Source organism: Oryctolagus cuniculus, chromosome 16, assembly GCF_964237555.1.
Source record: "Oryctolagus cuniculus chromosome 16, mOryCun1.1, whole genome shotgun sequence".
NCBI classification, from domain to species: Eukaryota; Metazoa; Chordata; class Mammalia; order Lagomorpha; family Leporidae; genus Oryctolagus; species Oryctolagus cuniculus.
In genome coordinates, this window is record NC_091447.1 from 39,485,995 (window position 1) to 39,591,773 (window position 105,779).

Sequence of the window (105,779 nt, forward strand, 5' to 3'; positions counted from 1 at the left end):
CCTCTTTAAATGAATAAATAAATAGCAGAAGCATACAGAATGGACCCACCAGCTACGACCACCAAGGCACCATTAAAGCGTTGTCTGAGCCAAGAACCTCCTCCCTGGCTGCTGCCGCCACTCTGGGTCCCTGAGCAGGTAACATGCAAGGACTAGAAGATCAGATCGAGTAGCCACTGCTGCTGCCATCACCACCACAAATTCTTCCCACCACCAAGGACACAGGAGAATGGACACTGAAACACTGCAGATAATCTCAGATATTCTGAACCATGATTATCAGCAGGGACAGACAAAGCAGGACAGGCAAATGGCATTTGCCTCACTTCAGACTTCAGAACCCCATACTAATGCACTGAACTGCTGGAACTTGTTTCATCCAGAACCCTGGTTGCATGAGAAGTCAGAGTAGCCTGAGCGTGGAATGAAGGCTACCTGAGCCCCTCCACATTATCCTCCATGTTGTTTCTTTGCAGGCAAAAAAGCTGACTCTGGTTAACATAGGCAAGTAAGCCATTTATTGGCAAGAAAGGTGGTTACATAGCCAAAGAAGTAACATTCAAGTCTTGGGAAAGGTGGAAATCAGTGCAGGTTTGAGGATAATGGAATCTAAGAACTAACTCTGTCCCTCAACTCTGTCTCTAACTCTGTCTCCATCTCCATCATCTCCATCATCTCCATCATCTCCATCATCCCCATCTCCATCATCCCCATCTCCATCATCTCCATCTCCATCATCTCCATCATCTCCATCTCCATCATCTCCATCTCATGCCCTGCCATTGGATACCCCAGCTGCACTTGCTTTATATCAGTTCATAGGATTCTATCCCTGGATGTCACAGCTCAGGATGTCCTAGGCAGGGTTAAATGATCTTTGCACTGATGGTGGCAGTGGTGGGAGGACAGGGTCTCCTAATTGGCAACCCCCTCAGAATCTCCTGGAGTTGAGAAGTAGTAAATATCCAAAGGAAAGAGGGCCTGGCAGACAAGATACCAGTGAGCTAGTGTGGTCTTGACATTGCCTAGAAGTCATTTATCTGTTGGGTTAGATGTTTATGCCGCAAAGCTTTTGTAAAACTCTGAAAGTAGAACGCCTTTAGTTTTTTCAAAATTATAGATTTGAATATTTTAGTATAGATCTTTCAGTTATAGGTTTTTTTTTTCCAAAATATGTGTTTGAAAGGCAGAGTTACAGAGAGAAGGGGGGAGAGAGAGAGAGATCTTCCATCTGCTGGTTGACAATCCAAATGGCAGGGCTGGCCCAGGCTGAGGCCAGGAGCTAGGAGCTTTATCCAGGTTTCCCACATGGGTGGCAGGGGTGCAAGCACTTGGGTCATCCTCGACTGCTTTCCCAAGTGCACTATCAGGGAGCTGGATCTGAAGCAGAGCAGCTGGAACACAAACCAGAGTCTGGCATCACAAGTGGTGGCTTATGCCACTATGCCACAATGCCGGGCTCTCGGTTACAGGTTTTGCTACATGTCTTAAATATCTCATTTTAGGTATAGAAAATGAGGTAACCTAAAAGACCATAAAGGGTTAACTTTGCATAAAGTTATACAAAAGGATATAGAACCAGATACAATGGCCAGTTTCTGGAAAAGTTCCTATATAAGCCTTAATCATTAACATGTTCTTTGTCTTTAACTTGCTCCATTACATAGAAGGTATATTTTGGATCCTCATCCATATATAGCACTGACGCACAGTGCATTTAAGAGAGCAACCTGACTTACACCTACCTGCCTTATCTGATGTTTGCATCTGTAAGGCCCCTGAGCTGTCAGGATGACAGCGTGATTCAAAATTAAAGACAAATGGAAATTCACAGAAACTTTCTCCCACACGGCTCAGAAAAAAATACTCCATGCCAATATACCAGAAAGAAAGTTGCTGCCACATGGCCTTAAAACCCACAACAGAATATGTGTCCCAAAGTCATATTTTTAGCAAGAATCCTGCAAAATAAATTTTAATGGAGGCCCCCAAAGCAGAAACAGTCACACTTGGAAGCACTGAAACCAACCATTACCACTATGAGATTCTCATTTGACTGTGAATAGGGGAAGAACTGAATGGAGTTCTTAGTCTCTGGCTCACTCTGTCTCTTGTCTCTCTGACTCCCAGATCCCCGCTCCTTCCTTTCCCTGTGACAATGGAATTACTCCTCATGGTTCTTCACTGCCCATAGAATCATGCACACAGTCGCCAGGACATAGTTCCCTGTCCTACTGGCACTGGGACCAGGTGACTTCCTTTGATCAATGGGATGTTAACAGATACCAAGGGTTCAGAGATGTGAAGAGCGTCTGAGCTGTCGAGCTTTCTCTCTTGTACCTCTGCCTTGTGAATAAGAAAATCTATTTGAAAGGTGCAGTGACAGAGAGAGAGACAGACGAAAAAGAGAGAAGAGATCCTCTTCCTTCCCAGATGCCCTCAATGGTCAGAGCAGGGCTAGACATAAGCAGGAGGCCAGAACTCCATCTGGGCTTCCCACATGAGAGGCAGTGACCCAAGCAATTGAGCCATCATCTGCTGCTTTCCAGGGTGCTCGCTAGCAGGAAACTGGATCAGAAGCAGATTAGTTAGGATTTGAACAAGGCACTCTGATATGGCATGTGAAGTCCCAGGTGATGTCTCGACGTCAAGGTATCCTTAAGAAAGTCCTCCCACTCGCTGGTGCTGGCCCCTTAGGGTTGTCAGTTGCATGCTACAGAGCAATGCAAATCCCAGCTAATGCACTTTTGAAGTTCATCCCAACAAAAGAAAAGAATCCATACAAAAGGACATGAGCAGACTGCTTGTTAGCATTGCCTCTTCTCTAAGAGGCATTTGGGAAATGTTTTTATTATTCATTGGTGAATGTCACTATCATTATGAGTAATTTTCATTGTAACACCATGTACTACAAATTGAGGCATAGTAAAAGTGCTATTGAGGGTAACTCTGACTTGCAAGTCATTCATCATCCCATAGTATGGGATTTCTCCAGGAGGTAATAAAGAGGAAAAGGAATCTCAATGCATCCCCCTGGGTCCCCACAAAATACATAACATCTTTTCTTCCTCCTATTTGCCCTTTCTTTCTTTTTCCTCCCCAGCCTGTCTATTGTGGAGTGGTATACTAAGCACACTCACCACTATTCCCTTTTCTCCTTTGCCATATAAATGTCAGTTGAAAATATGCCAAGATCCAGATACAATATGATCATAATACTACCACTGTGTTTCTGGATTAATTAATCATAATGAATGAAATTTTTCTTGATTTTGTGTGCCAAGCCTGGAAGCATAATTCAATTTCATTTTTGACTTCTGTAGCCTGAAGCAACCACTTAAACTCAGCTGTCATAAAGCTTTTGGAGAGAGATCAAAAAAACACTAAATAGAAACAAACAAAAAAAAATCCAAGTTGCAAATCAGTATCCAGGGAAGCAGAACAATATTCTTTAAATATATCAAAAGAAGTATATCTCTATATGCATAAAACACACAATAAAGTAATGTTTGTTTCTAAATATGAGAATAAAATATGATGGTACTGCCATAAAATATTTCTTTTCCCTTCTGAACCATCTGGAAATAGTGTTAGACATTAGCAAAGCACACATTGGAACAGTAGTTGGCCAATCTCAGGGAAAACCAAATTAATTTGAAATCTATCAGAATGCATTTTCACTCTCAGAACCAATAAATCATTATGAAAACCTCTAAGTCCCTCTTTTTCAAACTGTATAACTGTAACATGAAGCTTTTTGTTTTGTTTGTTTATTTCTAATGTCTGTCCCATCCCCGGGGAGCCCTTTATATATGAAGTCAAATTGATTATGGTTTAATTTATAATATATAGCATTCATTGCTTTCATTCACTGTGAAAATAAACATGAATGTAGAGAAACATGTGAGATGCCTGTTCAATCCCCGTACTCAGAAAATCCCCAGCTGGTATTTTGGTGTATTTAATGTCATTGTTTGTTCCCTGGGTTGTGTGTGTTTCTGGTGTATGTGTAACAAAGTGGGATTATATATTACACACTGCATTTGTGTTTAACAAGCCAGCAGGAACAACCTTTCTTGTCCTGATGAATGCTCTCCCTTTTTTAAAAATTATTGTTTAAATTTATTTATTTTCACTTTATTTGAAAAGCAGATGGAGAGTCAGGCCAAAGCCAGAAACCTGGAACTCAATCCAGATCTCCCACATAGGTGGCAGGGACTCAAGTACTTGAGCCATCATCTGCTGCCTTCCCAGGGTACACATTAAAAGAAAGCTGAATTGGTTGCAAAACTAGGATCCAAACCAGGCACTCTAATATGGGATGTGTGCACCCTAGGTGTTATCTAAACCACTGTGCCAAACACCTACTTTACATCTCTTGTCTTTTAAGGGCTACCTATTTCAATGATTTTCAGAGAACTCAAAATTGAGATATAACTTAGAAGGCTCTTCTATGATAGTGATGGATTTTTCAGAGGAAGTAGTTACTGAAATGGCCTCAGAGACACTCAGTTTTGCTTGCATTTTGATGGAGACTGTATCTCGGCTCTCCCATATTCTTTGAATGACAACCACAAAATCTGAGCCTTCAATCTCATTCACCAAGATGGCAAGACCCTGGGCAATAGCCTGGTATTTCTGGGAAAATGCTTCCACTCTGAGAATGCTTTCTCTGAATTTCTGTATTCTTTGCCACTTTGCTGCTGACACAAGTTCAACAGAACCTTCAGTTGACTCAGAGCACCTGCTCCATGCCAGGCATCCATCCCACCGTGACATGACAGAAGCCTAATGATTTACGTGAACATCTCCATGCTTCTTAGTAGCAAAGAACTGGGGAGAGGCAGTCATGAAGCAGCTGACAATACACAGAAAACATATTGAACAGTCAACACCTTCTATTCACATGTAAAATCATTGCTGGGCGGGATTACTAGGGAAGAGACAAGAGGGAGTGCATGCAAGTTTAAATCTGTAACAAAAGAGACGATGCAGAAGAACTAGGAGCAAGATGAGATGGGAATAATTATTCGATCAGAATGATGAAGATACAACACAAAAGCCACAGGAATCTGTTGGGGCTGAAGAGGGAAGTGTGAAAGAAGCAAGTGTGTAACATTAAAGGAACGAGCTCCACTTCAGAGATTTGAGGTGCTTTGGAGCAAACCTTTGACTACCAGCCTTAGCCAGAGCATGATAAATATGGATTTAACTTTCGATTGAATCTGCCCCCTCAGGAAAAGTTTTTGTTTTAAACTTATACTTTGTAAAGATAGTGTAACTATTTTTAAAAATAGTTTCAACCTCACTCAAATCTAAACTCTACTGATGCTAACACACAGATAACTGTACACCGTAGATATTTACTCATACTTTTTCCAAAATGAAAAATTAAACATCAGGCTAGTCAGAGCTCCATATGTGTCCAATTTCCCAGGGAAAAAAAATTCCTACTGGTTTATGAATTGGGAAACAATCCTTGTGATGACATTTCCCACCCATCCACCTCAAGTAACTGTGAACTAATTCATTGCCCATTGGTGAAGCAATTTTCAGAATACAGAATCTAATGGAAATCTGGAACTGATTCCCCATGCTACCTACCTTGTGACTCTGTGTGAAACTCTAAAACAAGTCCAAAGGGCACCATTAAAGACTAGGAAAGTCTTCCTCTGCCTCAGTATCATAGTATTTACTTACAGTTAGGTTTCAATCTGTTTCCAGCAACCATTTTGTGTATATTTGTGTTGAATATATATATATATATTCAACACAATATGAATGCTCTCCCTTTTTTAAAAATTATTGTTTAAATTTATTTATTTTCACTTTATTTGAAAAGCAGATGGAGAGTCAGGCCAAAGCCAGAAACCTGGAACTCAATCCAGATCTCCCACATAGGTGGCAGGGACTCAAGTACTTGAGCCATCATCTGCTGCCTTCCCAGGGTGCACATTAAAAGAAAGCTGAATTGGTTGCAAAACTAGGATCCATATATATATATATATATATGCGTGTGTGTGCCTGTGCATTATATAATATTATATACATCATATCACTGTCCCCCATAGTACATTCTTCTGGCTTTAGTAGGCACTTCTGAGACCACACCAATAATTGAATGGAAATCTCAGGAAAGTGTTTTGGCCAATGGTGAGTGCCTAGGAGAAGCTCTGCTTCTGTGGTTCCACACGACTCAGTGACAGTCTGCCAGTAGAAGTCTACTCTGGTCTTATACATAGTATCGGGGGTATTTCATCCCCATGAAAAATTCTATTCAGAGCTACTTCTTTGGTGTTCCCAGAGAACTGGACTTTTTATTCTATTTCACTTGAAATGGAATTTCACTCATCTGAGTTTTTCAAGGACAGGCTCCATAGTATAGGTTTCCAGCCACAATGGTTGGCATGAGCTGACATACAATGTACTCATTGTGATTACTCAGCGATGCTAAGGCTTACATGCGATGCTTCCTTTGGCATCCTTTCTTAGCCCATCCTGGGAAATGAAATGCTTGTTAGATGCTAGATAAGTCACTCTTTACAGTTTCTGTCAGATATCATTCACTGGGGGACAGTAATGTGCCTTATGGAGATACGGTGAATTGCCTGTTTCATGGCACTAATCTAAAAGCATCCTTGGGTTCAATTCAACAGCCTGCCAGACAGATCTTGAAACCATGTAAGAAAAAAAGAAAGAATGGGATTCTTATCTAGGAAGTGCCACACTGGAAAACTATGCGAGTGACCTGCTGACTGACCCATGTGTAGATGGATTACGCTAAAACACAAAAAGCAGAAACAGTCATTGTGAGGGGAAAAAAATAACCTTGCATAATATATTTGCCTAGTTTTACACTTCCTAGTTTTTAAATAGAATTTTCCCATTTACATTAATAAGAGAAATGGTGTTTATCTCAAACAGAACTGTAAAGCAGTTGAGTTTATTTCCAACACTCCTCCTCTTATATTCCTGCCTACCCACTCTCCTTGCTCAGAGCAGCCTCTTGTCCCCTGTGGTAATTTGTGGTTCTCCAATTTTATCCCCCTACAAGTCAGATACCACTTAGGGGCAAAATCTGATACTCTCATTCACATTGGATATAAAACTCCCCTACAATGTTAGCTTCACAGGGCAGAGAATTCTTCTTTTGTCTCTGTTGTTCATCAGCATATACCAAACACCTAGAACCATCCCAGTATACAGTAGACAACAGCTACTTGCTGCTGAATAGTAAGGGTCAATGCTTTTCCTAATCCAGAAATAAGTGCAGTTTTATTAGATATGTTATTAGATGTCTGTGCGTGTGTGTCTGTCTGTCTGAGAGAGAGAGTGAAGGAGGGATCCTTTATTCCATCATTTGACCACCTGCAACCAGCCATGCCTGAACCATCTCCATGAACTTTTCATTTATGTATGGAGTCACCATACAACAGAACAGCATTTGTTCTAAACAATCATGGGTAGCAGTCTTATTTATATTAGCCCCCTTTTCTTTGACAATATGTAAAGTTCTATGTGTGCCTAAAAAATGAGCTCCATTATAATGTCTGAGCATGCTGCATCTACTCTAAGAATTATATTACTCTAAGTAGACTTTGACATCTGTAAAACATGGTAGAAGCTATCGAGTTGAAGTCTTGTCTTTTTAGGAGTTTTGTCTTTAAGTTAGGTCAAATTCTTGAGCAATTTTCTTCTCTTCCCCACCTCTCATCCTTCTCATCTCTAAGAGGAGGAGGGTAGTAAGATAATTAAATAATTCTCTGTTCAGAGCAAATTTCCAGAGACCAAGGAAGGGTATGAAGTGCTATCCCAAATGTCCCTAAAAATCTATGTGCTGGATGCTCTGCATATTTACTGTACAGAAAAAGGGGCTGCTGAGAACCGGAGTGGAGAGGCAAGGAGTCTACACCTCTGATATTTAAGTCAACTCCAACTGTAGAGGGGATATTTGAAAATTTATAAGAAGTATCTGTTAAGCATGAGTACATACCATCTTGTAGGATATTGTGATTTTGTCAATGTATTAGAGTCCTCCAGAGAATCAATAGGATAGATACAGAAACAGAAGTACTCAGAGACTAGGAGAGGGGCTTTATTAATGGAACTGGTGCATGTGACCATGGGGCTGGCAACTCCGTGAAAGACTGCAAGCTGGAGCACCAGGGAAACTGATAACATGACTCGGTCCAGATGCAAAGTCCTCAGAACCAGGAAAATCGATGGTAGAAGTCTCTGGCCAAGAGCAAGGCCTGAGAACCCAGGGGTCACTGGTGCAAGTTCTGGAGTGCAAGGCCAGAGAACCTGGTGTTCTGATGTCCAAGGGCAGGAGAAGAAGGTATCCCAGGTTCAAGGAGTAAGAGAGTGAATTCTCTCTTCCTCTATCTTTTTGTTCTATCTGGGTCCTCAGCCAACTGGCAGGTGACTACTGATGCTGAGAAGGAAATACCTTTATTACTCAGTTCACTGATCCAATGTCTTCTAGAAACATCCTCACAGATGTACCAGAAATGATACTTCACCAGTTATCTGAGTATCCTTTAATCCAATCAAGCTGACACCTGAAACTAACCATCATGGTTTGCCATTTTAGTAACTTGTTTTCCCCAGAGAAGGACAGAGCTAGGAGAGAAAAAAAGCCTGTTAACTCTAATCCCTCTCATTCTTAACCTAATCCACATTACTCCCATCTTTGAAAATTCCAAAGCCCAAATCTCAGCTCTCTTTCCTCATAAAATAGCACCTAATTGGACTGTCTTGGTGTCTCCCCTATTTTGATGAATGAACAAGGCACACTTCCAATTTATTCTTCTTCAGTTGGGGGTAAGGGACCGTGGCTTGTTCATCTTAGCATCTTTCTCCCATTTGGTGTCATACAAATGGGAATACTTTTATTTAGTTACACAGCCTTTTGTCCCACCAATGACTTCTTGAAACACTTTAACAATCATCCCCATTTTTTGTATTTTTACAGCCTTAATACATTTATTTCATCATAAAGGCAGCTAACTTTTGGGAGTCTAGGCCCCAATACGTTACAGAACTGGAATGACCTATCTCTGCCAGATATAGAAGGGACTTCGAATCAGGGGTTGCAGTTACAAACTAATACAAGGCTCTTGGTGTTGAAATGCATTTACACTTGGCAAATCATTGCTTCTTGTTTTTAGAATAAAAGTCTCTTTAAGAGACTCAAAAAGCTTCTTTGACATCAACTGGCTTGTAAAAAACACCATTTTGATTATTTAAATTTAAATAAATCAAAAACACATGGATTAAATGTCCTTTAAAATACATATGGTTTTTAAAATGAGAGGGAAAGGTGCTTGGCAAAAAAGCAGCTTGGGCTTGATTGAACCCAAAACTTTTCAAAAATAGTTTAAGCTGCTTGATGAGCCCAAACCACCGTTATTTAAAATATAATTTTTTAAAATGTGGGGCAGAAAGATATTTAATAAAATGCTAACATTCTAACTTTCTATAAAATATTATTAATAAACAGTTTGACTTTGAAAGAGTCCATATAATTCACTTAATGGATTCTACAGACTTGCAGAAGTCTTTGAAATTGTAACTCAAGAAAAATCCATGTGGTCCAATACCTTCAGACCTGTTCTTCTGCGAGCTGTAGACCATCCCCAGCCTCCTGACAGCACAGCCCCTGTGTTCCTATTGGAAATGTTCCCAGGCAATCCTGGTACTTGTGAAACTGTGTGTGAGGAGCTGTTAGCTGGTGTGTTTTGCTGTCTTCTACCATATTATTATTTTTTCCGCAAAAAGACATTTAATTAATTCTCATTTCTTGGGTGATGCCATCCAGTTCTCCCTATTTTTCCTCACCCCTCTCTCTCCCATTCTTGTGTTGCCCACACCCCACCACTGAGCTAGGAACTCCTAGGATATAGGCTGTCTACAGAATATTTTCAGAATACTTTGTCTAGAAATATACGCATGGCGTTGATTTCATGGATTTATCATTACTCACGGAGAAAAGTGCTTCTGGTTTTCTATGGTCAGTAACATTATCAGTTATTCATGTGTGCAGATGTAACTAATTAACTACGGAGCACTTTGAGTCTGGGGCTAGGCCTACCAGTAGGTGCAGTCATGCAGTTCCTTATAGAAATTAGTGAAATTTGAATTGCTTCTCCAAAGTGGCAAAAAAAGTGAATCTGGAAAGAAACTCAAGTCTTTTCTGCCTACATCACCTTGCCTTGTTTCTGATCCTTCTTGTTGAGGTTACTCTGATGGAGAAAAGAATCCTTTTCTTTTTTTTTTTTTTAACTTTTATTTAATGAATATAAATTTCCAAAGTACAGCTTATGGATTACAATGGCTCCCCCCCCCTCATAACTTCCCTCCCACCCGCAACCCTCCCCTCTCCCGCCCCCTTTCCCCTTCCATTCACATCAAGATTCATTTTCAATTCTCTTTATACAGAAGATCAGTTTAGTATATATTAAGTAAAGATTCCAACAGTTTGCACCCACATAGAAACACAAAGTAAAACATACTGTTTGAGTACTAGTTATAGCATTAAATCACAATGTACAGAACAAACAAAAAAATACTAAAAGGGATAAAGTATTAAGTTGTTCATCAACAGTCAGGGCAAGGGCTGATCAAGTCACCATTTCTCATAGTGTCCATTTCACTTTAACAGGTTTCCTTTTTGGTGCTCGGTTAGTTGTCACCAATCAGGGAGAACATATGATATTTGTTCCTTTGGGACTGGCTTATTTCACTCAGCATGATGTTTTCTAGATTCCTCCATTTTGTTGCAAATGGCCAGATTTCATTGTTTTTTACTGCTGTACAGTATTTTATAGAGTACATATCCCATAATTTTGAAAAGAATCCTTTTCTGATGAGTGCTGTGTACTCCTAGGTGTGCACACCACAAGCCTCAATTCACAGAGATTATCACTATATCAATATCTACATCAGATCCTTCAAAAGGCTCATGGAACAATGGAATTAAAAATAATTTTATTTTGGTGCAAAAAAAGTTTGAAATCCACGCATGGTTTTTTCATCATATGCATTGTCAATGAACTTTTTGAAGTGCCCATGCATATATATGTATATTTGCTTAGCCTAAGCTATGCTTCAACAACCCTAGAATCTCAGTAATCAAAAAAAAAAAAAAAACCCAAAAAACAAACAAAAACAAACAAACAAAAAAAAACAGATAAGAAGAACCACATTTCTTTTCTAACTTATACTATTCACCTGTCTCTGGCCACCTGAGACTCAGAACCCTACTGTCTTCCTTCTGGGACCCCAACTGAAGGATCAGTCCCCATCTAGGGCATTACAGAGTGCAGAGGGAAAAGAGAGAGGGCAGTGATGGCTCTGAAAGGTTTTTGCTCACAAATGGAACACATCCTTTCCCTCCATGCCTCCATGGCCAAAGTCAGCCACGATGATGCCACATCATATGTAGATCCAGTTTGGATGTCAGAGTAAAATTGAACCAAAGGTGTATCTTAGGTGTATTCTTCAACCAAAAATTTATATCAAAATCTTTCTATATCTGAAAGGAATACTACTTATATATGTATCAGAATGTAATCTATCAGAATACATATCAGAATGCACTACTACTGCACTGGTTCCCAGACACTTTTATACAAGAAAGATTTCTTCTTGGGGAGTTGATTTCTCACTGTGTCTTCATTGTTCCATGACACTATGCTGCTCTATGGGATTTTTCTACTTGTCACCTACAATATCTTAGCACTAATTTTCCCTTCAGAAGTTTAAATTTAATAAATATAAGGACAATAAAATCCTACACTATAAAATCTCTACTTTTTCAATTCTATCAATTCAATTTTTTCTTCCCGAAAATCATTAGTATGCACAAGCTGAGCTTATTTTATATTTTTATATATTTCTATGAGATTCCTTTTCTAAAGCAATGAAAAATATTTTTTCCCTTTCCCACAACTCAACAAGGCTTAACTGATTTTGTTCATTGGTCTTGAAAAAAAAAATCATCCTTTGGCTTAAACCAAGCATGGAAAATTTTAGCCCCAAAGGAATATTTTGGAAGATAGTTATATAAACAAAAGAAAAAAAAAGAGTTGGATTAAAAAGAATTTTCTTACATTTAACTACAATAATGCCAGCTAATTTAGGGCCACAAAATAAATATAGAGAGTATTTGTTCTTATGATAATAATAAAATAGCTAGCAATCCCTGTAATAACACTAATAATAAACTAGCTAACTTTTATTTCATACTTCTGTGCTAATATTGAGTTCATAAGGGGTCTTCAAAAAGTCTGTGGAAAAACTACACTTGGATTTCGCTTTTTTCCATCTAAAAGAACTCATCTTTTAATTTCACATTTCTGTGAACTTTTAAAGTACCACATCATTTAATTCTCACATCAATCATATGACGTAGATATCCTTATCTGACAACATGACGTGACAAAAGTTGAGGTTTTAAGAGGTTAAGAAACACAGCCAAGATCCCCAAGTTGTTAAATGGCTGATTACTCTATACGCTAAAACTGAATAGTATTCCAATGACTCTCATGTGCGATCCTGCCAGTGGAAACAGCAACAGCTACCTAGGAACTTGCTAGAAATCCTCCTTGCCAGATCCCCCAACCAGCAGAGGAGTCAGGAACTCTAGGGGTTGGGCCCAGAAATCTATTTTAACAACACAAGTCTACAGGCAATTCTGAAAGTTGGATAACCATGGCAGTATCCCATGAACTTGCTCCAACAGTACTTTTTTTTTTATATAGAAAACTTTTATTTAATAAATATAAATTTCAAAAGTACAACTTTCGGATTACAGCCGTTCTTCCCCCCCCCAATAACCACCTTCCCACCTTCAAACCATCCCATCTCCTACTCCCTTTTTACTGAAATCTTTGTCTTTCACTTTTTTTGTTACCTTTTTATTGACATACATTATTCAAACATGAAATAAGTGGAAAGTACACTCTCGGCAGCTTTTGTAGCGTCTGTGAATTTTTGTTTTCTTGCTGGTTATGGTGGATGTTTTATTGCTTAGTGCTGTTTTGTTGTCTTCCTGTAAGAAGTATTAAATTAGCTCTGACAGACTGTTAAGTTACCTGCATTTTAGTTTGATGTTTACAAGACTTGCTTTTAGAATCTGTAGAGTAATCATCACTGTGAGGACAGATTAGCCTTGCTACAAAAACGACTTCAAAAACCCGTGTGATTTCCACTGAATACCCTGACCACCAGTTGTCTGGTGGGAAGTAAATACGAAGCCCTGGGTGAATTCTGAGCAGTTTTGCTCATGAGCTGGTGATGTTTTCTGGAGGTCAGAGAGTTTTACTCCAGGGGTGCAGGGCATCGCCTGCGGCAAAACCCCCAGGGAGTCCTGTCACTTTCTGAAGCTCTATTTCTGTTTAGCTGCCTCCCTACTTGGAACTCTGCCCTGCAACTCCCAGCCCCTCCGACGGGTGAACTCTCATCTCCGCCAGCGTGGCTCACCCAGACTGCTGCTGACCTGCTTCTTCCTGTTCCAAATTCAGGATGTGCCTCAAAGCCCAGGCTGGGGTGGTCCATTTATTTATTTTGCTTCTCTTGAGGCCCACAGTCCTGCATCGCCTGTTGTCCAGTGTTTGGAAAACACAAAGTTGTTTATGTGCTTGGTCCTTTTCCCATGTGCTTTAGGTGAAAAAGTAAGTCTAGTCCCTGCTGCTCCATCATGGCCAGTAGCAGAATTTGACTACACGTTTTCAGGAAGGAATTGACAGCTGATTCTAAAAGTTACTGTAGAAGCAAAGGCTGTAGAGTAGCCAACATAAGAACAATAAAGTTGGAGAACTTACACTGTATTTCAGAATGTACTGTAACTCTGCAATGTGATATTAGTGTAAGAATAGATTATGTACTCACAATCAGAATGATATAACCCCCAAGGAGGCAGAAATTCATTCTTGGAGGGAAAAAAAATCTTATTTTTTCATATATAAAGATTATGTGCACATATTAGACATGAACAGATATACAATGAATCTCTGATATTTAAATTCATGGAGGAATGTGGGGAAGTCTTCTCAACAAACATTGCTGGAAGAACTGGGTATCCACATGCAAAACAGTGAAGTTATGCTCTTACCTAACACCATAGGCAACATTGACTTAAAATGAATCTGTGATCTATGTAAGAACCAAAACTGTAAAACTCTTAGAAAAAGACATAAGGCAAAATTTCATGGTATTGAATTTGGCAATGGTTTCTTGGAAATAACACCAAAGGCATTTTTGACAATAAAACAAAAAATAGATAAATTGGAGTTCATTAAAATTTTAAAAATTCAAGCATCAAAAATCCCTACCAACAGAATAAAAAAAGATAATTGACATAATGGGAGAAAATATTTACAAATCATATATCTGATAAATGATAGCCAGAATATGTAGATAATTAAATTTTAATTACAAAATCAAATTTAACAATGGGCAAAGGATTTGAATAGACATTTCTGCAAAGAAGATATACAATGGAACAATAATATAAGAAAATGATGTTCAACATGGCTAATCATTAGGGAAATGCAAATCGAAAGTTCAATGAGATATGACCTCATGCCTATTAGGATGGCTACTATAAAAAAATGCAGAAAATAACCAGTGTGGGCAAGGATGTGGAGAAAGTAGAACACTTGTGCACTGTGGCTAGGAATAAAATGGTACAGCCCTTTTGGAAAATGTTGTGGTGGTTCCTCAATAAAATGAAAAATAGAATTATTATATGAGCTAGTAATTTTAGTTCTGGGTACATACTCAAAAGAAGAGATATTTGAACACCTATGTTCACAGCAGTGTGATTCGAAATAGCTAAAATGTGGGAACAAGCCATTTGTCTATCAACAGATGAATGAACCTGCAAAGTGTGGTCTACACATACGATGGGATACGGCACCATCTTAAAAAGGAAGGCACATACATACACTGACATACACCACAAACAACATGGTGAGCCAAGCGGACACGAAGCTGAGTGAAATAAGCCAGTTGCCTGAGGACAAATACTATGGAATTCCACTTAAATGAAGTGGTTAGTATCTGAAAGAGGGAACAGCGAATAGTTACTTTTAATGGGTATAGAATTTCAGTGTTACAAGCTGAAAAGAGTTCTGAAGATGGATAGTGGTGATGGTTACATAACAATATATATGATAGAAAATGGTTGATAGAAAATTTTATGCTACGTGTATTTTACCCAATAGGAAAAAAAAAGGTTAGAAAGAAAGTTCATGAAGGAGAAGGACAATTAAGAATAAAAATGTTAAGAAAAGCTCCTGGGGGGGAGGGGTCTGATAATAAAAGAGACTGAGAAACAACTAGATAAATAGAACGGAACAGAGAGAGTCCAGAAACAGACCCCGACACAGCACTGAATTGAATTTTGTCAAGTCACTAATGAGGAAAATCTTTTTAACAAATAGGGATGTAGCTGGATGTACAAATGGAAGCAAACAAAGCTGAGCTTCTATCTTCCTCCATCTGCAAAAATACATTCACAATGGACCGTGGTCAAAACATAAAACCTCCTAAGAACATCTTCACAAGATTGAGAAGACAGAACGAAGATCTTTTTGGAATAGGAAAGAAAATATCAGTAAATAAGACATCATTAGGAAGCAAATAAATAAGTCACAGACTTGGAAAATGGTTGAAACACATATGCCTAATAAAGGAATCCCATTCACAATATATGAAATGTTCCTTCAAAAGTAACAATAAAAGAATGATAATGATTTAGAAATGAGCAAAAGACTTGAACAGTCACTTTATAAAAAGGCAAATACAGTGCTAACAGGCACAAGAAATGATGCTCAAAATCGCACTTTATTAATTGTTAGATTGTTAAATTAAAACCACCTATTTGAAATAGAAGTGTTAAAATGAAAATGATTGTCAGTACCAAATGTTGGCATCTAAGCATCTGATATATTGCTGGTGATTATGTCAAATGAAACAGCCTCTCAATCAGTTTCTTACAGAGTTAAATATACATTTACATGAGGACTCAGTAATTCCATTCTTGGGTATTTATGCTACAGCAATGAAAAAAGGCCTCTTCCCACAGGGAATACATGGCAGTGTCTGGAGACATTTTTTATTGTTACAACTGGGGGTGCAACTGAAAGCTAAATACCTTATAACGCACTGATTACCCCATACCCAAGAAAGGGTTCCCACCTAAAAAGTTAGTAGTGCTGAGGTTGAGAAACCCTGATCTGCACAAAACCTTACAAATGAATATTCTCAAAGCTTTCTTCATAGTAGCCCCAACCCCATCCCCCCACCCACACACTAGGAAATCTCAGCCATCCATCAAGAGTTGACTGGATAAACAAATTGGGATGTATTCATACAATGGAATAGTAATCAGCAAACAGAAAAAGCAAGCAACTGAAATGTGCAACCACATGGATGAATTTCAAAAACGTTTTCCAGTGAAACAAAGCAAGACATAAAAATAACACCACTGACTGATGCCATTCATGTGAGCAGTCAGGGAAATGAGACAGGGAGCAGGTCAGTGGTATCCTGGAAGTAGTGGCAGAGGGAAGGGACTAGGTGTAGAGGGGGTTTTGTAGTGATGGAAGTGGTTTTTTTTTTAATTTTTATTTATTTATTTTTTGACAGGCAGAGTTAGAGAGAGAGAGAAACAGAGAGAAAGGTCTTCCTTCCGTTGGTTCACCCCCCAAATGGCTGCCACGGCTGGCCCACTGCATCAATCCGAAGCCAGGAGTCAGGCGCTTCCTCCTGGTCTCCCATGCAGGTGCAGGGCCCAAGCACTTGGACCATCCTCCACTGCACTCCTGGGCCACAGCAGAGAGCTGGACTGGAAGAGGAGCAACCAGGACAGAATCCGGTGCCCCAACCGGGACTAGAACCCTGGGGGTGCCGGCGCCATAGGCAGAGGATTAGCCTACTGAGCCGCGGCGCTGGCCCCGTTGGAAGTGTTTTAGATCTTGAGTATGGTGGTGAATACATTAGATAAATTTTGTATCACATTTTATTGAAATGTACCTTCAAAATATGAGTATCTTGTTAGAAATTTTGCATCTGTAAAGTTGTTAGCAAAAAAAAAAAATAATCTAGGCTTACATGTTATTTGTAGATGTTTGGGAGGAAATGGTTATCTCAAAAATCGGAGGTCTTTTAATCCAAGGGGATAGTTTCTCTCTCCAATTATTTAGCTCTTCTCTAACTTCTCTCAGCAAAGTTTTGCAATTTTCAGCATAGAAGCTTTGCATATCTTTGTCAGATGACTAGATAGTTGATATTTTATGTTGCAAATAGTATTTCTAAAATTTCATTTTCCAATTGTTTGTTGCTACTACACCTGTTTGAGTTTAGCTTACAAATCTATGCAGAACTACTGACAGGAGGTTTATATAGGTACAGCAGCACCATTTCAAAAACACGTCTGAAGAGATGTGAGTTTGTAAGACATGTTCCAGCAAGCATTATGCACTGTGTGTTTAGCAATGTCTTCTAGGTTTCCAGCACGCTCACCACCATCGTATGCTAGGCTCCTACAGTGAAGGAGCCTCCCTCTATAAGTCCAGGACATTCTGTGCGGCAGCTACGGAGGCTCCCTGCTTGTATTTCTCTTCAACAGTTTTCCAATCATCTGCAAGGTGTGTGGTTCTTTCCTGGTTTCTAGCTGCAGAGGTCACCACCATCTTGCAAGGAAGTCCCTGGCCAATGCCTGGTCATGGCTGGGCACTACGGTCTGGCCAGTTCTGCCCTGTTGTCTTCGCTCTGCAGTTCCCTGTTAAGTTGCCTAGACCTTGTTGCCTGTCTCTCATCCCGTGAGGCCCTTCCTGGTGAATTCTGCTTCCCGGTCCCCTTTCTTCCATGGATGCCAGAGCTGCATCTCAAGCTGAAGGCTTTTGCCTCCATTCTGCCCTCTCTCACACAGGTGCACTTCCTCCACTGCCCTGCCCCCAGTCAAGGCACGTGCCTCCACTCCGTTCCACCTCAGCATCAACTCCCTCCAAGACACAACCAGATTTTCATGATATGTTTGAGGAACTAGAACCTTTTCATCCGCTGCCTTGTCATGTTCACCAAACATTAGCATCCCCTTCCCACACTGGAGGGGCCTTTCTCAACCACTGAGTAAAGCTATGCCCCTAATTAAGCATTTATACCCAGCCATGGTATTTGCTGCCTCTGTTCTGAGGATTCCTGTATAAGATTCAGACGTTTTTTCCAGAAGGGTCCTTACGCATGGATTACAAATCTACCCAAGGTCTTTGTCTTGGATCTTTACGCTCTCTTCCCAAAGACTACATTGTATGTTACCCGTGAGTCATTCACAGCTGCACAGCCCTCAGATTAATATATCTGCCCATCAAGCTGCAAACCACTCTCTTGTTGGCTGGGAACACTGTTGAGTTTTCAATCTCTCATCGTAGGAAGGCTTTAAAAAATACTGCCAATTCTTTATGCTTGGTTTGAGTTGCAAGGCTGAGATTAGGAAAGGGAAAAAACATAGCATTTTTCTCTTCAAAAGTTCTTTCTTTAATGGAATATGTTGTTTGAAGGCTTTTGTCCAAGTCTCTAGGGTCTACAGCAGTAAAGGATTTCTGGATTTCTCATCTCTCACTGGTTTTCTGAAAATGCACAGATATAGAGTGGTTCCTATTTAGACCCTAACAGCATGGCCGTGCTCTCCTTCCACTCCTGTGTGGTCTTCTCAGGAAAGGGAAATCGCTCTGTGGCTTCCCCACTACCATTCATTCATTCAACAAATATTTATTCAACGCCTACCGTGTGCCAGGCATTTTAATGCGTATTGCGTTTTATTAGACAAAATAAAACCCAAGAGCAAATTTAAAGCAAAGCAGAATTGTCATGTGCATTTTAAAACTTGGAAGAGCAGAGGTATTTTGTTTTGTTTTGTAGCAGTAGGTCAATGAGGGACTGTGTGAAGTGGTGGCGGGGAAAACGGGTGCAGTGAGACAGACAATCCGCTGCTCTCCCAGAGCTGCCTGTGTAGTAGAGACGTTGACACCAGGCTGCCTCTCATGCCACTGAGACAAACTGGGGCTTTGGCTGCGCACACCCCAAGCCTCTTCTTTCACAGAGCCCTCGATTTCTGGGTGGCCCCATTCTTTCAGTTGCTTGTGTAAAAAAAGTTTGGAGTTTTCTTTGCCCCTTCTCTTTCATACTCTCATCTGGGCCATCAGAGAGTCCTACTGACTCTACCCTCAAAAAAAAAGAAAGAGAAAAAGAAAAAAAATGCCCAGAATCCAGCTGCTGCTCATCATATTTCCAGACCCCTGTCATCCCACCTGGGATACTGAAGTCCTCTAACTGGATTTCCTGCTTCTGCTACCAGCACCCATAGTTTATTCTCAGGGGGTACCCATAGTGCTCTAGGGTTACTTCTTTGCTTAAAATCCATTGCTTTGGGTATAAACAGAGACCCAAGCCCTTCTACAGATGTTCTAGCCCCTGTGTGATCTGCCCTCCTCATCTCTCAGATCTTCTCTCCTATTACTCTTCTACTAATTTGTTTCTTTCTCGCTCACTGAATCTCCAGCATATGCCTGACCCAGGGCCTTTGCACCTCTTAATCCTTCTGCCAGAGAATAGAGCTACATCGTGGCTTTCTCCCTTGACGTTCAGGCTTTGCTCAGATGCCACCCTTACACTGATGCCTTTCCTAGCCACTCTGTCTGAACTTGCACATCCCCTCGTACCTCTTCCCATTTGCACAAGACACCCACAGAACTGCATTTCTCATGGAGTTTTTCTCTTTAGCCCCAATATCTATCTAAAATCCCAGTATCCCAATCAGAGCTGATTGAGATTGTAAACTCTATATAGATGTGAATTTTTGCCTCCTTTGTTCAGTCTTTTATGGCCAGCACCTAGAACAGCTCAAAAGTGTTTGTTAAGTGAAATGAATCTAAGAAAATATCAGCCAATTTCTAGAGTGGGATGTATTTTGCTTTTTCTGGTTGCTGCACTGGAAATCCAAAACGATCCTTTTGGTGTTAAACAAAATCAAAATCAATGCTTTAGCATATATGCATAGCAGTCTTTTTTACACACAGGTACTTCAAAAAGTTTGTGGGAAATGGAATTAAAAATACACGTATTTTATTGAAAAACATTTAAAAATCTATGCTTAGTGTTCTCACACGATGCCTTTTCCACGCACTTTTTGGAATGCCCCCATATATCTTCCTTTTAAGGTATCTCACATCCAGTATATACCATAGTTAGAAGGCCTACTACTAGGGACTCTGTTGCAGGACATGCCACAGTTCTCCCAGTAATTCCAATATTCTATTCCTATCGCCAAAACTTTCTGTTTTTATTCCAGCCCATCTAATGCTTTTAGGCTTCTGTTAAAACCCATTTGCTTATGTAAGTCTTTAATGAAATTGGGTAGAATCAGCACCTTTGTGAATTATTTGCCTCTCATTCGAAGCCCCCTGACTCTTCCTTCCAGTCTGGCTTCGCGGACCCTTTAGTGGTGCCCTGTGACTCCTCTGTCAGTCATGCGTCACATCTGTGTCCTTCTCAGTGGGGAATTCTTTCCCGAGTGCAGGATTTGCTAACTCATAGAGCACTTCAGTGGACAAATGGAGAAAAACTCACACCAAGCATCAAAGGAGACGCCCTCCCCACCCAGTCTTATTTGCCACCGCAAACTTGACTCCTAATCAGCACAATGAATGCAGTTTGCCTTAGATCAATTAGGAACAACTGAGATGCGGGCACGAACGTCATAGAAACAGCTCCGTGCACGCCACTCCTACCCTTGCTGAGGCCCCATTCGCTCTTGACCGACTTCTGCAGCACCCACGCTCTCTCAACTCTTCCTCCGCAGCCACCAACAATTATCTCAGGAAAAAAAAAATCTAGATTCCTCAGCGGGATACAGGAGGCCTTTTGTGACCCAGTCCCTGCCTCTGTCATCGGCTACTCCGATGATTCCAAGACTGCTTACTGCACTGGAGCTTCCTGAACAGCCCATAACCACATCATTTCTCATTTCTGCTGATGACACTTCCTTGGCCTGCACTCCCCCCTCCCCACGAATCTACCTGATGCACTCCTCACCATCTCCTAGGAGGGCATCGGTGAAGGAACTCAGCGTAGAAGACTCCTTATCCCCAACTCTGCTCTGAGGAAGGTTTGGGAGATAAATAACACTTGGATTAGGACTGGGGCACAGGTGGTCCGTGCACCTAGTGGGGAGGCTAATAAAAAGCCCATCCTGGGGCAGCTGCCAGCCCACTGCAGCAGGGCTCACGGGAAGAACATTCCCTGACAGCCTGAGACCCTGGGGAGGCGCTGCTACACGTGCACCTTGTGGTCGCAGGTCCCAACGAAGGAAACAGCTCAGGAAGCCCATCCCTCTTTTTTCAGACTTACCATGCAAACGAGTCATTTTCTATTCACTGGGACAGAGTGAGGAAAGGGGACGGAGAGGCCAGGGAAGCACTTTTAAACATCCTCCACGTGGACACTGGATCGAGAGGAAGGCAGCCCAACCTTCCTCAGGTCGGATTCCATTGTTTCCTCCTGCACACCCTTCCCTGACTGGGCTGACTCAGCTCTTTCCCCGTTACCGGGTCTCAATCAGGGGCCATTTCCTTCCAGGGGCCAGCTGGCCACGTCTGAGATATCTGGGGGTCTCTCAAGTGGGAGAGGAGGTGCTACTGGAGCTAGTGTGCAGGGGACATGGGACATCTTCCACCATCAATTATTGTCTGGTTCAAAATGTCAATAATGTTGGGGCTGACCAACTCTGTCATAGGCACCCACTGCCCTAATTTGTACCCTCACCGTCCCAGAGTCCTGAAGGGCAACTGTGTTTCCAGTTTTTGGAGTTCTGGCACTCAGTAGATGATGAGTAAATATTTGTAGAAAGTTGGAATGAGTGAATGAATGAATGGGCTGAATCATAATCATTAAAACTATGGGAGAGGCCAGAGTTGTAGCCCTGTGAGTAGAGCCGCCCCTTGCAATGCTGGCATGAGCCCCTGCTGCTCCACTTCCCATCCAGCTCCCTGCTCAGGCACCTGGGAAAGCAGTGGAAGATGGCCCAGGTCCTTGGCTCCCTGCCACTCACATGGGAGACCCAGACGGAGTTCCAGGTCCCTGGTTTCAGCCTGGTCCAGCCCCGGCATTTGTGGCCAGGTGGGGAGTGAACCTACAAATGAAAAAAATCTCTCTGTCTCTCCTTTCTATCTGGCATTCTGCCTTTCAAATAAATAAAATAAATATTTTTTTTAAAAAGGGCATTCATCATCAAAATTTTTAAAACTACAGGAAAATGTCAGCTAGTCCTCTGGATAACATAGATACCATTTATACCTGGGGCTGCTCAATTGAGGCTGATTCATGGAGTTTATGAACTTCTAAGATTCCAGGTAAAAAACTTCCAGGTGTATACTCACACTTGCATTTGTTCTGAGAGGGCCTCAGCTTTATTAGATTCTCAGATGTGACTACTAGCTTAATAATGTTAAAAAACCTATTTAAGATATCAGGTAAAAGTGCAGGTGGGAGGGAGGATAGGGTGGGAAGAATCACTATGCTCCTAAATTTGTACTTATGAAATACATGAAGTTTATATACTTATATAAAACAAGTTGAAAGAGATAGCAGTTAAAATTCATATCATGAGTGTTGGAGTGTTAGCCCTCCCTCCCACTCCCTTCTAGGAAACATCTAGCCACACCTGTCCACCCTCAAGAGATTGCCTTGGGCATATCATTTTGACCATTTCGTGGCTAGCTAATCTATAGATCAATATTTCCCATCTCTCAGACTTGGTTTCCTCATTTGAACTAAAAGGTAATAATGGTGGTAATCACCTCAGGAGAGTCTCAGGTATTTCATGCAAACTCCCCACAAGTATTAACTATTAGCATCTGAATACTTTCAATGGTATTAGTTGGGAAGAGCAGGAATCCTCTGGTTGACCACACTATTGTTTGTTTCTTGGTGATGTCAATAAAGTGTGCTTGGGAGCTGCGCTTTCTCTTTCAGTATGGAGACAGAAACATCTTGACATTTTTTCCATTGAGCAAGAGGAAAAGCTTGGGGTTTAATTTTTTTTTTTTTTTTTTTTTGACAGGCAGAGTGGACAGTGAGAGAGAGAGAGACAGAGAGAAAGGTCTTCCTTTGCCGTTGGTTCACCCTCCAATGGCCGCCGCGGCCGGCACACCACGCAGATCTGATGGCAGGAGCCAGGTGCTTCTCCTGGTCTCCCATGGGGTGCAGGGCCCAAGCACTTGGGCCATCCTCCACTGCACTCCCTGGCCACAGCAGAGAGCTGGCCTGGAAGAGGGGCAACCGAGACAGAATCCGGCGCCCTGACTGGGACTAGAACCCGGTGTGCTGGCGCCGCTAGACGGAGGATCAGCCTGTTGAGCCGCAGGGGTTTTAATTTCATGTTGGCAACTACTAATCAAAATTACTGCTTAATTACCCAATTCTCCAATTCACTTGTGCAAAAAAAAAAAAAAAAAAAAAAAGATGGTTCAGTACCTGGAGTGGCTGCATTTTCACTAAATTATTTGGAATTATATCTTTTTAGTTTTGCGAGTTATTTTTCGTCATTTGATATTACTGATTCTCAGAAGCTGCTGGGTGGGTGCTGATCCTGCAGAGGCATCTGTGTAAGGGAAGGGAGAAAACCAAGGCACAAATCAGCTTCAGTGCCCTAACCGATCTGGCCGCTGGTTAGATGTGCAAATACATTCCGCCAGAAAGGAAACAAAGCCAGTGTGCCTGGCTTGGCTTTCTCAGGGTGTATCTGTGTGCATGCATGTACTCAGTACTTGGCGATCACAGGAGAACTAGCAGGAACAACTGGACAGTGAAACATTGGGATTTGTATTTTCTCCCTTTATTCTCCAGAACCGTTGTGTTCATCACACTCTTGCATCCTTGGCTCCTTGATTTAACTTTAATTTGTTTCAACACCAGTGGCTGCTTTACCAATAGGCAGTCATTTGGATACTCATCCTGGTCTGTTTATGTCATCAAGTATGCACAGGACTGAACTGTGTTCATGTTTGCATTGTTTGGTAACACAACAAAATTTCTATTTTTTTATATTTAATAATTTTTGACATTTTGCCATATTCACTTCCTATGTAAATATTACACAGACACATCATTGCTCTTCAAAGTGGGGATATTAATATCACATACTGTGGGATTCATGACAAGGATCATAAAGTGAGGAAGGAAGGGTATATTATTACATAATATGCTGTCTTCACTGAAGACAGCATTATAACTATCAAAACAGCAGAATGTTTTGAAAATCTACCCATGTTGCTCTGTGTGCACACATCTAGTGTGTTGCTTCTAAATAAGGCACATTTACTATATTTTTAAAATGTAACAGAAAATGGAATTAAAATTATGAGTGTATTTTGGAGCAAAAAATGAAATCCATTAATAAATTTTTCATAATATGCATTTTCCACTTATTATGCAAAAATATTTTGCACCAGAAAGGTTTTTTACACCTCATTGAACTCCTACTGTTAATTCCGTTTTCCCATGAACTCTTTGAAGTACTTTTGAATGCCTTTCTCTCAGACTGCATGCAGCTCCCCTCCCCCCACTCTCACCACATCATACCTTGTGTGCACAAGACAGACTAAAGGTCTAGGAGAACACCTTCTGGACTCAGATCTGCACTCTGACATGGGATGCCGGCATTGCAAGTGGCAACTTGACCCACTGCACCACAGTGCCAGTGCCAGGCAGTATGGGTTGTGCTTCTTTGCTTCAAGAAGCCATTCCTCAGCTGGTGCTGTGGCATAGTGGGTCAAGCCACCACCTGCAGTGCTGGCATCCCATATGGGCACTGGTTTGAGTCCTGGCTGCTCCACTTCCAATCCAGCCCTCTGCTATGACCTGGAAAAGCAGTAAAAGGTGGCCCAAGGACTTGGGCCCCTGCATCCGCGTGGGAGACCCAGAAGAAGATCATGGCTCCTGGCTACAGATCGGGCCAACTCCGGCCATTTGGACCATTTGAGGAGTGAACCATCAGATGGAAGACCTCTTTATCTCTCTTTCTCTACCTCTGCCTCTCTATAACTCTGCCTTTTAAATAAATAAATAAATCTTTAAAAGAAGGAAAGGAGAAAATATGTCTTTACATTTTATTTTGTTGGCTTTATGCTTTTACCTTGCATCTCTTGGTCTTTAATTCCTTGGGAGTACATGTTTATGTGTGGTATAAAGTACATCATTACTTCATTTTCCCTATCTGATTAGTCAGCTTAGCCAGCATCATGAATTTTTTGCCATTGATTTGCGATGCTTCCACAACGATATAGCAAGTCACATGTACAGGCATCCATGTAAGCTTTCTGTTGTCACTGCTCTATTTGTTGTTGTGCAAGTACCACAATGGGCTTTTTTTTTTTTTTTTTTTTTTGACAGGCAGAGTGGACAGTGAGAGAGAGAGACAGAGAGAAAGGTCTTCCTTTGCTGTTGGTTCAACCACCAATGGCCGCTGCGGCCAGCACAGTACGCCGGCGCAGTGTGCTAATCCGAAGGCAGGAGCCAGGTGCTTCTCCTGGTCTCCCATGCGGGTGCAGGGCCCAAGGACTTGGGCCATCCTCCACTGCACTCCCAGGCCACAGCAGAGAGCTGGACTGGAAGAGGAGTGACCGGGACAGAATCCGGCGCCCCAACTGGGACTAGAACCCAGTGTGCCAGCGCCGCAGGTGGAGGATTAGCCTATTGAGCCACGGCGCCGGCCCCATAATGGGTTTTTAAAAAAGATTTTATTTATTTATTCGTTTGAAAGGCAGTATGACAGAGAAAGGGAGAGGCAGAGAGAAAGAGATCTTCTATCTACTGGTCCACTTCCCAAATGCCTGCAACAGTCAGAGGGGGAGGCCAGGCCAATGCAGGGGCTAGGAACTCCATCATGGTCTCCCACATGGGTGACAGGGGCTCAGGTGCTTGGGCCATCATCTGTGCTGCTTTCCCATGCACATTAGCAGGGACTGAATCAGAAGCGGAGCAGCCAGGACACGAAGCAGCGCCCCCATATTGGATGCCAGGACACAAGCAGTGACTTAATCTGCTGCACCACAACACTGGCCCCAGTGTTGTTTGTATTACTAAGCATTGGTGGTGTGGCTTTTTTGTTTTAAGATTTATTTTATTTAATTTCAAAGGCAGAGTGAGAGAGAGAGAGAATATCTTCCATCTGCTGGTTCACTCTCCAAATGGCTGAAATGGCCAGAGCTGGGCTGATCCGAAGCCAGGAGCCAGGAGCTTCTTCCAGGTCTCCCACACGTGTGCAGAGGCCCAAGGACTTGGGCCATCTTTTATTGCTTTCCAGGCCATAGCAGAGAGCTGGATTGGAAGAGGAGCAGCAGGGACTCGAACTGGTGCCCATATGGGATGCCAGCACTTCAGGTGACGGCTTTCCCCACTATGCCGCAGTGCCGGCCTCCATAATAGTTTTTTAAAAACATAGTTTCTAGCAGGTTATTTTTCCACAGCTATTTGAGTAATATGGACTTTTTGTCTTTCAGTCCATTAATATGTAAACTTTGTTATGTTAAACCACTTTTGCATTCCCAAGATAAAACTTGCTTGATCATCATATTGTTTTTTAAAAACACAGTGGTCCCAATTTAATGATGATTAGACTTGGAATATTTTGGACTTTATGATGGTACAAAAGTGACTTGTATTCCACAGAAACCTTCCTTCAAAATTTGAATTTGGCTCTTTCCTGGGCTAGTGATGCAGGGTGTTCTGTCAGGGTGGGCTGGGGCAGCCCTCACTGGCCCAGTCAGCCAGGGAAACAGCTGGCTGTCTACAGTGTGTTCTGTCGCTAAGCTGGGTTGTTCAGTAGGTTGGGTGTGTGAAAAGCACAGTGTTTTCAACTTACGATAGATCAATTGGGACTACCCATTGTAAGTCTAGGAGCATCTGTGTCCATTAGCTGACGTCTTTATTTAGAATATCTCATCTGTGTTCATCAGTGAAGTGCACTTATTTTTTTTTTCTTGCTCTGTTTTCCTTTGGGTTGAAAATCAAGATTTTACTGGCTTTACAGAATTACTTGGGCAGCTTTGCCTCTTTTTCTATTTTCTGGAATAACTCATATAAAGTTTAACAGTTCTTTAAGAATTTGTTGAAATTCAACGATAAAACTGTAAAAATACTTTGATGACCATAAAAAATTTAATTGTATGAGTCTATTAAACTTTTCTATTTCTTCTTGTGCCAGTTATACCTTTTGTGCTTTTTTCTCAAAATTTATATATTTTACCTAGGTTTCCTTCTTTCTTTCTTTTACTTCATATCTGCTAGTCCCCTCCTTTTCCTGTGCATTCATTCTCATAGCCCTTTTCTAGCTTCCTCAGTTAGAGTCTAAGCTCATCTGTGTACAGATGCGTGCATTGAAATCGGTTAAATTTCTGTGAGCTTCCACATGTGCTCGCCCTCCAGTCTCTCAGCTGATGGCTTCGTGGGCTGGCAGGGCAGTGGAGTCTGTCTGGTTGAAGAGCAGGTGGGGTGCAGGATCAGCTGGCATAGCTCACCGGGGAACCAGCCACCGGCAGTAGCTCATACCTGGCAATGGCAGGGAAATTCACAGTTAGGCCTTTTGAGGTCCTTCTGTTCCAATGTCAAGGCAACACGTAGTACTGAATCTTAGGTTCAAGCGTCACACTGCAAGCTATACCCTAGAAATGTTGGTATGTATTGCTTTCTTGTCTATTTTCTTTTTAGAGTCTAACTGGAGAATTATTCAGCAATATACAAGGAGGTCTTCCAAAGGTTCAGGGAAATGAATATTATGCAAAAAAAAAAAAAAAAGAAAAACAAAAAACCGAGGCATGGATCTCAATTTTCTTTGCACCAAAATAAATTGATCCTTTAACTCTATTTTTCACAATGTTTTTCATATCCCTTCGTGTGTGTGTATGTGTGTGTGTTAGAGAGAGGGCTTGGTTTCCACTCACAGGATTTATTTATTTGTTTGTTTGTTTTTGTTTGAGAGGCAGAGAAGTAAAGAGACAGAGAACCCCCATCTACTGCTCTACTCCCCAAATGCCTGCAACAGCTGGGGCCTGGCCAAGGCTGACGCCAGGAGACAAGAAATCAATTTAGGTCTCCTACACGGCTGACAAGAAGCCAACCCCCGGAAAAGTCAGCCCTGCCTCTCACGGGCCGCACGAGCAGGAAGCTAGAGTCAGAGGCAGGAGGCAGGCATCCAGCCCAGCCCCTCTCCAGTGTGCAATGCCAGAGTCCTAACCAGCATCTCCACTGCTCAGCCAGGCGCCTGGTCCTCTGCACCAGTTTGTAAGTTATTCTTTTTTGTTTTTTAACACCTAAATTTATAGTCTGTGAAATATTAAATTTTTGAACATTGTGGAGAAATTCTGTGTGTTTCATTTGTGCTTTAAAACAATACACATTTTTTGAAGAGTATAAACTTCTATACATATTAGTCTAAGTTTATTGTGTTATTTAAGTCTTTTTAAATCATTCCTTATTTCTGGCTCTTGGTTTGTCAATTACTGAGTCATCTTAGAAACTTGAGCTCACTCATCTTATTTGCAATGGTTTCATATTTGCCTGAGGAATCTTATTCTAATATTTTATTTTCATTTTTTAAAAAGATTTTGAAGGGGCTGGTGCTGTGGCATAGAAGTTAAGCCTGTGCCTGCAGTGCCAGCATCCCATATGGGCACCGGTTCAAGTCCTGGGTGCTCCACTTTTGATCCAGTTCCCTACTAATGCACCTGGGAAGGTAGTGGAGGATGGCCCAAGTACCTGGCCCCTGCACTCATGTGGGAGACTTGGAAGGAGCTCCTGTCTTCAACCTGGCCTACCCCCAGCCATTGCGTCCATTTGAGAAGTGAACCAACAGATAGAAGCATGCTCTCTCTCTTTCTCTCTCTCTTTCTATCTCTGCCTTTCAACTAAATAAATAAATGTTTTTAAACACTATATCTTCTTAAAACATATTGCTCAATTTTATTCTGTTATCCAATCTGGACACAGGTCTTTTGATTGGTGACTATCTACTACCATTATTATTTCTACTAGGACTTATTTCTACTATATGATTTTGTGTATTGTGTTTTTCCCCCCATCGCCCATACTGATTCAGGTGTCTGGAGTATGTCCTGCACATGTTCATTCTACCTTTTACTGTCATCTTCCCTGCTGTCATCAACCTTTTGTGCATCTTGCCTGACAGCATTTGGCCTCACCTGCACCTTATAGTGCTTCTTGCCTTCTGTCCCAAGGCTGATTCAGCAGCACGGCCTGTGTAGCTTATTCATGAGCAGACTACAAGCTTGAGTTTTCATCCCATGGAGAAATGTCTTCTTCCAACCCTTGAAAAGACAACTGTGAGAAACATTTTCCATGTGTCAGTTTTCCTTCCCTTCTTCTTCTTTTTTTTTTTTTTTTTGTTTTAAGATTTATTTATTTAAAAGATGGGGAGGGTATAATCTTCCATCTACTAAATCACTCCCCAAAAGCCCCCCACAGCCAGTGCTGGGTCAGTCCAAAGCAAGGAGACAAGAACTCCATCCAGGTCTCCCACATGGGTAGCAGGAACCCAGTCACTTGAGCCATCATTTGCTGCCTCTCAGGCGGATCAGCTGGAAGCTGGATCAGAAGTGGAGAAGCAGATGCTTGACCCAGCACTGTGATTTGGAATGCAGGCATCCCCCGCTGCACCGCAACACCCGCCACTCCCTCGTATTTTTCCGTTCCCTCTTCTACTCACTCTGTCCCTGACTTCTGCTCACTGGGACCACTTCCCAAAATAAACTACCTACATGCTTCAGATTGTGCTTTCTTGGGGATAACCAGGGTAAGATTCATTTCTTCCTTAAAAATGCAGACATTGTCTTTAGCTTCTTCGGAAGATATATGTTATATAATTTTATCTTTCATTGATACTTACTGATGCTTTTATTATCAGGTTCATATACTGATTAGTACCTATAACTGCCACTCTTTTTCCTTCGCAAAACAAAGGATCTGGCCACTTTGTACCATATAGAATTTTAGTTTGGAATTGTACTAATTAGATCAATGAAGGTATTTCCAAAATTTCATGAAAACTGGAAGTAAAAAATGAGTTTATTTGGGTATGAAAGTTTTGAAATCCGTGCATACAAGGGGGTCTTCAATAAGTTGGTGAAAATGCATATTATGAAAAAGCTATGCAGGGATTTCAAAAATTTTGCACCAAGCTACTCTTTTAATTCTACTTTTTCACAGTCTTTTTGACAAATCCTTCTATCTTATTTCTCTTCTCGATTCTTGCACTTTAATATGAACTCAAAATTACTCCCAGTGCACCTCAGAGCATCCTCTGGGATCTAACTCTCTTCCTAGTGGAAATATTTGTCCAAGGGTATAGTGTAAGAGAGTCTTACAGTATACGTTTTTTAGCTTTACTTTACAGAGAGTATCAGAAAAGCCTAAACTCAAAAATATTTTCCTTTAACACTGGTGTTGACCAGGAACACAAACACTACTCTTTTATCTTCTGCTAGGATTATTGTTGAAAATGTGATTATAAAGCTAACACAGAATCATACTCTGTGCAAAGGGGTATTCTAATCAGTTACATACAGTAACTCATTTGATGCCCATGATGGCAATTTCTGCTCCTATGTAGTCATCACCCCTCCCATTTTGAAATTTATAGACTTGTTCTTGTTACTGGTCTTAAATGTTAGTGTATTGTGTCTATTTTTCATCTATTCTGTTTACCAGTCCATGAGTCATTTTAATTCAGGGTCTACTATATTTCTTTAATCTGAAAAATTATTTTTTTAAGATTTATTTATTTATTTGAAAATCGGAATTACAGAGAGAAAGAGAGGGAGAGAGAGAGAGAATTGATCTTCCATCCTCTGGTTCACTACCCAAGTGGCCGCAACGGCTAGGGTTGAGCCAGGCTGAAGCCAGGAGTGAGGAGCTAGGCCATCCTCTGCTGCTTCCCCAGGCACATTAGTAGGGAGCTGGATTGAAGGTGGAGCAGCCAGGACTTGAACTGGCGCCCATATGGGATTCCAGTGCTGCTGATGGTAACTAAACCTGCTGTGCCACAGCCCCCGCCCTGAAAAGTTCTTATTTATTGTTCCCTCAAATATTTCCTTTTCTCCACCCATTTATTCCCCCTTCCAAGGCCTCCTATGACACAGATCTCAACTTTCTTTTTTTTTTTTCAACTTGTGCCTTCTGTGTCTCTTAACTTTTCTTCTATATTTTCCAGCCCACTATTTCCTAAGCAAGTTGGCTACCTGACCATATGATTCACTAATTCATCTTCAGATACACTAAGTACTTTATTTCAGCTCTTGTATTTTGATGCTTAGTTCTGTCACTGACTTATTCTTATAGTGATTTGTGCCTCCTGTGTGTTCTAATAATCTCTCTTACTTCCTTGAGGGTTTTTATTTATGCGTCTAATTTTTTTTCTGTCTGGTACATTAATTGAGCTTCATCTAGTACAGATTGTTCAGTTTATTTTCTTTCATAGTGTTTGTACCTTAAACACTGCTTCCTTGGCTGGTAATGTTCCCAGGCTGAAGCAGCGAAAGCCTTAGCACTCTCTGTACCCACAATGGGGCACTGGGCACTGGGCAGGTCATGCCCCTCCAGGACGAGTGTCTCTGGTGTCCTAATTAATCTTCTGAACTCATTCTGCTTGTTGGACAGCTTGCTTTGAAATCTTCCTCCAGCTTGGCCTATGGACCTACCCTTTGTCCAGACCTGCCTCTCTGCCTTGCAATCCATGGTAAGCAGAAGCAGAGAGGGAAGGCAGATTCTTAACCCCAGCTGGAGAGTTCTTCCCTCTGCAGAGTCTGACCAGAGCGTGGGACAGCTGGTCCTCTGCTCTGGACTGCTGTGACCCCACATGGGAGTCAACACCCTCTGATACCCCAAGAGCATCTCACTGTTTCCCCAGCAGGTTCTTTGATTCCTCCACCTTTATTTCTCCCTTTCTGCGGGGGAAAGTCAGCACCAAGAGCTAGTTTACTTTCTTGAGAAGGCTGATCAACCACTTTCTAAGGACTCCTAACTGTATCCCAGACCTCATGTATAAAGTATGATTAAGAAAACAAGTCTGCCCAGAAGTATGATTTTAGTTCTGCAATGATGGAAGAGGGCACTTCTTAGCCTGGGGTGGCAGTTTTCTGCTGAGGCACTCAGCTTTTAGAGAGAACACAGCCAGGGACAGACACACTGGCTAAGAAACAGAACGCCCCCATCAGAGTCCCAGCTACTCAACTTCTGACCAAGCTTCCTGCCAATGTGCTCCCTTGGTGATAGGAAAATTGCTGGAGTCCCTACCATGCACATCAGAGACCTGGGCTGGGTTCCTGGCTCCTGGCTTTGGCCTGGCCTGGTCCTGGCTGTTGCAAGCATTTGGGAAGTGAACCAGCTAATTGAAGTGCTCTCTCTCTCGCTTTCTCTCTTGTTCTGCTTTTCCAATAAAAACAAAGGAAGGACAAAAGAAGGAAGGAAGAAAACAAGGAAACAGCTAGGACAAAGCAACGTGATGGGACTCAACAGATTCATATACTTCAGCCATATTTGTTGGCCTCCAGTAACCCGTAGAAATGTTTCCATTCATTCCCTTCTTGGCCTCTCCACCACCCCCGCCTCGCCCCCACAGCCCCTGCTCCCTTCATCTCCTACTCTATTCCTGACTGTTTCCACCTCTCTCTTTTCTTCTTCCCTCCCTCTGTCTGTTTGTAAAATAATCAGAGGCTGTTTGCCCATAGCAATGTGAATGCACACAGTGGGGTGCAGTTGAAAGCGGATTTGCGACAGGAAGTTTGGTGGAAGGGCAGAGATTATGTCTAGACAAGGATGATGGATTTGACTCCAAAATTAAAATATTACAATGCAATTTTTCTAACAACAAAAGGTGAATCTGTTAAGCAAAGCACAACTCGGTTCTTTCATCTTCTGATTATGATGCCCCCCTCTGACCTCTACTACGAATGTGCAAGAAGCCAGCCAGATAATTGAGTCAAGACAGCTGGATTAGTCACTCCAAATTACCTATCGTCTACAGGAGAGAGAAAAAATACCAGAAACCTACAGTCAATCTTTGTTTGCTCCCAAAATGAAAATGTGCAGGGAACTATTCAGAAAATGTTATTTTATTTGCATTCTGGATTTATGTAAATCCACAAGAATAACTGTTCTTCAATGACATCATCCTCCCGCCTTTGTAAGTAGATAATTAACTGACAAGTACACTTTCCAAAAGAAGGATTTCACCAAATAAGGGGTTTTGTGGATGCAAATGCACAAAGTGGCAGATACAGCACTTGGAAAACTAAATTTATCCCCAAACGGGAATGAATATACCGAAGTAACTGCTTCTTAGGAATAACAATGTTATTCATTACTTCAGATTTTCTTGTACTGATATTCCCAATATATTCAATAAAGAAAAGTGCTCTTCAAGCTCTGGTCCTACTTCTGTAAATTTGAAGTGGGGAAGGAGAGAGAACAACAGTCTTAGCTTCTGATCCGACCCCCGCCTGGTCTCACACTTCATTCTGCCCCTGTCTCTGCCTCTTCCACATCAGGGGCACCATAGAATCCTCCATCTCTGACTCTCAATGCAGATCTCCCTGGGCTTCAAAATGCACCAAGCAGCAGGGGCAGCTCCAGGAAGCAGACAGCAGATCAAGACAGAATAAATGCTAGGGACTGTTTATGCCAACGGGAGCAATTTTTCCTAAAATTACACATAACTAGAGTCCCAAGCTTTATGAGCAGTTTGGCAATAAAAATGTATTGATTTGTCTTTCCCTTGTATCATTGCATGTACCAGTGTCTCTCCTTTCTTGACAAAACAGCCATCCTTCAAATTTAGTCACCCCACTGCCCTTCTGGCTTTCATTTTCATTTGCTTGCATCCTCATTTCTAAACTCCAACTGGTCCACTTACATCACTTTATTCTGCACATAAACTTTTTGTGTTCTCTCTCCTTCTTCTACACACCCCTGTGCACGCACACACACACACACACACAGTCACTAAAGATTCCTCTGCTATAGAATCTAATGACAGTGAATATATCCTCTTTTGCATTGACCTATCTAATATTTGATGCTATGGAATATCCCCCATACATACTTCCTGAAATGATACCTGCTGTGTGGTTGCAGTTAATTATATGCAAGACAATAGTAACCATTTTGCATGCATTAATCTTGGCATATTTCAAATGACCACAAAATGTGGGAACCACAATTATCATCATTAAAATACCAAGTAGTAGGGTCTAAAGGGGCTAAGTATTTGTTCAGGGATCCCAGTAGGAGAGGAGGGAGTCAGCCCTAGGTCACGTTGCTGCCAAGCCCTTGCTCTGCCCAAAGAACAACTCTGCTCCACACCATACGTTTTGCCCCTTCATGTCTGTGAAGGTTATATCTGTGACCTCGTTTGCCCGGCATCCTCCTCTCCGATCCCCTTGATTATGGGCATTTTCTGTCTCCATCCTTGACCCGGGACCCCTCTTCCTCACACCCACCCCTGGCTTCAAGCTTTCTCTAGAGTCATATTAGTCAGCTCAGGCTGCTGTAACAACCTGCCTTAGACTGGGTGGCTCAAACAACAGAAATTCATTTGCTCACTGCTCTGGAGGTCAGAAGTATGAAAGCAGAGTGCCAGCAGGGTCAAGGCTGACTGCTCTCCGGCCTGCAGATGGTCACCTTCTTGCCATGTGCTCACATGGCCTTCCCTTTCATATGTGTATATGAAGAGAGAGAGAGAGAGAGAGAGATATCTGGTGTCCCTTCCTCCTCTTGTAAACCCACTAACGCTATTGCGTTAGGATACCATGTTCTGACCTCACTGACCCTCTATCTCCAATGGCAGCCGGGGTGGGGCCAGGGCTTCCACGTATGAATTGTGGGGAATAGAATTCAGTCCATAGCAAGTCATGACTTTCTGTCCTGCCTTCTCTCCTCCACTTCAAGCTCTTTTTCCTTTTCTCTAACTTCCTGCTATACCTTTCCCCTTGAGTATTCCTCTGTCTCTTCAAATTCAACAAATCCAAAATCCAGCCTCATTTTCTCTGTCATAAGATTGTCAGCCCTCTTACCTCACTTCAAGGGTAACAATTTGGAGTAATTTTTGAGCTTTCTCTCTTTTAACTCTGGTATCTGTTAACACCAAAGAATGATTAATTTCTCCTTCAAAGTACACCTCAAAATCATTCCCTCCCTTCTTTCCATACCATTACCACCTCCTTGTGTACCATATAGGTTACTGTTGCTGTATAACAAAAGATTCCAAAACTCAGTCTTAACACAATCATTTCTTATTTATCATGTGCTTGTGGACTGGCTAAGCGTTAGCTCAGCAAGGCGGGCTTAGCTGGGGCTCAGCTCTTCCCAGCTCTCTCCCCACAGGACAGCCATGACATGCTTCTCTCTTGCTTCTCAGGTTTTTGTTCACATTACCCCCCGTGACATTGTAAAGCATGTCACATGGCCAAGTCCAGAGCCAAAAGGTGGAAGGCATGGGTGAGAAAAGCAGTAAATATTTGGAGTAGTGATTTAGTCTACCACATCCTCTTCTTCATGAGTGATTCCTCAGCGGCCTGTCAATGGCTCTTGTGTACTCTACTGTCATCCTTGTCCAGTGTTTGCTGTGTGTACTTCCTAAACTAATCTTTAAACACCACTTTTACCATGTCAGTAATCTTCTCTAAAATCATGGATGCATCACTATTTGCAGCTATAACTATGTCTAATTTCTTTTTCCTTTTCTTTAAAATCTTTCATAATTTCATCATTCTCTATTTCCTCAACATACAATCTTACATTCTAATCAAGCCAGACTCTTCAATGGTTCATGAATGTCTAATCTATTCCTATCTTGGTATTTTTAAGGTTTATTTATTATTTATTCAAAAGACAGAGTGACAGAGATGTTCCATCTGCTCATTTCCTCCTGACATGGCCACAACCACCAGGCAGGGCTGAGCCAGGCCAAAGCCAGGAGCCAAGAACCCCATCTTGGTCTAATACATGACGCGGGCTCTGGACGGGAAGCATAGCATCTAGGACGTGAACTAGCACTCTGGTATGCAATGCTAGTCACAAGCCAGTGGCTTAACCTGGTGCACCAGGACACCAGCCCCAGTGTTAGTGTCTGTGTTCATATGGTTCCTCTCACCCCAAATGCTTCCTTCTCTCCCCATTGCTACTTATACCTCTTCCACAAAATTTCTCCAGGTAATTTTCCCTAACTCATCTCCCTTTTACACTATTAAATCAATTTATGACTTCTCACACAGGAATATTTATTGCTTATCATTTTTTATTAATTTTCATTTAGTATTTTCTAGGTGCCAGGACTGTACAAAATGCTAGTGCTAACATAATGAAAAGAGCCCCGTTTATGATCAGCTACTGGTTGACAATCTCTTGGGGAACACTGTGGTATGATAGGGCTGCATGGGGTGAACACAGGGGACACAGAATGGGATCTGATCCTATCTTAGGAGACCATGGAAAGATATTTGAAGAATAAGTCATCTGTGGCCAATTCTGTGTAATGAGCGAGCATTGTTCAGGTGAAAACGGATTAATGGAAAGCATCCAGGATAAAAAAAAAAAAAAAAAGCTAAGGCAAGAAAGAAGGTATGGCATGTTTGGAAAGCTGCCCATAATTCAGTTTGGCTCAAAATGAGAGGGAGAAGGAGAGGGAGAGGGAGAGGGAGAGGGAGAGGAGGGAGAGGGAGAGGGAGAGGAGGGAGAGGGAGAGGGAGAGGGAGAGAGGGAGAGAGGGAGAGAGGGAGAGAGGGAGAGAGGGAGAGAGGGAGAGAGGGAGAGAGGGAGAGAGGGAGAGAGGGAGAGGGAGAGGGAGAAAGGGAGAGGGAGAGGGAGGTGAGTGTACATCAAATTAAGGCAACACAGCCAAGGAGAGTTTTCACAGATATTTGGAAGTGGATTTAACAGGACTGGGCTATTAAGTGAAGTAAGGGTACGAGAGAGCAAGGTATGAAGTCACGCCTAGGTTTCTGGGATAAGGCAAAGCCTATAGCAGTGCTACTGCTTTAGGGACGGTGAGAGGAAGAGAAGTGAAGAGAAGGGCAGGACAGGATGAGCAGGTAGATAGATGATGATGGCAAGGATGGGGCCACACGTTGATGCTAATGTAAGAATGATACTTATTTCAGGCATCACCAAGCAGGTGAGAAGGATCTTCCAGCATGCCAGAAATCCCACTACATAGGCGGCCACCTATTCTGCCCATGAATGGGGCGGGGGGGGGGGGGGTTCAAAAGTTCAAACAAAACGGGTCTGGAAGCTGTGCTAGGGTCCAGTGTTGTCTGAGATCCAGACCAGCCCTGCTGTGGTAACCACAGGGAAGGCACAAAGCTGCTGAAGCTAAGACTGAGTCTCTGTGAGTTCTCGCCGGACTGCATCTCGAACAATGATACTGGCAGCAGTTCCTCATTCCACCACAGCCTTGGTGTCGCAGTGTGTCAGAGATGCGGCTCATTCCTTTTCCTCTGACAACGCCAAACTAACAGTGCTTCAGTAAGCAACAAATAAAAGAATTAAGCCCCAAACAAGTCAATTTTGCACTTAAAAATGTATAATCCTTTTGAGGAAACTGAAATTCACATTGATTCTTTTATACCTTGAGAATTAAAATTTCATTTCTTGGAAGAATGATCAAAATAGATACTGGATCTTTAAAATAAAAGCAGACTTGGGATTTTTAATATTAATATCTGTGAAACTGGAAGATTAGCCCCCAAAAAATAGTGCTCATAGGAATGGCAGCTACACCCTAAAGGGACAGCGCTGCATTCAGCAGTACAAAAGGCCATTAGGTCCCCTACTGCCCACTTCCTCCCCAGCTCCAGTAGGATTCCTCTCTGGCATGTTCACAGGGACTCTGTTCAGTCTAGTTTTAAAGGTCTTAAGCTTGGAGTCTTTAATCACCTCCTTTAGAAGACTTTTCCCCTACTATCATAGGAAGTATGTCCTTGAGGGAAATTCACTGACACTTAGCCCATATTTAACTTGTTATGATTTCCTATTACCCTAATTAATACCTTTCTCTGAGCCTTTCCTTGTGACTCATGCGACACACATCACCCTTCCTCTGCAGTGTGTGTGCCACTCAGAACTCTTGCATGTGGACAGTTACCTTGTGTCTCCAGTCGGTCTTAACAGTGAGGAAATGTCGAAGCCTGCAGTACTAATAAATCAACTCCCGGTCTAATTAGAGGCTTAACTCTGTGAAGAGAAGATGTAACCCATTTGTTAATAATATCACTTAGGTCTCTGAAAGCATTCTTGCCTAAAAGAACTGAGTCAAATTAGGAACTAGCCTTAAACAAAATGTCAAAATAATGGCCTGCAAGGACGCTGAGCCCAGTTCCTTCGCCGCGAGTGTGCAGCTGAGGATGCTGTCTGTGGCTTTGTGCCATTTATTCCAGAAGCAAACTGACTCTCAGTTTCTCCAAAGTTTATTAAAATGCTTATTTGGTTAACATCACAAATGTGCTAGGTGCTTGCTTTTAATTACCCACATAATACTCATTTTATAGATGATTACATCAAGGCTAAGTTCAGTAACATGCCCAGCACCACACAGAGCCTAAACCTCTCTGCCATACATGCAGTCTTAGAAAAATATATGCTGCTTATTTTCTATTGCACCAGAAGCTGCAGAATGAGCACGCGAATGCATAGGAGAAGATTTACAGAGTTCACATGCTGCACCTGGCAGTAGCTGGTGTCTTCCTGTTTAGCCTACTGCACATTGACCTTTTCTATGTTTTAATGCATGTGGTCCTACCACGACCACCTCACTAAGTATTCCATTGATGTGCCACCCAGGACAAGAGAAGATAAATGAAGATCAGTAGGAATTGATTGCTCTGAGGTCTATACCCATTGCCACTTCTGGGCTCAGCCTTTTCTGGGCTCACAGAAAGGGAGAATGCATCCACTTCTTTATACAGGGCAGAAGAGAATAATTCCTGTCTACTCACCCCACACAGGACAAAACCCTGAGCTTCAGAGAACTCTCCCTCCTGCTTCTCTCACTCCCAGCAGAGTAGACATTTGTTGCTCTCAAACCTCCTCCCATTAACGCAAGGAGAAAAGAAGCGCTCTTCTCTTGGAACTCACTCTGGGTCTGGGGAAGGGCTGGGAATCAGGTGTCGGGGTGCACAACTCTCACGCATTAAGCTGTGTGCTCCATGACAAGGTGGGCAGGGATCTGAGCAGGCCTAACCTGGGAAAATCAGTCTTTGCCTAGGTACCAGTAACCAGATGGGCTGTAGGTTTTGTCCCAATTTGGCTAAATTTTTTTCTTATCAAATAATCCCCCAAAAGGATTCACATGAAAAAAAATCATAGGGCCGGTGCTGTGGCACAGTGGGTTAACGCCCTGGCCTGAAGTGCTGGCATCCCATATGGACGCCGGTTCGAGTCCCAGCTATTCCTCTTTCTATCCAGCTCTCTGCTATGGCCTGGGAAAGCAGTAGAAGATGGCCCAAGTCCTTGGGTCCCTGCACCCGTGTGGGAAACCTGGAAGAAGCTCCTGGTTCCTGACTTTGGATCGGCGCAGCTCCAGCCGTTGTGGCCAATTGGAGAGTGAACCATCGGATGAAAGATCTCTCTCTCTCTCTCTCCCTCCCTCCCTCCCTCCTCTGTGTAACTCTGACTTTCAAATAAATAAATAAACCTTCAAAAAATCATTTGATGAGTCATTTGATATCCAAGTATAAATACATTAACCATAGAAATAGTGGAATTGTATCATATAGGATCTAGGGCAAGAAGTATGTACAAAGTTGACCATTTAAATACCTTCAGGGCACCAACTTTGGCGACAAACAGTTTATAGACTTTCCCTCCATCTTGGGCCATATTTCAGCTTCCTAAAGGGGAAAGGAAGAAATGTCCATGGTTTCATCTCAACTTTGCTCAGTTAAGAGAAGGACAGGTAAAGCTGTGATTTCTCCATCCCTCTCTCTCAGTGTATTTATTTTTGTCCTGAGTAGGTGTTACTGCTTTATTGCAAGCTAAATGCACATACGGTGCAACTCCCTTACATAGGATATATATTCACACTACTGTTGATCACCACAGCACCACACTGGGATAACCCCAACAACAGAACAATGTTAACGCTCGAACACATTGTGTTGACTCAAGTGCTAACACCTCATTTTCTCTTTACTATTCTTAAGGTAGAGAAAACCATAAGCAGAACCTGGGAGATCTAGAATTGAGACTTAAAGAGCTCCTGGAAATTGTGGCTGCCTCTTCACCATGGTACTGATAGTCCATTGACATCTGGGTAGATGCAGAAACTGTGTCAGTCTACTCCCAAAAGATCCCCATCACATTGATTTGAAACTGTTTTACATCTGTTGACATGTACATGATCAGTTCAAATTGATGGTCAGGTGATTTTTTTAAAATAAGATTTATTTGAAAGGCAGAGTTACAGAGGGGGAAAGAGAGAGAGAGAGAGAGAGAGGGAGAGAGAGGGAGAGAGAGAGAATCTTTGATCCACTACTTCACTCCTTAAATGGCCACAATAACTGGAGCTGGGCCAGGTTGAAGCCAGGAGCCTGGAATTCCAGCTGGGTCTCCCAAGTAGGTTCATGGGGCATAAGGACTTGAGCCACCTTCTGCTACTTTTCCAGGAGCATTATCAGGGATCTGAATAGGAGTGGAACACCCAGGTCTCAGACCAGGGCCTATATGGGATGCTGGCATTAAAGGTAGTGGCTTATCCACTTGCACCACAACCCTGGCCCTGAATAAATAATCAGTTTTTTTAAAAAAAATTATTTATTTATTTGAAAGTCAGCATTACACAGAGGACAGGCAGAGAGAGAGAGAGAGGGGTCTTCCATCCGATGGTTCACTCCCCAGATGGCCGCAACGGCTGGAGCTGTGCCGATCCGAAGCCAGGAGCCAGGAGCTTCTTCCTGGTCTCCCATGTGGGTGCAGGGGCCCAAGGACTTGGTCCATCTTCTACTGCTTTCCTGGGCCATAGCAGAGAGCGGGACAGGAAGCAGAGCAGCCTGGTCTTGAACTGGTGCCCATATGGGATGCCGGCACTTCCAGGCCAGCGCATTAACCCACTGTGCCACAGCGCCGGCCCCAAAGTAATCAGTTTTAATACAAACATGTGCTTTTAACTCCCAATTCTGAAGTTTTTATAAACATGAAAAGTTGGGAAAGGGGAATGAGGAAGACAAATCAGGGAAAGAAATGGAACTAGGATTTAATGAATGTCTCACATGTATTTGGGAAGCTTCATAGAGATACTCTACATATTTTTTACCTAGAAGGTTTGTATTATTACCTATTTTATATACTCCAAAAAGTTTTGTGGAAAAGGCCATACAGATAGAAACAGGCTAAGTTCAGAATCAAACACAAGTGTCTACGGCTCCAATGCCTGGCCTCTATCCATTGAATATAAAGAAAGGAAAATTTACTTTACATCCTCATAGGCATGTTGAGAAAAAAAAAAGAACCAAAGAGAGATTGCAACATGTTTTGCAAAGTAAAATATGCTAATGAAGAACTGACAGTATCAACATGTTCCACAGGAACTGTATATATGATGAACTTTCAGAGGCTCTAAACCAGTTTTCCTGTTGTGTAATTCCTCCTCTTTGTTGCTCTCCTAAATGTGCAATGTCAACTCTAGTGCATTTTAACCTGTGTAGTTAATAGCTAGTTCTAACTGCTACTGGGGAAAATGTTTTAAATTAAATGTAAAAGTTTTTAATTAAGGGAGCATTTTTTAAAAAGGATTTATTTATTTGTTTGAAAGGCAGAATGATAAAGAGAGATCTTCCATCCACTAGTTCACTCCTCAAATGATCACAACAGCCAGGGCTGGGCCACGCTGAGGCCAGGAGCCCAGAACTCCATCTGGGTCTACCACATGAATGACAGGGACCCAAGTACTCAGGCCATCATCTGCTGCCTTCCTAGGTGCACTAGCAGGAAGTTGGATTGGAAGAAAAGCAACCAGGGCTCAAATCAGCATTCTGAGATATGGGATGCAGGTTTAATCTGCTGTGCCACAATGGCCAGTCCCAATTAGTGATTAATATTGACATTAGTATTAATAATAATAATTAATAAGGAATCATGCTGTATAATTCAATAAAATTTCAAAAGATCATATAACCTGACCCAAATGACTTCAGTCAAGTGCCCAAGGTCAACATCAATGGTGGTAAGTCATGTTCTTGCTCCAGCAGGATGACAATGGGACCTTATCTTCATGATCTCTCTCCCCAAACACATAAACCATGTCTAATTGTAGAGAAAAATCAGAAAAAAAATCCAAAAGAGGATCATAATACAAAATACCATTCATATGTATGTGAAATAAATATCTTCAAAATAGAAGTTTGCCTTGAACCTGTCATGGTCATCAGAATCCAAGAAAGCCTGAGAAATGGTCAGTCAAGAGAAGTCTAGGAAATATGATGAGTAAACATTATATGCTAACCTGCATGAGATCCCAGAACTGGAAGGAACATTGGGTAAAAATGACAGAAATTTGAATATGGAATCTAATAGTAAGGTATTCGTGTTGATTCACTGATTGAAGCAACCTAGATGTGAGTTAAATGGCAATCTCTGTACTAACTTCATACATTTTTTAAAATCTAAAACTGAAAAAAGTGAACGAATAAGACAAAAGAGCATGTAAATTGGATTTTGTTCTGTATAAATTCCTTAAAATGTGTATCCACCTTCCCCTGTTCTCAGATTTCTTCAAAAACCTAAAGGACAGAGCAAAGGACAGTGTTTTTCCCTAATTCACAGAAATTGTGGTCATCAGGAAAAGTATAATAAATTAGCCCTGTTCTATCTTGTCTTCATGAATAGAGTTTAAGGAACTCAGTGCTAGGTTTACCTTTGTTGTTGATTAATTATGATCTTTAAAAGGTCATTTTACTTCACAAAATAGATAAAGGTTTTACCTCGTGGATGCTTATAAAATTTAATGAAATGATATAGTTAGATAATGTATAAAAATAGTTACTTTAGGGCTAGCATTCTAATATCAGAGCTTTTTAAAAAAATAATCAATTTCAAATGCTGGCCAGACAATTGGACTTTCTGGTCAACCAAGAGTCCTAGAGAGATTTTATTCCTTTGTTTGATTTTCTTCACACAGATGAGCATGCAGTTAAACTTGACTTAAATACCAGGACAAGCTGACACAAGTTGGTATAGAATTGCATAGACAGTCCACACCCTGGCTCCAGCTCTATTCTGAAAATCAGGGTACAGTGTGACCCAGATGTGCAAGTCTCTGCTTCATGAATCAGCCCCTCCATACACGGAAAACTTGGCCTTGCTGCTCCAAGGGGAGACAAGGGATTACTGGGGAGATGACATCAAGGCCACCACACGTATCGACTTGCTTTGCCCAGGATGTGCGGAGTTTTGCTTTGCTTGGAATCAGCCCCAGACTTTAGAATTAAACTAACCAGAGCTTGCTTTTCAACTATCCCCAAAATACACGCTTTCCCGAAGACTCCAGGCGCTGGCATTCCATTTGCTCAGGCTCCGCCTCTGTTCACGATCCCTAAGCCCTTGATCTCTTCAGGCAATGAGAGGTGGAGGGAAGTAATCAGAGGTTCAATTCAGCCACAGGTGCGTGTGCAGCACAAACCCACGTGTGATCAGAGTCACAAGATAGTAAGGACACTACAGGTTCTGAAGGAGATCTGACTGAAACCAAGCCAGAAACCAGGCAGGCAGTGCAGAGTTCAGTCATGACTTCTGGGCTGTGGCTGTTCTTGTGGGTTCTGCAATTGGTGCCCAATGTGAAGAGCACCTCACCCTGTAGGAGGCACAGGAGACAGGCAGGTTTTTAATTTCTTCCATGCAAACTTCTGGGTCATTTCCAAGTTCTTTTCAAAATGCCTTCATGGAGGCACCAGAAACTCAAGGTGATGACCAGAGACAACTCATGGTCACTACTGACGAGGTTTATGGAATATATTTCCATCAGACTCCGTGGCTTGACTTCTTACACCAAGCGACTTGAAAGTGACTAGATATCTGCACTAGTGTTCTCCTTCACACAGCCCCTGCTGCCTCTATCCCTGCAGCTTCTGTGCTCTACTCGTCTCCACGAGAGTGGAGAGTGACTCCTAGACTTCCTAATGCTTCTCTATTGACTGCGTAGCCATGCACACTATTTTTGCCTTAAAAGTTTAGACCACATACTATAGAAATGCTGATGCCAGGCGTGGAGGGAATAAACACGGGGGAAGCTATAAAAGCCTCATGAAATCCTTGCAGCAGTATCCCTGGTCAGAGGTTGTAGGATGACACCCTTTGGTTTTCAATTCTTGTTTGCCAAAGTGACAGTCATAATAAATCATAAAGAAAAATATTGACTGGGTTCCTTTTGTTAGTAATATTTATTTCTCAGGGACTTTTGGGTGAGTGCTACCAAATTCGGCGGGCATTTTCACAACAGAGGGCTCTTCTCCAGCAACATATGGTTGGGATAACTGCCTCCTTACCCAGAATCCTCCACATGCTAAGGAGTTATTCAATCAATATACTGAGAATCAGAGATACAGCTTCCAATTGTATTTTTGTTGCTTGACTCAGGAGCGTTACTCACTGGAATTTCACTGAGTAGGAGTGTGACTGTGTGGCTGTCATTTCGTTCTCGTCCCCTCACTTAGCAGTGTTGCTGGATACACCACCAGTGCAGGCCTTCGTGCTGTACACAGCCCACATCAGAAGCTCATCTGACAGGCTGTGGGCCATAAAGGAACCAGAAACCTTTATTACTTGATATCTAGAACCACTTACACCGAGAGTTAGTTTTTCTCCCTCCGGATAGCAGCTTCAGAAGTGAACTCAGAACAACATTGGGCTTATTGACTACGGAATCAGGAAAAGAACAGTTTTAAGTTGAGAAGCAGTTTGGGCACTGTGGAGTTACCTCCGTCCAGCAGCCCAAATATTTCTGTCACAATCTGCATGCCCTACGCTGGGGGATGCACCAAAAGCTTCCTAGTGCACAATCCTCCTTTTTCTGGATGCCATATGCACTTACACCTTGCGAATTCTGCATTTTTGTCCCCCACTGCAAGCTTTCACAACCTGTGGACTACGCCTGCCTGTCTTTTACCTTCTGTTTCCTGGTTTCCTGTGGAAAGGAGTATCCATGTATAGAATTTGTGAACTGCTGTGGATCTCAAGCAGGTAGGACCTAACATAGCTTTCCTTTTTCTTCTTGTTTTCTAATATTCTCGTATTTTAGTCTGTCCCATACACCCAATACCTATAATAGTATATGGGAATAACTCATCACATTTCAAATTTGTATTTATAACATCAGCTGAATGGTTTCATAAGCGTAGACAGCAGTAACATGGCATTATAAAATCATAAAGGACCATTATATAGGATGAACATTCCTTTGTTCTCTATCCTATATGTGTGAATGGGAGAGCTAATATAGAATGACATAATGGTAAGGATATCTGCACTTTATTCTATATAACAGAAAATGACAGGGTGTGACTGAACAAGCCTTCCTATGGACAGTCATTAAAGACTTGTGTTTTAATTCAGAAGACATTTATTTTGTTCTAATTACATTACTTACAAAACTTTGACAGAATATTAGACAAGTACCAGGAAAGAAAAAAAAACTATAATTAATGTTAATAAAATGTTAATTAATGCAGCCTATAAAACAGCTTACCTAAATTTTAAAAGGGTTTTATGATCAACAAATATTGCTGCAACAGCTGAAAATCCACATAAAAAAGAATGGCATTGGATCTGTATCACAACACATACAAAAACAACTCAAAGCAGATCATAGACCTAGATTCAGAAAAATCTTCATGACCTTGGATGAGGCAATGGTTTTAAGAGTGACCCAAGAGCACAACTGACAAAAGAAAAATTAGATAAAACAGACTTCATCAAAATTAAAAACTTGTTTCCTTCAATGGACACCATCAAGAAAGTGAAAAGACAACCCACAGAACGGAAGATATAATTATACACTTGATAAGGGACTTCTACAAAGGATAGGTACATAGCTCTTTTTAATGTTTACTTATTTTTATGTATTGGAAGGCAGAGAAACAGAAAGGGAAAGGGGGAGGAAAGAAGAGAGAGCATGAGCTCCCACCTGCTGGTTCACTCCCCAAATGCCCTCAACAGCCAGGGCTGGGTCAGGCCAAAGTCAGGAGCCAGGTGTTCCATCCAGGTCTCCTAAATGGATGGCAGAAACCCAAATACTTGGTCCATCATCCACTGCTTCCCAAGCACGTTAGCAGGAAGCTGCATTGAAAGCAGAGGAAGGCCTAGATCCCCGGCACTCAGATAGGATGTGGGACTCAAAAGAGGTAGCTTAACCTGTTACACCATAACACCTGCTCTATAAAGAGCTCTTCTAACTCAACAATAAAATGACAATTCAATTTAAAAAGGATCAACTTATTTTATTCCTAAGAAGATACACAAATGTCCAATAAGCACATAAAGAGATGAGCAACATCATTAGTCATTAGGGAATGCAAATCAACTACCAAAAACACCATTTCACTTCCAGCAGGATGGCTAATGAAAAGAAAGTAGCAAGTACTGGCGAAGATGTGGAGAAACTGGAACGCTCAGACTCTGCTGAGGGAGGCATAAATTGTGTAGCACTTGGAAAACAGTTTGGCAATTTCTCAAAAAGTTAAACATGAGAGTTACCATAAAGCAGCCATTCTACTCCTACTGGGCCACCTCAGAGTTACATGGTAAGAGAAATGGAAACATATGTCCATATAAATTCATAACAGACACTACCCAAAATGTGCATCAACTAATGACCAAATAACAAAATGCAGTATGTGTATATAACTGTATACTCTTCAATCATAAAATGGAATGAAGTATTGATATATGCTACAATGTGGATGAAAACATTATGCTTAGGAAAATACACACGGAAAGGCCACATACTATATGATTCATTGCTATGGAACATACAGATTGGGCAAATCTATGGAGACAGAAAGAAATTAGTGGTTGGTCAGGCCTGTGGATGAGGAGAATTGGGGTGTGACTGCTAATGAGTAGTGGGCTTCCTTCTGGAGTGATGGAAATATTCTGGAATTAGTGATTGGCAGTGGCTAAAGTAAATACGCTGAAAGCCAGAGAGGTGCACACTTTCAAATGGTGCATTTTATGGCATGTGTGGTAGGTATTTGGACTCTCCATGCTTTAAGGTAAAGAAACCATGGGTCCAAAAAGGTGAGGACTTTAGTAAGATTGAAGGGAAGTAGTATGGTGCATTGATTAGACCCATGGTTCTCAAAATCGCCCACAGGTCAGCATCATCAGTGGCATCTGCAAACTTGTTAGAGCTGTGCGTTCTCAGGTTACAGGGCATCCTCCTGTAAGTTAGAACCCCGGGGGCAGTACTCATCCCTGAGTTTTAACACACTCTGCAGGTGAAGCTGGGGCAGGCACAGGTTGGAGAGCCACTGGATTAGTTACAACTTCAAAAGCCCAGTTGTTCTTCTGCTCACTAGATCATCAACATCAGGCAGATTTCTTGACCTTTCTGGGGCTCAAAGTATTCATCTGGAAAAACGGGTCCTCAAGAGGTTATTATGAGGATTAAATGTTTGGACCCAAGCAATGTGCTTGGTAGAGGGCTGGTCACTTAATGGGGACACAGTGTCTGCCTTTATTATGCAACAGCCCTGAGCAGATCTGGGAAGAAAATGAAGGCCCCCTAACTCAGTAGACTGTCAGCGCCCTATGCAAGATTGAATTTCTAGCAGCCACATTAAAAAAGAAGAGTAACTAGTTTGTTTATTTATTTATTTATTTATTTGACAGGCAGAGTGGACAGTGAGAGAGAGAGAGACAGAGAGAAAGGTCTTCCTTTGCTGTTGGTTCACCCTCCAATGGCCACCAAGGCCAGCGCGCTGCGGCCGGCGTACCGCGCTGATCCGATGGCAGGAGCCAGGTGCTTCTCCTGGTCTCCCATGCTGGTGCAGGGCCCAAGCACTTGGGCCATCCTCCACTGCACTCCCTGGCCACAGCAGAGAGCTGGCCTGGAAGAGGGGCAACCGGGACAGAATCCGGTGCCCCGACCAGGACTAGAACCCGGTGTGCCGGTGCCGCAAGGCGGAGGATTAGCCTAGTGAGCCGCAGTGCCGGCCAAGTAACTAGTTTTAATAATGTATTTTATTTAACCCAATGCATGAAGGATATTATTTTAGCATGCAATGGATATTTTTTGAGACAGTGTACACTTTTTTATACTAAGCCACCAAAATCCTGTGTAATTTATATAGAGTACATCTCAATGTGCAATAGCCGCCTTTCAACTGCTCAGTAGGAACTGAAATGTGGCGAGTGGCTCTCCTATTAGAGAACCTAGTTTCAGCTCCAAGGCTGTGCACACTCAGGGATGTCGTCTCTGTCTAAGGACTTTCAAAGCAAAAAGTCAGATGGGAACGGGTCATGAGGCACCATTTCCTGAGCATGTCCAACCTGAACAAGGATGCTGAGTCATATCCAACCTGAAAAAGGATGCTGAGTCACCGCTGCTCTGCATCCTCAGCCACACATTGCTACAAGATGAAGAAGTGTTAACATCTATAGGGCCTGGAAACCGTGCTTAGCACTCATCAGGTGCTGAACACATGTTTTCTAATAAATGAATGAACATTAACAGGGTTTTCCAACTTAACCTTTAATTTTATAACCATCTTTTCCAATATCTGAAAACATCTCATAATCTCTTGATATTATCTGTATTTCTCACAAGTGGCTCCATTTTTGTCTTCTCAATTGACGGTTTCCTAGTAACCTTCAGATTTTTACCAAACCTTTGGTAAAGATTAGACTTCCTAGAACATGAACCCTTAACTGAATGCCAGATATGTAGGGGTTTATTTTCTTTGACAGAATGCAAATTTCATAGACACACAGATACCAAAGATCACAAGTTTAATTTTGTTTGGATTTTTTAATTGTTGGGCTAAGAAAAAATAGCAGTATTAAGAGTTCTAATTTTTATGATTCTTCCTGAATTCTCCATTGCAGAAGCTACAGGATGTATTTACACAGCAAGGACACACTGCTGGATCACGCCGAGGTTATTAAAACTTACCACCTGGGGCTGGTTATGTGACACAGCAGGTTAAGCTGCCCCATGCGATGCTGGCATCTCCTATTGGAGTGCCAGTTCAAGTCCTGGCTGCTCTGCTTCGGATCCAACTCCCTACTAACGTGCCTGGGAGGGCAATAGAGGGTGGCTCAAGTGACTGGGCCCCTGCCATCCATGTGGAGACCCAGATGGAGTTCTAAGCTCCTGGCTTCAGCCTGGCCCAGCCATTTGTAGAGTGAACTACCAGACAGAAGATATCTCTGTCTCTCCTTCTCTGTCACTCTGCCTTTCAAATAAATCAATCTTAAGAAAAAAAAATCTCACCACCTGAGCAATCTGAAGGGGCACCCAGAAATACCTCCTGATGTATGGGTGTGTGGCTGAGTGGTTTCCCACGGAGGCTGACACCTGCCATGAATTAACTTCTTCACTGAGCTCCTAGGATTCTTGCAGCAAGACGTTGTGGGGTAATTTAGGAACAACAACAACAAAAAAAATGAGGTCCTAGGAACAGCCCGAGAGGCCTCTCTGGTCTCCACCCTCACTCCCCTCCAGCCATACTGGCCTCCTTCCTGCCACTCAAACACACCAGGTTTGCTCCAACAGCCATGCTGTGCCTCACAGGCTCTCCTCTTCTGGAATGTTCTTCCCCCAATAATTTCCCCCTTTCACCCACTTCCAAGTTTTGCACAAATGCCTCTCCTCCCTGAGTCCTTCCCCTATCCTTTTCCCCTCTTAGCACCCAGCACCTCTTAAGATGGGGCCTACTCTGTGCATGAGTGTTCCTCCTGCTAGATTGTAAGCCTCCACGTCTGCTTCACTGATGGGCTCCATCCTAGAGCAGTGGCTGGCAGACGGTAGACACCTGAGCAAATGGAGTCATTTGCTCATAGACTGGGTTCTTTACTGTCTTCCTTTTCCCTCTTTCTTTTTAGCCTGCTCCAGTCTTGAGACTGACTGGGAGGTGGGAAGCGCATGTGAGAAACTGAATTCTCCCAAACCTGTTGGTTGGGCTTGCTTAGTGAAGTATCCTGCCTCTGGAATTTATTCCTCTGGGCAGGTTGCCAGAGCCCGAATTTGTTGTCTTTGGGATATGATGCAAGATTTGTTTTTTTTATTTTGGGGGGCGTGTTTCCATTTGGGTTGATTTATTGTTTTGTCTGGGCTTTTATTCCTGTGTTGGGTTTTATTTGTCTGGGTTGATCAAGCAATTTAGCAACTATTCTTCACAGAGCTGTGGACTAGTAGAAATCAGAGCTGGAAAAGACCTTGTGGTTGATCCACACCATCCCCTCCCCATTACGGCCTTGCTCTCTGCAATGCACGCTCCACAGCTTTATTCAACAAGGTTTTAAATGTCCTCAAAGATTCCTTTGGGTGCCCACGCAACTAACCTAATACTCCTGTCCATTAGCAAGAATTCCTGATGTTTTGTCTAAACTTTCCTGTTCAGATTTTCATTTTATTTCTCCTATTCACAGTCCAAGGCAGCAAGCCCCCTTCTCTTCTGCGATTTTCTACCTTTCAAAGAGATGTGGTCTTACATTTCTGCTCTATCTGTTCTTTAGCCAAACTATACATGTGTTCCTACCTTACACTTTCTTCATTCTCTTTGTTGAATTTTTATTTCAGTAATTTAATTCCTTCCAATGCTTCCCCTTGACTGGCAATATGTGTAGTTTCACTAGTCTCCCATGAAAGGACCCTAACACAAATCTTTTCCTTCTGAAACTTTAAGAAAAAGTATTGCAAATATATGCAATTTGCTGCCGTAGCCAACCTCAGGGGATTTATTTTATTCATCAGAACATTAAGTTCTGTGTGATACTGTTGACTTGACTTTAAAATTTTCATGGTAATTATGTAATATCAGAAATCTCACTCAAGCCCTCTGCATCTCTGTGCTTATACCTGCAAAAGGAGAGAACAACACCTGCTTCAGCCTCCTTTGCTGCAATCTCATGAAAAATAAATGTTCTTCCAGGGCTAGGAGATCTTTCAAGGATAAAAACAGCTCACTTCCCAGTTTTCCAAGAGAGGCACACAGGGTAAATTACTCACCATACTACAAGGTTTACCTGACAGTCTTTCTTTCTGGTTTTACTAATTTATGCTAACTCAACACATCTCGATCTGTAGTGAAAGGCAAATTTGAAAAATTCCCAGATGCCATGGACTGACTTTTATAAAATGCAAATGACAGAGTTGGAAGAAGTGAGTCAGAGGATTTAAGAGTTAAAATATCTGTCCATTCTTTCTGTGGCTGTCTTGGACAGACACCAACTAGCCTGTGGATTCTACCCTAGATAGCCTTGTGCTAGATAAACGTGTTTATTCAGATACTTTCTAAGATAAATCTTTCCCATGTAAAGATTCCCATTAGACTTCCTTTTAGTTTTCCCTTAGTCTCCTACTTCAATCCAAAATCAGTTTTAAAAAGTAGATAGCCAATAGCCATTCCCCCCAAAACACTTGATAACATACTTCTCATTTATACTCACTTTTTTCCAAGTGTGGCGATCTGAATTTATCTTACAAAATCAAATCTGAATGAAAAATCATTTAAGACAAGAAGAAAATGTTTCACGGAGTCTACACAGGCTCATGAGTTACAGAATGATCTCCTGGTCACAAAGATGCCAGGAGCTCCACTTCTCAAACCATCATTAGTCTCCTGCATCCAAGGTCGGGGCCAGGCAGGGGGAGAAACTCACTAATCCAAGGAAGGCAAAAAACACCCCAGCACCTATTCCACCCCACCTGGCCCTCTGCCATCAACCTGCACTTTTTGGATTTAAAACAGATTATATATCAGCAATAACTGAAGTAGTTATTACATAAGCTGGTTATAGGATGCCATGTGCTTTTAACTAGCATCTTTTATAGTTTGAGGAGAAGAAAAAATTTAAGTTTCAGCCCTCTTTTCTGAAATAGGCTTCTCTTATTTTTAGTGGGGTTTAATTACTTTGAGAGGGAATTAAATAAAAATATACTGAAATTTCATTTTTCCAGGGAATTAAAAAAATAAAGTTTATGGTAAAACATGAAATGTGGGGAAATATTAAATTCAGTAAACTGCACAAATGTAACACATAAGTTACACGTTAGGCTTTTTATGATCTAAAAGTCTATTCCAAGAAAAAGAAAAATTGAAATTTGAAGACTTAAGAGCTTGTTTGAAAAAATAGTAGAAATAAGTTCCAGCTGGTGTGAGAACATAGAGAAAGGCCCAGCTCTGAGTGGTGGTACAACAGGGTGGCACCAGGGTAAATAATAGCACAGAATGAGTGAGGTGCTGGTTGGGGAAAATTTTAAATGCAGAGCATTTTACACTGTTCTTTTAAGGGATTTTTTCCAAAAGTATGAAAACATATCTCTGTGCCCATGGCAGAGAAAATGCATCTTAACAATAGATCAGATGAAGTTTTTCTCTATGCCATTTTCCAAGGGCACGCTCATGGCCAGTGTGGATTAATCATTAATGAATTTAATAAAGTGAACAGATTATTAGCTCCTAAAGCTAGTTATTTTGTTTTATAAATGTTTCAATATGCCAGATGTTTCATAAAAATAATTTTTGATTATTTAACATGATTTATGAAGCTAGAATGCTCAACTTTTATTTCTGTGTTAAAATTTAAGTGTTAAAAACCGTTAACAGACAAACAGAATTTACAGTTCAGTTAGCAGTCACTGAATGTGAAAAGAGTTCTTAAAATGCTCCTCTTCAAAACCATTCTGGTTCCCATAGAAACCAATGTGAGATCCTGGAAAACAAGGTAAGTTCTAAAATAATCACCATTATAAATACCCATTATATAAATGTAAATACAGGCAATTGAAATGATTTAGATGATTTTGAAATTGCATATCATTTCCCAAACCATAATGATTCCTTCAGAATAGTTCTTGTCTGTCATATAAATACAGCATTTACAAAATTTTAAAAATTCTTATGATTTACTTGTGAGACCATAATCGCCTTTTCAAACAAGTCTTGGGCATGCAAATATCGATTTTTGAACATGTATTCTGGTGCAAGATGAGTCCTTTTTGGCTGGGTTTTTACTTTGTGGTAGAGTAAGTACTTCTCCTTATTAGCATTTGACATTTATAGGACTGTTTCTTTATTTGCTATTAATTGCTGCACACTGAGATCTAGATATTTCAGAGAGTTATTTTAAAATTATGATTTTCACATGTTAGTTGTCCAAGAATTTTTGTCATGAGAAAAGTGCCAAAAAGGCTTCCTCTACTGAGACTGTAATGCTTCCCAAAGTTCAGACTCAACCACTGGTATGGAGTACTCATTATATTAATGAAGATGTAAGTGTGAGACATTCAGATAGGAAAGAGCAGCTAAACTTCTCAAAGGAGTCAGAACACTTAGAGGAAAGGCTCCAATGGCGAGAGGCAAACATTTCTATTTAGTGTGGTTGCAAAAGGAGTCACAACAAGTCACACTCATCACACAGTATTGTTAACCTGGATCAATCTTCTTTTACTTTGATTTCATCCAAACACTTGCTTTTTAATGTGGCCTCCAGCCCAGCAACATCAGTGTCACCCAGAAGCTTGTTAAAAACAGAATCTCAGGCTTCACAAAGATTTGACTGCATCAGAATCTGATTTTTAACAAAATCAGAAGAGATTCACAAGCATATTAAGGTTTAGAAGTATACCCACCCCAAATATTCACTCCAGAAAAATTATGTAAGTTTTATTCCAAATGAACTGATGTAAACTCTCAGAACCCACCAGGGTAGAAACCATAACAGGGAAAGAAAGGACCACATCTGCATGTGGTATCTGCACAGTGTCTTGCCTAAGGCAGAATCTATAAGCATTGTTAAATAATTTTGGGGAAAGAGGATGAAAATGCTATTTTATTTCCAAACTGATGTTTTATGTTTTTAAAAGAAAATGGTTATACATTTTAACTGCCCCCTCCATAAACCAAACCGTTAAACATATTATACACAGATATCAACCTCATATGAATTAAAGGTTTAAATTTAAGGCCCGATACTAAAACTTCTAGAGGAAAAAGCTTCAATGACATTGGTCTAGGCAATAGTTTTTTGGATACGACTCCAAAAATACAGTCAACAAAAATAGACAATTGGGACTATACCAAACTCAGAAGCTCTAGCAAGGGAAATAATCAAAAGCATGAAAAGGAAGACTGTGGAATGGGAGAAAATATTTGTAAATCATGTATTTTGTAAGGGATCACCACCCAACATGTTAGGAGACTGGCACAGTTTTATCTATGGGGCGATCTACACCCTGATTTACATCCTAGGCTCTAGCCCCTGCCACCATTGCTGGAAGCCAGCTGGCCACGTGGCCCAACCACTGGTGTCAGCCCCACCCCCATCCTAACGGGATTCCCTGCTCCTGCTTCCCTGCCTGCCCTCGGGCAAAGTTTTAAAAGGGCCTGTTCCTGAACACGTGGCTCTCTCTTGGCTCCTCTCACTTGGCTTCTCTTCTCTCTTGCTCACTCTCTCTAGCCTCCTCTCCTCTCTCCTCTTTCTCTCTTACTCTCCTTCCCTCTTCGCTCCTTCCCTCTGGTCTGCTGGGTTTTCCCCAATAAACCCTCTCCCTTACTCCAGTGTTCGGTGTGCTTTGTGACAGCTAACAGAAATATATAACACAACATAAAAAAGGAACTCCTGCAACTCAATAGTAAAATACTCAAGAACCCCCATTAAAAAATGAACAGATGACTTTAATAGACATTTCGCCAAAGAAGACATCCAAATAGTCAACATATGTATGAAAACATTTTCAACATTACTAACCATCATGGAAATACAGTTCAAAGTCATGATGATACTTCACACTGGTCAGAATGATTGTTTTTTCAAAAAGATAACAAGTACAGATGAGGATGTTGAGATATTAGAACCCCTAAACACTGTTAGTAGAAGTGTAGAATGGCAAAGCCTCTGTGGAAATCAGTATGGAGGTCCTTCAAAAAATTAAAAATAGAACTACCACATGATCCACTTATCCGACATCTAGATATATATCCAAAGGAACTAAAATCAGAATTCAAAGAAGATACCTGCATGCCCATCCTTGTTTATTGAAGCACTATTCACAATACCCAAGATACAGAAACAACCCAAATGCCCATTGACTGATAAATGGATAAAGAAAATGTGGTGTGTGTATATATGAATATTATTCAGCCTTTATAAAAAGGAAGTCCTGCCATGTGTGATAACATGGAAGATTTTTTTAAAAAGGATATATATCTTTAGTTAGATGGTTACCTAATTGAAAGGCAGAGAGAGAGAGAGAGAGAGGCTTCTACCTGAAGCTCACTCCCTGAATGGCCACACAGCCAAGTCTTGGCCAAGCTGAAGCTAGAAGCCAGGAACTCCAACCTGGCCTCCCACATGGAAGGCAGGGGTGCAAGCACTTGGGTCATCCTCTCCTGCCTCCCCAGGGACTTCATCAGGAAGCTAGATTGGAAGTGGAACAGCTGCAGCTCCAATTGGCACTCCAAAGTGGGATGCAGGCAACACAAGTGGTAGCTTAACCCAGTGTGCCACATTGGCCCTGAAGACATCATTATAAGTGAAATTATCAGTCACAGGGCAACCACTGAGTGAGTCCACTGAGTCCACGTATATGAGGTTTCTAGAATAGTCCAACAGAAACAGAGAACAGAATGGTGGTCGTCAGGGGCTGTGGGTGTGGGAACTGGGAGTTGTTGTGCAGTAGGTATAAAGTTTCAGTTATAAAGGATGAACACATTGTAGAAATCTGCTGTAAACATGGGAGCTATTGTTAACAATACTGTGTTGTACACTGAAAAATTTGTTAAGAGGGCAGATCTCCCATTAAATCTGCTTACTAAAAACACCCTCCACACATTTATCACAGTAGATTCAGAGCTAGCTCCAAGTGTCCAGAATCTGCCTGCATACTTAGTGTCCACTTTTTTTTTTTTTTTAAGCTTTATTTATTTATTTGAAAGTCAGAGTTATACAGAGAGAGGAGAGGCAGAGAGAGAGAGGTCTTCCTTCTATCCGCTGTTTCACTCCCCAATTGGCCACAACGGCGGGAGCTGTGCTGATCCAAAGCCAGGAGTCAGGAACTTCTTCCAGGTCTCCCACGTGGGGGAAGAGACCCAAGGACTTGGGCCATCTTTTACTGCTTTCCCAGGTCATAGCAGAGAGCCGGATTAGAAGTGGAGCAGCAGGGACTCGAACTGGGGCCCATAAGGGATGATGGCAATGCAGGCAGCAGCTTTACCTGCTACGCCACAGCACCACTGTTCTAAAGACCCTCAAGATCTGCTTCAGGGAAAAGGGAGTAAGCTTTAAAGGTCCAAAAGAGATCAACAGAGAGCTATGGATTTCTGTGAAATAAGAGATTTCCTATATGGTTTGGTCTGTCCAATCTTTCAATATTCCCATTTTCTTCTACTAGAGCTTCACTTAGATTTATCACAATTATTTGGACTTTTGATAATGGTTTTGCTAGCTGCCTAAAAATGAGGACATAGTAGGGAAAGGAGGTTCCTGAAATGTGCAGCAGCCCAACTTTGTGGCTACAACCTCATCTACAACTTGCCTGTGAACACTCAGCGAGAAGCTACAGCAAATGGCTGTTCTGGTTAGAAAAGGCGGAGTTCTAGAGTCCTGAGCACAGCGAATGTTCAGGACTTCTTGTGACAAACACTGAGCTGCTGGAAACAACAGTCCACTTTTCTTCTAGCTTTGAGTTTGCACATTGCGAAAGGGCAGGGCTGGCACTATGTCCTCCTTTCTAATTCAAACTACATTACTCTGTGTCAGCTGCCAGGCACCCTGCTGAGTGTTTTATCTGCAGTAGCTCATTTAATTCTCCCAACAACCTAGTGAGGAAGGATATTTTTCTATTTTAACTTCAAAGACACAAAAGGAAAAAAAAAAAGGAAAAAAAAAGGCACAAAGGAGAATTAGAATTTCTTGGGATACAACCAGTTAACAGTAAAGACTGAGTCTGACCTTAGGAAAAGTGACTCTGGAGTCCAAGCTTTTTGTGCATGGATTTCAAAATTTTCTGCACCAAAATAAATTTATGCTGCTCGTCACGGGGCAGCAGGTCCGAGAGAGCTCCTCAGGGCCAGCCTGGGGAGCTCAGGAGCTGAGTGGGATGATGAGTGTCGGCGGCAAAGGAACCACACCAGACCTGGGAGATCAGCCGACACCCAGGGCGCAGCCGAGTTCTTGACTTTATTGGGAGGGGAAGAGCTTTTATAGACACAGAAAGGGGGCTGTCCAGGGCACAAGGGAACTGAGCCAACCAGCTGAAAGGTAAGGCAGGACACGAGCCGGGCACACCCTCAAGGGCCTATCACAGCCGAGGACACATACAGTCCACGAATACGGAAGTATCCTGTCAGGCTAGGTACCTCCCCCGGGGGCCATCTTAGATTGTTGGAAACGCTGAGTCACTGAGATGCGGAAGTGCAGCAAACTCGAGCAAAGGCTTAGCGGCCTTGTTGAAGCCCCCACAAATTTATCTTTTAATTGCATTTTCCACGAACTTTTTGAAGTACCCTTTAATACATTACTTCATATACTTCTTTTTTGGTACTGATATACCTATATTTTCAGTAGTCTATACAAATCAAAATAGTTTTATAAGAGCTATTACTTTTTTAATGTTTATTTTCATATACTTGAAAGTCAGAGGCAGAGAGAAAGAAAGGGAGAAAGGTAGAAAGAGAGAAAGAAGGAGAAAGTAAAGAAAGAAAGAGAAAGAGAAAGAGAAAGAGAAAGAGAAAGAGAAAGAAAGAAAGAAAGAAAGAAAGAAAGAAAGAAAGAAAGAAAGAAAGAAAAGAAAGAAAGAATCGATTGATCGATCAACTGATCAATCGATCTTACACCCACTGGTTCACTTCCCAAATGCCTCCAACAGACAGGGCTGGCCAAACCAAAGACAGGAGTCCAGGTGCCATCCAGGAATCCCATGTGGGAGCAGGGACCCAAGTACTTGAGCCATCATCTGCTGCCCGCCAGGATGCATTAGCTGGAAGCTGGTTGGGAACCCGAGTACAGAAGACTAGAACCACCACTGTGTTATGGGATGCAGGCGTCCCAAGTAGTGGCTTAGCCCAATGAGCCACAATGTGCACCTCACCCCATCCCCGTCCTGCCACAGTGATATTACTTTTTAAAAATTACATCTAATTCTCTTTGTTGTCCAAATTTGTTCTCTATTTAGTTGTTCTGTTCTAGTACTCCCATATATTCTGTAGACTTCCTACACAACGTTAAGACGGAGATTCAAATGGGTTACCATGCTTCATTGTGACTCACCTGTTTACACGCCTCTGCATAGACTACGAGCTCCTGAGGAAAATGGCCTCGTCTATCATGTTTGATGCACAGGGTTTGGTAGACGCTATGAACTAGGGTTGCTGAATGGAAGAATGGATTTAAATATATAAAGACATGTGCAACAGATTTATGACAATACTAAATAACTTACATATATATCCCATAATAGCCACCCGTATCACATATCCATATATATTGCATACAGAGTCCCATGGAGTTTACTGCTATATTCAAATACTATTAAATAATTATTTTTTTAATTTTTAAATTTATAATTTTTTAGCATTTTGCCACATGCACTTCAAAAGCAGACATATACGCGCATCCATATATAAGCAAGTCTAAGGGATACATTGTGAACATAAAACATGTTACACATATCAGCTTTGACCTTGCATTGTTTTATAATAACCTGCAAACCAGAGTCGGTCACCCCTCCCCCCGCCGCCCAGCACCCAGACACTGCCTGGAGGAGGAGTTTGGAGTTCGGAGATGGGAGTCCCTACGCAGGTCTGCGTTTGGCTTGCCCAGCACCAGCTGAGGGCCTGCAGCTCCAGGCCCAGGGGATGGCTGGGAGGACTTGGTAAGGCATGCTGGCAGTCACTGTACTGCTCCAGATTCCCTTCCTCACTTACAAACCCGGTGAAGACGGTTCATTTTTTTACACACTGAGTCTCTTTCACGTAGGGAAAGCTACCCCACGCTACAGTCCGACCAGGCAGGAAGAAAAAACCATCTTTTTTTTAAAATTTTTACTTCTTAATTAGTTTCTCCCTAGAAACCTTTCATTTAAGGTATACAAACTTGATGCCTGTCATCAATACAACTTTAGGAACGTAGTGATTCTTCCCACCCTAACCGCCCTCCAAACTCACCTGTCTGGAACAGCTAAGCCCGCAGGAAGCGCTCGGCGGACCTCCGCTATCCCAGCATTCCGCGCGCCGCTCCTGTAGCTCTGCCCCCGAGTCTCTATGGTAGCCCCGGCGTCGTAAGCGGCGCTGCGGCCTCGGTTGGGGTGGAGTGAGGCCTCCACGTTCCGTACTCACCTGCGGGGTGTCCTGCGCGGACGGGAGCGATGTCCGAGAAAAAGCAGCCGGTCGACTTGGGTCTCCTCGAGGAGGATGACGAGTTCGAGGAGTTCCCTGCCGAAGGTAACCTTGCGGGCCGCGCGGACGGCGACTCAGGCCTCGGCGGGCGGCGGCGCGGCCGCTCGGCCTGGTGTGGGGCGGCCGCGGAGGGTCGGAGGCGCCCGGCTGCGGGCCGCGGGGTCGGGGAGTCGGGGGGTCGCGGGGTCACGGTGTGGGGACCAGGGGCTCCTGCTTCCCCGCTGGAGGAGCCGCCGCGGACCTGGGCCCCGGCGCGGGGTCGGCTCGGTGGGCGCCCGCCGCCTGGCCGGTGCCGACGCAGCCCTCCCCGCCGCGGGGTCGGGGCTGAGCAGCCTGCTTTTGCCTTTAAACCTTCCCACAATTAACTTGCCGTCCCCAGGGAGGGCTCCCCGCGTTTAGTCTGCTAAGGACGGTCGGCCCGCCATTGCCCCCCGCCCGCTGCTCACCGGTGTGGCCGGCCTCGGGTGCAGGCGTCGTGAGCCCCTAAACCTTGTCCTTCTTTCTGTCTTGGCCTCACAACCGGAGAGGAGCGGCTGCTGTTGGCTCTGCGTGGCCGCTGTCGGTGGGGAGAGCGCGTCTCCGGGCTGTGCTTACGTGAACGCCGTCTCCTTCACAAGCGCTGGACCGGGCGTCGGGGCACCTGGCCCGGCCGACCCCCAGAGCCTTGACAGCGTCGGCCTTGGTTCCCGGCGAGGTTTCCAGAATTGGCCGCCTTCCTGGCTGCTTGTGAGGATGGGTCTGTGTGTGTGGAGAGTGGGCCCTGTTACTTTGTTTCGTGGAGGAGAACGTTCGTGTAGGTACTACACAGACCCCTGCACCAGCCCGAGGTGCGTTTCCCTTCAGTCCTGGAATTCGTCATGTACTGTCGGGATTGCTAGTTTTTCTGTTTAGATAGTGGGTTTCTCTGTGCAGCACCCCCCCCCCCCTTCACTTCTTTTTCTTTCTTTTTTTTTTTAAAGATTTATTTATTTGAAAGAGTTAGAGAAAGGTCTTCCATCCGCTGGTTCACTCCCCAAAGGGCCGGAACGACTGGAGCTGGACCCATCCGAGGCCAGGAGCTTCTTCCGGGCCTCCCAAGATGGCTTGGGCCATCCTCTGCTGGTTAGCAGGGAGCTGGATGGGAAGTCGAGCGCCGGGACTCCAGCCCGTGCCCATAAGGGGTGGATGCCGGCCCCCCCACTTCACTCTCAAGGTGGTTTATGTATGTTGTAGAAAACTGCTTGTTGAAAGCAGGATTTAGTTTTTACTCAAGCTTCATATTTGATATAGCAAGTATCTCTTATTTATCATTTACATGGCACAATGTTGGGCACTTTATTTATATTGTGCAAGCTGATTATCACCATCGCCCTAAGGAAAGGAAACTCAGATAAAACAAAAAAACCTTGCTGTTAAGTAGCCAAGCCAGAATCTGAAAGGTCTGACTTCCCAAATCCAGGCTTTATCTCTAATTAGTCTTGAGTAATTTATTTATTGGTCTCCTAGCAGAATAATTTATCTTCAGTTTTGAATGTATAGATGCTAATTCATTCAGGAAACTTCATTCTAGAATGAGAAATAACATTTGTAATGCCTGAACTGTGTTCCTGCTGCTCTGCTTCCTTTGTTTATTATTTAGAGAAATTTCCTTAATATGAGTTTGTGAGATTTTGCTGAATACAGAATCAGCCTGTTGGGTGAAACCACTCAATATTTACTAACAAAAAACTGCTCTGATAACCCCCACCCCCACCCCCCAGAAAAAACAAACCTTGGAAAATATCTCCAAAGGATTATTTCTCATTTAAAATTGTACATTTCTGTGGCTAGCACTGTGGCATAAAGCTAAACCTCCACCTACAATGCTGTCATCCCATATGGGTGCCATTTCGAGCCCTGCAGCTCCATTTCTGATCCAGCTCCCTGTTAATGAGCCTGTGAAGTCCTTGGGCCCTTGCACCTGCCTGGGAGACCCGGATGAAGCTCTGGGCTTCTGTCTGGCCCAGCCCCAGCTGTTGTGGCCGTTTAGGGAGTGAACTTCCGGGTAGAAAATGCCACTCTCTCTGTATCTCTGCCATTCAAATATATAAACATCTTTTAAAGAAATTGTACCTTTCTTTCATGTTTTGACCTGGTCATGGTTTACAGTCCTGGTTGCTATTCAAAGGATTATCCTTAGGCAAGCAGTCTCAGCATTGTGTGGGGAGCCTGTTAGAAAGCAGCATCTCTGGGCTGGTGTTGTGAGGCAATGGCTTGAGCTGCCGCCTGCAACACTGACATCCCTTCTGGGCCCTGTTCAAGCCCTCGCTTCTCTACTTCTGATCCAGCTTCCTGCTAATGCTCTTGGGAAAGCAGTGAAAGATGGCCCAAGTGCTTGGGCACCTGCCACCCGTGTGAGAGACCCAGATGAAGCTCCTGGCTTCAGCCTGGCCCAGCCCATGCCATTGGTAGCCATTTAGGAAGTGAACCAGTAGATGGAAGAGCTCGCTGTCTATGTAACTGCCTTTAAAATAATAGAAAAAGAAAGCATCTAATTGCTCAATCTAGACCTGCTCAGTCAGTCTGGACTTTACCAGGACACCTAAACAGATTTCTGTGTACATTAAAGTTTGAATTTTTTGGTATTTCAGTGTTCAATTCAATTATTAATCCCCTGATTTTCTTTCGCTTTCCCTTTTTTGGAAAATTCGTTTTCTTATGATTGTCTTTATGGCAACTGAGCCATTAACAAACTTACTGATACAAATTAAAATTGCTGTTACTAAGCCAGCTTTGTAAGTTGTCTGCAGTCTATAGAGGCTGTTAATTTTAAAAGCTTCTTTGAGTCTCAGGTACTGCTAAAATTATGATGCCCGCTCTCTAGGGTATTTGTAGTTTAGAACTTTGTCACATTCAAGACGGTTATGAAATTATGCATTCATGATTGATCAAAGAAGTGTTTTTGATATGTCTCATCCTTGCTAGCCTGTTTGGTCGGATGTCATTTTAAGGATGGGGATTCTTTTCTAAAAAGAAAGCGGAGATAACATGTTTTACTGGAGTCTTCATTTCTTCTGAGAAGCTCTTCAGTATGAAGTGTAAAATCTGCAGTGCTTCTCTGAAGGCATAAAGGAACGCATGCTGCTTTTATTCCCTCCTGCCCTTTATTTAAGCTGTGAATCTGTGTTACATAGCAGTTCCTCCCAGTTATTCTAATTGGTGAGTGTTTAAACCAGCCCAGAAGCAGGAACAGTTTAAAAAAAAATCATGGTTAGGATCTTTGTGGAATGCATTCTCCAATTTGACTATTTAAACTAAGTATTGAAATATTTTTATTTAAAATTATTTAATATTAAAGTTATTAAATACTGAATATTTAAACATAGGCTTACTAGGAAGACATTCAAAGCCCTGGGCATGATTGATTTTAGTATAATTTTGGAGGCCTTGACATGGTTAGAATTTGAGAGCCAACGAGTACCTAAAAGTCTAGAAAAGATTTCATGTTTCACCATCACACAGGCTGTTGGTAGTAGAGTGGAGTCTAAAACTGAAGTACTTTTTAATTCACTTGAAATTTTGAATAGTTTTTCATATGAGATTTTTGAAGGTTTAAAAAATGTTTTCATTAATTTCTTCTGGGACAGTTGGAAGTGGGTGAGAGTAAAAGTTTGAAAAAAAAGTACTTCAGAGTATTCTCTCTTTATGTCAGAATTGAGTGGTTTTTTTTTTTTTTTTTTTTTTTTTTTTTTTTAAGGACATTTAAAATGAAGTTGAGTTTGGCTGCAGCAGCAGTGTTCTGTAATTTTTTTTTTCCTGTAAGCAGTGAAACTGCTGTATAGTATGAAGAAATCAGGATTAGACAGACTACTACCCGCCTCTTCACCCTCTCACACCCTCCTGGAGAAGTTGCTGGATAGATGTTGATAGGAATCTCCGGGGAGGCAAACAGGCCATAATTCCCTAATGCTGCTTCAGTTATGCTGGAAAGTCTAAAGCACTGTCACCTGTGCCTGACAAAAAGGGCCATCAGTGGTTCTTACCTTGGGGGGAGGGGTGGGTTGAATATCACTTTCACTGTACAGATAGGAGTATAAAAAATCTGCCAGCATTTTGAGGGTGTAGGCCCAGGATTTTAAATGTGTGCTCTGCACAGACAAGTATAATGCAAAGACTTATCCTGCAGTCAGTGCCACTGAGAAATCCTTACGTGAATACCGCGTACCAGCTGTACTAAACAATCAATAGAAGCATTGCTGAGGATGTTAGATATAGAAGGTGTACTCAACCAGTGTTGGCCATGTCAGATACCTGCCAGTTTGCCTAGAGCTAAAAGGGGCTTTGCTGTTTGCCCTTAGTAGATTTAATATGGTGGACTTGTAAATAATATTATCATTTAAATTAGTTACATGGTAGTAGCAAGAAATAGAGAACTCATGTTACTAAAAAGGAAAAAAAATATAGTAAATGGCAGAGTACCTATTCAATGTCTTTTATTCGTAATTGCATGCAAGGAGTATGTTTTTGAACCTCTGGGTGAGTAAACATGATGAATTCAAGATCAGGCCAAAATTCAAATCTACCATTCAAAAATGTTAGCTTGTCAATTCATGCTTAGCTTCTTTAAAGTATTTTATAGTCTAGTTGAAATAAAAGATATGTTTACTTTGGTGCAAAAAAATTGAAATGCATTAAATTTTTTTCATAATACACACTTTAACGGAATTTTGAAGATTCTTATAGGATAAATGTACAAGTAATTGCATATAGTGAAAAATTTAAACCTATAAAATGGTATATGTTGCTCCTCAACCCCAAAATTTTCCTGTGCCAGTGGTTACCACTTATTAGTTATTCTTCCAGAATGTATATATACATTGTGCTGGTTTGTATAAATTCTTTAAATACTCAGAGGCACATACTATATATTTCTACTTTTTATTATTTAATCTTAGACATGTTTTCACATTAATATAAAAATCCATCTCATTCTCCACTGTGTACATGTTAATAATTTAGTCCCTTATTGATATATGTGTAGGTAGTTTTTAGTTTGGTTTTGTTGCAATTACAGACAGAATGGATATTCTTAGATCTTTGTATGTTTTTGGGCTATCTATAAGATAAATTAGGAAAAATTATCAGGTGCATTTTTATTTCTTTTAAAAACTTATTGTGAAGAAATCTCCAAGTTACAGAATATTTGATAGCTCTCTCTCACACACTCTCCCCCTCCCCCCCTTCTCCCTCCCTCTCTCCCCATAACTCTGCCTTTCAAATGAATAAAACTATTTCTTAAAGAGAGATGGAAATTATTTGCAGTTATGTACAGTGTGAGGTAGCAACATTGGATCTTTCAAAAAGGATATGTAGAAAAGAGATTTCTTTGAGGTAAAAAATAAAGGTGTGTGTTTACAAGTATTTGACCTGTCAAATGGTCCTTGCAAATGCAGGTAGTTAGGGGCCTAACTGGAAAGCTTTAAGGAAAATGACCAGTTTGTCTTCTTCCTTAAGAAGTGGGATTTTTTTGTTTCTTTGCTTATGACAGTGATATGTGTGTTTTTTAGGCAGTAGACTGTTTAGGAGACATGAACCCAGCAGAATTTGAAAAAAATAGAGACTAAAATAAAGGCTAATTAGCAAATTGTTGAAATAACTCAGGTGAATTATGGGGGGCCTGAAGTGAGTTATTATTGAAGTAGTAAAGAGAGTAATGCAAGAATTAATGGAAGAAGTAGAATTGATGGATCTTTGGCAACTAATTTATACAGGATGTTGGGAATATGAAAAAAACCAGGGGTTATGATTTTGCCTTTACATGAATAGAAATATGGATGGTAGGATATCTTTTGGATACCCTTGCTTCAATATTGTGCAGGAGGATCAGACAAAGAGCTGAAATGAGTTTTTGTATGTAATAATTATGCAAAGAATTGGATCTGAATTTACTTTATTAAAAATATGATCTTAATGGTTATATAAATTATTTTGAGCCTCTGTTTCAGACTCTTCACCACAAAAAACTAAAAGTTCACCAGGGGCCTGGTAGCAACATTGTTTATGACTTAACCGGTTCTTTTCTCTCAAATTGCCCGCTGACACTTTGGGTTCTTGTTAGAGAAGTGGTACCGTAGTGCTGCACTAGGTACTGATTTCGTAGCTACTGAATAGATCTGTAGGGTGTGTGTTTGCATTGGGATAACCTACAGAAGTTACATTTTAGAAGAGATGTTAATCTTTATGCAACCCTGGCTGGAACACATCAATTTATCTCAGAATGACTAGATTTGGTGGGGCTTCACTATCATATTCCTGAGTGTAGTGTTGCTAATTGCAACTACAGCTGTTCTCCTTTACATTCACCTGTGATGGTGAATGTACAGTTTAGTTTATTTCTGTTCATGTAATGTTCTGCATGCACATGAGGCTTTTTTATTGGAGGAAACTTGTGGTTTTGTTTGGAGTATCTTGACTGTTAGGAAATGAAAATTTGATGTTCCTAAAAATTGATACAGAGCAGAACATTTGTAACCTTATTTAGTAGACAAAGTGGAATTCCCTCTTTACTTTTCTCCAAAATGGTGTACTTCATACCTTTAAGAAATTTGGGAATGGAGAGAGTAAATATTAAAGACATTTTTCTAAGTTGAGAGAAAACCCTTTTCACACTTAAATGTCAAGGTGATACTTAGAGAGATGAAGTATGTGGGATCTTTGATAGCTCTGATTTTTGAAATTTAAAGCTAGTTACAGATGTAATTCTCAGGTGCCAAATGTGAAGAAAGCCAAATTTGGGGTAAAGTCTTAAATAATTTAGAATTGCTAGAAACTTATGTGCATGTTAGGCATCTGCTGTTGGTTATTCTGAATTCTGACTTTTTAAAATATGGTAATTATTTTTTTCTTTTTTATTAACCATCTGGAGGCCTGTACATTGAAATAAACACAGCTGTGGTTATTTAAATGCTTAATCACAATTCTGGCATTGAATTTAGTGTTGAAGTTAAAGTGTGTATTTTATAAGGTCATCTATATTGAAAGATGACATTAGACATCAGTCAGGTTTTCTTTTGGTTTTATATTTCTCTTTTTTAAAAAAGTTATACCTGGACTTAGGTCTTTAAAAATGAATGATTAGAAGTAGGCATTTGGCCTGATGGTTAAGACATTGAATAGGAAACCCCATCCTAATCGGAGTGCCTGGGTTTTTGTCCCAATTCTGGCTTCTGAGTCTAGCTTCCTGCAAGTGCAGATCCTGGGTGGCAGAGAGATGAGTCAAGTATTTGGGTTCCTGCCACCCATATGGGGAGACCTGATTGACTTCTCAACTTTGACCTTGGACATTGATAATTATTTGGTGACAAAACCAGTAAATGGGAGCTATCTCTCTGTTTCTCAAATTTTTTTGTTTTGCTTTGCTTTTTTAAGTATTAAATAGCATTTCATGATATTCATGATGAATAATTACATATATTGTAAGATATGGAGTTGTATGGAGGGTGTACAAGGGTTTACCATTTTGGGTATTATACTGTATCAGTTAAAAGCTTTATATGTAATATAGTTTAGTGTATAATCAGTTAGACAGTATTTGTTGTTTCCATCTAAAATAGATTAGATTCTAGTTTGTCACTGTGAACACTAATTTTATTAATAATCTTGTTAAATTTAACATGCTTAATAAATTAAAAAAGTTGTGGGGTTGGCACTGTGGTGTAGTGGGTAAAGCCTCCACCTGTAGTGCCAGATTCCATATGGGCACCAGTTCAAGTCCTGGCTGCTCCACTTCTGATCCAGCTCTCTGCTATGGCCAGGAAAGTAGCAGAAGATGGCCCAAGTATTTGGGCCCCTGCACCCATGTGGGAGACCCTGAGAAGGCTCCTGGCTCCTGCTTCGGATCGGCACAGGTGCGGCCACCTGGGGAGTGAACCAGTGGATGGACGACCTCTCTCTCTCTCTCTCTCTCTCTCTCTCTCTCTCCAACTCTGTCTTTCAAATAAATAAAATAAATCTTTAAAAAAATTTTAAAAATAAATCTTTAAAAAAAGTTGTATATTTTTTCATTTTAATAATTGGAAGAATGTTACTGTATTATGTACATTTTGATACATCTTACTCCTGGGATAAGATATTAAAGAGTGAATTTATATGATTAAAGAAGAATTTGACCAGCTTGTTCATCTTTGTATATATAGTAGTATCATAATTATGAAGTACTGTATAATAACACCAAGGAAATATGGTGCTAACATGAATCTTTTTGTGTGTAGTCTACCTAAAACCTTGCACAAAGTACTGTTGTTCCCCTCTCAGGAGCCAGTTTCTTTTTCTTGGAACTTTATTTCTACCTTATTGCTTTTGTTGCCCTAACATGAGATGCTCGTTAGAGGAGGAGGAGGCGTATGCTACTTAGGCTAAATGAGTACTGACTTTTTTCATGTTAAGAACTGGCACTCCTGACTGGCATTGTGGCAAAGAGGGTTAAACCACTGACAGCCCATGTGAGCATTGGTTGGAGTCCTGGCTGCTCCACTTACAATGCAAAATCCCTGCTAATGTGCCTGCAAAGACAGTCTTGGGCCGATGCTACCCACGTGGTAGATGTATATAGAGTTACGAGCTCCTGGCTTTAGCATAGCCCAGCCCTGGCTGTTGTAGGCATTTGGGAATTAAACCAGTGGATGGAAGATCTGTCTGTCTGGCTCTCTGGTAACTCTTTCAAAAAAAATTTTTTTTTTTTTATTTTAGAATTGCACTGCTATAAAACAGTTTTTGATTCTTGTGTTTCCTTTTGGATTGGTGATTCCCTGAGGTATTTGGCCACAAGTTAGCAAGTTTTTGTTTTCCAAAGTGTAAGCAGGCTTGGAGACATTTGAATGACTTCAAGTAATTGTGATACTGAAATCAACATTTTGAATGAAGTCATAATTAGAATAAAAGTTCCTGAGGGCCTATAATTTACTGTTCCTAAAAAGGCAATTGCTTTAAAAGACAGGTGGTTGAAAGTGGTTCAGGCTGACTAGAGACTCAGTGTCTTAGAACTGTAAAGCCAGTTTCATCAATTTAGGTTACGTTACCCTTTTTATACAAGAACAGAGTATCCAGGTGCTAGCGCTGTGGTATAGTGAGTAAAGCTGCTGTCTGCAGTGCCAGCATCCCACATGGATGCGGGTTCAGGTCGTGGCTGCTCACTTCTGATCCATCTCTCTGCTGTGAGCTGGGAAAGCATTGGAAGATGACCTAAGTCCTTGGGTCCCTGCACCTGCATGGGAAACCCAGGGGAGGCTCCTGGCTTCAGGTCAGCCCATCTGAGGCTGTTGGCAGCCATTTGGGGAATGAACCAGGAGATAGAAGACTTTTCTCTGTCTCTGTGCCTCTGCCTCTCTGTAACTTTGCCTTTCAAATGAATAAATAAATCTTGAGATAAGAGTACCCAGTCTTTATTCACATGATTTTGGAAAATTAAACTCCCATTAGATATCTTTATAAAGACACCTTAAATATCCATAAAACATATTTAATTCGACAGCATATAACATCTGAGATTTATGAAAATAATGCTTGAAGAGAGGTTATAAAATATTTTTTGTAAGGCATTCTTTACATTTATCTATATTTTGGTAGTGGTAATGGTGACAGTTTTCAAACAAAGAAGGATATTGGGTGCTGTGGAAAGTTCGTGGAGAGGCAAGTGCTGTGGCACAGCGGGTTAATGTCCTGGCATGACGCGCCAGCATCTCATATGGGTACCAGTTTGAGTCCCGGCTGTTCCACTTCTGATCCAGTTCTCTGTTATGGCCCGGGAAAGCAGTACAAGATAGCCCAAATCCTAAGGCCCCTGCACTCTAGTGGGAGGCCCGAAACAAGTTCCTGGCTACTGGCTTTGGATCAGCACAGCTCTGGCCATTGCAGTCATCAGGGAAGTAAACCAGTGGATGGAAGACCTCTCTCTATTTCTGCCTCTCTCTAACTCTGCCTTTCAAGTAAGTAAATAAATAAATAAAATGAAAAAAACTGAATTACAGGATGAGTTTACTTTGGTACAAAACATCTGGAAATCCATGCATAGATCTTTAATGATTTTTTTAAGCTTATTTATTTGAAGGGCAGAGAAGCAGAGAAAGAGAGCAAGATTTTCTCTATGCTGGTTCACTTTCCAAGTGCCTGCAACAGCCAGGGCAGGGCCAGGCTGAAGTCAGTAGCTAGGAATTTCATCTAGGTCTCCCATATTGGTGTCAGGGGCTTAATACTTGAGCCATTATCTGCTGCCTCCCAAGGTGCACACTAACAGGAAGCTAGATTGGGAGGAGAGCTGGGACTTCAGTATGGCATGTGGGCATCCCAAGCAGCAGTATACGTCACTGCACCATAATGCCCATCTGTGGACTTTTTAGTTTTTTAATTGTTTTCAAAGATTTATTTATTTATTTATTTGAAAGGCAGAGTTACGGGGGAGGGGGGCAGTCTTCCATCCGTTGGTTTACTCCCCAAATGGCCACAATGGCTGGAGCTGCACCCATCCAAAGCCAAGAGCCAGGAGCTTCTCCTAGGTCTCCCATGCTGGTGCAGGGGCCCAAGCACTTGGGCTCATCGACTGCTTTCCCAGGTCGTAGTAATGAGCCGGATCTGAAGGGGAGCAGCAAGACTGGAACCATTGCCAGTGTAGAATGCTGGCCCCACAGGTGGAAGCTTAGCTTAGTACACCACAGAGCAGGCCCTTCCACGAACTTTTTAAAGTTCCATGATACAGTTTTCTTTAAGACCTTCTGTGTCTCCAAAAGCCCCTAATTTGTAAGCAGTCTTCAGTTTTAGCCATTTTATAGAAACTTAAAATACAAAGCCAAACCATGCTGAAGCTGAATTAAAAATGAAGATCTTGTGGGTTATTCTCTGTTAGATTTTTCAGGTATGGTATGTATAGGAGAGAGCCACAATGACTAATATCAGGGAGTCTTCCCAATGGGTCTTAATGTTAATAATTTAAAATATTTTTATTTAAAAAATGCATAATACAGTATAATGCAGTGTGTATGTGTGTTTTCAAATGTAATGCCGTGATAAAATTATAATAGGCGTAAACCAAAAGAAGAGAGCAGGGTGTGCTTGGAACTGTTGGTTCCAAGATTGTTTGAAGTAATTAAGATGACAAGAGGACTTGGTGATGTTAGCACCCTACAGACCCGATTTTTAATGCATAAGACAGTAATAGCAAGAAGAATATCTTGGAAGAATATTAGCATTGTATAGGTGAGACAGAGTAATGGGAGTGTCTGATATGGATGGAGACACAGGAATATATTGGAAAATGATTCAAGGGATAGAATGGCAGGACTGGGTCATGAAGAGAAAAAATTTAAGATGACTCACCCAGCATCTGATATGACTGAGTGGATACGTTTGCGTATTTCCTTAGTGATGCCAGAAAAGCATGTTGGTTAGGGGTACTAGTAACTGAAGAAAATTAACTAGATTTTGGTGGTGTTGAGCTTGTGTCCAGTAGACAATTATACGTAGAATGCTAAAATTCAAGAAAGAGTTCTGCATTGGAGACAAATTTGGAAATCATATTGCTAAAATACATCACTTAGGATGGCACTAAAGGAGAGTGTGACCTGGGAATGCAGTCCTAATTTGAACGTTCTGCCTCAGGAGTAGTGTTCAGGAGCTTAAGCCTATTTCTCTGTGTGCTCCTTGGTTTCTGAAATATAAGTGATGATTAGAGATTAGGTTGTAGGAAAGCTGTCTTTTTGATAGTACTTAATAATCTCTAATTTCTGTCTTAATAGTATTACTTTCTTAATATTTCTTATTATTAACCTGCCTGGAGATGTTAGTTTATATATATATGTATTTTTAATATTCCAAACAGAAGCTAGAATCTTAGTCTAAATCTCCCCTGTACCCTAAAAGCAAAGGAAGAAAAGAAGAAATTTAGAAAACTAAAAACTATTTAATTCTTTATGTATATTTATAATTAAAGCCCAAATTTTATATTGATGATATTAGCCAAACATTAATGATGGCCTATAATTTAATCTACTTTTTTTTTTTTTTTTTCCTAATTGAAAGGTAGAGAGAAACAGAGAGCTCTCATCTGCGGATTCATTCCCCAAATGCCCATAGTAGCCAGAACTGGGCAGAGCAGGAGCCAGGAGCTGGTAACACAGTCCAGGTCTCTGGTATCAGGAACCCAGTTACTGAGTCATCACTGCCTCCAGGGTCTGCATTGACAGGGAGCTAGAATCAGGAGCTTGAGCTGGGAATCAAACCCAGCCACTCTGGTGTGGATCACGGCATCTTAACTGCTAGACTGAGTGCCTGTTCCTTGCGTACTTTTCAGTATCTGTATGTGAGTGATCCTTTTTCGTGTTTTGAATTTCACACTGTTATCTTTCTGCTTTCTTTAAGTTGCTGATGCTATTTTGAAAGAATATGAAATAGACTATAAACATGAGCTCAAAGAAAAAGTATCATCTTGAAATTAAAGTTTTCATGGCAAGTGGGATTTCGTTTTTATTAAGTCATGTTTTAGATTTCCTGCAAATTTAAGAATGAAAGAACAAGGCAGCAGGCACTTTGAGATTTTAGAAGATTACCATAATGTTACATAGTACTACATAGTTGTCCTATGTTCATCAGAAAATTTTCTGAAGTTTTTCTATTTGTGGAAATAATGTCTGAGAAATATTTAGACAGCATGTGTTTTTCTGTTTTTAGACTGGGCTGGTTTAGATGAAGATGAAGATGCACATGTCTGGGAGGATAATTGGGATGATGACAATGTCGAGGATGACTTCTCCAATCAGTTGCGGTAAGTTTTAAGCCAATTTTTTAATATAGCTCAGTATTCTTTATAAGCACAGGGTAAGATACTTAATCTTTGAAATTCGAATTATGTAAAAGTAAGACACATTGCCTTCATCTCCTGTGCTTCTGAACATGAATATTTTGTGTAATTGTGTATATATAAATTTTATTCTTGTTTCTTTACAAAGATAGTTAAATGGAATCATATTTTTCTGTTTTATCTTTGTATGTTTAATTCTGTTCTGTGTTAATTAATTTCCTACCAAAATTGAAAAACTCAGCAGAAATTTGAAACATAGAGGGTTGAGACCCAGTAGATTGTTGCTCAAACTGGAATGGATTTGGGGGCTTGGAGTATATTTTTCCATATTCATGTATAAATCTACCAAATTTTATTTATTGAAGTAAAATTCATATAACACAAAATTAAACATTTAAAGTACAAAATTCAGTGGCATTTAGTATACTTACATGACACTGTGTAACTACCTTCTCTATTTAGTTCCAGTATTTCCAAAAGCAGACCTCATACCATACTCATTAAACAGTCACTTTTCATTTCCCCTTCTGCTAGCAGTGGCTGTCTGCGTTCTGACTGTATGGATTTACCTGTTCTGGATATTACATGAAAATAGGATCATACAGCGTGTGTGCTTATATGTCTAGATTCTTTCACTTAGCATGATTTTTTTAAAAAAATTCATCTACATTGTAGCACCTGTCAATATTTCATCCCTTCTTAAGGCTAAATAATATTCCATTATATTGATGTATTTTATTTATCCATTCGTCAGCTGATGGACATTTGGGCTGTGTTCACCCTTTGGCTGTTGTGAACAAGATGGGCATGTATTTGAGTGCCTGTTGTCAACTTTGAGGGGTATATACCACAAAATAAAATTGGTAGTTCTATTGGTTGTATAATTCAGTGTTCAACTTTTTGAGAAACTGCCAACAGCAGTTGAACAGTTTTATATACTCCTACTAGCAATGTATAAAAGTTCCAGTTTCTCCAGATCCTCACCTCACAAAAGTTGTTTTCTTTTTTTATTAATGACTTTCTATAAGTGAAGAATGTTAAGTGGTACCTTATTACCTCCTTGTGGTTTTGATTTGAATTTCCTGATGACTAATGTTCTCATGTGCTTATTGGCCATTGGTGTATGTTGTTTGGAGAAATGTCTACTCAAGTCAAATGCTTTTCCCATTTTTAAATTGGGCTTCTTTTGTCTTTTTTTTTTTTTTTTTTTTTTTTTTGAGTTCTAAGACTTCTTTGTGTATTCTGGATTCTAAATCCTTATCAGATAAAGAACTTGCAGATACTTTCTTCTGTTAGGTCATCTTTTAACTTTCTTCATATAGTGTTTTTTGCACAAAAGGTGTTGGTTTGGGTTTTTTTTTTTTTTTTAAGATTTATTTCTTTATTTTGAAAGAAAAGTAAAGACAGATCTTCCATCCACTGGTTCACACACAACACCGCCCCCCCCCCCCGCCCCCTCCAGGGTGGCTACAGTGGCCAGCATGGTGTCAGGCCTAACTCAGGAGCTTCATCCAAGTCTCTCATGTGGGTGGCAGGTATGCACTTGGGCCTCTTCTGTTGCTTTTCCCAGGCCGTTAGCAGGGAGCTGAATTAGAAGTCAAGCAGCAGAACATGAACTTGGGCCCATGTGGGATGCTGGTATCATAAGTGGCGGCTTTACCTGCTGTGCCACAGCACTGGCCCCCTGCAAAAGATTTTAATTTTTATGAATTCTATTTTACCTGTTTTTTTTTTTGTTACTTTGCTTTTTGTATCATTTAAGAATTCATTGAAAAAAAAATAAAGAATTCATTGCTGAGTTGAAAGTAATGAAGTTTTATTCTTATGTTTTTTTCTAAGAGTTTATAATTTAGCTATTACATTTAGGTGTTTGTACATTTTGAATTAATTGTAGTATATGATTTGAAGAAGGGATCCAGCTTATTCCTTTGCATGTGGATATACCATTATCTCAGCAGCAGTCTTAATAAGGTCTTGTTCCCCTCCTGATTTTGTTTTGTTTCAGTTTGATTTTACCTGTCTTAGTAATAAGGATATCGAAGCATGTTTGGCTCCATTCATGATACAGAAGGATTAGTATAATCTTCTAATCAACTAATCTAGTGTGCTTGCTTAAAAAGGAAGTGAGAAATTTTTAATGAGTTTTAAAAATGTATTTTTAATAGTGAGAAAATTGTATTTGATTTACACTTCATTTTTTATAAAATGAGCTTATGAGCTGGCATTGTGGTGCAGCAGGTTAAAGCCTGGGTCTGTGATGCTGGCATCACATATGGGTGCCAGTTCAAGTCCTAGCTGCTCCACTTCCGATCCAGCTCTCTGCTATGACCTGGGAAAGCAGTAGAAGATGGCCCAAGTGCTTGGTCCCTGAACCCCCATGGGAGACCAGGAGGAAGCTCCTGGTTCCTAGCTTCAGATCAGCTCAGCTCTGGCTGTTGCAGCCATTGGGAAGTGAACCAGCAGATAGAAGACCTCTCTCTCTCTCTCTCTCTCTCACTCTGCTTGTGTCCCTGTAACTGTCTTTCAAATAAATAAAATCAATATTTTAAAGAAAATTAGCTTAAAACCTTTGTATTTTGTTACCCATCTTTTCTCCTCTTTGGAAATAGTGCAATTTGTGTTTTACTATTATTCTGGTTCTTTTGCAACTCTGCATGATTTCTCAAACCTTGCTAACTGAATTTTGACTGTTTTTTGGCTCTTCCAGTACCCTGAGATGTAATTATTACCTTGAGACTTTAAACTGCTTTAATGCAATTTGGAGTTGTCTCACCTGTCTTAGTTTTCAATTTTGTCTTAATGATGACGCGTTTTCCTTTTACAGTTTTGTGGGCAAGATATGAATGACAGTTGTTGAACAATAATCGTGCTTTTTCTCTAAAATCTGTTTATATTTCACCATGTATTCCAAGCATTGGCCCTTTCCTTTCTGATTCTTGTTGGCCAATAAACAGTTGGCCAAAGGCTTTTCTGTTCTTTTTACAAATCTCAGCCCATTCTGGGATCAGGTTAATTTATTTATTTATTTGAAAGGCAGAGTGGCAGAGAAAGAGGCCTCTTTGATCTCCCGATTTACTCCCCAAAAGGCCCCAACAGCCAGATGTAGGCCACACCACGGCCAGGAGCCAGGAATGTCATCTTGATCTGCATGGGGAGGGAGGGTCCCAAGCTTGGGCCATCTTTCGCTGCTTCCCTAGGTACATCAGCAGGGACCTGGATCTGAAGTAGAGCAGCTGGAATTCAAGCCAGCTCTCTGGTATTCCATGTGAGTTGCCAGTGCCAAAAACTCGGTGGCCTATCCCGTTGTACCACATTTGACCCTACATTTGTCTTTTAAAAATGACCTCAGAGAACACCCTGCTACCTTTTTTAAAAAGTTATGAAATACCTCTCTCCTCTTTCTTCCTCATTGGAATTAAATTATTTTCGACCTTCCAGTGCTATTGAGCTTTATTCCAAGTTCTTAATCATATTTTACGGTTTTGGGTGGCTTTTAATTGGGGGGGGGCGTGAATTCTTTGAAAGTTGAGGTTGAGTTTTCTTCCTTTGCCATTCAAAAGAATTCAATTTCTCCAGAGTTGCTTCTTTTGTTTTCTTTTAGCCATAAAAGTACACTTTTATCTAAAATTTTCAAGACATAATTGAGTATTATGAATTTTTTCAAGGGATTTTTAGTAGTCAATGTTGATAATTGAATTCCTCATCACTACTACTTCTTTCCTTTGAAATGGTTTAGAAATAAAGCCTGACCTATATATTCTTTGTGGCTTACTGTTTCTGTAATACACTTCCAAGTGCTCTTACATTCTCTGTTGTATTTATTTCCTTATTTGAGTCATGAGTTTCTTCCTCGCTAAGATTGTTGATTTGTCACTAGTACTGTCAAATTGAGTTTAGTGATGACAATGTTCTGTAAGCTACATTATCTAGCAGAGAAGCCATCAGTCCTTTGGGAGTTTTGAGCAATTGTGATGCGCCTAGTCAGCTGAGGAAATGAATTCTGTATTTTATTTAATTTAAATAACCACATGACTACTGTATTGAATTCAGAGCCATGGACAATCCTTGTTTTAAAAATGTTGTCTACTGTGGGCTGGCACTGTCGTGCAGTAGGCAAAGCCTCCAACTGCAGCACCGGCATCCCACATGGGTGCTGGTTCATGTCCTGGCTGCTCCTCTTCTATCCAGACTGCTATGGCCTGGGAAAGCAGAAGATGGCCCAAGTGCTTGGGTCCCTGCACCTGCATGGGAGACCCAGAAGAAGCTCCTGGCTTTGGATCGGCTCAGCTCTGGCTGTTGGCAGCCATTTGAGGAGTGAACTAGCAAAAGAAAGACCTTTCTGTCTCTCATACTCTCCATAAAGAAAAAATGTTGTCTTCTGGACAGCATTGTGGCCAGCATTCATATGGACACTGGTTCCAATCTCCAGCTGCTCTGCTTCCAATCCAGCTACGTGCTAATGCACTTGGGAAAGCAGCAAAAGATGGCTCAAGTACTCATGCCCCGTATCTACTTGGGAGACCCAGATGAAGTCTTGGCTCTTGGCTTTGGCCTGGCCCAGCCCCGGTCATTGCAAAAAACCAAAGTTCAACCTCAGACCTAAACAACAAGAACATAAAATTTTGTCTTCAAGTTTCTGTGTATTTATCACTGTGGTTAAGAGGTGGTCGGGGCCGGTGCTATGGCGCAGCGGGTTAATGCCGTGGCCTGAAGCGCCATCTTTCCATATGTACGCCGGTTCGAGACTCTGCTGCTTCACTTCCAGTCCAGCTCTCTGCTGTGGCCTGGGAAGGCAGTGGAGGATGGCCCAAGTACTTGGGCCCTGCACCTGCATGGGAGACCAGGAGAAGCACCTGGCTCCTGGCTTCTGATAGGCGCGGCACGCCAACTGCAACACACCACTCGTAGCGACCATTTGGGGAATGAACCAACGAAAAGGAAGACCTTTCTCTCTCTCTCTCTCTCTTTCACTGTCTAACTACCTTTCAAAAAAAAAAAAAAGATCACCAATTTTACTTATAAATTGTTCACAAACAGGGAGATGATGAAATGCTTACAGTCAGCCAAGTTCTTACACAAGACTAAAAATTCTTTGCTAGAATTTGTAAGAAACCAAAAGAAAAAGAAATTGAGGTCACTAAGTACAAAGCACAAATATAAAACACACTAATGTGAGGAGGCTACTAAACAGAAAAAAATCCAACAAAAAAAGAGAAGAAATGCAGCACAACTGAAATAAGACACATAATTGATGCAGCCTATTTAAAACAAAAGCAACAAAACAAGAAAAAAGTCTAAGCCCCTAGCAGGTTTGAGAATCCCTCTATCAAAGAAATTATTTGGCTTTATTACAGTGGTTCTATCTGACATGGTAGATCAGGAACTATACTGCATTCTTGGAGATTTTATCTAAGACTGGGCACAGGGTTGGGAAACATCTTGTAAATTTCTACTGTGTGTAACAAATGATAACAGAAGCAACAAAAACCATGATGTCTTAGTTACTTGGAGACAAAGATGGCCCCATTCTTTCTACTTCTATTTGTAAAAGGAAGCAGAAAACTAATGTTTAAGAAAGCTGTAAAATCATTTTCATTGTAAATAGGAAAGTTAAAAAATTTTACCAGAAGATAAAATTCAAAGACATTTATCACATTCCTTAAAGAAAGGTTTTTAGGAAATATTTACAGCATTTTCTGTGGTCAGTGAAGCTAGCATCTTTTCCCTTCAGCTTTGGTTCTTATGTTAATGCTACATTACATTTGTGTAACTCTTATTTAAACCTCAGAGAATGGAGATGAGTTACTGTGAATGAAGAACGGATACTGTAATCTTGGGTTTCCTAAAGAAGGGGAAGGAGGCCAAAGGGAGCTATTTAATTTAGTTCCCAAAGGAAGGGTCAGAATTAGAAGGCTTGTGCTGGACTCCTGACCCCTAATCCACTGTTTATCCCAGCAGCTCATACTGTGCTCTGCACCTGAGAAGAAGACAAGGGTGATTCATTTGAGTAATCTCTGGCCTTTAAATAGTTCATGGAAATTAGGTCAGTATTATAAATAACAAATTTTTAGGAGAATGAAGGAGTTTGGGGAAATGAATAATAAACACGACACATCATTCCTGTTACGTGTTTTTTACAAAGTGTTTCCATTGGATAGTATGATGGTATCTATGCCAAATTATACGTGGGAACACATCTTTTTATCTTACTGGATATAAGGTTTATTAACCATACTTTATACAATGTTTTATGACAGATTAGACCTCCGATAATTTCGCCATGAACTGTGGCAAATAAGTTGTAAAATCTGTGGCAGATAAGTTGCTGTTTATATTTGAAATAGTAGTTTAATGTTGAAGTTGATTACAGGGGTAAACTTTTGAGCAAATGTTTTATATAAGGCAAATAACAATTGCAGTGGAAATTCTCAAAATATATGACTAAAACATCAGATTGGATAAATGATTTAAAATTATTTTTAAAAAGTCTTTGTATTTATACCAACATAAGCTTTTTCATTTTATTCACTTACTTATTTAATCAAAAGGCAGAGTTACAGAGAGAGAAACCTTCCATCCCCAAATGGCCAAGACATCCAGGGCAAGGAGCTTCCTCCAGGTCTCCTATATGGGTGCAGGGGCCCCAGTATTTGGGCCATCCTCCACTGCTCTGCCAGGTGCATTAGTAGGGAGCTGAATCAGAAGTGGAGCAGCCAGGATTTGAATTGGTACCCATATGGGATGCTGGTGCTGCAGGTGGAGGCTTAACCTTGTACGCCACAGTGCTGACCCCATACCTATATAAACATTTGAGATTTTCATCCACGTTTGAGATTAGGAAAGTAAAGTCTTATTTAATAGTCATGGTGTTATTTTTATTTTTGACTAAAAATAGTTAATACAGAAGATTGTCATGTATCCTTAAGTTTGATGAATAACTTTTTCTTGGTTAGAGCAGTAGATACATGTCAAACTTTATTTTTTTCTGTATCTGTAATACTAATGCTGCATCTGGTGATCATGAAATCCCTAAAGGCTTCATTTCAGTATGTATTTAGCTGTAAGATTAATGACTCTCAAATTGATGTTTAAATATTTATTAGGAACAAAAAATACATGTAGTATTCAGAAATAGCAATAAATTGCGTAAATTTCTTCCATTAGTAAATTTATCAGGAAATTGAGTAAGATAAAATATCAGTTAACTAATGGCAAAAGCAAAATTTTTTAGTATTATATTGACTCACACCCAGTCTCCTTCATAGATTTTTTAGGGACTGAAACAAAGCTATTTGGTAATATTTTAAACTAGTGCCCCATGTTTAACTCATTAATTTACTATACTTATTAAGAATTTATCAAGGATGCTAAGTGATGTTATTCTTTGTGTTTTCTTGTAGAGCTGAACTGGAGAAACATGGTTACAAGATGGAGACTTCATAACTTTCAGAAGAAATTTTGAAGTAACCTAAACTTGAACTGTTGACTAAATTCTAGGATGGAGAACCCAGGATCTGCTTGGATTTATTTTTGTTTTTGTAGCACAAGAAAAATAAATGTTTTGCTCTAAGTTTGGTTTGGCTCAGAAGTCTTGATCTTTTGCCTCTATTTGTTAATTTTATATTAATGATTTTACAGAACTTTATTATATTTAGAAAGTGAAATTTCATATTATGAAATTTTTTCTTTTTAAATCTCAAGTGAGCGGGGGCTACAATTCATATGTTCCTCAATTCAGTATTTTTCTTAAACTGCATCGATCAATGCTAGTCCTGTTTTATAAAGTACTTCTTTTCTATCACATTAAACCTTAATCTCGTTTGTATTTTGATAGCTTACACAACATTTACTGACATTTATAAGGTGACCCTTCAAAACCTATGTTTTTAAAATATTAATCATTTTAAATTGCTGTAATTTACTCAGTTCCTGAGCCATTAATAATATTATTAATGGTTGGTAGAGTATTATTAGTACTTAAAGTCTTAAAGTCCAGTGTGGTTTGATGACAGTTCTAAGAACAGTATCTCCCGTTAAAATCGGGTAAGCAGGTTCCAGATACTTTATCAACATGACATGTACATATTCTCAGGTACTACATAACAGGGTTGTTGTTTTTTTGTTTTTTTTGTTTGAGTTGAAAGGCAGAGTTAGAGGGAGAAATAGAGATCTTCTGTCTGCTGGTTCACTCCCCAAATGGCCACAATGGCTGGAAGCCAGGTTGATCTGAAGCCAGCAGCCAGGAGCTTCCACATGGGTGCAGGGGCCCAAGCACTCGGGCCATCGCTGTTGCTTTCCCGGGCACATTAGCAGGGAGTTGGATTGGAAGAGGAGCAGCTGGGACTCTTAACTGGCACCCACATGGGATACCAGCAACGTAGGCGGCAGCTTTACCTGCTATGCCACAGCACCGGCCCCTACTAGCGAATTTAAGTAGTACAATTAAGTTTCTGCAAAGTGATCACTGTTGTCTACTTTTGAGAGTGTGAGATTTTATTCTGTATGCAGAGGATTCATTCTGCTATGACGGAAGCTCATGCAGAATTTTTATTAGGAATATTTTCAAAGTTAAATTTATTGCTCATTACAAAGTAGAATCATCTGTACTGTTGAGTAATTTCAAATATATGTGTAACATAATGCAATGTAGACACCAAAATTGGAGTGACCTGAAATACAAATTATGTCTCAAGATGATTTTGAATACCAACATGTTTTCTCTCCTAAGACATGCATAAACTTGGCTTGCTTCCCCTGACAGAACTACTAGAAGATCAAATGCACTATTGCTGTTTAGTGAAGCACAGGCAACCATGTTAATCTTATAATATTCTAAGAAATATTTTGATGTATATTTTTTCAAGATTCTGTTCGGAGGTACTCACCTTAACAGTATCAGATCAGTACCAAGAGTGATGTCTGTTTTATGTGACCTAAGTTTAACTTGTACAGTACAGTTTTGAAACCTCCTAGTAATTGAGCGTTGGATTCAATGAATTATCTGTAGTTTGGATTGGGTACCTGAAAACTGGTTCTTGGCATCAGGATGATGAAGTGTAGTAGAGGTAGGCATCTGAAAAAATTATGAGATATTACAGTTTATAAATTTAACTTTTGATCTTGGCAACGACCTTGTGAAGTAGGCAGAAGGAGTCTTTGTAAACTTTTTTTTTTTTAAGTTTTATTTATTTGAAAGAGTTATACACAGAGAGGAGAGACAGAGGCCTTCCATACACTGGTTCACTCCCCAGTTGACTGCAACAGCTGGAGCTGGGTGGATCAGGAGCCAGGAGCTTCTTCCAGGTCTCCCATACGGTGCAGGGTCATCTGCTGCTGCCTTCCCAGGCCATAGCAGAGAGCTGGATTGGAAGTGGAGCAGCCGGGTCTTGAACCGGCGCCCATATGGGATGCCGGTACTGCAGGCAGAGGATTAACCTACTACGTCACAGCACCGGCCCCAAGCAAGTTTCAAAACGGTTTTCCTGTTCTGTAGAAATAGAATACCTGCAGAGCTGAAGATAACTCCCAGTAATGATCCACACAGTGGTAATCAAGAAGTTCTTGTTTCTTTCCTTGCTGAGCTATTCTACCACTACTAAGTTTCCTTATCGCCCCCTTAATAACTAAGTACTGTGTTCCTGACGTTGTTCTAAGCTCTTTATGTGCCTTAATTTAATCTTCATAACTTGATAGAGGACATGTCATATTTCACAAAGTGAAGTACCAAGAGACTGAGTAATTTGCCTACAGTCACCCAGCTAGGAAGTGATGGGAGAAGGAAAAAAACCTCTATTCTATACAACTTGGATTTCTCTCTCAGTATCACCTATTAAAGTCTCTTCCACATTAAGTGCTCCTTGAATTTTAGTTGAGTGGATAGATGGAGAAATGAAATTTACCGAAAATTTATTCCACAGTAGTTTTTATTGATAAAAATGTTTCCGGCTGGCGCCATGGCTCAATAGGCTAATCCACCGCCTGTAGCACCGGCACACCGGGTTCTAGTCCCAGTTGGGGCACTGGATTCTGTCCCGGTTGCCCCTCTTCCAGTCTAGCTTTCTGCTGTGGCCCGGGAGTGCAGTGGAGGATGGCCCAGGTCCTTGGGTCCTGCACCCGTATGGGAGCTACCTGGCTCCTGGCTTCGGATCAGCATGGTATGCCGGCTGCAGCGGCCATTGGAGAGTGAACCAACGATAAAGGAAGACCTTTCTCTCTCTCACTGTCCACTCTGCCTGTCCAAAAAAAAAAAAGTTTCTGTAGTATTTGTTTTTTGGATGACTTTTTTTCATAAATATTAAGTAATCATTTTCCATAATTCATTTATACTTGAAATACTTTACATGTAACAATCAGCATTTTTCATTAGGTCTTGGCTTAGAATTGCCATGGATGCTGTATTCCCAGTAAATGTTTAGAGGACTAGCATAATGAGCCTTTTAGAAGTTTGTGTGAAATACTAACACCTTATTTTGTATGACATGTCACAGTCCACTGAATTTTGAAAACAATTTGTCATTTTTTTTTTTTTTAATCTTATTTGAGAGACAGAATTAGAGACAGACAGAAAGGTCTTCCATCCATGTTCACTCCCCAAATGACTGCAATGGCCAGAGCTAGGCCGATCTGAAGCCAGGAGCCAGTAGCTTCTTTGGGTGTCCCAAGTGGGTGCAGGGGCACAAGCACTTGGGCCATCTTCCACTGCTTTCCCAGGCCATACACAGCTAGATCAGAAGAGGAGCAGCCAAGACACAAACTGGCACTGCAGGCAGAGGCTTAGCCTACTGTGTCACGGCGCCCCCCATATATACCGTTTCTCATCCCACACTTCTCAAGAGAGAGTATAACCCACCCTTCTGGCAGACAACTGTAACTTGCACCACAATCTCGGTACCCATGCAAATGCTGGGATGTTGTTCTTGGATTTTCTGGCTACCTTAATGATTGCTGTTGTATTCCAAGTCCAAGTTTTGTTGTTGGGTCAGGCATTTGTCTTAGTGGTTAAGATACCTGCCTCCCATGGTAGAGTGCCTGGGTTTGATTCCTGGCTCTAGTTCTTTGTTCAGCTTACCAACAGCGCAGACAGACACTGGGAGGCAGCAGGTGATGGTTCAAGTAGCTGGCACTCTGCCACCACATGGGAGACCTGATGAAGTTCTCAGCTCCCAGTTTTGGCCTGGACCAGTACTAGCCATTTCAGGCATTTGGGAAATGAGCTAGTAGAAGGGGGTAATGTGCATTTTCTCTCTCTGTCTCTACCCTCCCTCCTGCCTACACACACCCACCTCCCCTTCTGCCTCTCAAATAAAAAATACATAAACAAATCTTGGCTTGTGTCTAGACTCTGACCTGAGTTAACTTGCTCTATCATGCTTTGTCTTTAGTAATCTCATCCCATCTCAGTTGGCTTTAAGGAAAAATAGTTTAAATATGATTTCAAGTCTATTTTCTGTTTGGGCTTATCCCTGAAATTTCAAACTCAAATATCCAGCTAAAAACTTGAATGCTGTGGCTGCTCCACTTCCAGTCCAGCTCCCTCCCTGCTAATGCGCCTGGGAAAGCAGCAGAGGATGACCCAAGTCCTTGGGCTCCTGCACCCGCATGGGAGACCTGGAAGAAGCTCCTGGCTCCTGGCTTTGGATTGGCTCAACTCCAGCCATTGTGGCCATTTGGGGAGTGAATCAGCGGATGGAAGACTTTCTGTCTCTATCTCTCTGTGTCTTTCAAATAAATGAATCTTAAAAACAAACAAACTTGATTGCCTCTCTAATGAATATCTTAAAGTTAACTTGTTGAAAATAGCCTTAATTATCCTGCGCAAACCACGTCTTTCCTCTCGCCTTCCCTTTCTCAGTTAGTACCCAGTTGTTGAATCCAAAACAAGAAGAACAATTCTTGATTTCTCTTTTCTCAATATCTAATCCATTGGAAAGCCTGCCGACTCGACCTAAAAGATTCCATGTGGTTGCTAGAACTGTTTGCCTGCTCAGCGTTCCTTCCCCACCACCTCTTTCCTAATAGATTCCTATTTTCCTAGCTTCACGTACCCTTTTATGTAGACCATGAGATTCAAGGCCAGTCCAGTCACAGGTCGGGCTGGGCCCTGATTAAAGTTAAGCCACAGAAAGCCATCCTTTCTAAATTTAGATTTGAGAGCATCTGGTCTCAACAGCTATTGGCAGACAGCATAACAACCATTCCATTTTGAGGGTAGGGTGGTTAGAAAATATGGAAGAACACGGGGAACTTTGATGATGTCATTGAGCCTGCTCTAGGACAAGGCTTGCTGTAAAATAAGCCTACAGATTTCCTTCAATAATTCATCTTAGGTGGCCGGCACCATGGCTCACTTGGTTAATCTTCTGCCTGCGGTGCCGGCATCTCATATGGGCGCCGGGTTCTAGTCCCAGTTGTTCCTCTTCCAGTCCGGCTCTCTGCTGTGGCCCGGGAGGGCAGTGGAGGATGGCCCAAGTGCTTGGGCCCTGCACCTGCATGGGAGACCAGGAGGAAGCACCTGGCTCCTGGCTTCGGATTGGTGCAGCGCCAGCTGTGGCGGCCATTTGGGGAGTGAACCAACGGAAGGAAGAGCTTTCTCTCTGTCTCTCTCACTGTCTATAACTCTACCTGTCAAATAAATTAAAAAAATAATTCATCTTAGGTTGATATATGCACCATCTACTACTACTAGTGTCAGTCTAACCACCATTGCTGTACTGATTATTTGGTCTCCCTGCTTTTACTTTTTCTGCCCTACAATATATTCTTCTTTTCAAAAATATTTAGTACTATTTATTTGAAAGACAGAGAGAGGGACAGGAGAGACAGAGCTTTCATGGTTTGTTTCTCAAATGCCTGCAAGGGCTGGGGTTAGGTCAGCCCCAAGCCCGGATCTCAGAACTCAGTCGGGTATCCCATATGGGTAGCAGGAATCAAGTGCTTGAGCTTCTACCTGCTGTCTCCCAGAGTGCACACCAGCAGTGAGAGACTGAGGGGATGAGCCAGGCCTCAAACCCAAGCACTGCAGTACGAGATGTGTGCATTCCAAGTGGCATCTTGCCCACCACAACAAACACCAGCCCCAGCACAGAGATACTGCTAAAATGTAGATTGTGTCGCCCTTTGCTTTCTTAAATGCTTCTTAAAGCAGCATAAAATCTAAACTCTTGTAAATCCAAAAGGGATCTGGCTTCTGCCTTTCAACTGTCACCTTTTTAGTCACTTAGTAAGTCAAAAACATGTCACCTAAACAGTTGACAAAGTGATTAAACTGCATGCAGTTGTCTGAACATAGCATGGGACTTTGTACCAGCTGTTCCCTGGGATGCATATTTCAGTCCTCACAAGTCAGGTCTTCCCTGGTCATCTCCTCTAAGTATCTACTGGTCACAGCACATTACCTTCCAAAAGAGGCTCTGCAACACTACTTGGTTTTTTGTTCATTACTGTTGCTTTGCAAATGACCATGTCCATGTAAGCCATTAACTAACCTCTAACAATGGCCATAATAGTGATTTGTTTTGTTCTCTCTATAGTTGCCATGGAGGTTGGTGGACTGTTAAAATGATTGATACAGGGATGAATATCATTTTCTAACAGCTGGAGTTCACTTACCAGGCAGAATCACTGTAGCGTCACGGTTTCCTGTGTTCGATAGCTGACATGGAACAAGCTCATGCTCCCACTCTGTTACCCTGTGGCTGCATTCTGATATTCAGGAAGTATTAGAGCAGTATTGGCCACGGCAATAAGACCGGATGACCTTTTAGACCAGGTGACAAGGTCAGATAGTCTTCAGGTTCTTTTTTTTTCCTTCCCTCAGTGAGGTACCATTTAGAAACAGGAAGGAGAATTTGCTAACATACCAATAGTGCACAGGCATTTAGAACTCCATGTTGTCTCTTCCCCAGGCCTGCTTGTTCTATTTACTAGTTGTCTCCTGTCTTAGATTGTGGATTTCTTAATGGTGGAAACCCTATTGCAGTCCTCTTCATATCCCCTTGCCTTGGCTTGAGTTCCCTCAGAAGTAGATTTAGTGTAGGGGGACTTGATTAGTGTGAGTACTTTATTACTGGGATGATAGGGGGTAGGAATGTGAGGGAGGGAAAGAGGCAGCTAATGAAGAGACTGCATCAGTAACTGTGAGAACTTCATTCCACCCGGGACTCCGGACGGCTGTTTGCAGGGTAATTCGGAGTGGTGCCATGTAGGGGGATGGGGAGCCAGGGTGTCCACCAGCTTCACTCGGTCACTGGGTGGGCGTTATTCTGAGAGGGAAACTGCCCAGTAACTTCTGAGGTATGGCCCATTTGCTAGCTGGGTACGTGCTGGTACCAGAGAAAGTGCTCAGGCAGAATCACCGTTGGCTGCAGTGTGACGTGGAGCTATCCTGTCTGCAAATGGTAGATGTTGCAGGAATAGGGCCGGACATCAATAGCATCTGCTGCATCCTTAGGCTGTACTAGGTGTGTCTTAAATATTTGCCATGACGTGGATCTTTTCTTCTTTTCTTTCCTTTTTTTCTTTTCTTCCTTTCAGCTTTATGTGCTTAAGAAGCAGAGTTAGAGATCATCCACTGGTTCACTCCCCAAATGGCTGCAACAGCCGGGGCTAGACCAGGCTGAAGCCAGGAGCCAGGAAGTCCATCCGGGTCTCCCACGTGGGTGACAGGGGCCCAAGCATTTGGGTCATCTGCTGCTGCTTTCCCAGGCACATTAGGGAGCTGGATCTGAAGCGGAGCAGCCAGGACTCTGACCGGCTTCTGTATGGGATACGGGCATTGCAGGCGGCAGCTTAACCTGCTACGCCACAATGCTGGCCCCATGAAGTGGATCTTGAAACCGTTGTTCAAGAGATCAGGAGATGAGCAGACACAGTACACGCCAGCAAGCAGTGGAGACCTTTCATGCAATGAGAGGTGGCCTTTGCTGTCTTCTTGCTTGTGAGGCACAAATTCATGTAAGCCATTTCTTATCTGATTGGTTGTACCAGGGTACTTCAAATCTTACATCCTGCCAAAAAGGTCAGTGGGATCACTAATGGCTGAAACACACTTTTGTGTTGCTGCCAGTGGTGAAGTGTTTCTCAGAAAAATCTCCATCAATTTTTGCTTTGGTCAAAATAGGGCATCCTTAAACCTCAGTAACAGCTCTGCAAATTAATCACATGGACCAGCCCTTACTTTGACTTCCAAGATTAATCCCTTACTTAAGGTAAAATGGTGTGCTTTTGTCTACATCCATGTTCATAATAAATAAAGATGACATAAGCAGGGATTTTTGAGTTATTCAAAGCTCATACTCATGGTTAGTATTAGATGTATAGAAATTCATGATCCAAATTAATAAGATGTTTCTGAATTATTTGGATGATATGTCCAAGAAGGAATGGACAGAACACTGATTTTATAAGAGCAGTTATTTCTCTCTACGAAGAAAGTCACTGTCATTAACCAAAGAGATGGCAATCTGTTTATATCATTTAATATTTTTCAGTAATTTGCCATTTGGTGATTTTAAAAGGGACATACAGTAAATTACTTGGTGTTGGAGACCTATGCATCATTTCTCTGAAGTAGGACTATAGGAAAAAGGTATGCAAAAGAAAAATGACTTGCTAAAACTTGCCACATTATAAGCAAAATTTAAAGGCTATTATTTGTATGTTGGAGATGTTTCTTCATATTTTATCATTTCACTTGTTAAATAAGGCTAGTAAAACATTTTGGAAGTTACGTTTTCGTTGTTTGGTACAGTTATCTTAGTCTACACATTTCTAGTCAATGATGTAAGAGATTAGTTACTATTTGATTTTATTTTGTTTTTCAAATTAAAATTGTCTCCAAGTCATTTAACTTTGAACGAGAACATAGATACTTTTCCACAGAAAGCTCTTCTTTAATTTTTGTGTGAATAAAATTGGTAACTTCATTTTAAAACTATTTCAAGTTACAGAAAAATCTAGTAGTCAGTGAGGAATTAGATGAGTGATGTCAACAATTTTGCCAGGAACCTGAGAGAGAAGGTGAGGGGATGGGGCTCCAGGCACCCCTCCTTCGTTTCAATCACAGTGTTTGACCTTTATTTGTTTTAGACATTGGGATTCAATGTAAGATTTCATTTGAAAAATTGATTCTGCTGCCTTTCTTTTAAAGTTTGATAACAGTGATCTAGATTTTCCACAATATTGGCAATTTCTCCTAAATACTACCAAGTAAGTTAGGTTTTACTTTCTGTCCAGATTCAGGGTAGAGCCACTTCATACTGTGAAAATTATAAACATTTTTTCTAAGTTTGCTGAGTCTCTGTCATCTATGTATTTGTGACCATGATGTTAGGCTTACCGAATTGGACAGATTCTTAAAGAGCATCTGCCTCTACCACTTCATTTTACAGATGAAGAAACAAACCCAGAGCAGTGTAGCCCATCCCCAAGGTCACATTGGGCAGAGGCAAGGGAAGATTCTAATCTAGTGCTGTTCTCACTGCATCAAGCTTTATCCTCGAGAGAGTGCTTCATTCCTCTTGAATATAGAGTATTTGCTAGAAGTTAGGAAATATAAATGGCATTAATGAAAAGACAAGAACAAATACTATTGCAGAAGAAAGTTACTCATTCAGCAAATGCTCATTGGGTAGCTACTATGCATTGGCCCTGGATCATTTACTGAAACGAGTTGGTTAGCTTACCTAGGAAAAATCTTCATGTGTTTTACGCAATGGTTGCTAATGCAAGTTAATTAGTTGGCTCCTGGTCTTTAAGGATGGACGTTGGTTTCATCCGGGCCAACTGGGATACATGCCTTTGTTGGTTTCCTTATGGGGAACGAGCATTCCACTTCCTCTTCCCCATTCCGCGCCCCATCCCTTGCATCTCTCTGCAGTCTTGGTGAAGCCAAAACTAAAGGTCTCCGTCCAGCCCCAATCACAGGGTGAAGGTACACCTCCCACCCTGGGCCAGTTGAACTGCATGTCTCAGGCTGAGGGATACAAAGATGGGAAAGACTGTCAGAATTTATTCAGATCATAGTGCCTGCTCCTGAGACCTTCTCCCCAGCAGAGCGTCTTGGATCCTATTCTTTTTTTTTTTTTTTTTTTTTTTTTTTTTTTTTTTTTGACAGGCAGAGTTAGACAGAGAGAGAGAGAGAGGTCTCTCTTTTTTTTGGTTCACCCCCTAAATGGCCACTACGGCCAGCGCCCTGCGCTGATCCGAAGCCAGGAGACAGGTGCTTCCTCCTGGTCTCCCATATGGGTGCAGGGCCCAAGGACCTGGGCCATCCTCCACTGCACTCCCAGGCCACAGCAGAAAGCTGGATTGAAAGAGGAGCAACCGGGACAGAATCCGGTGCCCCGACCGGGACTAGAACCCGGGGTGCTGGCGCCGCAGGTGGAGGATTAGCCTAGTGAGCCCGGCGCCGGCCTGGATCCTATTATCTTCAAATCTGGCTCTTCAGCCTCACTATAAAATGATAATTTCCTCAATTCCTTCCTATAAATTCCCTTTCTCTGTAAGTCACCCAGAGTTAGTTTGTGTCACTTGCAACCAGTGAGCTCCAGCTGATCGCTATGCCTGACCATGGACGTCTCCACGGTTCTTTATTGGATGTGACAACGCCAACTACTGGGGAGGAACAGGGTCTGAGAGTTGAGGCTTTTTGTCTCGAAGTCTAAAACCTGAGCCACGGTGCCCAGAAAAGACAGCCCTAACCCCCAAGTGAACCGTTTAACTCTTCGTTACATTAACAAGCGTGGTATCGGGAGACCTGTTACGCAATAAAGATACTTCCCTTTCTGGCTTATCTTCTCCCGTTTAGGGACGACTTCCTAAGAAGCCATCCTGGCCCTCTTAGGGCTGTGAAGCACTGTCATCCCTTCCCCAGCGTTCATTTCGATCCGCTAAAGTACCCTCTGCTGAGTGCTGTTGACCTTGTTGGCTGATTGCTTTTAGTGATTCCCTTCAGTGATTGATGGAACTGACCAGACAGTAATGAAAACAGAGCTGATTCGCTTTATCTTAGCAGGATTAAAGCCTGAAAACAAATCTAGTTTTCTTTTATAGGGAAGCGAAGTAGGAACAAAAGATTTTGATCAGCATCTTATAGTAACATGAAAAGAAGACTGAAGAATTTAATATGGCAAAAGGGAAACGTTGCAAGGGAAAGGAAGCCCCAGGGTTAGATTCCTAATGGAAGGAGTGTGACTCTTCTAATTTCATTTTCCACAGTTGACGGCGTTCCCGTGCTAGGCATGGGGCGTGGGGTACATACACTAGCCCACGGAACCTCTGGATAGACTTGTGAGCTAAATTGGGAGAAAAAGACAAGTGGGAAATGTGAAACAATTATGGTGAAATTGCAGCAATTGGAATAGAGTATTGGGCAGTATAATTTTCTGTCTTTACCCTTCCATGATATCTATAAAATGGAGGAAAATGTAGTTGCAGGAAATTAAAAGTCTTTTCATTGTTCTGCCAGTGTTGATGAATGGAAAGGCTGAACTATCAAAACTGCAGCATAGCACCAAGTACTAGATGGTAATAAGAATCTTTTACATTTAATTTCCAACTCCTTTAAAAATCACAGGCAACTTTTAGGCACCTGAGACTGTGGTGGGCTCTATCATAAGAAGATGGACTGTGGCAAGAACATAGCTTGCAGGAGTCAATAGGTGGTTGAATCATTCACTCCTCAGGTAAAGAGAAAGGCAGCAGAATAGCTCAATGCATTGTCATTGCATTACTGTAATCATTGTTTACATGTCCATGACTTAATCTCTAGCCCTCTGTTTCACAACAGGAAAATAGAGATGTATTGGTCAGGGGCAAGGCCATTGCCAGCTTATACAGTGCCTCTGTGTGCATTGGAAATGCCACCCTAGGAGCCTTCCTCCAGGAAACTGTGGCCTTGTGAGTTTTACAGATGGTGCACAGGCTAGATTTCAGTCCCCCACAGTTTCTTTTGCTGGGTTTTACCACCTACATTGCTGTACGTAGCAGCCCGGATGCAAGTTGTTGATTACCTGCAAGAGAGACCATCCCTAAATGTCTTCAGCAAAAGGAGAATACATCAGGAGGCACATACCTCAGGAGGAAGCTGAGAAAGTGACAGGAGCGAGGTTATCTCCCGCATCAGGACCATGGATGACCCTGGATGCCGCTTAGGGCTGACTGCTTCTCGACTTTGGTTGCCGCCACCTTGGGCTTGACCTCTGCCTGTGCCCTGTTCCTTTTTATTGCTTGCTGAGGATTTACACTCCCATGAGTGGTGTTTGACTGCCTGCCTCCTTGGGTGTAGGTGGGAGCAACTGGAGGAAGAAGGCTTGCTAGTTCTGAAGTGGGAAACAGCAATGAGAAGTAGCACTTAGCACTCTCCCACAAGAACACACGCTCTTAAGTCATCCCCATGGGGAGACTGGGATACTGAGTGACCATGAAATGGCAGATGTCTGCTAGAGGGCTGAAGTGCAAATACCTGCTCAAGGTATCAGCTAGTGCTGGCTTCCATCCAAAACTGCTCAGGAGACTGAGCTGTAAGAAGTATTGGAACTAAAGACACTTTTATTCTGAGTTTCCCTGACTGCGTTTCAGTACAAGTCCATTTCTCTGCACAGAGCGTGCCCAGCTCAAAGTGGTTCCACTTACAATAGCTAAAAAGTTGATAGGCATCCAGTAGAAACTGCACTGGTTTTGAATTTTTGACCTTTCCCCAGACTCACGACATGTAGGTAGATAGCCACTTGCGGCAAGCCACGGCTCCCCGTCAGCCCCTGTGGTCACAAGGGTAACACATTCTCCACGATGTGCTGTGTTGCTAAGCCAGATGTTCAGTGGATTAGGTGTATAAAATGCATTTTCATAGTTTAATATGTCCAGTTTATGATGGGTCCACTGGGACCTGACTCCACTAATTTGAGAAGTTTCAGAACATAGATGTGGCAGCAGAAGTGACTGGCCAGGGAATGGAAGAACCTCAGGTCCATGGTCATACTGGAATATTTAAGAGCAGTTTTATGAATTCATTACTCCTCTTGATTCCCTGTAGTCTGCCCCATACTGGGTGCAAAAAGACATTTTTCTTCAGAGAAAGAAGATATTTCTGAAATTCTAGTGTCTCTTGTTGCACAGATAGAAGTGTACCGGCAGGTGGAAGTCAAGGGTGGGGGAGGCAGTGTGGGCAGGGGTGGAGCTAAATTGCATACATTTTTCAGGATGGGCTAGGCTTATGCTGTGATGACAAGCAGCCACCAGATCATGGTAGCTGGTACTTAAGTTTGTTTCTTGGTTACACAAAGTCTGTTCTCCAGGGCAGCCATGTTCCTTGGGTGCCCCCCTGGATCCCCATGTCCACGCGTGGCTGCTGTGTACTATGCCAAAAGCAAAGTAGGTGTAGAGCTTTTCTCCTGAGCTGAGTTCATGACCCTAGGTAACTACAAAGAGCTGGGACGTGCAGGAAGGAGAGAGGAATAATGTGTCCTGCCTCAGAGTGTGAGGGGTGAGCGGGGAGCTGGAGCTGCCCAAGCAGAGGGGACAGCAAGGGTCTGGAGGCAGGGCTGTGGCTAGTGCACTACAGTACTGACGGGTCACAGTGCTCCCTGTAGCTCACCTGAAGGGTGACACTACCTATTGTTCTAGTCACCACAGGTCACTGAAAGTCATGCATTCTGTATAAAAAATGATCATAAATTTTAGAGCCCTATATGGAAGGCAGGTTATGTAATTAAAATCATATGCTATGTGTGAAAAATATGCATGTGCATCTTCTCGTCTAAGTACTGTTATCCACATTTTGCAGATGAGGAAACAAAGAGAGTCTAACGGATTTCCTTAAGGTCAGACAGCTTGGAAGTGATGGAGCTGGTGTTCAAACCCAGGCAGCGTGACGCAGGCTCTGTTCAGCCCCTGTCCTCTAACTCTGCTGGGCAATGTTTTCCTGGTATTGGCCAGGAAGGGCCCTGCTGAGCAGGTGCTGCGTCCTAAAGAAGAAAACGTGGGGTGGGCATTTGGTGCAGTTGTTAATGATCACTCAGGACATCGCGTTCTGTAGTAGAGTACCTGATTGAGTCCCAGTTCCTCTGCTTCTGATCCAGCTTCCTGCTCACTTGCTGTGCCCAGGAGGCAGCAGGTGATGGATCCCTGCCATCCACATGGGAGATCTGGATTGGGTTTTGGGCTCTTGGCTTTGGTCTGGCCCAGTCCTGGCTATTGTGGGCATTTGGAGAATGAACCCTCAAATGGGAGATCTCTGTCTCTTTTTCTCTGTTCTGCCTTTCAAATAAAGTGAAAATAAATAAAAACTTTTTAAAAGAAGGAAATTGTACCTTGAAGGGAGAAGGATGGAGGCCAGGAAAAAAGCATGTGTACAGTGCCCATGAAGTCCTAGTCCTGTGTGGAGTAGAGTTTATCCTAAGAATCTGACTTGGGATGGTGAGAAGCCAGGGCTTTGTGAGCCATGTCAGCTGGTACTTGACTAGAGGTGGCCTTTCCGGTGTTGTCTTTGTTCTCTTGCACTCTGCGTTTTTGGATGCTATGACCTGTTTCAGTTGGAGCACCAGTGATGCCACACCTTTCTAGGGCCCGGGTCACAGTCCTGGAGAGGACCGGACTGATAACCAAAACCTGAGGAAGCAGAGGAGAAAGTCAGAGGGGAAGAAGCTGGCAGTCCTGCCTTCCCTCCTGAATGTCCACCCCCAGGGCTTCCCCTCCCCACAGTGCGGCCCACGTGGGTCTGCACTGATGGTGATGCTGGAACTTGGGAGCGGCTGCTGCAGCCTTCTGCAGGGTGGTGCCCAGCAGTGAGTGACATGGGGCAGGGTGGCCGCCACCCACTGTGTTCTTTCCCTGTACGAAGTGGCACTGGAATAGGAACACAGAGTGCCACCTGGAAGGCCTGGGAAGAAACACTGGGGGTGCAGGATGTGTAGTGAATAATTTTCAGGGACTTCTACTTGAGGGGCCATTGAGGTTCTGTTTGCCTAGAGTCAGAGCAAGGTCTGAGAGCAGGCATGGACCAGCCGTGAGACAAAGGGAATATTTTGGTTTTCTAAAATTAAGTCTATTTTTATAAAAGATATTTCTGGGACCAGATTTTCTCTCCTGATATGGCCATCATATAATAGCAATAGATGTTTCCCAGTTACAGAGTATATTACAAATTTAAAGCTTTTAGTAATATTTTCCAGACACCTAATCTTTTCCATGTAGGAATGGCCATGAATTGGCATTTTCAGGTTAGTGGCTCTGCTCTCTGAGAAGCGCCTTCCCCAGGCACACACGGCAGAGTCCCAGCTAGGATGGCCTTTCCTCCTGTCCCCAGGGGCTGAGTGCTCCGTCAGCCACCAGGACTCACGCTGGGCACGGTGCTCTCTCGGAGCCTCTCTGGGACTCCCGGCTTGGGCTCAGTGCCTCTCCTCCAGCTCTCCATTGTACTCGATGTCTTCATCTTACTCTTTATGCTCATTTAAGTAAAATTATCCTCTTCGAGGGTTCTGTTTGTTTTTTTTTTCTTTTCCTTTCATGAGAATCTAAAGTCCTCATGAGTGGGGGAGCCTTTCGTCAGCATTTTCACCCCCAGAACTAGTAAACTTCTCAATAAAAGTGAGCTAAACCACATCGAATGGTTGAAAACTAGTTTCTGATAAAACGTAGTAAGCATTCTGTAATTGTTCTGTAGCGCTGGAAGCAGTCACTGTTTCTACCTAGCCATGGTTGAAACGATGGAACCAAGATTAAACTCCATAGTTCAACTATCTCATAAAAGGCACTGTAGCTGGACTTTAATTTTATTGCTGACTTCCAAATGTAACTTGTTTTGAAGCAGGTTGTTTATTTGAGTTATCTTACTTTGTCTAACTGCAAAATAGGTGGAAATATTGTATTCATTGAACTCTGTGGGGCCTGCTTTTTCCTGAGGCAACGCACCATGAATACAGCTCATCATGCCAAAAATGCAGCGTGCACAGCTTAATCAACGTAAGAGTGAAGACCAAGCGTCTCGTCTCGGAGCGGTTGTAAGGATTTGACGTTTTCCTGGAATCAACAAGGAGGAGGGATTCCCATGTGGCAAGCTACTGCACTTCCTCCCTCCCTAGTCTCAAGATAGAAACACTCTTTACCCGGTTGACGTTTATTGGAAAGTAACACAGAGCAGACTGCTAGGCTTGCACTCCCTGGACATCTTCTGTTAGGCGTATTGTGTGCTCTCTGTGCCAGCCTCAGGGCATCCTTGCAGGGAAAGCCCTCACATCCTCTTCTACCGTTTTAATGATTTCTTTGACTTAAACTTTATATAGACTAAGTGTATCATTTCCTCAAATTCGCTTCTCTGTGTTTGCTGAAAGAAATGATTCAGGTTAGAAACTCAATCTGTGATCTATCAGGTGATGATTAAAAAAAAAAAAACAAACAAGGGTACTTTTAATGTTTATTTACCTTTACTTTAAAGGTGAAGTTCTGGTGAGGGGTGATGGGAAGAGGAAGAGAGATTTTCACTCCCCAAGTGGCCAAACAAGTGTGTCTGGCCCAGACTGAACAGGGGCCTGGAGGTCCATCTGGGTCTCCTACATGAGTGGCAGGGGCCCAAGCACTTAGGCCAAGTTCTGCTGCTTTCCCAGGTGCATTAGCAGGGAGCTGGGTCAGAAGCAGAGCAACCAGTGGTAGAACGAGTGCTCCAGTGTGGGAGGTGGGCGTTCCGAGTGGCAGCTGACCCTGTTGTGCCGCAACGCCCACTCCTACAAGAGGTTTAACTTAGGCGCAAACACTGGGTCACTCGGGACAGCTTCCAGATGGCTTTGTATCTGATTACACTGTCCTGCATCTCCCTGGCACCTAGGTCCTTTCTTCTCTTTTCTGCCATCTGTCAATATATTTGAACAAGGAACTTAATCACATGCTACCAACAGGCCAGGGTTTGTCCCACCCTCTTGTTCCCTGGATGGTGAGAAGAGTATATCATAAAACAGTATCTAGTTTGACATTGCACTCTAGGTTTTCCCCCAGGGCTAAGTGGTTTAAGGCCAAGGCTGTTCACGTACTTCCAGTATTTGAGAAAGAAGCTGGATGTTATATTTTATCTAATTTAGTGAGTTAGAATAAAGGACATTTTTCTCTCATTAGTTGTTTTTAGCACGAATTCTCATTAGTTAATTAACTATTGATAATAAACTTATAGATTTTATTATTAACCATGGGTCCTTGATGTTGGGAATTTAAAATTAGCTATGGTAAAACATTGACAACAGTATGTAAAGTGATTTAAATGATAAACCTCACAGTCAGAATCACCTGAGTTACTCCTGGCTTGCAGTAGCGTGGCCTCAGCCACATCACTTAGCCTCGCTACAACTCATATGTAACATGTAACAAGGATGTGTAACTTGCGGAGTTCCTGGAGAATTAATGCAGTGACTGTGTGCAGCATTCAGTGGTGTGCCTGGTACCCAGTAAGGGCTCAATAAATGGTGATCAGTTTCATATTAACATTTGTGCTATTAAAATAACTTTGAATGCTAAAGCAAAGAGCTAAATTAATAAAATGGAGTTATAAAAAAATTGCCACTCCTTGGGCCAGCACTGTAGTGTAGTGTGTAAAGCTGCTGCCTGCAGTGGCGGCATCCCATATGGCACCAGTTCGAGTCCCTGCTGCTCCACTTCCGATCCAGCTCTCTGCTATGGCCTGAGAAAGCAGTAGAAGATGGCCCAAGTCCTTGGGCCCGTGCACTTGTGTGGGAGACCTGGAAGAAGCTCCTGGCTCCTGGCTTCGGATCAGCACAGTTCCGCCGTTGCAGCCAACTGGGGAGTGAGCCAATGGATGGAAGACTCCCTCTCTCTCTCTCTTTCTCTCTCCCTCTCTGTCTCTACATTTCTCTGTAACTCTATCTTTCAAATAAATAAGAATAAATTTTTCTTTTTAAAGATTTACTTATTTATTTAAAAGTCTGAGTTACACAGAGAGAGGACAGGCAGAGAAAGAGAAGTCTATCTGCTGGTTCACTCATCAGTTGGCTGCAATGGCCAGAGTTGTGCTGATCCAAAGCCAGGAGTCAGGAACTTCTTCTGGGGTCTCCCACATGGATGCAGGGGCCCAAGGACTCGGGCCATGTTGTACTTCTTTTCCAGGCCATCGCAGAGAGCTGGATCAGAAGTGAAGCAGCCAGGACTCAAACTGGTGTCCATATGGGATGCTGGCACTTCAGGAAGCTGCTTTACCCACAATGCCACAGCACTGGCCCCAAGAATAAATATTTTTTTTTAAATTGCTACTCTATTAGCATCTTGAAATGTGATTCTTAGCTGGTTTTATAAAATATATTTTTATTTTGGAAAGATATGGCTCCATGCGTATAGTTATCACCTGCAGTCAGGCCGTTTAGCTCACGCGTCTGCAATAAAAGGCTGAGTATTGTTTTATACCAAGTGGGTCAAACTTGGGTCAACAACTTGTAACAAATTGCAGCCTGCAGACCAAATTCAGCCCTCTGCCTGCTTTGATGGCCTGGGAGCTAAAAATGGTTTGTATATTTTTAAATGGTGGGGAAAAACATTTTTAATAATATTTTGTGATATAGGAAAATTCTATGAAATTCAGATTTCTGTGTCTATACCTCAAGTTTAATGGCGCACAGCCACATTCATTTCTTCACCTATCATCTGTGGCTGCTTTCGATGGGCAGAGTAGTTGTAAGAAGGACTGCTTGACCCGCAAAGCTTAAAATATTTACTAACTGGTCCTTTAAGGGACAAGTTTGTTGACCCCTGATGGAGGAAAATAAAAATGTATTTCTGGACGAGGCTTCCAGAACAGTCTAGCACACTCACTCAAAACAGCAGGGACCCATGGCCAGCCCACGTGGAGCCGGAAAGTCTGAGACCCAAAGTCTGGAAACAAGGGGTCAGCAGGGCGGTGCTCCTGCTCCAACCTGCAGGGAGTCCTGCAGTGCCTCCTGGGGTGGCTTGCTGGAGTCTGCGGCCATCCTTGCCTTGCAGCTGTAGAACGCCACTCCCTGCCTTCACCACCGCATGGCTGCTGCTGTGTGTTTCTGTCTTTACAAGACCATCTTCTTCTTAGGACAGCGGTCACACTGTTTTTTAGAGGAAAAGTTACAGACAGAGAGGGAGAGACAGAGAATCTTCCATCTACTGATTGACTTTTTTTTTTTTTTTTTAACAGACAGAGTGGACAGCGAGAGAGAGAGAGACAGGAGAGACAGAGAGAAAGGTCTTCCTTTTGCCATTGGTTCACCCTCCAATGGCCGCCGCAGCCAGCATGCTGCGGCCGGCACCTCCCTCTGATCCGAAGGCAGGAGCCAGGTGCTTCTCCTGGTCTCCCATGGGGTTCAGGGCCCAAGCACTTGGGCCATCCTCCACTGCACTCCCTGGCCATAGCAGAGAGCTGGCCTGGAAGAGGGGCAACCAGGACAGATTTCCGGCGCCCCGACCGGGACTAGAACCCTGTGTGCCAGTGCCGCAAGGCGGAGGATTAGCCTATTGAGCCACAGCGCCAGCCTGATTGACTTTCTAAATGGCTGCAATGGTCGGGGCTGGAGCTGGCTGAAGCCAGGAGCCTGGAGCTCCATTCAGGTCTCCCATGTAGGTGGCAGGGGCCCAAGCACTTGCACCATCCTCTGCTGCCTTCCCAGGTGCATTAGCGGGGCCGGACTGGAGTGGAGCAGCCGGGACTGGAATCAGGGACACCTGTCATGTTGGATGAGGGGCCCTCCCTATTCACTGTGACCTCATCTAAACTAATTATGTCTGCAAACACTCTGTTCCCAGATAAAGGCACATTCTGAGATACAGGGAGTTACAGAAGGAAACACAATTCAATCCGTGATAATCAGGAAACTGGATCCCCAAAACTGAAGGAACTTAACCAAAGTCACAGAGAACTAAGAGGCAGAACTAAGATTGGAACCTGAAACTCTGAGTCTACAGCTAACTGATTAATAAGGTTTCCACTATGCCACATAGGCTCAAAGCAAATTAATCTCTCACAGCTAGTATATATGCAACACTTATTGTACCAAGTCTTCTTTAGGACATACCTGTTTAAGCATTAATGATGGAACACCCTATTTAAAGTTGTGAGATGTAATTGGCTAAAACCTCCACTATTATCATTTCTGTTATTCTTTGCAGGAAAGGATAAGTGTGAAGAAGTTTTTGTTTTGCTTTATTTTGTTTTCCTGCTTCCCTTGTCAGTTAATCATTTTGGAAAACAGAATCAAATGTATTAACAGTCCACATATTCTAATAGTCCACATATTCTAAGTAGTCCACAACACTAATATTCTACTAAACTGTGCAACATTTACATTCTTATTCAGAAGTCACAAAAACACAAAAACAACACAAAAGAGAAAAATAAGCAATATAATAATTTAGTACTTTTAGAGATGTACGTGCTATCTGTACTTTTTTATTAGTGGCTATCACTTTCGTCAACTACTTGAACTCAAGTTTAAGATTATTTCATTCTCAAAGTTACTCTAAAAGCAGTACTTGTAGGTGGGTCCCACCCCCACAGATCTGCTAATGCTTGCACAAAAGGAGCTAATTGAACTTTCCACTATTGAATTATCACCAAAATATAGTGTGAAAAAGAATTCCTTTAGAACTGAAAGTAATGGAAATATGGCAGAGAGAGATCTTGGTGTCAGACAAGGACAGGAGAGGGCCTTGTCTACCTGTGCATACCAAATCATGTTCTTTAGGGCATTTTTCAGGTGGTATCAGATGCTCCTGTTATGGGGAACTGGGGCAGTTGGACTACAGAAGCCACTAGTGTGATTTAGCAACGTTTTTCCCTGGGCTGAATCCAGGCTTTTTGGTCTAATGTTCTGGAAGATGCCCCTGGCTCTGTCAGCCAGCACTAAGTCAGTTGGGTATGTGGCTCAGTCACCCTAGAGAAAAACACCCTGAATGAGCCCACAGCTGTGACATTCAGACATCTAAAACCTAAAGTCATCCCAACATGAAACAAGCATGCTTGGAAGGAAAAAGCTGACAATAGCTTTGTTACTGCACAGAAGGTTCCAAGTTAGCTGTGGTCACGTGGTAATTAATTGTCATAACACATGCCTTTGAAGTTGATGGAAGGAAGGAAAAACTGCCCCATTTGACTGATAGAAAAACTGAGAAGGGCAGCTAACTTGCCTGTGGTTACCCAGGGAATAGTTGGCTGAGACTCCAGGATTCCTGACTCCAAATTCATTGCTGTAACCACCAGACTGAAACCGGCCGCCAAAGGCTGTAATTTGGTCCTGAGGCTGTGGCCATAGTTTAGAACCACAATAGTGAGGGAAACACACTCTAAGGAGGACCTTGAAAATATCTCAAGAGAATTATGCCTCTTTATCTATGTTGATTATGCAACGATTGGAATAAGTGAGGGTTCTGTCCCCACCACATTTGTGGCTTTGGGTTAAGCTGGGGTCCCTCTGAGGAAACTGGGAAGGTTTGCCTCACCCTTCAGCCCCAGTTTTTAAATGCACAGATCAATGTGCTAACATTATACCTTCTATTTGGCAGGAGTCATAACAGGGGTTGCCATGGAGACAGCAAGTCGGGACAGGGATCTGAATGGTCATTGCTCTTGCATCAGGAAAACCTCAGTGTCTCCAGGAGACAGGCAGGAGGAATATGGAAGAAGTGTGTGCTGGAATTGGGGTCTGGCTGTGAGTTCCGGGCTGAAGTCTTACAGGGCAAGCCTCAAGCATCAGTGGTGGTGGTGCAGGGGTGTTAGGGTGTGCATCGAGGCCCAAACCATAGGATTCAATGATAGCATCAAAGCTATGCATGAAAGACCAAAGCATTATTCCACTGGAAAAGGGGTACCAACTAATAACCATTAGTATGTAATATCAATAATTATACTACATCTGCTCTTTTTTTAAAAAAATTTCACATATGTATGTATTTTTTTATTTAAAAGGCAGGGAGAGAGATTGAGAGAGAAATTTTCCACCCACTAGATTACTCCCCAAATGTCTGCAATAGCCAGAGTTGGGCCAGGCCAAAGCCAGGAGCCCAGAATTCCTTCTGGGTCTCCCATGTGGGTGGCAGGAAATCAAGTACTTGAGGGATCATCTGCTCCTTCCCAAGGAAGGCATTAGCAGGACCCATATGGGGAGAAGTGGAGTGGGGACTCGAACCTAGGGCCCAGTATGGGATGAGAGCAGCCTGAGTGGTGTCTTAACCACAGGCCTGCCCTACATCTACTCCTCCCTGAGCACCTCCTTGAGCCGCTGCTATGCTGTGTCTTCGTATTTGTTATCGTGTCCATTCCTCCCTGCAGCTCTACAATGAAGGTTTCAATGGTCACACTTTATGGATACAGGAAGTGAGTCTCAGGGGAGCAAACTGACTGCCAAAGTCACTATCACAGGGAAGATGGAGAAGGGACTGGAACCCAGCCCTCCAGTTCTATTGCCTCTGCTTTATGCTCATCCCTGCTGGAGTAGAGGACATGTCAGGGCCGCAGTCCTTGGGCATTAGGTCAGAACCCAGTTTCCAGGTCCAGAGTGCAAGGCTGAGGGATGGACTGGGGAAAACATTTAATATTTCTTTCTTTTTTTGGTAAATATTTATTTATTTATTTGAAAATAAAGGTTACAGAGAGGCAGAGGGAGAGAAAGAGGTCTTCCATCACTGGTTCACTCCCCAGATGGCCTCAAAGGCCAGAGCTGCGTGGATCTGAAGCCAGGAGCCAAGAGCTGCTTCCGGGATGCAGGGGCCCAAGGACTTGGGCCATCCTCCACTGCTTTCCCAGACCATACAGAGATCTGGATCAGAAGTGGAGCAGCTGGGACCCAAACCAGTGCCCATATGGGATGCTGGTGCTGCAGGCAGCGGCTTTACCTGCTATGCCACAGTGCTGGCCCCAAAGTTGGATTTAGTGATGAGGCCTCAGCTGTGTCTTCAAGTAAGGACACAATGGGTCTGGAGTGGAAAGCGGAGGCTCTAAGCAGGTCTTTACTCATGTTTAATTTCGTGCTTATCAACAATGACAGGTTTTCTTCACTTACTAGTGGTTAAGTACACTGACTCGAGACCCTGTTTTAGGTCTACTAGCTCTGTAGTCATGAGTAGGTGACTTAACCCTTGTAAGCCATGACTTCCTCATCTGCACAGCATGGTTGTCCACGAGGACTTGAGTACACGTTGTTAGCCTGGTGATAGGGCGTTGGTCCTTAACCTTAGCTGCATGTCAGAATCACCCAGAGAGTTGTTCGTGTATTTATTTGAGAGACAGAGAGCAGAAGAGTTCCCATCCATTGGTTCACTCCCCAAGTGCCTGCAGTGGCTGGTCCTGAGCCAGGACTAAGGCCAGGAGCTGGGAACTCAATCTGGGTCTCCACGTGAGTGGCGGGAACCCAGTTACTTGAGCCATCACTACTGTCTTCCAGGTCTGTACTGGCAGGAAGCTGCAGATGGGAGCCAGAGCCAGGAGCTGAATCTCTACATTTGGATGTAGGACTTTGGCATCTTAACGGCTAGGCCAAATGCTGGCTACCCGGAAGGCTTTACAATCCCTGATGCCCACACACACTCCAGATCCATTAATTCAGAATCTCTAGGTTTGGGATCCAGATAATAGTATTTATTTAAAGTTCACTTTGTTATTCGTTGTGTAGCCAAGACTGGAGACTAAAGTATAAGTGCTGAATAATTTTCTCTTGTTTAGGAGAAAGTCATTTTCTTCCCCAGTCTAAGCAAAGATTTGGAGAAATTCCTGAGTAAAAATAACCCTGGCTAAATCTTAACCATAAAAAGAGTGTTTTCTTATTTAGAAATAGAGAACCAGCTTTTCATATTTACTCTTTCAGAAGTTCCTATTTGCTGCATTTCCTTTCCTTTATTAGGTCTGCAGTTCAGCTATTCATTGAGTAGCAGACAGGGATAAGAAAGCAAGGGCGTGGTTTTAGGGTGGGGATACACCTCCAAAGCAGGTTGTCGTCTTCCCCGACAAAGCAAAGCTCCACTGACACATGCCCGTTTTCCCCTTTGAGGAGCTCCCATGTTGCAGAAAAGCCTGTGACCGTGCTGTGCCTCACTCCCCTTCTGGGGTTGGCAGACAAGAGTACGTCCAGTCTGAGAGCTGCTCAGAGTCTGGCTCTGAGGGAGAGGCCAGGAGAGAGCTGCCCGTATTGGGTAGAGAATTACAGAGACAGCCATGGAATGATGGGAAGCCAATGCCTGCAGAGGCCTGAGATCCCCGGTGCCAGTGCTTATCCACTGAGCAGGTATAGGGTTGTAAACGGGGGAGCATGTGGGGGGAACTGGGTTGAATCAGGAGACATTGGAAACAAGTTGAAATACCACTGCGTGTCCACTGCTCACCTTTGTGAGTGTTAGCTGGCTTAACGGGAAGGTGAGCTCCACAGAAAAGAGATGCGTATCATGATCCCCAAAGCACTGCAAATGTGCAATAATTTCTTTAAAGTGTCAGCTGGCCTAGAAATAATTGGTACAACTGGTTATTGAAAGAGCACAGAATGGAGGTGATCATCCTTTGTGGACTGACAGGTAAAATCTTAATTGTTCAGTCTCCAAAGTGTCCTTATTTGGGCAACACTCATGTGAGCCCTTCTGTGTAAAGGTCTTAGAGTTCCAAAGACCCCTAAATTGGAACTGGCCACACGAAGTATATCAAGACACTTAATTAGAATTATAAAAATTAGTAACTGATCACCCTAGAAGATAATATTGGTAAGGATTATTTACTAAGATCATCCAATATTTTCATTGACCAGTTTCTCCACAAGTTGAAAACTCTTTATAGTCACAATCCTCTGGGCAGGGGTATAGCAGAATTTAAAGGAAATTTTATCTATAAAAATTGAATTTCTTTGAAATTATGTAGATAATTCAGAGTCCAAAGAGTTTTCCATGAGCTATGCAAGAATCTGCCACATTCCATCTATTTCCACTGGGGATGTGGACAAATATCATTCTTCATGAATTCAGTGCTGTCTTTGAAGATGGAAGAAGGAAGAAATGCGGAAGCCAAGAAATGTGGTGGCCTGTGGAAATCAGTAATGGCTGCATTTTACAGCCCACAAGCCACGAGAAACCAAGTCCTCCATCCTCGTGGAATGGAATTGGAGTGACAATGTGAATGGATAGGAAATGGCTTCCCCCTGGAGCCTTCAGGAAGGAATGTGGCCTGCCAGCACCTTAGAGTTAGTCCACTGAGACCCATACAGGGTTTTGGCCTACAGCTGTGTCATAGAATAAACTGGTGCTGCTTTAAGCCACCAACTTCGAGGTAATAAGTTACAGCAGCAATAGAAAGCTAATGTGTGTATATATATGTATACATATATATATATATGTATACATATATATATAACATCTCTCACCCCATATATATGTGTGTATATATATATATATATAAAAATAAGTGTTTATTAATTTGAAAGGCAGAGTGACAGAGAGAAAGGGAGAAACAGAGAATCTTCTACCTGCTGATTCACTACCTAAGTGACCACACAGCCAGGGCTGGGCCAGGCTGAAACCAGGAATCAGGAACTGCTTCCAGGTCTCCTACATGGGTGGTAGGGGCCCAAGTACTTGGGCCATCATCCACTGCCTTCCCAGGTGCATTAGCAGCAGGCTAGATTGGAAGCAGAGCAGCTGGCACTTGAGCTGGTGCTCTGATAAGTGATGCAGGTGTTGCAAGCAGCAGCTTAACCTGCTGTGCCACACTGTCAGTCCCTAGCGTTCCCAATTCTTGTTTCCAGCTTTGTTAGCTGATGACACACTGATTTCCAGTTTACACGCACCAGCAGTAGATGAATCATTTTTCTTATTTCATAACTTCCAATAGCTCAGTGTATTTTATTTTAGAATTTTTGGCGATCTGGGGTAGGCATTTGGCACAGAGGTTAAGATACTGCTTGGGAGGCTACATTCCATACGCAAGTGCCTAAGTTCAAGTCCCAGCTCCGCTTCCTGCTAATGTACACCTGGGAGGCAGCTTAAGGAATTGGGTCCCTGCCACCCACCTGGGAGACTTGGCTTGAGATCCAGCTCCTGTTTCCAGTCTGGTCCATCCCTGGCTGTTGTGAGCATATTCAAGGTGAACCAGCAAGTGAAAGATCTGTCTGTCTCTGTCTCTTTGCCTTTCAAGTAAAATAAAAATAAATACGTATTTTTAAAAAGATAATATTTTTGCCAGTCTGAGAGGAATGAATGGTATCTAATCATTTCAGTTTTCATTTTCTTGATCACTGAGATTTTTCATCTATTTATGGATTCAATGTATATCATTACCTGCGAAATGCCTCCATGTCTTTTTCCTCTTT

General features: G+C 42.1%; 2 long non-coding RNA genes across 4 annotated transcripts; one reads left to right on the plus strand and one right to left on the minus strand.

Annotated features, from left to right (window-relative positions):
• Nucleotides 1-23,583: 23,583 nt before the first annotated feature.
• Nucleotides 23,584-59,577, minus strand: LOC103349505 (uncharacterized). 3 transcript variants are annotated; one of them, XR_001794060.3, is made up of 6 exons: nt 59,451-59,577; nt 58,555-58,655; nt 39,892-39,962; nt 38,219-38,307; nt 29,265-29,403; nt 26,974-27,615 (listed from the first exon to the last, which is right to left on the minus strand). It is a non-coding gene; the product is annotated as an uncharacterized lncRNA (long non-coding RNA). The 3 variants fall into 3 exon arrangements; XR_011383202.1 differs by lacking the exons at nt 26,974-27,615; nt 39,892-39,962 and adding an exon at nt 23,584-23,668; XR_001794059.3 differs by lacking the exon at nt 39,892-39,962.
• LOC108177235 (uncharacterized) lies at nt 59,504-80,056 on the plus strand. The gene is made up of 3 exons (XR_001794058.3): nt 59,504-59,726; nt 72,357-72,450; nt 79,887-80,056. It is a non-coding gene; the product is annotated as an uncharacterized lncRNA (long non-coding RNA).
• Nucleotides 80,057-105,779: the final 25,723 nt, after the last annotated feature.